The 102,458-nt window shown below is 40.5% G+C and overlaps 9 protein-coding genes across 13 annotated transcripts; 4 read left to right on the forward strand and 5 right to left on the reverse strand.

Annotated features, from left to right (window-relative positions):
* The first annotated feature begins 1,246 nt into the window (after nt 1-1,246).
* Nucleotides 1,247-8,698, forward strand: ccdc12 (coiled-coil domain containing 12). Its single transcript, XM_034128134.1, has 7 exons — nt 1,247-1,416; nt 3,787-3,860; nt 6,765-6,844; nt 7,004-7,065; nt 7,540-7,574; nt 7,689-7,765; nt 8,318-8,698. The coding sequence occupies exons 1-7, from the start codon at nt 1,333-1,335 to the stop codon at nt 8,395-8,397; spliced, it is 492 nt and encodes a 163-aa protein (XP_033984025.1). The 5' UTR covers nt 1,247-1,332; the 3' UTR covers nt 8,398-8,698.
* A 118-nt stretch (nt 8,699-8,816) lies between these two features.
* On the reverse strand, nt 8,817-20,027 carry si:ch211-257p13.3 (kinesin-like protein KIFC3). Of its 2 annotated transcripts, XM_034128133.1 has the most exons (20): nt 19,819-20,027; nt 19,487-19,609; nt 19,149-19,245; nt 18,830-18,987; nt 18,487-18,739; nt 16,441-16,613; nt 15,446-15,511; nt 14,607-14,744; nt 14,317-14,514; nt 14,057-14,230; nt 12,972-13,119; nt 12,473-12,603; nt 12,237-12,348; nt 11,982-12,163; nt 11,804-11,908; nt 11,558-11,688; nt 11,126-11,246; nt 10,901-11,030; nt 10,352-10,581; nt 8,817-10,238 (listed from the first exon to the last, which is right to left on the reverse strand). In XM_034128133.1, the coding sequence occupies exons 2-20, from the start codon at nt 19,586-19,588 to the stop codon at nt 10,113-10,115; spliced, it is 2,775 nt and encodes a 924-aa protein (XP_033984024.1). In that variant the 5' UTR covers nt 19,589-19,609; nt 19,819-20,027; the 3' UTR covers nt 8,817-10,112. The 2 variants fall into 2 exon arrangements, with proteins under 2 accessions (XP_033984024.1, XP_033984023.1); XM_034128132.1 differs by lacking the exon at nt 19,819-20,027 and having other exon boundaries at nt 19,487-19,687.
* Nucleotides 20,028-20,322: 295 nt separating this feature from the next.
* On the reverse strand, nt 20,323-23,593 carry LOC117480147. The gene is made up of 2 exons (XM_034127338.1): nt 23,326-23,593; nt 20,323-22,735 (listed from the first exon to the last, which is right to left on the reverse strand). Exons 1-2 carry the CDS (start codon nt 23,413-23,415, stop codon nt 22,196-22,198), a joined length of 630 nt encoding a protein of 209 aa, XP_033983229.1. The 5' UTR covers nt 23,416-23,593; the 3' UTR covers nt 20,323-22,195.
* Nucleotides 23,594-24,015: 422 nt separating this feature from the next.
* cep72 (centrosomal protein 72) lies at nt 24,016-28,692 on the forward strand. The gene is given in 16 exon segments (XM_034127342.1): nt 24,016-24,124; nt 24,386-24,513; nt 25,051-25,243; nt 25,326-25,434; nt 25,732-25,880; nt 25,972-26,027; nt 26,112-26,154; nt 26,674-26,868; nt 26,975-27,015; nt 27,017-27,157; nt 27,276-27,369; nt 27,451-27,629; nt 27,726-27,852; nt 27,941-28,022; nt 28,024-28,050; nt 28,169-28,692. Coding segments are annotated over 16 exon segments (1,716 nt in total). The 5' UTR covers nt 24,016-24,033; the 3' UTR covers nt 28,230-28,692.
* A 233-nt stretch (nt 28,693-28,925) lies between these two features.
* On the reverse strand, nt 28,926-42,357 carry LOC117480152 (tubulin polymerization-promoting protein). The gene is made up of 5 exons (XM_034127343.1): nt 42,218-42,357; nt 36,369-36,449; nt 35,456-35,791; nt 31,791-31,944; nt 28,926-31,008 (listed from the first exon to the last, which is right to left on the reverse strand). The coding sequence occupies exons 2-5, from the start codon at nt 36,431-36,433 to the stop codon at nt 30,814-30,816; spliced, it is 750 nt and encodes a 249-aa protein (XP_033983234.1). The 5' UTR covers nt 36,434-36,449; nt 42,218-42,357; the 3' UTR covers nt 28,926-30,813.
* A 1,497-nt stretch (nt 42,358-43,854) lies between these two features.
* Nucleotides 43,855-48,618, reverse strand: zdhhc11 (zinc finger DHHC-type containing 11). The gene is made up of 11 exons (XM_034127348.1): nt 48,331-48,618; nt 47,170-47,388; nt 46,556-46,734; nt 46,063-46,164; nt 45,832-45,956; nt 45,574-45,729; nt 45,374-45,486; nt 45,234-45,283; nt 45,085-45,148; nt 44,840-44,918; nt 43,855-44,595 (listed from the first exon to the last, which is right to left on the reverse strand). The coding sequence occupies exons 2-11, from the start codon at nt 47,386-47,388 to the stop codon at nt 44,462-44,464; spliced, it is 1,221 nt and encodes a 406-aa protein (XP_033983239.1). The 5' UTR covers nt 48,331-48,618; the 3' UTR covers nt 43,855-44,461.
* A 541-nt stretch (nt 48,619-49,159) lies between these two features.
* Nucleotides 49,160-55,720, reverse strand: brd9 (bromodomain containing 9). 2 transcript variants are annotated; one of them, XM_034127345.1, is made up of 17 exons: nt 55,580-55,720; nt 54,431-54,651; nt 54,207-54,344; nt 53,978-54,122; nt 53,786-53,843; nt 52,825-52,969; nt 52,587-52,697; nt 51,855-51,997; nt 51,562-51,694; nt 51,180-51,255; nt 50,981-51,076; nt 50,734-50,866; nt 50,525-50,636; nt 50,344-50,400; nt 50,154-50,259; nt 49,633-49,803; nt 49,160-49,450 (listed from the first exon to the last, which is right to left on the reverse strand). In XM_034127345.1, exons 1-17 carry the CDS (start codon nt 55,626-55,628, stop codon nt 49,350-49,352), a joined length of 1,995 nt encoding a protein of 664 aa, XP_033983236.1. In that variant the 5' UTR covers nt 55,629-55,720; the 3' UTR covers nt 49,160-49,349. The 2 variants fall into 2 exon arrangements, with proteins under 2 accessions (XP_033983236.1, XP_033983235.1); XM_034127344.1 differs by having other exon boundaries at nt 51,855-52,039.
* Nucleotides 55,721-55,770: 50 nt separating this feature from the next.
* Nucleotides 55,771-60,542, forward strand: trip13 (thyroid hormone receptor interactor 13). Of its 2 annotated transcripts, none has more exons than XM_034127346.1 (14): nt 55,771-55,887; nt 56,072-56,147; nt 56,356-56,515; nt 56,642-56,768; nt 57,209-57,264; nt 57,351-57,441; nt 57,537-57,609; nt 57,697-57,760; nt 57,851-57,937; nt 58,134-58,240; nt 58,431-58,584; nt 59,281-59,393; nt 59,520-59,589; nt 59,670-60,542. In XM_034127346.1, the coding sequence occupies exons 2-14, from the start codon at nt 56,074-56,076 to the stop codon at nt 59,763-59,765; spliced, it is 1,272 nt and encodes a 423-aa protein (XP_033983237.1). In that variant the 5' UTR covers nt 55,771-55,887; nt 56,072-56,073; the 3' UTR covers nt 59,766-60,542. The 2 variants fall into 2 exon arrangements, with proteins under 2 accessions (XP_033983237.1, XP_033983238.1); XM_034127347.1 differs by having other exon boundaries at nt 55,775-55,852.
* A 3,605-nt stretch (nt 60,543-64,147) lies between these two features.
* nkd2b (NKD inhibitor of WNT signaling pathway 2b) lies at nt 64,148-87,447 on the forward strand. 2 transcript variants are annotated; one of them, XM_034128176.1, is made up of 10 exons: nt 64,148-64,453; nt 64,565-64,591; nt 64,708-64,799; nt 82,362-82,422; nt 82,708-82,835; nt 83,963-84,058; nt 84,203-84,344; nt 84,710-84,767; nt 84,897-85,021; nt 85,506-87,447. In XM_034128176.1, the coding sequence occupies exons 1-10, from the start codon at nt 64,429-64,431 to the stop codon at nt 86,099-86,101; spliced, it is 1,350 nt and encodes a 449-aa protein (XP_033984067.1). In that variant the 5' UTR covers nt 64,148-64,428; the 3' UTR covers nt 86,102-87,447. The 2 variants fall into 2 exon arrangements, with proteins under 2 accessions (XP_033984067.1, XP_033984066.1); XM_034128175.1 differs by having other exon boundaries at nt 64,149-64,453; nt 84,894-85,021.
* Nucleotides 87,448-102,458: the final 15,011 nt, after the last annotated feature.

Consider the following 102,458-nt stretch of genomic DNA (forward strand, 5'->3'; position numbering starts at 1 on the left):
CTGCAGAATGAGGATCAAGCTGTGTCTTTGCAAATCAGGCAAGATTTAGTGCTGATGAAATACAGACATGAACACACAAATACACATACACACATACACATACACAATTGAACTTTAGATTCTATCAACTAGGCTACCAATGATGGTTCCTGCTGCATTAGTTGACAGTATGTCTCATATTCCTGATGACAACTGTTAATCAAAACACTGAGAGACCGGTACCATTGATTTATACTGAAAGTAAAATATATGAATATATTCAAACTATTACTTGAATTAATAAAAAAAAAAAGTAGAAGGCCTACAGGTGGTGCTTGGCTTAACTCCCTAAGTTGTGAAACACAGTTCTCTGGAAAAAAGCATATCTAATTATCAATTGAGTGTAACTTCACATGGCTGAAATATACTTAGTGTAAAGACTTCTATAAATTCTATACATTTTTAAAAGACTTTGCAAGAGTATTAAGGCCCAACCATTGAATGCTGTTGGGTGATTTTTCTCCAAGTCTAACAACGTATCATATTTTACTAGTTTATACTAAAGCCTATGTTAAATATGACAAGCATATGCCATTTGTTATGTACCCTGTAAAGTATCAGTTGCTTGATATTGTACAAAAGCATAAAATGCACTTTATCTCTAGACACGAGGTGTGTTTGTTGTTCAGAGTGTTTACAGTATAGACAACTTCTCCTATTATCTATGGTAGCCTATATTTAACATATAACAACAGTTTATTTGTCCATTATTGGGCCATTAACATGTATCACAAATTGATTATTTTGTTATTAGTGTAATGTTCTTTAACCTTGTTAGCACCTTTTGTCACACACTTGGTCATTAGGAGGATGGATACCATGAAGCTTGGGGCAGCTGTATTACCATGGCGATGGCCTACATTCCTATCCAGGACCTGACAGTGGGACCATCAACAGGCGGGACAGTGTGCCAGTGTAGTCCCCTCAATGTATAGCTCTGCTCAGAGTCCATAGATATGTTTGAATACTTTCCAAAATAGCATATAAGCTATTAAAAGTCAAGCAATTCAAATATTATCCCATGGTCTTCCACATTACTCATTAATAAGATGGTTTGTGTTAAAAATGTGTAAAATATCATTATTCTATGTTGGATTTTAGATTTTAAAATATTAATTCTTCAAATTTCAGCAATCTAATTCATGATTTTAAAGATTATTTTCAATGTAACAATATCACATGATAAGAAGGCAACAAGCCACCGCAATCGATGTGCTCGAAGCTCGTTCTCACATCCTGAGCCAGGACCCTTAATGGAGTTCAGAGAGCATTGAGCGGCGTGTAGAGATAAACATGGAGCGGAATGTTGGGTCACTACAGGAGCAGGCCCTGAAGAGAAAAGAGAGGTTAAAAGCAATAAGAGATAAACAAATTCATGTAAGTGACTCATTTCGTGATGCCTGGTGTCTGATAAATGCAACATAGCCTCTATAAAACCCTTCATTTGTGAGGAAACGTTAGCCGACTTAGCTTGAAGCTAACGTTAGCTTAATAATGTAGTTGGAAAATCAGTAGTAGCTTTAGTTCTTGTCTTTGTTGTGCTATTAGGAGTCTTTATGTACATTTTTGGAGTACTGAGCTAGTACATTTATCTACTTTTTAAATGAATTAGTCCGTTTCTTGGCTAACTTGTTTGGTATTTTATTCAGAGACAATAACAGAGCCTTTTAAGTTTGTTACTCACGTTTCAGTTCAAATTTAAGCTAAATATTAGTTAACATGAATGATTAAAAACTATAACAAATGTATTAACCCAAATGACAATAAACTCTTTTGCCAAAATATAATCAGCTTTAGATAAAGGTTTCACCCGCGATATGTATGTTTAATAATCGTATAGATCCTCTGTGAAATACTATAACTAAACAGAAGGCACATGTTCAAACTAGCCAGCCAACCAAACACCTGATGGTATTTTATATATACAAGCTAAGTGGTATGCTTCTCGACAGACTGGTACAACTAGAGCTGATCCAGCAGTTGGTTTACCTTGCATATAAGACAACTGGTTGATGTTAAGCTGAACAATTCCATGAAGGTGCCTTAAAGTGATAGGAATCTGATTTGATTTAAACATTCTGTCTCCTTAAAGTATTTTATGATAAAAGTTCATCAAAGACACACAATATAAAGTCCTGCTTCTGATGATAAATGTCTGGAATACAATGGAGCATAGAGAGAGATTTTTCAGATGGCTATAATGGGGTAAAGATAATGAGAGATAATCTGACACCATGGATATTCCAATACTGTAAATAACATCCGTTTTTCAACCTCTTTCACAAACATATTGCATTAAATATGTCTGTTTCTAACTGTTTTATTTAGAAGCTCAACCATGGTGATTTATAAGTCAACTTTAATCATCTGCAAGACTCCTGAAGCTGAAAACAATAAAAGCTAACCAGTATTGATCTATTAAAGGTAGGGTAGGGTAGGGTAGGTAAGTTTGAGAAACCGGCTCGAGATACACTTTTTGTTATATTCCATGGAATGCTCTTAACATCCCGATAGCAATGAATATCTTAAGTGCTTTGACAAAAAATCCATACAAAAATGTCATCTGTGGAAGCCGTAGTACTGTAAAAAGCACGACCAATCATTTTAGCGGGCCCGGCTAAAATAACTGGATGGCCTACCTGCCTGTCAGCCTTCCATCTGTGCACAAACTTATCTCGTCCCCTCATTGGTCATGTGCGCGTTCGTGTGTGTTGGAGGAGGGGCTCTGTAAGGAAGTGGCAGATTTTTCAAATTCTAGCGATCTCGAGCCGGTTTCTCAAACTTAACTACCCTACCTTTAACGTTCAGCTCACCGACTGAATTATTGATGGAGGAATAATAGATGTAGTCTAACAATACCTGATTAATTTGAACAACAATGAACACGAGAAAACACCTTCTGCCACACATGTAAACTGGACACGGGCAGGAAAAAACACACTTATGAAGTTAACGGAAAAGAAAACATTTACAGCTTTAACAGAGAATTTGCATGAAGAACGTAGATACCTCAATTGCAAGAAAGGTGCCTATGAAATAAAGAATCTATTTCAAGTAGCAAGAAAACACACCAAAACAACAGCACTTATCTGTGGCTGCACACTCTACAGTCAAATGTAAGGTGTATGAAGTGTCTAAGAATTCTATCTTATTAGTTGTTTTCAAGATGTGTGCTGAGCTAATTCCAGTGGTAATTGTAGTATTAAAATGTCATATCTTTATCAAAGCACACTTTTTGTCTTAAACCATGTAGTAAACGGGACTGAGAGCAGGCTGCCGCGTTTCAGTAGGGCTTTCTGAGTTTAACTACTTAAACAATACACAGTTAATCTGCTCAACTGTGATCATCTTTCAGCTCTGAGTATGAATTCTCATTCAACAGGAAACACCCTGTTCAAGGTGCAAGCCGCTGTTTTGGCAGTTATTCTACAATGTGTTTCACTAAGCTGTTTTTGAGTTGAGGCGTACTGGCTCGACTAGCCATGATCAACAGTTGTTGACATTCCTAAAGCTGGGACTTGTTTTCCTATTGTACTGAACTCCAAGTATGAGTCAGTCCCCTGAATTGTTCTCAAAAGTGGAGAGGAAGCCTCTTCTGGAAAATGCAAGATGGGAGGGGTTCTTATTCTTTTGTTAAAACTTATGACTGGGGCTCAAAACATTTTTCTGCAAGTCTTTTTCCTCATGCGTTTACCTAAATGTGGCTGGTTTAGTTCTATTACTCATGACATGATGATATTTTAACAGGGACAAGAACAGGAGGATGGGGAGCCAGAGAACAAAAAAGCTTCTCTAGAGGAACTTCCTGAAACAAGGCACAGGTCAGTCATCACACTACACACACATTTAATTAATCATACTTTTCATAAAGCATGTAAAGATCTCTTAAAATGTTGCTCACTGCACATTCAGCTGAGGTATGTTAAGCTGCATAAAACAGAAGAGAAACTGATTTGGAAGTATTCCAACATAGCCTTTATCTGAACACCATCTCCTTGTCACACAGTGCAGGTCATAAGACGCAGTGTTTACCCTGGGCCGGATCACAGCCTCGTGCTATTAGCTGCTCAAATATCCTGCAGGTTACTCTACTTTGTGTCAGTTGGTAGAAAGGAGCAGCCATCTTTCCTGTCCTACAGGACCTTGTTTCCATTGTTTATATTTAATGACGGCACTGAGGGAGTGCCGCTGTTTTTCCTCCAGTCCAACAGGACAGCTCTCTCATGACAATGAACATGACTCATTTAGACCAATGTCAGTGAAGCAAAAGGTCTAGTGTTAAAGGAAGGAACTTCAATCATTGTTTTGCTGAATCAAGACGCAGTTATGGTAAGGTGTGGTGTGATCTGTCTTAATTTGTCTTGTCTTGCTATTACATCTTTATGTGAGATCAAATGGCCTAGCCCACACATGAAAGAACACAACAATAAACATGTTTGTCTTAAAGTTATTGCTCATATTAAAATAATGATCCACAAGAAAAACATTAGAACTTGTGGTTTTTCAGTTTCCTGTGTCTTACCACACATTTCTCCAAACCTATTGCACAGAAGACACCGAGTGCACCAAGCAGCCTTTCCTATTACATCTTGTTAGGTGTTGATGGGCTGCTTTTTTTTAACCTAGGAAGACTTGCCTTAAATGGTTTGGAAATAAAAACTATGATTTCAAGGAAGTTAAAAAGCCTCTAAAATAGTGATATGACTAACATGTTAGCTTAAACAATCTCTGTGGCTCACTGAGGAGGCTAACTGTTGTCTTGTGTTTTGCTCTGGTGAATGGAGCAGCTTGATATCAGTGTAAACATTCGAACACTGCTGCAGCTTCTCCTCAGCCACGGTTCACTCTAAACATTTTGAAAGAGCCACACTTGGGACCCAGGCTCGAATTGATCACAGGCTCTCTTTGATGCCACAGTGTGCTTGAAGTAGAAATGTGTAAACGCACTTTAAAGGTTTGGACGCAATAAGAGACGGTTAAGAAAAGCAAACGCAACGTCAAACTTCGGAGGCAAAACATGTGCAGTACGTTTTCTTGTAATCTTTGGTCCTGCTTGAAGGAAAATTATTTATGTTCTCTCGCTTACCAAATGTACTTTAGTCTATAAAAAATACCTTGACATTTACCAGCCAGGATAGATGAACTTCAGTTTGGATATTAAAAAAAGATGACTCAATATTAACCTTTTCAGTCATATTCATTTTCCTATGATGTATCTTAGTGTTGTGTTGGCTTTCCCTTTCATGCCACAAAAAACACCATTTTGAAATCTAATGAACACATTGCCATAGAGCTTACACCCCAACTCGCTCCATAGAGGACTTTTGTCCGTCTTTCATCCAACATCATGTTTAGGAGAAATTATGAATCTTGTAAAAAAAAGGATGAATAATGGCAAGAATGCAATTTCATTTTCTCTTGCAAGTCATGTTCCTTTATACAACTGCCACCCTTACACCAACACTTAAACTCCCACACATCACATTGCATAATGCAGCCCAGCTTTAGAGGCCTTTTTCTCATTTGACTTGTCATTGTAAGAAAAGCACAGTCGTCACTAATAACGGAGAGAGCGAGCGAGCATGAACAAAACCAGCAACTGGAAATCAAAGCAGCATTCAGTCACCATCAGTGTCATCCTTTACGCCTGTAATGATGCTACCTAGATAAGGGTCAGTTTCAATTTGTTGATCTATGGCACATCGTTCCCTCCTTTTTTTATTATGTTTAGTCTCATCCCAATATGATCTATTGGAGGCTGATGGCCTGTTGCTCTTTCTCTACTCCAAACTGTCTGTCAGGGCATCTGGACTTTGTTACACTGTGACTGTGGAGCTCATTTGGGCAAAATTATTCAAACCGTTGAATTAATTTTAAGGACTTTACGACAACCATTGATGTAGTTTCCTTTTTTTCAATTATTTTAATTTTGTTGTATTTCATAGTTATAAGAATATTTTGTTTAATTTAAGATAAAAACAATATATTTATTGTGACTGCAATATGAGTGGCATTGATAATTCTATATAAGATTAGATATGTAGACGTACTCCTCCTCAGGAAAGACTCTGGAGGCACAGAGAGACGTGTGTGTGTGAACTAAGAGTAACCCTCAGTCCGCCAAAGGCAGAACATGACCAGCATTCCTGCCCATACCCATACAAGGCATCGGTCTGTCTGCTGGCAGCCGGGGTGTGATGAATGTATCAAGAGTGCACCCTCTCGAGTCTCATCGCAAATCCATGTTAAGCTCCGAGCAGCTGATAAACCCTCTTGGTCCGAGCTCGGTGGGACAATAGTTTACCTCTGCGTCTGGACGTCTTTTGTATAATCTGCAGAGATGTCAGCTAAACTCGCCAGGAATTCCTCTGTGCATATGTGATGAAAGACTGCGTGATTCAACATCAAGGACAGAATTCCTCAGCTGTTTGCTGCTCTCAAGTCCATGCCCAGGAGCAGGTGGACCATGTTAATCAGACGTGTTCATAGGAATAAAGAGGGACATTATACCCAGCCTCGTCTGGACACTGAACGTGCAGCTGTGTTGGGTTTGCAGATGGCCTTTTATGCTTCTTAATCTCTGGTGATATATGTTTGGCTGCACTGCCACCTCCTGGAAGGGAGAAAGAGTGAGATCCTTGGTGACTGATCATGTAAGTTTAGCATCTCTGTATTCAGTCCTACCTCTAAAGTAAACACGCATTACTCTGCTTTTCTTTCCTCAGAGAGCTGAAGCTGAGAAATTACACTCCAGAGGATGAAGAGCTGAAGGAGAGGCAGGTGCCCAAAGCCAAACCGGCATCAGGTGAGAAGCCTTCAGTCATAAAAGAGCTTTGAGAAAACATTCACTTAGTACTCACATCACACCTAAGCGATAGCACATGGTCAGCTTCTGAACAGCAAACATTTAGCATCCTGCTAACCATATATTTTCTGAATAATTATACATTTTCTTTGTTTGCAGTTGAGGACAAAGTAAAAGACCAGTTAGACGCAGCTAACCCAGAACCCATCATTGAAGAAGTGGTGAGTCGTCCTTTTCTTTTGTAACTGTGATTTATTTTGTTGAAGAGTCACATTTTTTGTAGTTGCTTTAAAGGTGGGGTAGGTAATTCACTTCAGAAACACTTTTTGTTATATTCCATGGAATGCTCTTAACATCCCGATAGCAATGAATACATGAAATGCTTTGACAATAAATACATTAAAAAATGTCATCTGTGGAAGCCGTGGCGCTGTAAAAAGCACGACCAATCAAACCGGCCCGGCTAAAATAACTGGATGGCCTACCTGCCTGTCAGCCTTCCATCTGTGCACAAACTTATCTCGTGCCCTCATTGGTCATGTGCGCGTTCATGTGTGTTGGAGGAGGGGCTCTGTAAGGAAGTCTGAAGGAAGGGGCAGATTGTTTTCGGTTGTGTACTTTCAAATTCTAGCGCACTCGAGCTGGTTTCTCCATTCTTACCTACCCTACCTTTAACAGATGTTTTATTTCCTCAGGATTTGGCCAACCTCGCCCCAAGAAAACCAGACTGGTAAGAGCGCCTAGAACTTTATCTTTCCCCCTGCAAATTGCAGAAAACCTTCGTATGGTTTAATGTTACCGACATTATCATCTTATTGTTTATATCTATTGTTTCTGATCGTAGGGATCTAAAGCGTGATGTGGCAAAGAAACTGGAGAAGTTGGAGAGGAGAACGCAGAGAGGCATCGCTGAGCTCATCCGTGAGTATTCCCTTTTTCATGTTTTTTTTGCACCACAGTGACGAGCAGGTCGGAGCGAGGCGTGAATTATGAGGCTAATTGCTCTGTGGTTTCCAGACTCAAGGGGCTTGACGCCATCTGATTACATCAATGATGCGATTGCTCCAGTGATGTGTGATCCACATTCTAATAATAGCCATGAGCTATCATGGAGAACACAATGTCTACACTAGGCTAGGTTTATAATGGCATGAATACGTAAACAACAGTAACTCCTTGTACTTTGGTTTCAACTCTTTTTTTTGTTTACAGCTTAAGGTAAATGAAAACATGATTGTGGGTTGTACTTACTTTTGTAAATAACATCGTTTTTTTGTTCTGGGAGTATCTCTGCTTCTCTGTCGTTGTGATAACAGGGTTGCTCAGTTACAATATGTGAATGTTAATCAACCTGAATAAAAGCGTAACCAGGTTCTGCTCAATCTGCATGATCTCTATAAATGTTAAACATCTATTGATTGAAGAATGCAGTGAATGAATGATCAGATTGACCGTGAGTGTTTGTGTGCCCAGGGGATCGTCTGCGAGGCAGTGAGGAGGAGTTGGCCGCGGCGGTGGGAGCAGTAGGAGTGGAGAACGGAGACTCGGACTGAATCCAAAATGTGACGGATAAAAAAATAAATAAGAAGACTACAGAGTGATCGCCTCTGCCTACAACACGGGACAGTATTGTCACATCTGTGTTGTTTTCAAAAAGACTGCCACTTTCAGGGTGTAAAGTAATATTTCAGGTTTTCATATGATATCCTTCTGACTCCTGCATTGTATCATTACATTATAACATTGATATGTAATGGAACATTCTGCTTATGTGGTTTATTAATGTGCATTGGTCATGTTACATCCATATTTTTCTGTGATTTTTTATCTTTTCAAGTAAAATGTGATTTTTTTTCAAATGCCTGATTATTATTTGTTATGCCTGTTGTCTTTATTTTGAGGCTGGGGGGGAGGGGCAATATGGATTAATTCCTTTATCACGGCATATGTAAACAAAAAAATATATATCATCAATATATGTTGAGATAGAATACAGTATGCAAAAACACTGACATCAAAATTAACAATGTAATTAGAGATAATTAGAAATGTACAAAGTTTTGCCCATAAACATTTACATCTTGAGATGTTCAAGCGGTAGCTGTTGTAGTTTGATGTTATTACTAAAACATATTTATTCTTTTGTTGCTGGACATCAAATAAGAGAAGACACTTTTTAAATAAGTCGTATTTATTCAGAAAACGATCTGAAAATCCACCGACTAGGCCTTCTTAAGTGAGCCCTATGCACTCATGATAGTTACTGCAACATTAATGTCTTGCTACTATTGAACCAAGTTGATCCAATGGGTGATAAATAGAGGAACAAAGATGAACAGATAACGATAAGCGATTTTTGGTATGACATTCACTAGTGATATCTATATCAAGCACGTATATACCTTTCCTGAACTAAATAGTTCCTATTTTCCCTCAATAAAGTGCTTCTTCCAACGTAGGCCTAAACTGTCTCCTCTACAGGGACATATTGCACCGTTCATCACCACTTCTCATTCAAGGCCACCTGTTCCTTCAACAACGTTCCTCTGTTCTCAAAAGACAAATAGGTTCTAAAGAGAAACAGAAACCATTCAGTGCTCTTCTGAAGCTCGTAAAAACTGCACTAATGTGACAAAAGTGTCATTGAAATGATTATTAGCCATACTCACTGACTACAAAACAGGTTCCCCTACACACTACAATCTTCAAAAATATACAACATTAGCGATGAAGCTCACAAACTACAGATATTAATAGCAAGATAATAAATACTGCTAAGAACGGAGGTGTTGATATTGTGGCTCTGGAAGCTGGTTGAACCTGTTCTCTATCATCACGCTGCTTTAAATACTGTGATGATCAGCAAGAAAAAGCTGATAAGATCAATCCTGGGATTTGGTATTTCACAAGAGGAAACTGAGATATTGTAGTTCAAGGAAGCATCGTATCTAGACCTTGGGGGGAGTCAGAGGTTGTTTTGGCACTCGGAGTGGGAGAGTAAATACTCCTGCATGCAGATTAGCGAAAGATAAAGGGTTATCGCTTGTCAGAAGCAGGAAATGGCAACGAGGAGGCCTGAACGCCCAACCTCAATCAAAGGCTGGCATTCAGCTGCCACACAGACCTCCTCAGATTTAGCCCTTGAGCAGGATTGCAGTTGATCTCCTTGATATTGAGGCGTTATGATTGGTTGATAAGGTGGGTGAGAATCTGACTTGTGGATTCATGGCTTCCTGGGGGTCACTGGGGAACAGGAAGTGAGTGACTGTCAGTCGCACTGTCCTCCACCAGATTCAATCTTCCTGGCTGCAGGACCCAGCTCCACCTTGCACACCCGCTGGGCGAACTTCAGTGAGCACAATGTCTCTCCCACATTACTCTCCAGAGCAGATACCTTTCGTGGAAACAAAACAAGGCTCATGACACGCATCAAAGAAGACTACAAATGTAGTTTTGTAATAAAATGTTACACTTTTAAGGCTGAGACACTTGTATCAGAAATCTCACCTGCACCACCATGGCAGTCTTGCTACCTTTTCCCAGGGAGTCTTGTAATAAGTACGTAAGGCGGGAGTTCCTGAAAGGGATATGAGTCTGCCGAGCTCTCAGTGCCTGAATGACGTCACCCAGTGACAGCAGGGAGCGGTTAATATTCTGCGCCTCTTTCAGCCTCTCTCCCTCTGCACCAGACTTCCAAACCCTCTCAGAGCCAGCCAGGTCCACCAGGTTCAATTTTCCTGAGAAAGGAAAAGTGAATTCAGAATGAACGATGCAGACTGTCATCTCTGGACTAGCTTCTGTCTGACTGGATCCTGATCAGAAGCTCGTCCTATGCTCTAATACTCTTTTTCTTAAATTCTCTTCTGACTAAGCGCTGCAGATATTCACAGTGATGTCCCTTGGGAAGTATTTTATTTTTTGATTTAGCATAATGTATTAGACTGCACTCAATAAAAGAGATGGATTCAAAGAGAAATGCCAAATCTTATTCAGATTTATAGCAAATATTAAGGACACACTTTCTCCTGTAGAGGAATAAGTGCCCATGTGACTGACCGGTGGTTTTGGAGCCGGTGGCGAGGTCGGTGCCCTGCACGGTGACGCAGAGCAGAGCGTGGGAGCGGGAGCTGTGCTGGTTCATCTGAGTGCCGAAGGTGATCCTGTTCCTTCGAGCTTTGGCTAAAATCTAAACAAAAACAAGAACAATTTGCATAAATGAAATACTTTTATATATTGAACAGTAATGAATTATCCTATCAGCACAAACTGTTAAAAACAAACCTTCTTGATGTGCTGAAAGCTCTTCACCTCGATGACCCTGAGGCCCGGCACATGCAGCTGTCCCGTCCCGTCCGGGTTGATCTTAATGTCCAGTTTCTCTCCGTCCTTACTCAGCAGGTCTCTGAGAAACAGCATTTTTTCAACCTTTATTTACACTTGTATAATACTTGAGGGGCAATCCATATTTACAATGACATCCAGTCTATTACTAAAAAAACAATAAAGGAAAAAAAACAACAAAAAGGAAATATAGGAGCAGAAAAGGGGCAATATCTTTATAAAAACTGTTAAACTATTTAAACCTTTTGATTAGGGAAAAAGATTTTAGATACAATTGGATATCTAACATAGAAAACAGAACAGTATGTGAAAATGTTGTAGATATCATATATATTACAGGCTAAAGGGACATAAAAGTGCAGAACATTGTACCTTAGCACCTCGTTGTAGATCTCCACAGAGCTGACGGTCACCGTGTAAGTCCACATGTCCTTCCTTTCCTCGATCTCACTAAAGAGATGTTTCAGGGCTCGCTGGTTGATGCCTGGGTTCTCCACACTGCCCTGAAGATAAAGTGATACTCAACCTGCAGCCCACATTATGGAACAAATGTGCTGAGTGTGTACTATTATATCTGTAATCAATATTCAGATCCAATAATGCAGTACAACTAGATACCTCCATTGTGTAGGTTTTTCCAGAGCCAGTTTGTCCATAGGCAAATATGCAGACATGGTAGCCGTCGATGCAGGACGTCACAAGAGGCTCTATCTCCTGAAAGACCTGAAAACAAACCAAATAAAGTGTTAGATCTTATTACTATTATATTTCCTGCATATCCTGTGCGTCCTCATACCTCTTCCTGTGTGGCCTGAGGGTGGAAGACCTTGTCCAGTTCGAAGATGCGATCCTTTCCTTTGTTCAGCACATTGAGTGAGGACTCGTTGTTGGGGTCCGTGGTCACCACCACAGACTGGCCCTCCTCGTGCTGGTCCTCCTTCAGCACCGGCTTCACACGGCACAGCACGCGGATGTTGCCTGACAAAAAGAAGGCCCAATTAATGATGTACGGTTCATATTCTGCAGTGTTTTCTTTTTCCTCTCTGCTTACCTTTAAGCTCCACCAGCTGCTCGTGGTACTTCCTGCGCAGTGCAACCTCCTTCCTGTATTTCTCCAGGAGATCTTTGTTGGCTTCAGACATCTCACTAATAGCTGCTGTAACCTGACAAACACACAAATATGTAACAAAAAAAAGTAAACTAGGCTTGTTGAGCTGGTCAGATTGATCAATCTCCTTAATATATGCAACAAGGTTGTAAGTCTTGATGTGGAGTCACAGTACGTACCTGTTTTTTTGCGTCATTGATAGCTGCTCCGTAAAAGTCGGAGAAGTTTCTAACCTGGCTCTTCAGACTGGTGTAGTCGGTTTTCATGGAGCGTAAAGTTGGAGGGAGTGCAGTCAGACGCTTCTGCAAGCCTGACAAAAAGACACAAAGATGTGGAATCAGGCATATATACAATTTTGAATCAAATAATAACTTCAGGGAATTTTTTTTTGCACTTTCTTGAGTCAGATGAGAAGATTGATACGACTCTAGGCAGCATTTGGTTAGCCTAGCTTAGCAAAAACACTGGAAATGGGGAACCAGCTAGCCTGGCTTTGTTCAAATTAAACAACATCACCCTACCAGGCCCTGTCTTACTTTTTTACCTAATTGATTTGTTTAATCTGTACAAAAAGAGTGGTATCAATATTGTCATCTAATTCTCAGCAACAAAGCAAAAAGGCACATTTCTCAAAGTGTCTCTTTAAAGATTTTTTTTGGGGGGTTTTCTATCGCTCACCGAAGAATTGGTCCTGCAGGTTCTGGAAGTGCTCGGCTGAGCAGGTGGAGGCAGCTTTCACAGCCTCCTCCTTCTTCTCCTCCAAGTGTCCAATCTCTTTCAACAGCTCCTCCCTCAGTTTAGTGATTTCTCGCTCATACGCTGCAATCTGTAAAACGCACAGCATTTTGTTTAAAATGTCAACTTGACTTGTCCAATCTGTGCCGGCTCGGCTCTGTAATGAGTTCATCTGTCAATCATATTGATCTGGTTGGGAATTTACAGCAGCAAAGAGGAAACCTCCTCATCCTGTCTTTGATTTTCACCACTTTGATCATTTATTCTCTCAAACAGCATGTGCTTTATTTACCCCTCTGGACTTTTCAATTCTGTCTCTTTAATATTTTGTAATTAAAGGTGGGGTAGGTAATTTTGGAGAAACCAGCTCGAGTGCGCTAGAATTTGAAAATACACAACCGGAAAAAATCTGCCACTTCCTTATAGAGCCCCTCCTCCAACACACACGAACGCGCACATGACCAATGAGGGCACGAGATAAGTTTGTGCACAGATGGAAGGCTGACAGGCAGGTCGGCCATCCAGTTATTTTAGCCGGGCCGGCTAAAATGATTGGTCGTGCTTTTTACAGTACTACGGCTTCCACAGATTAATTTTTCTTTATGGATTTTTTGTCAAAGCACTTCAGATATTCATTGCTATCGGGATGTTAAGAGCATTCCATGGAATATAACAAAAAGTGTATCTCGAGCCGGTTTCTCAAACGTACCTACCCCACCTTTAAGGTTGACGGCACCAAGAGGATCATCTGGGATTTCTTACCAGGTTCCTTGCCTTGGCCTGAAGCATCAGTATTTATTATGATAGAACATTATTTTCAGCAGCCCATCTTACTTTATATCCAGTTTTTGCTGTTTGAGAAATGTATAAAAACCTGATTTAGCACTCTTCTTTTATTTCACTTAAGTATAACTTGATTTATACTGTTCATTTATATAATTTTTTTATTTCTATATACTTTAACACAGGAATGACAGACACTAATTTACACCAAACTAGTTAAGCGTGAATTCTATGGCTCCTGTTACCTTGTGCTGGAGATTACAGCTGTATTCATCAGACTTCCTGATGTGTTCCTCCAGCTGTTTGCACCGCTCATTCTGATTGGCCAGCTTATCGGATAGCAGTTCATTCCTCTGTCTGGCTTTGGTCAGCTGCTTTAAAGTGGCTGGTGATTCCACCTCCACAGTCTGGGTGACATACTGAGAGAGAAACAAAACATCTGATCAGGGTCAACTACTCAACATTTTAGATTTTTGGCAATAGTATATATTATTCCTTCTTGTACCTTTATCTCTGGCTCCTTCCCTCTCTCTCTGTCCAACTCCAGCTGCAGCTCCCTCACTCGGTCCTCTCGTGTCCTCAGCTCCTCTCCTCTCCTCCACTCACTTTGTTCGCTCTGTCGCTCCAGATGTGATAGCTGTTCAGCACGCTGCTGCAGGGACATCTCCAGCTGCTGCACTCTACTGCGGAGGTTCTCATTCTCCTGAGAAACAAAGAACATTTCAAATGTTTGTGGTGACTAATGGCTTCCTCTGTAGCACGTTCACAAGCTCTCGTGGTGCTGGAGCATCTCACCTTGATGAGCATGGTGCTGGATTGCGAGGGGATGGCTGACAGCTGCTGCAGGAGGCCTTGGGTAACGCTCAGGTTCTGCTTCAGACTCTCATTCTCTGCTGACAGACACAGCACTCGCTTCTCTGAGTCTGTGGCCCCCTGAGGAAATGAAATAAAAGGTTCAGCATAACAACGAGAGATGCATCAAAACCAGTGACTAATACCTCACATCTACTCCCAGCGGCTCAGGAAGAAAGCCCTCAGGATTATAAAAGACCCCCACCACCCCAGCAACAAACTGTTCTGTCTGCTGCCATCTGGCAGGCGGTACCGCAGCATCAGGACTAAAACCACCAGACTCAGGGACAGTTTCATCCCACAGGCCATAAGACTGCTAAACACCTGAGCTCTGCTAAGTGCCCGATAAACATTCCTGTTGTCATCATGCAATATACTTATTTATATAAGTAGTTATCAACGCAATAAACCGTATTTAATTTTGTCTTAATTTACATTATTTTATTTAATATTCTGTTCTTGTCCATATCATATTTTATTTACATGTATATAGACTTTTGTACTACTTTTTATTTTGTATTTTTGTATTTTATTATGTATGTTGGATTGTTGGAGGAGCTCAGGTCATAAGCTTTGTGCATATGACAATAAAACCTTTGAATCTTGAATCTTTGAACCAATATCCTGGTAGATGGATTTATAATTAAGGTGTTACACAACGCCATCTGACTGATGTTTGGCATTTCATTAGAAGCGTGTGGGCAGACGTTGCAGCTTTGCTGATGACGAGGGAAGTGACGAAGACTTGACAAATGATTGAATCAATAGTGCACAGGGCTTACAGTGGCTGTTTTCAGTCTGCACAGCTCCTCCTCGCGCTCCTCTATGCAACTCTTGAGCTCGTCGATCTGTGTAAGGAATGAGAAGAGGTAAACAGAGATAGATTTAGAGTACAGACATGATTTACTATATATTATATAACACACCATGATTCCATTATCTATGGCACAATGTGAAGTGATTTTATTCTGCAATACTACTTTTTTTTGCAAACATTAATAATAGGTCATTACTTCATAATATTACTACTTGAAAAGATAGTTTAAAGGCCAAAGATTATTCTTGTAATTCTTATGTTTCTTTTATTATCTTTTTTTTTTAATGACTGTTTTTAAATGCCATTTTATAATGTGTTTCCACTGCACTATTTCTTAATGCTCTTAAAGGTAGGGTAGGTAAGTTTGAGAAACCGGCTCGAGATACACTTTTTGTTATATTCCATGGAATGCTCTTAACATCCCGATAGCAATGAATATCTTAAGTGCTTTGACAAAAAATCCATAAAGAAATCCATCTGTGGAAGCCATAGTACTGTAAAAAGTACGACGAATCATCTGAGACGGCCCGGCTAAAATAACTGGATGGCCTACCTGCCTGTCAGCCTTCCATCTGTGCACAAACTTATCTCGTGCCCTCATTGGTCATGTGCGCGTTCGTGTGTGTTGGAGGAGGGGCTCTGTAAGGAAGTGGCAGATCTTTTCCAGCTGTGTATTTTCAAATTCTAGCGCACTCGAGCTGGTTTCTCCAAAATGACCTACCCCACCTTTAATGTCTTTCATTTTTGTAAAGCACTTTGAATTGCCTTGTGTTGAAAGGTGCTATATAAATAAACTTGCCTTGCCTTACTTCATTATTACAAACTGCATTACTAATATTGTAATGAGACTAGATTCAAACACAATAAACTATTTGTGATAAAGGATGTATGGATTTCCTGAAGCAGATTGTTCCTAAATGGATCAAGCATTGAGGATGTCTCTAATATGCAGCTGCCTACCTGCTGCTGGAAGGTCTGTATACGAGAGTGTCGGTCCAGATCCTTCTCCTCCAGCTGGGAGTGCAGCAGACGGAGTTCCCCCCTAAGCTTACTCCTCTCCCCCTGCAGCCCGTACAGAGACTCAACCAGCCGGTGAACCCCAGCTTGTGTCCCTGCATCACCGATGGACTCACCTGGGGGATATAAACAAGGAACATTCAAATCAGCCTATGCAGCAGCACCATCATACAGCCTGGATATTGATGGCATAACAAAAAGCAAAAATAACCGTAGCTATATTATGCCATCTTCAGATCAATATTCATATTCAGACAACCAATAATAGTACAATAGTCGTTTGAACCTCCTCTGACCTGTTTTTTTGATCAGTTTTTCTTGTGACAAATTCCTGCAGTACGCCTAAATGCTTGTGTGTTTATTATTAATGAACATTACTTAAAGCTCTTTTAGAAAGCCTGTAGTCACCATGCCTTGCAGTGAGGTTAACATTATCGTTTCCACCCTCAAGTCTCCTGGGCGTCTTTAAAGATCTATACAGGATTGCTGCAGCTTCTCACGTGCAGCCTGGAACATTGAAGATCATTTAAACAAAGCAACAGCTTGCTAAAATAAAAACTCCATGGAGCATGCCCCGCAGCATTTTCAATGATCATCGCAAGGCCTTATGCTAATTTGATAAATGTCGCCATGTCAGGTTTGCTGTCACAATGGGGCAGGGAGAAGAGGTGATGTGAGGGAAAGACAACAACAACAATTAAGCAAAGCCTACAGCTGGTCATCAAGGATCTGTGCATCCTGTGCAGCTGTGCATCAAGGATCTTAAAAGAAACACTCTTTCAAGAAAGGTGAGACGCTAAGATAGCTTCACCTCTCCACTTAGGCCTGCACGTTGCACAACAGTAAACAAACAGACCACACACCCTTGTCACACTTGGGGCATTGACTCCGGCTATTTTTAGTCCAACACAAGTACACGTGGCTCCTTGCATGTGCCAAGACGTGTAAGTGCATTTGCAGGGAATAAAACATAACTCTGAGCCATGTTTTATTCAAGAAAGAGAGCCAAAGAATCGCTATCCCTGTACCCAAAGAACCTCGCCACGGAATCATGTATCTTTTTCCTGTGGCTAATGAGATTCAGTACGCATGAGATCCTCCCTTTAAACACACCTACACACTGAGATTCATATAACCCCCGGGTTATCATAGGTACATTTCTCCAAGACTAACAGTCAGCATCAGGACAGGATTCTGATCTGTCTACTACAGCTTCATGCACTTTTTAACACGCCATACTGTACATTACACATGAAAGTGATGTAATACAGTGCAGCTTATACGGCTATCCTACTGCTCCGAGGTCAAAGAACCATCTGGTCAGATCTGAAACATAGCAGAGACCCACATCTAAAGCTTTTAGGTCAATTGCAGCTGCACAGAGTTAGTCTGGCCTCTTGACTTACACGCACATCTAATCAGTCTGCTCCTCTGCTGAAGACTGTATTCTTCTATAAAAAGTGTACAGTATCCCAAGCTGAAAAAAAAAAAATCTAATCTAGGGTGGGCCAACAATGGAAAATCCCCATGGCTGAAGTGAACTACTGACACTATCTTGGGAACTGATGACTCACTCTCAAATCCTACTCACTTTGTTATATAATGATGGAAACGACTGAGCTGTCATAGGTTTAAAGGAAAACCCATCTTATCGTTATTCTTGAACCCAGGATAGACACCTGTTATGATGAGCATGTGAAATTGCTTCCCTTTTTTCCTTGTCCTTTTAGTCATCATCCTCCATCCATCACATGATCTCCCCCAATCTGAAGTCTCTTATCGATTTTAAGTCTGCAGGGCCATTTTCTGCTTCACACCAACCAATCTACTTCTGGTTATTAAAACAACCACTACCTCTCTGTTTTTCATCCTCCTCACACCTACCGGAAGGAAATTGAAAAACCCATTCCTCTTGCACCTTAATTGCCCCCTCCCCTTTCTTTCTTTCTTCTCTCCTTCCCCTAGGTGACCATTCCCTCTCCCCCTCACCCTCGCTCAGCGGGCTGGGGGTGTGCTGCTGGCTGATGGCTTCCTCCAGGCTGCTGATGATGCTGCTCTTGTCCCTGAGGCGCTGGCGGTATGACGCTCGTAGGGCCTTCATTTGTCGGCGGTGCTTTACGCGGTGCCTCTTCAGCTGGACCCGGTACTGGTCGGCCTGCTGCTGCAGCTGCTGGAAGTGGGAGTACTGCTCCAGAAAAGTCAGCAAGTGGGACATCACCGCCAGCAGGGGAGACTCTGTCGGCTGAGCAGCACATAGGGAGTTACTATTTGGGGAACTTCTCATTTATGCATCAGGTGAGGAGCTAAGATTAGGTGATGACAGTTTTGTCACCTTTCCTGTTGTTTCCACTTGGACCTGGGAGGCCCTCGTCTTCTCAGCCTCATGCTTGAAGGACAGGAAAGCAGCTAGAGGAGTGCATGCTGGGATGTCGGGGCCTTCTGCCTCACCTTCATCACTCAGAGACATTTCATCACTGTCACTGCTACTGCCTGGATGAAAAGAAATCACAAAAACAATGAAGAGTAAAGGAATGTATATACTAAATATTCAATAAGTAGAATCTACCCACATCATAAATGTTTTATTGATCTTCTATATCACATGTCAGCCTTTACATTGGACTAAAAATAAAAGCTATTTGAGCACTCACTGGATTCACCACGCTGAGCACAAGCCTTCTTCCCCATTTTGGAGGTGTGGCCATCTCTCCTCCTTCTCCCTGTTTCCATGGAAACAGGTCTTGGCTCCTGAACACAGCAACATGCATTAGGGTCAGATGGTAATGCACAGGCTAAATATTTACATATTGCATCCACAGAAATCCACCAAATGAGCAAAGAAAATGAAAACACAAATGTATACATGCTCTATGACAGAGCCCTTCTGTACTGTCGGGGGGTAAAGATGACGCAGGCATGTTCCCTGAAATAAAAATGACTTTTCCTCACGGAGGACCCCCGAGGTTAGACATGATGTGGCTAGACATACATTTGAGGACGATCCACATGCCCCCTCCAAAGCTTCATCCTCCTCTTCCTTCTTGAAGACGGTGTAGAAGATGTAGACTAACAGGGAGTAGAAGGCGTACATTGCTACGCCGTCCAAGAGTCCCTGTAAATGACACATAAGCTCAGTAAATAACCTCATTCATCTCTATCTTGCAGCAGAAAAGCACACACAATTTTACTTGAAGTCTTTCTGATAATCAAAGAAAGAATACATGTAAAAATAACAGTTAAAAAAAACAAACACAATACATCAGGACTTCTCAAGAGACACACTTCACTTCATTCCATCAAGCTGAGATGTTTCTCTTTTACCTTTTCACATGTCTGTTCCTCTTTGGTGATGACGATCTGACATCCCAGTCATTGGTATTCCCCTCTCACACTCCATCTGTGTTGACAAAGAAGAATCCTCCCATGCAGGTTTTGTTCTCAGAGCTGCAACAGCATCCCAGCGCTGTGTGCAGCTCCTGTGTGTCTCCCTCTCTGTTTTCTCTCCTCCTCTTTCTCCTCCTCTCCGCTTTGCTCCATCTACAGGCTGCATCTGCACGAGCATGCTCAGTGCAGTTTACTGATCCGCTGCAGTGTGAAGTGACAGTTTCTATATGGAGACAGATTGAACCAGGAGCGGTTGGTGGTGATAACAGAGAAAGGGGTGGATGAGATGTGCCTGGCTCCAGGTGTTCATACAAATCAGATACTTCAACGTATTGCACTTGCAATATTTGATGTTTCCAAGGACTGTATATGGTACAGAAGTTGGCCACAAGACAAGAAGCCTGTGTAACGCGGTGGGAAATGATACTCTGTAACTAAAAGTAATTTTTTCAGATGCATTTAAATAATTTATTCAAGTTATGTCAACTTAAAATTCCTTTAGTTTTCACATTTTTGTTAACAAATTAAAAATAAATAAAATACAACATGTGACATTTTAAAACAGATTAATGTTTCCAATAAAGACTTGACCTTAATGATGAATCACAGCACAATCAGCATCATCCTTTTGCAACCCAAATTCACAGGCGTGTACAGAATTAAATACATTTTTAAATATCCCTGGTCACCTGTGTGCTGAGGTCTGACAAAGGCATTGTTCCACAGACAGGAACACAGCCACAAATCCTTGTTGTTTACTGCAGTAAAAATGCTGAGGCAGCTGCTTACAATTCTGAAATCCTGAGAGAGAATCTGCAGTGTTCACATGGCTGCACAGAATATGGAAATGTTGATAGGACAACAATGTGGGCACAATGTTAAACAGATGAGGTAATTTCTGTTACCACTGCAGCAAACCATTATGTAAAATGTCTACTGATAAGTATCAAACGAGCATGGTGAGGTAAGAGCACGACCAAGAGCTCTGACCACTGCAGATATGGAAACAGTGATACTGCTGAGGCTGCAGAACAAATGGGACCCAGACTCTGAAGCAGCTAGATGTTGAAACTTTTGAAGAGATGTGTGCAGGCTTCTAACAGCCTGACAGTGAATACAGCCGGCAAGACATTCTCTAAAATGATCAAAGATTAAATTAAACCGCCCACGTGCTGGCGAATTGAACAGCATAATTAATGTCAGGAGGGTACTCCAATATGTCTAATAAAGGTCATTGCTGCATCACAGTCATGCAGACCGGCTATCAGTTGTAAATTGTGGTCAGATATTCTCATGCAAATGAGTTTGTTCAGTGGCATCTGTGTTTTGTTAATGCTTTGTATTTTATTCAAATAAAGTTCATACTAAGTTCAGCCAAGGTCTATGCTTAGCGGATACTGTAAACCCAATCTGGGACTTCATTGGAACTACAAAGAATTGACTAAATCAGATATCTGAATGATTTCTGAATTACTTGGAAATGTAAGCTACAATACTCCGTTACCATGTTGAATATTTGGCTTGATTTTTCATTTTCAAACACAAAGCGTGATACAAAATAAATAATAAAAAGCACTTGTTTCATATATCTCAGCCTTAATAATTGTGTTAAATAATAATTGTATTAAGTCCTTAAACATAAAATATGTGAAGCATGTTATACTTTAGTGCATGTGGCCTCAAAAATGAAGAAAGAAATGCAAATGTTTACATTGTCTTTCTTAAAATCTTAAATGAATCATATTATCTGTAAGATAATGTCAGAATATATTTTAAAATGTTTCCAAGTGCGCAAGGTGAACTCTTTGGATTGCTTTTTCTCTCAACAGTCTTTATCTCAATATTTGTTTTATGATGACTAAACAAAGAAAAAAGCAGCAATTCCTCCATCAGCTGTTGTGTGGCATTTTTCGAAATAATCAATAATTTCTTAATAAATCATTTAGAAAATGTATTGTATATATTGTATCGTTTCATTTTCAGTCAATTTACTAATCAATGAATCCACTTCTCACTCCAACTCTACTGCAATCTTTTTATACCTTAAAATACAAGATAAAATGTATTATTATTATTAATATTAATATAATAAAAATTAATCCAGTTAAAAACATCCTGAAAAAGTTTGTTGTAATTGCAAAAATTGTGCAGCACAACTCTTTTTCAGAATTGTTCTGAAATGCTAATAAGTTAGGCACATTCACTTTTGCATGGGTCCCTTTTGGTCAGTACCAGTTGACTTTTGTACTGTTGTGTATGTTGTCCAAGTCCATCACACGGATCCTGACTCATCATACAGATATCTACAGATTTTCTAAAGGTCCATGATACATTGCTCAGTCACATCCAACAGGAACTTGCCAAGGGCCTGTGTGGAGGCCCAACAGCCCACAGACATGATGCCCTTTAAAAGCCACTTGATGAGTCCCTCAGTTGCAGCTTGAGAAATGAGTGGAGCGAAAGTGTTTGTTCCGACCCTCTGAGCCACAAGCAATGGGAGGCTGAGGGCCACACCGCCAAAGGCCCCTAAAGCATTCCCTGCAAACAGACAGACCGTCAGACAGCAGGACAGGGAAGACAAACCGAGGCAGCGCGTCATCAGCGTGAGAGCATCGGCTGAGAGCCAGTCACACAGACCAAGCAGCAGACAGGAGCCACACAGGAGGGTATGTGCTGTGTTGTGGTCTTCACTGAGCCACAGGAAGTCGAAGGAGACCAGCGCTGGAGCCAGAACCTGGGCGGTCCACTCTGCTTCTCTCTGTAAAGATGTGAGGTATGAGCTGGAGGGCTGCACGATGCACAGTGCTGCAGAGAGTCCGAGCAGGAAGAGGCCTACTGAAGGAGCTCTGTGATCCTACAGAGAGACAAATGCACAGGCAGTGAGCCTTATGATTTTAAATGAATAAGGCATTGTGATAATACACTGAACAAGTAGGATACATTGGAATGATTCTTCAATTTTATTTAAATATGTCTCTTTTTTTATATGCCGTATTAACATATTGTTAATCGCTTCTGTATTTATGTACCTTAATTTTTCAAAATCAATGCAGAATTGTAATATTAAACTGGATAAGGAGGACACACCTCTCTTTTTTTTATAGGAAATGTGTGTATTTGAATTTTATAAGAATATTGTAATGAAGTTTCTTTTTCAATAATTTCCATGTTATGTGACCCAGTGACAATGCAGACATGTATTACTACAGTGGACATTACAAGTAGTAGGACACATATCTTTTGAATGGATTAAAGTCCACCTTCTATTTAAAATGAGTGTACAATGGACAAGTAGGACACGAAGCAGAACACAGGAGTGAATGTCTGTCGAATATCGTTTGGTCAGCTACATCGATTTATGGTTTCAGCACAACACATTGAAGTTAGTAAATAACTTTTTACCAATTATCATCGATATTTGGCACTGCACTGAATGCCACCTACCTTAAATAGTCTGTAGGAATAGTATAATGCTGTGGCAGACAAAACGATGTTGGAACATGATGTTATCAACTCTGTTGCACAGGACGCCATTGATCCTGACGACGACTGGCACTCCTGTAAACATCCACGATGTTGGCAACGCTACCGTTACTAACGGCAACAATACGTGTGTGTGAAGTGAACTGCTAGACTGTTGCATGAATCTGACGGTGTTTTATAGTTGGCTAAACACAGAGAACAGAGGACCAAACTTTAGACAGGAACACGTTTGTTATGACACGTGACAACTCCGGATGTGGACAGTACGCATGCTCCAAGAGACGCCTTTCATGCTCCTTGTAAACTCTGATTGTACCGTTCCAGCAATATAGGTGCTGGTGCAACATTAATTGTGAATTGTGTTTGGCTTTCTATTTTAAAGCCATATGTATTAGTTGCGTAGGCATACATATTTATGAATGTATTAATTGTATAGGCCTATGTATCGAATATAATGTAATTGATTAGATCTATCAGTATGGCAGAAAAAAATATTATTTTAACGGTAGAAAAATAATAGCTAATGTTAGTATGAGTAGCAAACGATTATGATATACAGTCTTTGCGTTTAATCAGTAAAACAGATGGTGCACCATTTGGGGTACATCAATATGTAAAGGTCAAACTGAATGATGCTTTCGGTTTCTTCCGACAGTACCTGAAGGCAGCATGAGTTCGAAAAGTATGGCGGCGGAGAGTTTGACAACCATAACAGAGCAATGGATACGGGAGAGATTACAATTAAAACATCCCTATCTTGGTAAGATGATCTAATTCTAATACAAGCGCTGTATGCGAATACATACAAGCGACTATTACAGGTCAAGCCATGGCGTTGAGCTTGTGTTGTTTTAAAACTATTTTAGCTAACCGTAGTTACTTTTCCAAACCTTAGCATTGACGGCTAAGCTAACGCCAGCTAACACAGCCACTAGCAATGACTGCAATCTGCTGCAAACCACAAGCACCACAAGCTAATAATTCACTGCAGTCTCATAGTACATGTTGTTCTTTTAAACAGGTGATGTCCGCTCACTGAGCCTCCCGGGGACGTATGAGGAGAAGATCAGACATCTGGGAAATGCTCTGAATAACTTTGTCCGTCTGAAGTCTCTGGACCTCTCCTGCAACGCTATCGTCTGCATTGAGGTGGGTTTAAACCATAGACTATATTTAAAAGTTTAAACTCTGGATCAAGTCTTTAAGCTGTTAATGTGTTTGTGGGGGTTCAATTAAATTCCCCTATAAGGAAAACTGACAAAGTGTACTGTCCAGTAGTTTTTATCCTTTGTTTCTTAATTTGTTAAACATGGTTATACATGCATTGTGTTTTTAACCAGTAAATTGCATTGAGATATCCGGCCCAGGCAGCCACATTAAAATCACAACACATATGCAATATGATTTACAAAAATGTACAATAAAACAAAAACTCTTTTGCCTCTCAAGAAAATCAACCTTATGCCTCTGTCACCACTCTTAATGATGCTCTTACATTTATTTGTTATGAATGTTTCTAATTTTAGATGTCTTTGTAGATTATTCCATGCTCAAAATGTATACTTGAAAATGCTGATCTGATATAAAATAAGATAAGATGTACTTTATTAATCCCAATTTGGGACATTTTTAAAATCTGCTCATAACTGTTAACCTCTTTTCAAAACGGTATTGTTTCCTCCCCAGGGGGTTCAACATTTGAAAGTGCTTGAGAGGCTGATCCTGTACTATAACCGCATTCCTTCCCTTGAAGAGGTGAACGGGGTGTACGAGCTGCCAGCTTTGAGAGAGCTGGACCTCAGACTCAACCCTCTGACTAAAAGTTACCCACAATACCGCCCTTTCCTGGTGCATGCCATGCCCAACCTACGCAAACTAGGTAAAATATAACCACCTTCCCCAGTTTGGGCTTATCTCCGGTCAGTTTTCAACGCAACTGAGTGTCCTTTCTTGCTTTCTAGACAGCTGTCCAATCAGAGACACAGAGCGCAAAGTTGCCATAATGCAGTTCTCCTCTGACCTTCTACCTCAGCAGAAGAGCTCCTCTTTAAATCAGGTTGCTGAGCAAAGGTAAACTGGCAGACAAATGCTTGGGTTTCACTTCACTTTTGACTGAATAGGTCTACCTATGATCTTGAGAAAATGGAAAACACTCAAAATGTATTTTGATTTACATGAATTTTGTTAGAAAGGGAGTGACTACAATGTTTGATTATGAAGAAAGGCAACACATACATATCACTGTAGAGCTTTTAAAGACAAAAGTGATTGTGCAAAAACACTCACTTACAGTTGCAGTTATCCAAACAAATATCTCACCTGTTATTCTCTCGAGTTGTATCATTCTGTCTTGCTTGTGTTTCACAGAAGCAGTGATCAGAGACTGGCTTTGGTTGACCGCTTAACCAGGAGGCTCTCTCTCCTGACGGACACCGATGATATTGTGTTGAATTTTGTTGCGAGGAATCATGAAGGGCAAAGTGACACTCAGTCCCTCTCGGTTCACGAGGCAGAAGGTAAGAGGTCAAAGTCAACAAACTCATTTTCAGTTTAAAACCAACCAAGTGACATTTTTGTAACTTCTTTACAAACTGTTTTCTGTCTCAGAATCAAACAACGAATCCAATGATTTTACAGAACTGAGGAGTTCTACTCCAAAACAGGTGATTTTGACTTCTGGTCAAACAATTATCAGTAGTATATTTACATTGTTATATATACTGCATGTGTTTTTGTTTTATTTTTAGGAATGGGCTAAATCCATCCTCAGGAATTCCCCTACAAATTATGGTAAGAGTCAGTTTGTGATATAGAGCTTTTCAAGCGCCTGTTTGTGGTTGATTAGTAGCATGGAGATTTTAACAGTTGATAACATTTGAAGTATATTTGGCACCACTTTTTCTGTTGTTGCGATTTAATAATAAAACCAGGAGTTGTTAACCCAAAATCTACTTTTTTTTATCGTAATTATAATCTGGTATTTTGATTAGAATTGGTCACCAGTTCTGGATGAACACGGGATAAAATACTTTTAAAGATAATTGTAAATTATTCTTAATATCTCTGTGTATATTCTCAGGTGTACTACCTGTGTTTATCTCGTATTCTGTTGCTGCTATAACACCTGCATTTCCCTTCAGGGATCAATAAAGATCCAGTTTATTTTATCTCATCATTGTCCTGTTTTTTCCACTAGGTGGAGACAAAAGCCAATTCCTGTTTTTATTATTATATTACTCTTGCTTTTAATCATGAACATGAGGGTAAATTAATTTTTGTGTATTATTGTGTCATTTATAATTTGACCAGATAACACAGAGTCCAAAGTGCCCCACGTGAAAGAACCATCTCATAAAAGAAGCTCTTCCACATTTAAAGTGACTGAAAGACCAAAGGTGTCCTTTGGCCCCTATGTAGAGAAACACAGACCTGTGTCTGGAAAGCAAAAGGACTTCGCCAAGCACACCAGGCAAGCAGCAAAGGGACATTATACCCCTAATCCTGGTAAGAATAATGTCTGTACTGAATACAATCCTTTGTCAGACATTAATACACATCCACAACCCACTTTCTTGACATGTAGTTAAATGTGTTTTCAAATGTTTTTCAGATCCAAGTCATCGTCATAGTTCCTCATTAGTTAATATCCGGCCCTCCCAGTCCACGTGGTCCTGGTTTGAATTTGTCTGACCCCTCCAACCCCATCTTACATCCTCCAAGACTGACCTACTCTAGCTTCAATAAGACAGAAGGGGAATCCAGCATGCAGCCGCAAGGGGAGAAGAAAAAAAGGGTGGGAAATTAATTAAGTCTACTCTTTTGCGTTTTTTTGTTGTTCTTCCTACTTGTACAAAATATATTTAAAGTTGTTTATTTTCTCTTATAAACAAATATCTTATCTCACATCCCAGGGTGGTTATAGGAAACCTCTGGAGATGCTCCTCAACCTCGTGGACAAACACTGGACTGGAGAGCGGTCGCTGCATCATAACAACAACTTCCTGTGTGAGTTTGGGGAATGTGTTATCTGATTACAGGAGCCTAAAGATAATGAATGTCTTCTCATTATTCTATTTGTGGCTCTAGCTCAGGCAGTCCAGATCCTCTCCATGATGGAAAACGATATTTCCAGTCGGGAGGCAGAGGTCAGGACCTTAAGAAGGGAAACTGATGCACTGAGCTTTCAAGCGGCTGCACGTGAGGAGGAGCACAAAACTGAAGTCCGTAACCTCTCCGATCAGCTGGAGGAATCTCGCAGTGCAGTTGTGAGTGGATTCATCACTAGAAGGCAATGTTGAGCTTTAGGAGGCCTTGATAGTTTTGATAAACTTACTGTCATTATTTCATTTTCTCAAACACAGGCCAAACTTAACGAGCAGCTGAGGATTGTCTTGGAGGAAAATGTCGGCCTACAGAAACAGCTCATCAAGTTAGAACGACAGTATCTGAAGTCCATGATGAAAAGTTCACCAATCTCTCAGATTAAAGGTGGGTGTGTACGCCAATTGGAGAAATGAAGTGCTAATTAGGCTGCTTTCTTTAGAAAAACTCACACTTTGTCGTTAAAAATCCTCAGAGGCCCAGACTGAAGTGGAGGAGCTGAGGAAAGAAATCGAGGGGTTGAAGGAGAAAGTGCATGAGTCTGAGAAAGTCAAGGATGTCAAATATGTTGCATGAAAGCCACCGGTAAGAAGATGTAGACATCTTGGTGTTAATACTTGTTTTTAGGTTTTCACAATGAATGATGTTCTCACATTTACACCAGCTCTACGTGGTTAGTTTATGATTTGTTTCTGTACTGCAGGTCTCTGGTGGCTACCAACGAGTGTTTGCTAGCTGAGCTGAAGGGAAGTGGAGAACTTTAAAGAGGAATGCACAGTGGGATAGACATTTCAAAGCAAGACTTTGCTGAGCGTCATATTAGCATTGCATTCACTGTACAAGCCCCTGCAGCTACAGACTATTTTTTAAAGCTTTTTTTTTTTTTACTTCATATCCTTTTTAATATGTGTGTATTAAGTTCCAAGCCCTTTTGAAAAAAAAAAAATGTGTTTATTATTTAAACAAAAATCTGTATAGGCTGTGTTTGCTTGATGTAAACAGTAATGGGCAAAGGCAATTCATCCAAGGAAGTTTGTGTATAAGTGTGTGACAGGGCTGTTATGTTAAATGGTTTTAAGGGGGAAAATGTTAGTGAGAAGGTCATAATGTATTTCCTGGATCAGTAGCAAGATTGTGTCTCTCTGCTTTTCCCCTTTTTCTTTTTTGTAGGTCGCTTGTCTTCTTCTGCTTTGTACGCTGCAGTGGAATGAATGCATCTAGATTCCAGCTGCACTGTGACTTTATTTATATCTCTGCCTTCGGGCTGGAGAGCTACACACACACAGATGCACTTTCCTCTCACAAGCACTAATGCGAGACCTGGCAAACCAGGTTAGCATGGGGATGCTACTACATAAACTGAATGTAGCTTGTTTTTACAAGTTAATATTACAGGTTAGTAACATTGAAACAGGGAGTTTCACGTACTCCTGAAAAAAAGCCATACAAATATAACAGTGTTTTGACTGACACCCTGAAACATGCTTAGCAGAGGTTCTGGGGTTGGTTTTTATTTTAAGTAATGCACTACAAATCATGAACACACATTAAGAGGTCTAAAGAACAAGAACACACTGCATGCACCAGGGCACAATAGTACATTAAAAGTTATTTGCAAAATACAAAAGACATTAAAGGTGCACAGTATTTGGCATAAAGCACAGAAAACAGGTCAAGCTACTGCAGCAGACACAACTAACACAGTAATAGCTGCTAGTTTTAATGCATGATTCTTCATTAGCTGAGGCTACAGGTAGTGTGTGACCAAAACACTGTCACTATGTTGGAAAAATATTCTACAAAAGTATGTCACCTGTTTGCTATTTCCCTTTCATCTCATATATCACATAAGGATACAACAGTAGAACCCTACTTTTGTTTTCAGTTGATTTTGTGCCTTGGATGACAGTACCGCACATAATGGGTACTCCTAATCTTTACCAACAGACAAATATATTAACGTTGGAGTGTAGCTGACTTTGTATGTACAAGTTGATACATATTGATTTCAAAGCAATACAATATTTTATCATAATCCCACAATTTCACATCACTTAGTATTTTTTAGCAGTAAAATATTGAAGTCTGTCCAGTAGTCTGTCCTCACAGCAATAAGATATGACAAACTCCTGCTCGTCTATATGCTTCTGAATCAAATGCAATATACATAAACATGCACAAAGTACAGCAATACAGAAAACAACAACATATGTAGTTGTGTCATAAATTAAGCCATGTGGCTAAAACTTTTAGAATACACAATCTTACCACAAATATATTAGAACTAATGTATAGAAATCTAATGAGGAAATATAAGTAAAATGTTAAAAATACAATCTTGTACAACTGAGCTCATCTAATGTGGTAAGAGCTTCTTAAACTGAATTCACTAATTTCAAATTCAAAATGCATGTTGGCGAAAGAGGAAATATATTATCTTAGATTACTTTAGATTTTTTTATTGAAGTGTTATAATCAGGCATATTTAAAAAGGTTTGCATGGAAGGAGTTTATATGTTTAACATAGTCACAAAAGTAAGAGGATATGGCAAAAGTCCAAAATGTTTCAGTCTAACAGTTAACTACTTTTTATCTAAGCAAAAAAACTAGTTTTCAAAATTCTTAAGATATTTTCTTGGTTTGAGCTGAAGGCAAATAATACAAATAACAGTGTGAGCTTCTAAAAAAAAAAAAATGAACAGCAGGTTATTTTTAAGACTTAATAACAGTTGACAAGTGGGGATGGCAGACTGACAATTAACACAGATGGAACAATTTAAGTTTTCAAAATAATTCAACATTGATAATATCTCTGTCAAAAGTGTGCCAATTCCCATTGAAACGATGCACAACAAATACAAAATGCATTTCTTTAGCTAAATAGGGGAATAGAAAAATCTCCATTAAAAAGTGCAATGTTAATTCGTTCAACTGTTGTCCCACTTTTCTTTTGTTTTTCTTGGCTTGTTGTTCACTGTGCTCAATAAATATTATAAGGCCCTATCATGAAACAAATCTTTAATATTCATAGCGTAAGTTTCTCTCGTTTGTTCTCTTCAGTGTTTGGCAGTAACTTGCGATCAGACAGGAATGTACCAGCTGGTGATGACATTGTAAAAATAGATGTAAACAGTTTTCCAGTTCTCACACTTCTCAAAGAGAGGAACTCAAAAACGACTCTTCTACACGCACACAGACACACGCACACACAAAATAGATGGCTGGGGAAATCCTATATAATATGAAATCCTATTCTTTTGTGCTTTCCTTGAGTACTCTTTTAATAGAAAATTATCCTAGTAGTTGTCCAAATGTTTATTTCCTTACCCGCCCTCACATGGGTTTGCCCTAAGCGAGTTTATTCAATTTCTTTTCGTACGTTCCTCGATGTTTATACCCCGAGACGTATCCAGAAGTGTCAACCACGTCCACTCGTCCAGCCTTACCCTTCCCGCGGCCAGTGTCGTCAAAACGCTCCTTGTGTGACCCTGTGAACTTGGTTGGGTCCGTCAGACGGCTCACCGTCGGGGAAGCCACGGCCCTCTGTGAGGAAGTCAAGAAAACATTTAAGGTTATCCCAAGACTCCTGGTTTAAAAAGTCTAATATTGACCCATTTAAAGGTCTCCTATTATAACATTTTTAGGCATATATTATAGGTCTCAGATATATAAAAAACATGTCTATGAAGTGTTTTGCTCAAAATACCAAACAGATCACGCATTCTAGCCATGCCTCATACCCCTCTATTTCCGCCCTGTTAGTAAATTGCTGATTCTGGGTCTGTAGCTTTAAATGTGGCTGAGCTGCTGCTGGCCACGCCCCTTTGGAGCATGCATGAGCTCTCCTCTGTGAAGTGAAAGGTTTCCACCCAGATTCTCAGCTAAATGCTGCCGTGATTAAAAGCCATATTATGTTCCAAACCACATCAAGGATTATTCCTGAAACAGTATGGAGCTCAAATGCTTTTTCTCTTGCAGGCTTACCACAAGGTGAGTACCTTCTTATATCTGGCTTTTTTACACATACTCTCTCCAGTACAGCATTAGCTCTGAGTGTTAGCAATGCTTGCTAATGTAAAAACAGACCATATTACTTCCAAAACACGTTGCGCATTGTTACTGATACAGCAACGTTTCTGATAGGGCCGTCTGCAAATCTGGTTCAGCTCTGTTGTACCCCCACTTTTAGAGATATTGGTAAAAACTAAAAGAGAAAGGGTCATATTGTCGGACACATTGTGAGTCTCCTGACACACCGGAGACACATATTTATGTATAAAAGACATAATTTCTTTTTTGCATAATATGGGACCTTTCAGTCTTACCGTGACTCCTGCAATGACGGGCGTCTTTCCCTCAATCAGCTTGAAGACCTCGGCCTCGGCCTCCTCTCCAGTCTTTTCTTTGTATTTCTTTCTTGCCAGCTCAGCAAGTGCAGCCCTGAACTCGTCGTATGTGATGGTGCGACAGGATTTCTTCCTGTAATAAGGGCGGAAAAGGAGCTTAAGTATAGGATAAAACTACAGTCTCTAGGGACAGAAAAGTCATATTTTTATCATCTTTTCTCCAGCCTCTCAGTAAAGTTTGAAAGCTTAAAAGTAGACAGTAGTGTACACAGAGCCATGTGTGATCACTTCAACATGGCAGATGTAAGACAGCATGGAGATGGTATCCTGCTGAGATAAACAGTGGGAAAACTTTCACTGGTTTGTTGTTGTCGCCCTGTACTCAACTGTTGTCTGAGCAACCGCACACATTTACACACACCTGTCAGCTGTGTGACTGTCTCTTCATATCATGGATCATATTGTCCAGTTTTACACTTCAGCTGCAGTCAGGATCCAGCACCCTGATGTTTCATTCCAGCTCTGGACATTTCAACCTGCTGAATCCCTGTATTCATTAATAAAATATAATGTCGTAACTACTGACAGTACTGTACCACAGATCATCATCATAAATCACTCTCCTTCAGAGAGTGCTCCAGTTGTTTAACTGGCCCTTTGCCCGTTTTACTTCCATGTAAAAAGTGCATAGTAACACAAACACAAACACAAACAGCCATTGCCGTGGTAATAAATCACCTAAACAACAGTCCATAAAACCCTCAGTCCTGCTGGGCAACCTGCTGTCATAGCAACAAGCTACAGTAAACAGGGATGTTTGGGTTTATTATTAATTTGACTCATCTAGTGAGCGGTTTTGTTTGGGCGATCCATCAGTGTTGAACATTTGAGAGCTCCATTCTGCGCCTGTTCCATGCTGTCTATTGTCAGAGGGGAACTGGACTTCCAGCTGCCGCTTCTGTCCGAGCAAGATAACTGTGTGTCCTCTGCACATCTCCCCACACTGAGCTATTACATTCCCCCAAGCACATATATTATTAAACTGTGTAAATAAACAGTAAATCACAATCTGAGGCGGCTGTGATAAGGTAAGGAACGACAAAGGTTATAGAGGCGAGTGGAGCTTTATTTTATTTCTGGTTACTGTGGGATCTGACCTGCTGTTTATTTACATAGTTCAACCATCTGCAGTACATGATCCATATGGATCTGACACAGTACTTGGCTGAATCTGTGTCATGCTAATACGCTCCTGCACCGCCTACGATCATGTTCAGTGATGAGGAAATACAACGAAAGCCTAGAAAAAGAAGCCACCATAACACCATGTGTGCAGTTAATTAGTCAACACCAGATTATTTTCTCATCCATAGTATGGTGTTCTGGCTCAAAGCAGAGTAACAACACAGCAGAGACTCAATGTGGAGCAGCAGACTTCCACACCCACAACAGATACAGATTCATTCGGCCGTACTGTGATCAGCCAGTGCTAATTAGGATGTTTAATTTTTCGTGTGCAAGCAAAGAGCTTTGACACTGATTAAAGGCAAAGTGGAGATCTGCATCTGTGGCATGGCAGCCCTCCCCGGCTCAGTCATGCTTGGAGTCAGAAAAGACACGAACACGAGCCCTTCCCCCAGTCTGTACCTCTGGCTCACCACACGCTTTGTCGGAAAGTATACTGTAATATCCTCCTCGACACGGCTGTGGTTCAGAAAGCAAGCTATCTGGGACCCTCAGTAGAACCAATGACTATATGTGTTAACATAGTGTGCTGTAATGTGTAAACAACATTACACAGGTTCACCACAGATAGCATGTATGACAGGAAACATGTTTTTTCCCCCTAAAGTGCTTGCACCATATTTTTAAGCATATTTCCAAATATTGCTCTCCAAAGGAGTGGGATGTAAACAAGATTAAATCATGCTGTCATCTTTAAATTCACTTGATATTCTTGCCAAGAAATGTTAACGACAGTAAACATTGACAACCATTGCCATGCCAACAGTAAAGGTGTTGACTGGTGTCTGACTCACCACGTGACAAACCAGTATACTTTTTATGCTTTATAAAACACATCTCAAGCTTACTGTAAAAAGGGATGGCTGAAATAATTGAGTTGTTTATTATCTTTCAACAGAGAATGTCCATTATTATTTGCAGAAATACTACAAATCATGAAAACATGCAGACTTCAAGAACCTGTTTTTATGGTTTAGTTTGCATTTTCTATTCTGCAGCCAAAACCTATTTAGAAAATCTTTGAACATAGGGTTGTGACAATCTGGCTTCCTCTTTGAGACTATTTTTACTATTTATGATACAAGCTTACAATATTTAGGCTGTTTATTTTTTTAACTAACTGGTGGTGTGCCAATTGATTTTAAAGTACAATACTTATTTTATAATTATTTCTCTATTTCTTTCGATGTGATACACAACAAATCTGAAATCCCTCAAATATAGCCATTTCACACATACTCTATATTCATAACTGTTGAAGTCAGTAAGTCCAGTTTGATGGAAATACATTTTTAGGACTACCATTTTTATGTTATAAAAACAGGGATAAACACTTTCTAAAAAATCACATTCAAACCATTTTGGATCACCTCATTATATAAGGTGACTAAGATTGGATAATTGTTACACACCAGCAGATTATGGAAAGTTCACTGATTCAATGTGAGATTCTCATTCCTGCAGAGTGTGTCTTCAAGCCATACTGTTTTATTCTGGTGCTGCCTAGCAGAATAATCTTTATTCATAACATTGAACCAGGAAAAAAATCAAAGCTGCTTTATGTATGAATGAACATTGCGGGAAACAAAATATAAACCTGCATTGTAACAGCCATGTTCTTTCTTACATCAGCTTTATTCTGTGTCCTATGGTATGTGGGCAATAATATGACATTCACAACACTACACTTATCTCTCATAGTGCTATGACCAATAGTCCAAATATACTCTATAGTACTCTGGTAATCTTAGACAGCAGAAGAAACATTTTTCCTTTTTGGTTAAATAATATTAAGGTTTTATTAGACTCTACTCCATTTAAATCTGACAGTAAAGGATGAATAAACCATGCCTGAGGAGATACAGGATGAGCCATCCTGGCCTCTTGCTCTGGCTGCTTCTAATGGACAGTCAAGCCGAGTTAATATAAGAAAAGAAGGCAAAACGGCCTAAAAAACGGAAATCAGTCACTACAAAATATGTGCGGTTGGAGTCCCTTGCATTTGCTAATTTGACAAACATTGTTGGCCTAATGTTTGTTGGTGCAGACACTAATAAAACAGTTGACACTTTAATTAGGTGTTATTAATAAGGTCGAAGCCTCCTTGCCAAAGACGATGCCACAGAAGAATGTTTCTCAAAACAAAGACAATAGAATAAAAGCATTCCTACAGTGCAGTCCAAAGACTTCTTATGTTCTTAACAACCACAATGCAACCATACTTGCATCACTTTAGTGACCTTTGGGCATGCTAATCGGAGTGTGTAAGCATGAAGTCATCTCTTATTAAGAATAAGAATCATGTCGTGGCTTGCCTGCAGGCTCAGATGTTGCCAGATAAATGAAAGGTTCTTTTATACAGTGAACTGTAGTTCAAATGTACAGTTTGCCTTTCTTACTTGACTTTGCTGAAGACGATGTCCACATCAGTGAGGGTGATGTTTTTACCGTCGATCACGCCACAGTCCTTGCAGAGCTTGGACCAGTTCTTGCCGTGCAAGTCCTTGCCTGTAGCGCGAGTATCACCGTGGATGGCGAAGCGGCGAAACGACTCCTCTAAAGCGGTCACCTCCACCGGTGTGGACGAGCCCACCCCTCCGTCACTGGTCCCATTAGAGTCAGTAGAAAGCCTTTTGGACATCCGGTCTTTAGACTGTTCACTGTGTGGCCGTAAAGGGGCCGAGCCCAAGTTAGGGTGCTTGGCTGTCTGAACTTTAAAGTCATCTATGTTGTCTCTGAGGGGGGAAAATACAACATCATTTGTAAGAGGTGAACATGGCAGTTTTCAGTTGAGGTGATGTAATGGAAAATGCAGCAACACTTTCCGATGACAGACTACAGATTACAAGAGGTCCTATTGGCTGAACATCAAGCAACAGCTTTTTATAATTCCCTATATAGTTACATAAAAAGCTAAGCATTTAATAAAAAGGAACAGATATATTTTACACTAGAAAAAGAAGAAGAGGAGGAGTTTTTGGCAGAGTTACATCTGATCCAAGCCTCTTCTGCAAGACTTGCAACGGGCAAACCCTTCCACAGAAAGTGTCATTCCTTAAGGTCAAGACACAACTTGCTGTCCCCTCTTTGTTAGGTACTTCTGTGTAACAAGGCAAGATTAGAATCTTAAGAGGTGCGGTTCTGTGAATGCACAGATGTCTTGCGTGTTCTGGCAAAGAGGAGAAGGATATAAATAGATCCTTGTGGAATTCAGAAGGCGGACGAATCAAGAACCAAGAGAGCAGATGGATATTTGTAACCAACACACAAAATGTGAAGTGAAGACTCATAACGTGACTTCTGCACACTTACTTCTGGTCTGCCATGCTTGTGTGGGAATTTGGTTCCTTCTGTGCAGTGCTTGGACTAGCTGACATTTGTTTTCTCTTTGTGCTGTGGAAAAGATGAAAATGGAGGTGAATACGGTGAGAGGAAGTGTCTGTACATACTGTATGTGAGTGGAAGGGATTTCAAGAAAAAAATACATTAAAGCACTTGACACGACACAACACAACACAAAGTACGATATCCCACTCTTGTCCTAGACACTCTTTAGTCCTGGTTCAATAGATACACGATTATGTTTGAAAGAATGTCCAATCCAGTCACAAACACAACTACATTGAGGGAAACCTTCTAATAATAACTACAGCCTCAAAAGGAACAAGATCAAATGTCCTCCTCCTCATCATTATTAACAAATGACTTCAAGATAACATCCGTGTGAGTAATTGTTTGCTGGGACACATCTTTAAAGGATTATATTCGCACGCTAACAACTTCGCTTCCCTCTCTTGATTAGGATGATTTCATTTGGTCTGACTTCAGGGATTTCTCTCTCAGCACATCATCATCCTGACAGAGCAGAAGCATCTGAAGGGCTTACAAAAGTCCTTATTCATTAAAGTCAAATTACTGTCATCCAAAACAGAAAAAAGTCCCTCTGCTATTTCCATTAAGAAAATGTAATCCTAAACTTGTAGCAAGTGAAGGTGCTCTTCTCACCTTCCAGCAGTTCCCATACTTAGCCCAGCATCCTTAATGCTTGTGTGTAGCAAAGTACACACAAACCAAATCTAAAAAAAAACTGTGGTTTTACTCGCTACAGCTCATACAAGATGCAAGCCGTAGATAGATACAGTGTCCCGTGGAGCAAACCGTCTGCTCCAGCTAGCAAAGTTTCAAGCAAGTCCCTCAAGTCTCCAATAAAGAGCTTTCACTCACCCCAAGTACTGTATGTACTGTACAGCGAAGGGGTGTGTGTCCACGACTCTGTGACCAACAATTACAAATGTGACCTTGCTAAGTACAGTCAACACTTAAATTGGTACAAAAGTTCCAAGCTTGACACTGCATAAAGCCATTATAATCAAGATGTCGATTCTTAGGAGAAAAAAGGAGAGATTATTAATGTCTATGAATAATGGCATTCAGAGCAATAGACACTGGGACCCCATTGTCTAAAGTGGCTCCTCTGTCTGACCCAGGCCCGTTTCTACACACACACACACACACACACACACACACATGGGGACATCGCAGAGCACCCCTATTGATGGCAGGGTTTTGTAGTCATATGTCATCGAGGACTCAGGCCAAGACAATCCAGATAGTGGTTGTTGAAGATTTTATGGTTTTTATAAGTTTACATACCACAAACTATTTGTACATACCACTACAAGTTGATCAGTTGTTAATAAAGAAAATAATAAAATCAGTAAGTTCCACTTAATCATATGATTATACTTTTAACTACACTTAGAAAATAAATAAATAAACATATTTAAAGTAATAAATAAAAAAGTGTCACCTTTTATAACTGTGCCATACAGGCTCAATGTGAGACACCATTGTTAGGAACTAATAAAATCATGTCAAAGGCTGAAATTACTGTATATACTAAGTAATCTGTTGATTTATTTTGTATTAATCATTTACTAATTTAGTCAATAAAATGTCAATGTCCAATACCAAAAGGTATTTCATTTAAGGTAATAAAAAACATACAAGCAGCAAATTATAAACTTTGAGAGGCTAGAACCAGAGAATATCTGCATGATAAACAACCTAAACTATTTTGATCCTTATAATCTGCAATCATTTTTTGTCTCAATGGACTTATAAAATAATTTATCCATTTTTAAAACAGTTTCACCATCAGCCGAACATCTTCTTGAACAGAATCCTGCATGTTAAGTTCTGTTTGTGGAAATGACTTCATGTCTGCTTCACTTGGGTCACAAAAATCCAATTGCCTTTGTGGATAAAACAAACAAATATTGAATTGAATGAATCTACTTGGCGCTAATTACATCACATTCACTTTAGATCATTGTATTTTCTGTTCTTAAAAAAGTAGTTCAAGTATGATTATATGTTTATGGAGGGTTTAATTGATATTCAACAGAATTATACTGTACTAAAACATTTTATTCCAATTATAACCTACTAACATGGAAACCTCAAGCAGAGTAAAATCTCCTTTGTGTTTAGATGTGATGCCCAAACTGAGGTTTCATCATATTACATTTACTTTTATGTGGGATGCACATCCTTCAAATAGAGTAGCCACTTGCTGTGTGTTTTCCTTTGTGCTTCAATGACAGCAGCAAAATCGATGTGAAACAAAGGAATCTTTTCACTCTCCTCCTCCAAATTATAGTCAGTAGTTCCAAGTGTCTAAGTCCTCAGTACAACGAGCCTCCTCAAACCACATCATGTTCAATACATGAGGGAGGTCATTAACACAGTTCAGTGGCCTCAAGTACTCCACATACGCAGATGAAAGGAAATTCAGTTTGCTTTTGTAATGCTATTATGATCAAGTATATAGACAGTTTGGAGAATAATTTGGTGCAGTGAAGGTCTACTTCACCAATTTGGTAATTTGGCAAAATTCTTAAACTGATACAAAAATGAATGAGACATTAAAAAACATCGTTGTAAATATTTTTTCTTCCTGTGCCCCACTTTGCCATATACAAATGAGAAGCCATTTGGTTAAGAGCAGATCTCCAGAGACAAATCTGTGACTGGATGACAGCATGCTTACATACACTCGCCTTCTGGCAATACACTGCACAGATGAGTGCTTTAACCATAAATTGACCCATTTCGAACAGCATCTATTCATAGCAACAATACGCAGCCATGGCTAGAACATTCTATTCATTCTCCAGGGGGGAGATCAGCTGGTAGACAACATGCAGACTTAAACACCAATAAATTACATTTTGAGTTTTAACTGCTAGCCCGACAGATGGTTTTTCACCAACGACATGATGACACTGTTCCCAGAATGATGTGAATATGTCCGAGTGTGTGAGGGCAGAGTGTGTAACTGAGGTGTATTCCCTCGTCACGCCATCGTAGTAAGTGGGCTTTCAGAGATCCCATCTGCTTTTTTATCTGGATCACTGTCCTTTCCAGGCAGCTGCTCAGGAATGTGACTGTGTCAGACAATCAAAACATAAAGCAGAGACCATCATTACTACACTGGACCCCCCCCCAGTGTGCTTAAAACTGAGCTCCATCTAGAGTACACCATGTCTTCCAGCTTTTTGCTACCTATTCTGGTGACTAGCAGTCGTAAACCATGATTATTGCCCTGAAACTCAACCATTGAGCCAATGAACTGCAACAATGAGTCAATGAATTGATAAGCCGATCAACAGAAAGTAATTGCTAACTATTTAAATCATCAATGTACTTGTAAATCATATGTTAAGCAGAGATGGCAATCATTTCATGGTTCAAGCTGGTGAAATTGGATTATTATTAAAATATATATATTCTGGTGATCTGAACTGATGGTTAGACAAACGAGATTTGATGACTTCATTCTATGCTTGTAGGCAGTGTTTGATGACCTCACATAGGTCTCAAGGAAACAGTGACCGATGCATGTGGGATTTCTTTTTTTAATATATTACTATGACCATTTAGGTTCCAATTCACCCAATGCCACAGTGTAGTTTATTAGGACTGCTGACTATTTTCTCAATCAATCACTTGGTCATGTTTGAATAATGTTTATTAAGAAGATGCTGTAGGATATAATCACTTTTTGTAAAATTACATCATATATTTAGAAGAAAATCACTTCAGTAATGTGTTTTTATGATTCAGACAGAATTAGTGAGAACTGAAAAGGGACAAACACATTGTTGGTTTTGGTCTTTTCTTTGAATTTGTTGATGAATCCCTGTGCTTCAACATGGTCTCAAGATTGCCCCATCAGACACCAATAAATACACTTAACACAAAAAGTAAGGAAGTCTATGTTTGGTAGATTATTTATTTATTGTAACAATCCTTCTTGGCAATAAATCTTATACCATTGGAAAGCCTGTTTATTTACCTTTCAAATGGTTTGTAATTTTTTATGGGCGTAACCCACATACTCAGTTCTGCTGCTCATCCCACAAATGCATGTTCCTCACAAATGTGACACCATTTGAAAGGTAAATAAACAGGTTCCAAGGGTATAAGATGTATTGCCAAGAAGCATTGTGACAACAAATAAATAATCTATACCAAACACACATTTCCTTACTTTTTGTGTTAATTTGTCTTAACCATTTCCCAGTTTGGCCAGTCCTCCAACCTCACTCCCCCCCTGCCCAAAGACACAAAGAGAGAAGGCATGACATCAGCTTGCTGCAGCTCGACTCTGAGGTCACCACCACGCTGTCTCTGTCAGTCCTCGCCTCCCTAAACCCCTTTAACTGCTCTGTGAGTCAAACATCTTGGCAAGCATTGAGCAGAAGAAAAACAAGATGTTAGCAACAAGCTACAGTGGTTATTGTTGGCAGCAACAGCAGGCCAAATAGAGTTATAAGGCAGTGTAAAGACAGCCGGGGGTCCTTATGCAACCCCACATTTGTGAGGAATACATGATGCCTGAGACAGGATAAGTGTCCAGGACATGGCTCACATGGAGAGAGAGAGGCAGCAAATTATCTCTGAGTCTAGTTTAAGGTTTTGAGAAGCCAGACTGGGTTGTATAATGTCTTAATTCAACTCATTTTTAAGTATTTGCAATGCAATGTTAGTGCCATCTGTGTTTCTGTTGCAATTTCTTTTATAGCAGCCACAAATGCTAAAAGATAACGCAGTGAAAAACACCATGGCAGCTACTCCCCAATGTAAGGTCAACATGAACAAAAGATTGCCCCACGGTTTTGTGTAGTAAAGAAAATGCTGTCGGACTACAACACCCAACCCCCTTTATTTTCTAACCTGACCTGAGATTGAGTCATCACAAACAAAATAGGGTAAATTACTCTCTGAGGTTAATTGTTTGTGACAGAACCCATAGGCTCTTAGACCGATGCAATGAAACCTAGAACAGAGAAATCTGGGACAAAGTCAGTGACTGTGTCTTCTTCTCATGCATACTTAATTCAACCTATGGGGAGCACGCAGATACATAACAAAATAACTGAGAAGGAATGAACATATTTCTTTCGTAGGGGTCTTTGCATGGCCTTTACGACCATATTCACTCCTCTATGACATTAATTTGCATGGAATCAGCAGGCTAATGAAGTAAGGCCTACATTCCATGCATAATTATGTAACCCAGCAGATTGGCATGCAAGCTGTAGCCACAGGCCAGACGCATTGTCAATCATTGCCTTTAACCAATAACGGTTCTTAATGCAGAAGCCTTCACTGTGGCTGTCATTGATCCCGCGTTTTAAAGATCAACAGAGAGCTCGTGTTTATGTTAGCGGACATTGCTGCAGCTCCTGCTGAAACGAGGGTGTATGAGCGAAACGTGTTACATAATGTCAGATCCCCACATGATCAATGTGTTATTGCCAGCCGAGTAATGCATATGTAGCCTATGTCAATACCAAACATGGCAATATAGCTAAATATTTGTTTAAAATCTTTAAATTCTCAATCTGAAACTCGAGGCGTAGAATTCTGCCTAAACGTCTTTACAGCTTTAAATGTCCCTTAAGTTGCAAACTCAGAAGCCTCTACAGGAAGCAAACGTGCAGAGACATGACAACAAAACAACAAACACCTTGTCAGATCTATTTGTGTGGGCTGGAATGCAGTCATCGAATTCTTTATAGTGTGAAAACATGCATGACCGCAATGAGCCAAAACAGGCAACTTTAAGAAGTGCCAAATCCGTGTTTAATCACCTGGTGTTGATGTAATCCTCCGTCAAATTCACAAAAGCATAATTGCGCGTCGCGGATTCCTGAAGTGTGTTTCCTCCCCGCCGCTGATCTCCCGTCTGCCCGACTGTGCGCTCCCCTCCGAGATGCTGAAGAGAAACCAGCCCGCTGATTGGCTGCCGCGCTCTGCGACGGGCTGTTTTCCTCTCGCCTCGGTGCTGGAGCTGTGATGGTGCCACAACGGTCAGTGGAGCCCTGATAAACAAGCCTTTTGGAGCATCTTTAGGTGATTCAAGAGGCGGTGATGGAACATGTAAACAAATGACCAGGTTTTGTTGTTGTTGTGGAGGGTCGTTGCAGCTTCATTAATAACCAACCAGGATTAACCCTTTCTGTGATCATGAACTATAGTATGAGGACATGAGAGTCCAATGGTCACATACAGTAGCAATACAACGTTTTGTTTTAAATATGAGGTCACCCTGTTCCTGGCTCTTGTCCAGGGAAATGATGTCTTAATGTCCTGGTTGAACACTTGGTGCACATATGGAAGTGACTCGAGGAACTACACTTTAAATCATGATGAGAAATGTTCTGCTGGAAAATGGATGCTTATCCTGCCAATACATCGAAACCTTACTCATCTGATGTCCAGTGAACTAATGTGTTACATAACAAGTAGATGGTTAGACGGACTTTATGTCATGGTTTGAATTATATTGTTGCCAAGATCTCCAATATACAATGTAACCACAGGGGCAAATGTGCATGTCCATAAGCAAAAGGAAGGGCTCAGATCATGATGAAAACAGCTTGGACTGAGTGAAATCATTGCATGACATAATACTGTATAGTCTATCTTAGGCTGCTTCAGTTGCGCCACAGTGTGGTTAAAAGATGCACTTTTTTTAAATATCCCCCTCAAATAATTCCTATTTACACAACTTGTTTTAGTTGTGGAATGAAAACATAGAATAATGGTCCTTTTTTGTTAACTCATACCAATATACTTCACTAAAACAATATAATTTCTTATTCCTCTTTTTACATTAATGCTGCTGATAGCCATCTAGTGGTAAAATATGTAACAGCCTACAGCTGTATTTCAACAAAGAGTTCAAGCAGAGATGTTAAATAGAATAACAACACATATCCTTCCTCATCATTGAATTTCAGCAGAAAAAGCTCAGTTCTGACTTCTTCCAGGTCAATTTCTGTGGCTACAACCAGTTAAAAATATGTGCTGTTCCCCTCTAGACACATCCATTTGATTATCAGTTGGTGATACACTTTATTTTACTCGCGAAAAAATTAATTTAAGGTGGAAATTCTTCCCTAAAAATTGTAGCCTTGAGCATCGATCTCTCTGGTGATGTTTTTTCCATCTCGCTGAATGGCTGAAAATGATTTTTTACATCAACGTGCAGGGCTCTATTTGGATCTCAATCAAAGGACCCTCTTCAATGCTTTGTTTTACCCACTTTTGCTGATGAATCAGTGGTTCATACTGTATGTTGCTGACAAATCCATTCAGATACGTACTGTACAGTATTTAGCTCAGAATACAGTGTTAGAAACTGTAAAAACGTGTAGAAGCTGGGACTTTGGCTGGAAAGTGCCACTGTGTGGTCAAATTAGCTAATGAAGAAAATCAAAATCAATTAATTTAAAATCTTTACTATCAAATCTAGCAAAAACAGTCTCTAAACACCAACAGCTTTGAGAAATCATTAAATAATAAATACAATTCACAGTGCGCTCCACTACTTCTAGTGAGACTATTCATTTTGCCATAAAAGGCTTTCTCTTTGGACATCAGATACAATGATAAGAGTCTGAAAGTTACTGCCAGTACATTTCTTGATCTCATTTGGCTTGGAATATGAACAGTAAACTGTTTGAGAAACATGCCAAAATCTGTCTGTTTATCTGACTCAGTGTAGTGGAATAGAGGCCGACCTGGAAGTGGGGCCGGACTTTGGCTCTCTTTTTTCAAAGTCGGTGAGATAAAACAACGCTTTAAATAATTCAAAAGGTTGTCATAAAAAAGTGCAGATAAAAAAAAGGAAAAGAAACACAATGACGGCTTCACAGTTCAGACTGCATACAAAATATCCACTGGAGGACAAAAACATTCCATGAAGTTCAAGACGTCCACTGTCCATATCACAATGCTCCATGTGATTGTGTCGCAAATGTTTCTTGATAAAATAATAAATCCTCAGAGCAGCTTATCCCGATGCACCGCCACACGGACATCAGGTACTGCTAAGTGTCATCTGGAGTCATAACGGCGCTGCCCAGAGGGTCCTGCACTCCTGGAACTCTGTGAGCAGACGTCACAACGCCGCTCTGAGCCTCTTCAATGTCGGGCATCCTGCTTTTACTGTTGCTCAATTCCACTATTAGACACAGGAATCAAGAGGAGACAAGTATTATTTACAAACTGTATGGACTAATATTCATTTGTAATCCATATGCTGACAAAAGTCCTTAAATATGTCTGCAATTGAAACGTATAAATACTTTAATTTACACTGTAATGCAGTCCAATCATTCTGTATTTTGTAATCTTTTTGCATCTCTGGCATCTTAAATTAGGCTGATGCAACAAAAAAAGTGTAGATATAATTGTCAAACTCTTACTTGCTGTGTTTTTTGTGGGATCTTCTGTGCCATAAAGGAAACGGTTCTCTTTATCTGCCGATTTCCTCAAGGTTTCCAACTGGAAAGCAAGCAGATTTCAATGTAGTATACTTTTATCTTTAGATTTTTCTATGTCTTTGTAAAGCACCTTTTTTTACTTTATGAAAAGTGATAAGTTGTTATTTTGATAACCCATTTGATGCATGTCAAATAATTCAACAGATATACAAAGTAGACACACTTACCTCAGTGCATATGGACTCTGAAAATCGGCTTGCGAGTGAGCCTTTATTTCCCAATTTGCAGGTACTGCAGGAAAACCAGAGTGATATTAACTCACCTCCAAATTAGCTTAAATAAGAGTACAACAAGATCTGTAAGGAATGTGTTTTACCCTGAACTCTGTGATAATGCTGGCTCACAGTCAATGGAGGTATCTTGACTCTTTAAAAAAAAAGAAAAGGGAAAACTAAATGTTTTTACACACAAGAGATTAACTAAATGTCACCCAGTGTGAGGCAGGACGCGTCTCACCTGTAGGGTCTTGTTATGGATTTTCACATCTTTTGGATTTCCTGATTCAGATTTTCTGCCTTCTTTTTGGCGCTGCGTCTTTATATAATCATACGTGCTTATGCCTTTAAAAACTGAAAAGCAAAGAAGAGTGAGAATTATTGGCTGAATGAAGGGAAATGAACCCAATTAAAATGTCTGTCTTGAAGATTGGGACTCACAGAGGTAAAAGTGAAAGCCCAGCAGATGAGCGAGCAGCAGCAGGCAGGCGATGCTCAGCATGGCTGTCATAAAGGCTAAGATAAGCAGACCAGCTGAACTAGTCTTTATGGGTGCCGAGGGTAAAAACACCAGCCAGGTACTGTTCCCCAGCAGATCTACAGAAAGAAGGAGCAAAGAACAATTACACAGAAACAGCTTTTAACAACAATATGATCAAAGTCGTTTCTAAACCAAAGTTCAATATTATGGTGACTCACTGTGAAACTGTGGGGCAGTCCGGAGGCTGTCTGGATTCAAGTAATGCTGAATACATATGAACAAGATGACAACAACAAGCATGAAGACGCCAAGCGTAGCAGAGCACAGTGCCACAAAGAAGCACCTGAAGGCAACACACAAAACCTGTTGTTAGTTTATACAGCATGTCACGTTTCATTTAGACATCGGCTAAGAAGTCAGAAACAGAAAGTCCCTCCATGTTGTCTTACCAGTAGTTTCTGCCCCCCACACACGTGTTCAGCCATTGGCAATGGTGATCAAAGTCTTCCACACACTTGTTGCAAACACCACAGTGTTTAACGTTGGGGCCACTACGGAAATATGGTAAATATCATTAAACACAACTTTTGAATGATTGCAAGAATATATAGCTGTCAATTTAAAGGCAAAATCACATAAACATTTATTTTTAAAGATACTAATTGTATTCATTAATCTGCTAATTATTTTTTAGATGGATGAATTGTTTGGTTCATAAAATTACAGAGAAAAGTAAAAAGTGTCGATTCCCGGTTTCTCAAGGTGATCTTTTTAAATGTCTTGTTTTATCAAAGGAAAACCCAAAGATATTCAGTGTAATATAAAAATAGAGAAAAGCAGATTTGATTTGAAGCATATTTGGTGGATGGATTGTCAAAACTGTTGGCCATTGTTTTTCGTTTCACTTGATTAATCGATCAATGGACTGATTAGAATACTTACACCTTGACATCACAAAGATAACAGTGTAGATCCTTGATGACATGCGGTTGCTTCATCCGGTCAAAAAACGGCATTGGATTTGAGTAGCTCTGTTTGGCCCTCACACTGGCATCTGCTGGGTCTATAGTGGCAGCTGCAATATGGGTGAAAAAATGCAAAACAAAAGCTATGCCAATCACCTGTACACAACAAGAGTCAAGGAAAATAGCAAACATTTTAGAACAATCCTGCAATATGTGTTAATGCAGTAGAGAATAGTAGATGGCAGGAAGAGAAACTGCAAACTGATGCACACAAGTGAACCTTTTGTGTGAGAAGTCAGTTCTGAAGAAATCGACTGTTCTTATGACTGAGTAAAATGAACCAGTGTTGACATCACGCTGCATCCAACATGTGACCAATGATGTCTCTTGGGCTTTATAGAGACTACAGAACTATAGACAGTGACATCTGGTGTGACTAAGGCCCATACACACACAACAACATCTTTGTCTTGTCCAGCGGCCCAAACAAAACTGTAGCAGAGACTACATATTAAAATCTGAAAGACCCATTGCTACACACTTAACAGTCAGCTACAACAAGACAGTATCGGCTGTGTGTGTTAAGGATACAGAATAGACCACATGGTTCCATGGCGGAGGCAGAAGAGGGATATAGATGCCGAAGCTGACGATCCCGAGGTAGCTGTACACCAGCCAGCCGACTACTTGGAAAGCCTGAGGGGGCCACGACCATCCGTTCATCCTGGGAGGTTTTGAGGGGACCAGTTCATTTTTACTGCTGCCATGTATGGGAGATGTGCGTCTCAGCTTTTTGTTGAAGCAGTTCATCTGGAGAATAAACAGTCAGATTAAAAAAAGCTTCCTCCAAGCACCTTCAAACCTCCGTCCACACATTACACACACTACAAGTCCAGCTCCAGCAGAGTGCGTCTGTATTTGCTGGGGAAATGAGTTAGGAAAATGAGTTGAGCATGATGATAGTGACTGTTCAGCCATTATGGTACAACACTCAGACTAGTGTAGCTAATACACTGGCAACTAATACAACAGCCTTAAAATATTTTAGTAAAATAAATAATTCAGAGACAAAATGATAATATACAACATCAACAAAACTACAGCTTTCTAAACTGAAATTAACAAAAACTCAGACTGTAAACTTTTTGAGGGTAGGAGTCATTGCAAAGCTGTTGTTTTACATTTCATTACTTTTACAATATAGTCTACCTCATAAACTGACATTGCTGTGTATTGTGTGACAGAGGCAGTACAATAATTGTGCTTTATCCATTCTAACAAATGGATAGCATCAGTGGGTATACATAACAAGGAGCATATTGTCACACATTGCCTACAGAAAAACAGCTGATCAATTGTAAAACAGTGACACAACGTAGCCTACTACATGCATTTCCTTAAAATGGCCTTGGAATCACATGCTTTGCTTCTGGCTTGTAGCCTGACACAACGCTATGATGAAACTCCATCAAATAGCCTAAAAAACCTCTACAGTAGCAACAATGTTTTTTTTTTAAGTCAACCCATCAACTTGTTAGTCTTGTCTTCAGGCCCATTGGTTTTGTTGTCTCCGTTTTTCTTAACAACTGCTGGCTTATGTTGGTTGTCTTCTTTAGCTCACCCAGCGTTTTGTGTTTAATTTACAATTCAAATAATTTCAACGGATAGAGACCACAAAGTAACGCCGAAAATACCCTAGCGTTAAGGACAATAGTAATGTGTGAAGCTTTAATCCATGAAAACAATACTTACTTTTGCCGTTGAAAGAAAGCGACAATGAGATAAAAACAAAAATATTCCTGTTCAGATGCTGACGGAGATTTCCACCGTTTGATATCCCATAATTAGAGTATCCGCCGAGCAGGTGCTTCAAAAGGTACAATTCACATAATGAAATAAAAGGCCAAGAAATAAACCGAAACAATTAAAAGCATAAAAAGGATAAAATAATCCGACGTCCTCGGGTTTGTGTCACCGAGGGACCTGAATCAGAAGTTGAAGAATCAACTCACTCAGCAGGTCGGAGCGGCGCGATGGAAACCGTTCTACTGCGCATGTGCAATACAGCTCTCCTCGAGACACACAGCTCCTTTTTATTGTGGCCCTTCACTGAGTGGATAACTGCGCAAGTGCGCATGTATACTGCTTGTCAAACTAACAGTATTTGCTGTCCTTTTACATACTTGTAACCCCTGGAGAATATAAACCCCTCAAGAATAGCCAGTGGTTACCATGATAGCATAAGGGAAATGCTATCACAGAGTTGCACAACACTTTTGCTTTTATAAGACCCATTTTTTAAATCTTTAACCTCTCATGTAACAATATGCTGAATGTCAATTTATACTGCTTGCTTGTCGCTTTTTTTTTTTACTTCCCTTTTGTGTATCAGTAGTGAAAAAAAGCTAATTTTGCTCAGTTAAAACACAGAAGTTTACTTGGTCGGATAATCTTACAACATCCTCTAACTGCAATTGCACTACATTCCGATGAGTTTTATACATGTTGACAGTTCCCACAGCATATTTGTTGCATAATGCAGCTGATAACAGTTTCTATTTGGCTTATTTAACCACACGCATTTATAAATACAGGTGCAAGCATTTATTTTCACAAATACAAAAACATACAATGACACTACAAACATCCTGTACAATCATATTCAGTCTTTAAGGTCAGAGGCTCGTGCAGTCTCCGCAGTGTTTAAATCAGTCCAAGACTGAGTACCCAGTGCTGTTAACACCAGGATAACAAAATGGCAGTGTGTGTGGTCAGCTGTTAGATGTGCTCTCTGGCTCCGGAGATTGCAGAAACTCGTAGGGGTCTGGAACCATTTCAGACTGGTCCCCAACGCCCAGGTGTGATGGGCTCCCTGTGGAGAGAGAAAATATGGCTCTAATGTTGTGGCACTGGTGTAACTCTAGTTGATATTTACCCAGAAACTGAGCAACACAGAATTACGGAACATTATCATACTAATGACACTAATGTGATTTTAAAATTGTAGCTAAAAAGGCAATAGCAGGGATCCTAGTTTTGTCCTATGGCAGATACCTAGATGATGCTGGTCCCTCTCTGAGGCATTAGAGAGGGAGGACAGGTTGGACGATGGTCTGGAGCCGACTCTGTCCACCTGAGCGTCCTGGAACTCCTGCAGGAGTTTGTCTGCTTCATCAAATTGCTGCTGGCCATCCTCGTTACACGGCTCCTTTTTAACTGTTTTACCTGATAGAAAAAAGGCAAGATCATTTGAATAAAAAATGCCACCAGCATATATAGCAGAAAAAGAGGAGTAGAGGATTATATCCAACAAGTCTGTAAGGCAAGTAGCAATCAAGTAGTTTGAGTCAGTGTGTGTTTCATAATGTAGTAAAAATCTCTTAAGACGATTATTGTGAATATACAGCTCCACACATTCTCTTGTTATGCCTACTGCGAAAAATAGCATTATCCCATTAACGCAAGTTATGCACTTTCATAATCTTCACCTTCTCATTTCCATTTCTTAATGAGGTAAATGGATTATTGGAGTACATGTTAATGTAGCCACTGAAAGTGTTGATGGGGAAAATCACCTAATGAGTTCAGCATGGATATATCCAGAGACATATCTGGGTAGTTCTTCATTGACATGAAGTCCAGGACTGAGCCGCTGTCTCCCAGGCCGCTGCCATCTGCCATCTGGACAGAAATACACAGCTTCAATCAGACAAATACAGGCAAAGATTTGAATTCACCATCACTGTTTTATAAACTACAGCATACCTGCATGTCACAGATGTTGGATTTGGTTTCATCGGGTTTAAGCATGATATTTCGTTTCTGAAATGTAAAATGAGCATCAAACACATGATAGGCCAGAGAGCAGAGTGTGCTATAATTGGTCAAGAATACCCTGGAGACTGGTAGCAATGTCATTCTGTACATCAAGTATAAAGTTAGATACCTGTCGGATTTGATTGACAGCTTTAGTGTGATCGTCTGCAGTCATCTTGTCCAGAAGCGTGTCGACCCAATGCTTCGTGACACCGCTGCAGCCCTTGACAAACTCCTGTATGCTGAGGGAGAAAGTGAACATGTTGAGAACTTGAAAGCAAAGAATGGGGACACATTATTTTCAATTTAAGTGTAACCTATGATAGAAAAATCCCTTACCTGAGAGCACATTGTACTCCTGTGTCATCGCCATAGGCTGAATAAAGCATGTCCACCTCATCAGGTTGCAGGTCTGGATAGATGGAGTTATTCTGAAGGGTCTGGACGTTGTAGGCACTGCTCAGAAAAGTCACTATACAGAACAAGAGAAAGGCAACATCTGTTATAGGTCATAGACTTTGTTGCAATTTCTAGCAAATGTTATTAATTTGGTTTGAATAATGGTAATTAGAGCCTGTTGCCATACCTTTGTGTCTCCTGTCATCTTTGAAACCCAAAGTTGTTAATCCCGGCAGAAGCTTATTTGACAAAGAGCTCAGGTCCACTTTATGAGTGTCCACTTCTGGAAGAAAAAAAGGATAATCATACTAATGTAGCTCCAATCATGTGTGAACATAGGGCTTTGAAATCTGTATAAAAGATAAATTATCACGATGATGACAAACCTTCTACCTCAGGTTCAAGCTGATTTACAACCGTATAAAGAAGAGAACTGTCTGCTTCTTTACGCAGATAGCCCATCTGAAAACACAGAAGATAATTTGTCAATAAAAACAGAAGAAGCCTGAAATATATATTCAATGTTCTGCGTATTTTGTTTGTCTTCTACTGCTGATATTTATATCTTTATTGTTTTTTTTGTTGTTTTAATTCTCATTCATGTGCAACGTCTTATCTATGCTGCTGTGACCGAAGCACATCCCAAAATTGGGATCAATAAAGTATATCTCATCCAAATCCTAACCACCAATTTGTCAGTTATTCTCATAAAATATAGCTAGAAATGGTATGTATACATAGAAACAATAGACACATTAAAAGGAAAACCTTGGAGTTGGGCATGTATCTGTTCAGCCGATCCCGAGCTTCATCAGCTGAATGCTCAACGAGTGCCAGGACGTGCTCCTCTGCTGTACTGTCAGTCAAGCTGCAAGCGTTCCCCTCTGGTTCAAACAGGTAACTGGAACGACACAAATAACAGCGTTACAGCAATATCATACTGACAGGGTGCTAAATCAGAGGCACATCAAATAAGCAGGACTTTCCTCAATGCTCTATTTGACTACATTTATTATATTATTTCATAAATGTGCACAAAAGTCACATTTAATCTAGATTACCTGATTTCCTTCATGTCCTTGACTGGTTGTTTCTTGGACTTCTTAGCTGATTCCACTGGGCTGGGGATTATCTCTGGAGGAGGTAAATCATCTTCAAGATCTTCATCTCCCAAAATGGCTGCCTGCTGGGTGTAGTCCATTTCCTGCATAAAGGACATGCTGCGTTTCAGAGCCAGAAGCCGCTCCTGTACAAAGGGCAGAGGATAATAGGGCACCACTTATTGTGACTGCTTTACTGTAAATGTATGGATAATGTATGGATGTAGGGATGGTTTTGATGATTAGAGTGAGTTTTTAAAGGGGAGATCCGCCCTCAAATAATATTGTTGACATTACAATAAGATCGTATCATCAAGACTTGAGTTTTATGTATGTGTAGGGCTGATTATGCTCTGCTGCTGGGCAGTGGAAAATGTCATAGTACTTTGAATACATTCCATCATACACTGTAAATGGAGCAGTGCCACGCTTACACTCCAGGTGACATCATTACTGCTGTCTGTCTGTCTGCCTGACGTATATTTCAAATGTATTCAAATTAAAATATTAAACTAAAATGTACAATTTATGGAAATATATTTTAAGGCAGATATGTAGTGATACATTTCTTGTAAAAAAATACTTGAAAAGGAAGTGAAGTACTAAAACAAGTAAATTACTTTTCAATTAAGCCAGTAAACAAGACAGCTAACATGGACTAATCTGTTTGCATCGTCCCTTTGACCACATTACCTTGCTCATCATCTTGAATCCTGTGTGGAGCAGCTTCTTGGCAGCCTTGTAATAGACGGTCTCTGGTCGATTGTACACCATGGCGTTGTCACACATCAGTTTGAAGTCCCCCTGAAGGCAAAACATTGTTCAAACAGGTATTAAGACAAACTTGTTTTGCTGGCACTTTCTTACACAGTATAATACAAATACATATTCAACATCCCAACTTTCTCCTTGTGTTGAAAACTCTCCTCACCTTAAATTCTGTAACTGTGTTGTAATCGTTGTTCATAATCTTGTCCTTCATGGTGCTGAAGTCCATAGGATGTTTGATGATCATTGAGTAACCGGGAGCGATTGCATCTGTTACTGGAAATGAGAAGAATCCATGGGGGTCTTTCCTGAAAGGACAAGTAGTGCATAACATTATTCAATACAGCACCAAGCTTAAGATTTGTTCAGACTTGAGCGCAAGTGTTGGGATCATGTTAGCGCACGTTATCTTTCAGGTCAATACGATCAATATAAATGGATCTTGCTGTGTTGTGATTTGAAGAACCAGACCACATTGTACTGTGGACTTAACGTTTGCTCTGACGTTGTCCTAGTGTTGATAACAACATCTGGCTTAAACATCAGAAGTCACACACAACGTTTCTATCAAAACATGACTGACACTACCCTCCAGATTATAAATACAGAAATAGAATATAGGCAAAATATACTACCTGTAAATGCAGCAATGTTTATTTCCCCCAACAATATTTTGTATGTAGGTGTTGCGAAAACCACAAAATGCAAACTTTGCTCTTCTTAGATTCTTACTGGGGTTAGAGGAAAGTCATTTTAATCTGCTTTCAGGACATTTAATGTACATTTGTAAATTTGACATTCTAAATATACAAAGTTGACATTTGGTTTCACGTTTCGGGCAGTATGATTGGGCTCATTCATTACCAGTGTAATATGCAAATAAATGTATGATATGTTTGTGCTAGATGGTTTAAGAACAAAAAAATACATATGAAGCTTAAGGAACATGTATCATTCTGCCTTGCCCTTAACCCTTAGTCTTTATGCTTCTGGATCTTTAAAATATTGAACAATGATCTCTAGTTATAGCTCTTGAGAAGCAGCATTGTGGCAATGAGGATGAAGGACAGAATGTTGACAATACATGTGGATGCTGCAATAAGAGTGAAATCAGTGTATCTCACCTCTGCAGCTGCCTCAGAAAGTGCTCCAGCAGTTGTTGACGAGGAGTGGATTCACTCTCTGCATTTGGAAAACATATGGAAATACAGGTATTTACGAACACATCTACAAGTAAATAATCGCCAAAAGGAGAAGTAATGTTTGCTTCTCAAATCGTTTAGTTATTGTTCTGATAGAGAGGTAGGCATTCTCACCTTGTTGTGTCCTGCATGCTCGGACCGGCCTGTCTCCCAGCGGATCTCCTTCCATCTTCCCATCGGGGTCAAACTCATCCATTTCGTCCTCTAGCTCAAACTCTCTATCTCTCTCTCGCTCTTTCTTCTTTTTCTTCTCCTCTGGCTAATGAAATACAGTCATGTTGTGAGGGAGGGAATCATTAAGAAGCTTTTGGGTATATTTAGCGGGCTACGTTATTTTACTCACCTCTAGTCCAATACTTATACTTATGCTACTTTTTGGCAATGTGAAAGGTTCAACAGCCACACCGACGTTGCTGGGAGCAGTAGAAGCTGCAGCCTCTGATTCGTTCTGCTCTCGCTCTCTCTTCTTCCTCTTTTCCTCCTTTGGTATAGGATCAAAACCAGTTTTTAACTTACAAAGGCACCAAACACAGATGCAAATGGTATAATGTTCTTTTGTAAACGAACCTTCCGCCGTCTTCTCTCATCATCATCGGCATATTTGTCTTTATCCTTTTCAGATTTTTTCTTCTTCTTCTTCTTTTTGTCTTTGTGCCGTTCCCGGTCATGGTCTGATCTGTCGTCGTAGTAGCTGGAGTCATGGCCCGAACCAGAGAGCTCTGTCACCTCACTTCCTCCAACTTTGAGCACAAGCTTCAGGGGCTTCTCAAGAGCCTTGTCTTCAGAGTCTAAAGCCAAAATAAACAACATTGAAGACAGGAGTAGAGATAACAATTCATGATGGAAGGTGAAAAGTTGTGGAAGGAGTATGTGAACATTAAGTATAATGTTTATTAATATGATAGGAATCTTGCAAGTTTTCTCTGCTATTACTTTAAACGCTAAATATGTTGTGTATTGTAAAACAAGTAGCTATAATAAACTTTTGTAGAAAACCTTCCACTGTATGTTGAATGATTGGGTTTGATTGAATTTTACTGTGTTGTTTTAGTGTAGTGTAGAAGATGACTCTTGTGCTTTTGCTCAACTGTTTGTGTTGCAATTATTAACTACAATTTTAAAATCACAATGCAAAAGAAAGGAGATAGATACAACTGTCTCAACAATGTTTTCATCAGCTATAACCGCATAATATGTTTATAAATACAACTACACAACCCTGACTTCACATGAAAATAATATGTTGCCTTTCTCTTTGCAATAATAATTTAACTGTGCAATACTCTGGTTAACTCTGGCTATGGGCTATTAATCCCATTTCTTCCCATTCTCCTTATTATTATTATAATTATTATTATTATGTATACGGTTGTATATTATAGAATACATATTTTTAAAGTATTGCATTATAATGTATCTTAAAAACAACTGTAATTACTATGTATATGTATGTATGAATGTTCTTCTGTTATAGAAAATATTTGATTCCCCCCGTGATACATAAACACGAACAATATTGATTACTATCCGATTTACTTGGACACCATAACAGAGATGTGTGGGATGTGCACCCTGTTGGTTGATAAGAACAGACATTCATAACAAAAACAATGCAAATCTGATGTCACTTGAGCTAGCCAGGTAAGCTAGGCTAGCGAACGAAAAGCTAGCTTAAAACAAAAGCAGTAACTATTATTTGAATATGCATTCGGGTACCATCAACTGTTCTCCACTCCGGCTTATGTTTCTTGTGTTTTTTCCCCATCTCTCCGTGTTTTATATCCGAAGATTTGACTTTATTCCAATTATATTGCAAGTAGTCGCTAGCTTTACTGTAGCTCTGCAGCAAGAAAGCTAGCGGCGGAAGTGATACACAAATCAAATGAAGCACTTCCGGTTTAGCTAATCAGCGCGGTATTTGAGCGAGTGTTGTCGGCTTTCTGACAGCGGACCGTCCGTAGTTTCTTGGGTACCACAACTTTGGTGGATGCAAGTATTACCAGTCTTGTCGTAAATGGTGTGAGGTATGTTTACAGTTGTGTTAATGTAGTAGACTGACTGATAAGCTTCAGCTACTACTTGAGATACGTCAACGTTAGCCACCTAAGTTAGCTAGCTAAAGCTCACTATCGCTTAAGTTACCTAGCTAACGTTTAGCAAATAGTAGACAATGCTGCATTAAAGTCATGATTGTTGCTCTGTTTGCAGAGATGGACGGCGACAGAATGGAGGTGGGAAACCAGAAACAAGACATCAATGTGGAGGTCCATGTTAAATCTCACAGGTGGGCAGGCTAAGTAGTTTAAACATGTCACTGAAAACGTAAAAGTGGAAAAACAAATATACACACAGTATGTTTTGTAAAAGTATAGAAACCAATATTCATATTAGTATTGAATGGTATCTCTGCCATACATATGTTTACTTACTGTGTTATACTAATGATAACCAATAATGTAATTGCGTTTTTCCAATTCTTGTTTACATTTCAGCACAGCTAAACGGTCCGAGGTGAGGATTCATGTTCTGGCTCTTCTGAATCGCCACAGCATGGTTTTTGGAAACTACAGATGGACAGAGTTTGATGAGGACTACCTGCAGAAACATGTGGAGTCTGTGGCTATAGTTGATGTTGAGGAACTGGTCACACAGGTCTGTTACTTGCGATTATATTCCATCATTTTGTTTCTCATTATAGTAATAATGATTAGCAGTTGTTAAGCTGTATTTCTCCCCCCCCCCATTTGTTCCCCCTCCCCATTTTTTCCCCCTGCTTAGCCTCTGGATTTGAAGAGCTGCTCTGTCTCCGTTCACATCTTCACTCTGAATGAGGATGGACCCAGCACGCTCAGTTTGGAGGCGGATGAGGAGCTTTCAGCAGCCAATCACTGGTTGCTGCCAGCAGGTGACACTTCCAAACATGGAGAAGGATAACGTGTTGAATAGAAAACATCTTGACAAAAAGGCTTGCCTTCTTAGTTTGAAAAGTTGGATAGCCAGCAATAACCTAAAACAGGAAGACATAATTTTGGCATGCAATGTGTTATTTCTATATGAGTTAATGTATACTTCAAAAAGGATGAATCACATCTCCTATAGGTGAGAAGGTGATTATGCGGATGTTACAGCAATATGCAGCTGAATTCATGGGCAAAGTGCTGACAACAAACAAAGACAGAACAAAAAGACTGAAGCAAACTGATTGACACTCCCTTTTGGCTTCAAAGTTGCTTTATTTTTTTTATTTGCTTGGATTCATCTTATGAATATGAATCTATGTTTAGCTCATTTCAATTCAATCTCTGCTGAATGTTCCCCTCAATTACTCTTATCTAATTTTGACAGCTGAATTCCATGGGATATGGGAGAGTCTGGAATATGAGAGCGGAGTAAAAACCCAGGTAAAACACATTAACTGGCAGTTGTGAGAACATGATTGCATAACTATTTCACTGCTCAACTTCTCATTGTTTACATTTTCCTTCAGCTCCTGGATTATGTCACAACAACAATTTACTTCTCGGATAAAAATGTCAACAGCAACCTGATTTCGTGGAACCGTGTAGTGCTCCTTCACGGTAAATAACAAAGAAGATATCACCTTTTTTTTATCCATTGAGGTTGAAGTGTCGGAAATGGGTGTGTGAAAAGTGATTTTTCATTGTTTGTCCAGGCCCCCCGGGCACAGGGAAAACATCACTCTGCAAAGCTCTCGCCCAGAAGCTGTCAATCAGACTGTCGAGTCGGTAATTAGACAATCCTAATTTTAGTAACAGCTTCAGCAGTAATTACACCTTCTCTTTTCATTTGAAAATACACTCCTCTCCCTGCAGGTATTCTTATGGGCAATTTGTGGAGATAAACAGCCACAGCTTGTTCTCAAAGTGGTTCTCAGAGGTACACCTGGCTCCTTTTATGTTACCTTGTTTGATTAACAAATGTTCCAGATTGAATTGATGTTATTTTTATCATGCTTTTTTGTTACAGAGCGGTAAGCTGGTCACAAAGATGTTTCAAAAGATCCAACAGCTGATTGACGACAAAGACGCTCTTGTGTTTGTTCTGATAGATGAGGTAAAGATGAAATACTTTTATTGGAATCTGTATTATCTAAGCCCCTAAGATCCAATTATTATGTACACTCCTTCATAGGTTTGTTTCAGATTCACTTAGATCAACAAGATGGCTGTCTTGTAAACTTTCTATACCTAATTATCTCCCGTTGATGTGACCATGGCTGCTCTTTTGTGAAAATGTTCATGGTGGGTAGGTGGAGAGTCTGACAGCAGCTAGGAGTGCCTGCCAGGCGGGGACAGAGCCCTCTGACGCCATTAGAGTGGTCAACGCCGTTCTCACTCAGCTGGACCAGATCAAACGGTGAGGAAGGAAAATGGTCCATGTACTCTTTTAGAACCTCTCCCTTATAGCTTGTGACCATAAGCCTTAGTTTTGCATTCTTATAATCACTCTTATTTATCGTTTGCACTGGGAAATCCTCCGTCATACTTTTGAATTAGTCCTATTTAAACAAGTTTGTTTTGTGTTGACTTTTGGGCTCATATTTTAGACATCCCAACGTGGTGATTCTGACGACCTCGAACGTGACGGACAAGATAGACTTGGCGTTTGTGGACAGAGCTGACATCAAGCAGTACATCGGACCTCCATCAGAGAAGGGCATCTACAACATCTACCTGTCCTGCCTGGAGGAGCTGATGAAGGTGACCCAACACTCAGTAACATTGTGTCGTTACTCGTTATTTGCAATTATTGTCCACTGATGAAAGGGTTGGTGGTTCAACCCCCATGTTTTTCTGTCCATGTGTCGAGTGTACTTAAACAAGACTCTCCCCAAATCCCCCCAATGGTTGTAGGTCTATCGGTATACAAATGAAATGTTATGGTAGTATCATGTTTAGCTCTTTTATCAACATGCTTAAAAAAACCTTAATAAACAGTTGTACTGCAAGTAACAATCATCCTAAATTAATTAGAATATTCATTTTCACTTTAACATTTGGTCTATATAATGTCAGAGAATAGTGAAAAATGGCCATTCTAGTTTCTTAAAGTGCGAAGTCATACCTTTTTTAAATGTTGAGTTTTGTCAGGCCAAAGCCTGAATAATTACCTTATTAGGATATAAAAGCATGAAATCTACATATTCCAATAAAATAAAAACTTTTATGGAAATAGTTGACGAATATGTTCTTGATTGACTATTTGTTTTAGCTCTAAGTAGCACAAAACAAAGACAACACTTAAAATATAATGGGTTGGATTGATGAATTGTGTCTGCTTCATGCTGTGTGATTTAGGTAACATTAAGCTGTCTTTGCCCTTTTCTGCTGTAACAATGTAAATGTCCCCTCTGTGGGATTAATAAAGGTATTCTGATCTGATTCTGATTTGTGCAGTGCCAGATCATCTACCCCCGGCAGCAGCTGTTTACCATGTTTGAGCTGGAGACGATGCGCTTCGCCAAGAGTGAGGTGTCCGAGCACAGCCTGAACCTGAGGAGCATTGCTCAGTGAGTATGACCTCCCATAATGCAATAGAACCCAAATTGCACCATCTCCGTGCTCTTGTATAGCACTGAGTGCCGGTGGGAACTGAAACAGCCCGAGGCTTATGTTGTTTTTCTTTTCCTTTCCAGAAAAAGCAAAGGTTTGAGTGGAAGAGCACTCAGGAAGTTACCATTTCTAGCCCACGCGCTGTTCGTAAAGGTAAGAATTAGATTTTGTTCTTCCGAGTGTAGCGAGAAAAGAGTTGTTTGGTTTTCTTAACGCAGTTTGTTTGCCTGCAGACACCAACAGCAACCCTTGAGAGTTTTATGGAGGCTATGCACCAAACAGTGGAGAAACAGAGGGAGGAAAAAGCTCATCTGGTGAACGGTATCTGAACTTTTACAAAGCCCAAAGGCTGACACACGGTGGTTCATGAGCTCTCCTGTGGCTTGTTTGTTTGTAGTTTTGGAAACTACGACCTTTACATATTTTTTATAAAGCTTATTAAATTCACTTGGCAGAAATGTGTTAAATATATTGGCAAGTTATATTGTTTTAACAAATACTATCTCTAACATAAATGTTTGTTCAGGTGATTCTGTTGGTGCTGCTGCCAAGTTGGTTTTCAGTATTTGCAGTTTGGGTTAAGATGGAGTGCCAAATGCGTTGTGTGTTTTCTGATATTTTTATGTAACATTTAGCTTTACAGTGCCACCGTTTTTTGTCGGTTCTTTTTTTTAAAGGGATAGTTCACATCTGTATTGGCATAAGTTACCTTTTGTGTAACACATTAGCTCCTTTCATGGATTGTTTTGAAGATATCTCATTGAGATGTGGGAACTTTTTTAATTCCCTTTTCTGGTGCTCATTTAAAAGTTGCTATCTCACTGATCCAACTCCATCCACAGGATCTGTAGAAAATGCTAATGTTCATGCAAGATACCGACTTATGTTGAGAAATGTGAACTTTCCCTTAAACATGACAGTTTTTTTACACTGTTCATGTGTTTTAAAAAGGGATGTTCCTCAGACCATCACTTACAAATGTTAAGTTATGTTTGTCAGTTCTATATTCATGTTAACAACAAATCCTCTTTAAACTCTCTGGATTAATGTGTTCATTACGACTTTATTTTGTATATAACTTTGTAATAAACAATATCTATTATTTTCATGTTGGTTTTTGATATGCAGATGCATAATGGAGGTTTTGCGGCCACCACTTGGTGGCGCACAGATGCCATTGAACAGTTTTAAATAGAGACTAATTATTGCGGGTTTTTCGAAAATATGTGATATCGGAAAATGAAAATGCCCATAGCATTGACCCCAGATTGCAGATGACCTTGAGCATGTCTCATGTGGGTTATCTAAATAATTGTAATGAATGAAAACAATTAACCCACACAAATGTAGATCTGGTAGTAAAAAAGCTGCTCCAGGTTTTACTAAGAGTGCAATGTGCAGCTACACAGTAGTCCTCCGTTATGAGACTCAAAGTGAAATATGCTTATACTGTCCGACTGACTGTTTGCGCGTGGCTGCCACCAATCTGCCCTTAAAACAAAACTGTTGAAAGAGGATTCATTTATAAAATGTATCGGCCAAATGCACAGTTTACATGAACAGATCAGTGGCTCCATTGTTCGTATGAACATGTTTTGCATTCTGTGAATGCTCTGCCGCTTTGCATGTCAGCTGCCGGGTTCAGACAATGTGCCCTTTGTTTGTTGTTGAGCAACAGCTTTTTCACTCCACTTCAAAGCTGCATTCTGCGGGCCGTTCCACGATGTAAAAGGAAAGCAAGCAGTTCATCTCTTTTCACACACTTCATTTATACTCAATCTTATTGCTATCACACTTTAAATGACCTTTCTTGGCTGTTCCATTGAGTATATTTCACGTGAGACTTTTATGGATTTGATTATATTGTCTGGCGTTAAGATCAAGCAAAAAGATTGATACTGTAATCAAGACCTTAAAAGGATACACAAGTATTAGGTTTTACAAGAATCCCCGAAAGCTGTCGGCGTATTGTTGCTTCTGTGAATTATCCCTTTTTAATTCCAGTGTATCTTTTTATATTTAATTGTTAAGTGCCCACTGATTTTATGTCAATTAAGTTTTTATGTGAGGTGAATCGCATGAAAAAGCTCCACGTTCTTCTCAGATCAATGATCACAAAGGGCAGAGGAAAAATAAAGAAAGAGAGCTGTTAGAACGGGCATTGTAAATAAAACCATAATCGCTCTGTCTGGAGGCCTTTTTCTCTTTTGACTGTAGTTGCTCCAAAACCAGGCAGCTGTTGAAAGGCAATCAAAACGCAGAAGGATGAAAAGTCAAAAGCCTTATTGTTACAGGGTTTTATCACTGTTTCAAGCAGTTTGAAAATGTCAGAAAACTCCAAACATAACAAACAGTCTGATGTTTATCCTCTCAACCGTTGTTCAGGTACATGGCTGAAAGCAATGGAATATCGCTGCATGTGCCAATGGTGATTCACATAGGGAGGGAATTAACTTATAGGGAGAAAGTGAACAGACTAAATTGTGGAAACTATCACTCATTTCTCTGAGTAAAAAATGATAGATTAAAGAGGTTACATTGATATGATCTTTTAGATGATTTTAAAGAGGTTGATTGACGTAAAACACTGCACTTTTGGCAGAATAATGATCCACATCTATTGTGCAAAGAGCACATAAAAGTTAAGCCATGTCAGGGCTTTTCAATTCTTCATCTGCATGACAGCCTTTGATGAAAAACCAGGACTTTTATCATTGCTCTTTAAAGACATCCTCTGTCTGTTCCCGGCAATCCTGTCAGAAACGGCACGAACAGTTGTTTCTGCTTCAGATTTTTTTGCATCCCATATGTATGTCATCTATTTAAGTTGGATGTTAGAGATGGAGAGCGCTAGACAGGATAAGGATAAAGGAGAGATACCTTGTAAAGAGACAGAATCCTGGGAGCCAGGCTGCATAAAGAAATGGTGATAATTAGGCACGGCAAGTAGGATCAAAGAAGCTGCCATCAATGAGCTATGCAAATGTCGGCTCATCCTGTCAGCCACTGAGAAGTCTGTGAAGAAGTCAAATGGCAGACAAATTGACAGGAAGAGCAATATATAGTTGCACTCTCCATTCATCATGGTATGCTGGTGTAACTGGGACACTATGATATAGTACCATTTAAACAGAAAATAAGATGTTCTACAGCAGCATAGAGAAAGCATGGGTCTGATGTTCCTCCAGCTGCTCTGTTTAGGTAAAGGATAAGATTTAAGGAATGGGCTGTCATTTTATGTTTGACAGCAGCCCTTTAGAGCAGTGAGCGGGTGAGACACCAGGCGTGCACTAACAGTTTATGCCTTGATCACATGCAAAGATCAGCATAGCATATCTTCTCATGTTGAGTTTAATCAGCAGCACAGGAGTGGAATATTTGCAAAACACTAACATGACAGTTGTGTTTTCATACTGAGCCAAAGTGTGCCTTAGTGAATGAAAATTCATAACTCTTGGCATGTGTCCTGCGGCCACTGGGCCAGGCCCAGTTGTAACGCCCTGCCAAAGGGAACAACTATTAAACTGCTAAAAAGCTTTTGATGTCTGGTACAACATGTTCTTCCTGTTTTTCTTTAATAAACAACATGTTATCTTAAGCATCTGTTGAACACACAACCAAAGCAAATAAGGGCAAGTTTAATGGGGATGTAAATGGTGTTTGCATAACACACAGACTTGTACAATAACAACTTACTAATAATGTTAATAATTGCACACTTTTTATCTCTACACCACACCAAAAAAGCCTCTGTTGTTTTACAAAACGAAATAGTTTGAAGTGATCCAACATAAATTATTTGGCTGCAATATTAGTGTACATCACAGCACTTTGTGGATAATTAGCTGTTATTTCACAACTTAAGTAGCAGTGTACAGCTTTACCCGTTTAATTGACGTGTGTTACTAACAGGCCTACTAACGAATGTGACATTGAATAACGGAAAACCAATTATTTAGTTAAAGGAAAGTGTCCTCCTAGTCATAAATATTGGTCTACTTTGAAAACCATGAATGGAGCTGTTCGGAAAATCACACCAACAGAGGACGCGGTTTGACATTCAACGCCACACGAGCTGCCAAACTAGGCGAAAGTGCGACAAGCTAAACAAAACCTACAACCGGAAATGAATCCATTCGCTTTTCAAAATAATGGATAACTTGTCAAATGTAAGGATTTGCTGGGTGTAAACTGTGTTGTCGTTGTTACTTTAATACTGTTTTAAAAGAAAAAAGGCAGCATTTCAAACTTTAATTAAGACACAATTCAATAAGTGTAGCCTAGCCTACTCATGTCTTTTTCCGTCTGGAATATCATATACAATTTTGAACCTTTTAACTTTGGCATATGCAAAAAAAGGGTTATGGTTTTTGTTATAATTGTTGATACTCTTATAAGTAGGTTATTCAATTACTAATAAACAATACATTTTGTTTTTGCTGCTACCGGTCATGAAATAAAAATAATTTGGTACAAAATCCGTCAATCGGTTTTAGTAGATTTGTGATTAAATGAAAATGTGTCTGATAATGTCAACAATTTGATTTGGATAACGAATTCCCTTTTTTATTCAGTAATTAGTTGATAATTTTCTCCTTTTCGCATGAATGTTTTTTATCACTTGTTAAAATGTTGTCATGTTGATATTTTATTTTGTAGAAACACTAACCGGAAGTGCCCTACCTGCTGTCTGCCTTGATGCTCCGGGATGTGAGCTGTGTTCAAAGCGCTTCTGCAGCATTCAGTCGGACTGAAGGGAAGTCTGGAGGCAGACAGCGAGTGTTGCCCTGTCTCCTGCACAGATATTTTTAAACATTTATATAATTTCAAGTGATACTTCAATGAACAAGCGACTAAATTACCTGCCTATGGATGAAGTTGGAGTTTCCTTCTCGCAGAATAAACACAATGTGACCATGCTGAAGCAGTGACTGTGTTCACCTTCTGCCATATCGGAGTACGTTTATTGATCTAGGGAAGAGGGACTTAAGAATGGGGAAACTTCAGTCAAAACATGGTAAGAAATGTTCAAGTTTTTCCGCACTTATTGACAGTATTTTAAAATATTCCTATCCTTACAAAGACTAACAAATGTCTTTTTCGCATCCCTGTCTCTGATGAACTGAAGCGTGTAAGCGCAGAGAAAACCCTGAAGGTGAGGATAAACAGTTTTTTTTGTATAATGATTGTTAATTAATTATGATAATCTTATAAAGTAGGTTAAGCTTGAGATGTTTACCTGCTAATCGGTGTGTTTTCTTCATGTCTCAGGAGACAGTTTTGTAGTGAACGCCTTCCTCCGAAAAGGGATGGAAGAATGTGAGAGATACAGCCCGACGGATCACAAGCTGAAGAGCATGCAGGTATGAGGCGTTTATGGCTTTATTTGCTCCCTATTCCTAATGGTAAAAAAATATTGAAAATACTATATAAGGCTATTAATTATTCCCTTTAATTGTTAAGATTGTGTGGATCAAGTGGTTTTTACAAAGAGTAAAACAAAACAAATGCATGTATATCTGTTGTTTAATTTTTTTTTTAAATGTATTCTGTCTAAATTGTTAAATGTTGACTGTTAGAAATTCCGTCTTCTTATGCTGCACATGCAACTCTCATGTCAGAAGTGTGCCCAGGTGTGTATGCGTGCGTGTTTGTGTGTTTGCTGATGGGGATGAGCCTGTCAAGCACTTCAAAGTTGTCTGTTAGAAGCTGTTACATTCCCTCTTCCGAAGAAAAAAAAGAAAAGCGAAGAACTTCTTGACCAGAGGGGAAGGGGAACTGTTTTCATAAAGCATGTGTGAGGACATGCTGATGTCTTTGCAAAGTTGTAGGTTGTTGTTCTTTCTGTCATGTCTGGCTCAGGCACAACACTGCAGCGGTTATTCCCCTGCCAGCATCACTGGATGGGTTATGACAGCCATGAGCCCTGTGTGTGAAGCGGCTTGGCAAGGCAGCACACACACAGACACACAGACACACACACACAGACTGGATGGAAAGGTAGTCGTTTCTCAGACTGAGGGATATAACGTTTGCTCTTGTGGCTGCTGGCGTCATGACTCAGGGCTGTGTCTTTTTCCTCAATGCCTCCCATTCTAGTGCGGCTCCCAGTGGGCAGCCCTTGTGGCATAACATTACATCACTTCAATTAGTGTGTCGTTTTTGAGGGGTACGAGAGTCCCGAGGTCTCAGACAGGAATTGCGAGAAGTTCACACAGAGGTACTGACAATCTGTGATGTGGGTGGTTGTAATAGTGGACGAGTTATGGATTATATCAGGGCTATAAACCGCCCACTCATGGCAAATTAAAGGAGAACTTTACTCTGCTTCAGAGGAGTTCACACTCCCCTCAAGGAAAACCAGTTTGGCACTATTTAGTAGGTGGGTCCCACCCTCACTTCTATCAAAGTCAGGCCCCTGATTTATTTTGTGTCATTAATTGGTTACATTAGAGGCTCATTCCCAGACCAGAACTGGATAACTCAGCGTTTAGCTAACCAGCCTACTACTTTTCTTGTTTCTTTGAGGCTAATTTAGGATTGGTTGAGAGGAGAGGCGCCACATATGGTATACAGCATTAGTCATGATGTATGGGAGCCAGGCTGAATATCATCCAGGCTACATATTCTACTACAGAAAAAATAGTATTTAGTATTGATTTTTGTCTCAAATAAGGGTAACATGAAGTTACATCGAAAAACATCAATGTTTAAAGCAGTGAAAATGGGCTTGGTGTAACTAAACCCAAAGCAGGATTAAAAGTAGACCCAATACAATAAATCCAATATAAAATAGAACACTGACAGAAAATCAATCAACAAAGACTTATCCAAATAATACATTGATAGATTGTTTTAAAAAAAAAAGCAAACTATTCTGAAATGTGCAGTTTCTCAGTCATGAGGAATTTATGCTTTTCTTTACCTAATGTCACACATCTGTTGATGTCTGACTGTTGATTGGACAAAACAAGCAATTTGAAGATAGCACTTTGGGCTTAAGGAAATTGTAAAGGGCAATTTTAAGTATTTCTAACTTTTTACTTAACAATACCAAACAATATATGATGAAATATGAAAATATTGTTCAGATTTACTGATAACGAATGTCGTGGTTGTTGCCCTGATGGAAAGTATCCCATTTAAAATAAACGAGTAGCATGAATGAAATTGATACTCGGATGATATCTTTCATATATGCTCACTATTGTATCGCAGAGGCAAGATGTGAAAGCCTGCTCGTATAGTGACAGCTCTGTTCATGCTGTTTGAAATGAGCCCATGTCTACATTAACGTAAAGATGGATGATGTCCCCGGGGAGTTTCTCATGCTGTATAGTTTCCCATCTAACAGGCTGTCTTTCAACACAGATAGAATTTATATCTGCAGTAAGACTGTAACCTTTCCTCTTTTGACCCCATACACCGTTAATTAATTCTTCACCAGGATGGGATTACATTGTGACATTTCCAGATATAATTATCGGATTATACGTTGTAAGATGTCTGGAGACCTTTGCACCATGATTAAAAAAAGTCAAATAGGAAACTGCATTTTAATGAGATTTGATGATAATACATGGATTTCTGCCATATTTTCTCTTCCTGAGTGTTTTAGCATATAGCTCTCACCAGACAGCAGTTTCGCCACTAAACCCTGGTTGATGAGCAGCAGGGACAGATACAATTGCTTATGATTTTGTACAGGATGAGATTGGGCAAACGCATTGTTTAGCTATGACCATCCCCCTCCTCATTGTCAAATGGGGGAGTAGGATTCCTGAGCTGTCTGGCTGCGACTTCAAAGCGCAGAGCTGGGAGTTATAAAAGGGCTCTGATATCAGTGGAGCCTCCGAACCCTCACCCCTCTATCCCCCTGCCCTGTCCTGGGGGATGGGCTGAAGGATGGAGTACAACCAGGAAAACAAGCCTGTGCCCAACATCAGTTTGTGTAAACCCATCCATCTTTTCAGTAAAGCAGTCATTTCTTTTCAACAAATTGTGAATGCTTTGACTCGCTTGGGCAAGAAATAACAAAAGATCAAAGGATGCAAAGGCCTGTTTAAATATTGATATCGCCGCAAACCATGATTCAAAATTACAGCTGGCGGGTTCCTCTCAGTGTGTAACCTTATATTCTCTTTAAAAAGAGGTATTAGTGGACAAAGAGAGCGTGATTCAGCAGGATGACTTGGCTCATCCTGACAACAGTCATTAAGATTTTGACACTTCTTTGCAGGTGCTCAAAACAACAATGTTACCTGTTAAAGCACCTGGTGGGAAATATTACAGGTGAGATCAAAGTGGTAGTCCAAGGTATAATTGCCTTCCCCCATCTGTCCAAAAATGAGCCTAATCTGTGGTTATTACATTTATAAAATGCAGGAAAAATCCTAACTCTGTACTCATCCAAATCGCGTTCATTAGTGGAATAGCTCTGTGAAGGTTCACTGTGTTTCACCTCTGGAAACATCAACACACCCACAGTCCAGACCCTCACACACACACAACCACAGTGCTTCATTTTGGAGCTTCAAACAGACATGCTTGGATGCCCAAATAATGACAGGCTAATTCAGCTTTTCAGCACCATGTTTTGTCTCAAAACATCCCACAGACTTTGCCTGTGAAGAGGGAGTGTGTCAACATTTTTAATTCCACAACAAAGAACTTTATTATTCCACTTTGAAATGTTAATAATATCACACGTGAGGTTAAAAAGGCTCAGTTAGGGATGCAGTTGAATTTAATGATGGGCTCAAAGCAGCAAGACGCTCATTTATTGTGACTTGCGGAGAGTTACACAGCACTCACTGCTCAATAGTAAATCTAGTTTAAGTGCAGAGTTCCCACTTAACTAATTGTAAACTAATGTTTTTTTTTAACATTCATTTTGAATCTGTGAATAAGACTTTCCCTTTATATAAAAATCCTCATTTGGCAATCCTCCTCAAAATGGATATTATGTTTGGACAATTTTTCAGCTGGGCATTTGAAAATATCTTCGAGTCACCGTGTTCCTTTTTGAGTTAGCAGTATTTGATTTGGATCTGAAGCTGGGATATCTGTGTAATCTTAAGGTTGTGGCCCCAAATTATACTTTATTTTTCAGTACACAGCCAAAAGTGTAAAACTAAGGTCTGTTATTTTGTAGTCTTGAGTTGTGTGCACAGGATACAATCGTGACGCTCCTAAAGTTTTTGAGAACTCTTAAGAAATATTCTCATCAGAAACATCTCATGACATTTCTCTTCCACCTCACTAACGCCAACAATCCTGACCTTAATGCAGCCCAACCAGGGAGCAATACATGGCGGAGACGAAACAAAAAGGTGTGCTCATATATGTACTGCTTTTGAAGGGACTTGAAGGCATTTGGAGAGTTTGTTTTTTCCAGCCCTTTTTTTTTTTGGGAAATTGGCTTCACAAGAAGGCGAGCTGTGAGCCTTCATCTCTGAATGAAAAGCATGTGGCTGGCATCCAGAACAGCGGGGTCTTTCAGCACGGCCCCGGCAGACATCTGTTCCTGGTTTGTACAGCAAAAATCCTGGAGCAGGGAGAGGGGCTGTGGTGGGAAGGGGGAGAGGGTGGCGGGGAAGAGGAAAAGAGGAGGAGGAGGAGAGGTTGGGGGTTTTAAGGGTGTTTTTTTTTTCATGGGGGAGATATTTGAGGGGTTTTAAAGGTAGTGGGGGGAAGGGGAGTAATGGAGAGCCACATCCGCCTGGTCCACTGCATTGTTGGGCAGGAGTTGACCATTGATCTCACTTTGCCAAATCACTTGGGACTTTTTTTTTCTATGTTGGTTGCCATTTGTCCTGAACAAACATTCACGTCTCTGTCAGTGTAAACATCGTCACCTGGTGGGCTCCAACACCCGTCCCAAGTGCGAGATGCTTGTTTTAGCCATTCTTTCATGCTGGAGTGTGTGAGTGCGAATCACCACACGGCTCCTTCGCCTGTAAGCCAGAGGTCCTGTCCCTCTCTCACTCCCTGACCGTGTGTTTGTGAGTGAATGACTGAGTGAGAGGCAAAGAGTGGTTTGTGTGGCCTGTGCCTTATGGAGAAAGACATTAGAAACACTGCAGGCGGATTAACTGTTTATTTTTCGGAGGATATTTATACGGTCTCAAGTACTTTGAAGTAGTTTACTCACTTTCTCCCTAATTCCCCTGTGACCTACACTCATGGCCTCTCTCTGGCCATCAGGGGGAATCAAAGAGTCATCACACATGGTTCACGATCCTTCAGCACAAACCAGGCCCTAATTTGTCTTTCAGAGGTGTCTGGAAAATAATTAACTATTGGCCCTTTTGATACTCCCACCCCTTTGATTGCTGGCTCTAAACTCAATTTGAGATCAGGTTAATCCTTTTTTTCCACTTTATATGTGGGATGATGTGATTGTTGCGGTAGTGTTGCATTTTACTAAATGAATGTGCAGCTACAATGTTCAGCGACTACCACTGAAACTGCCTTAAAGTTCAGACTGACGTTTAAATGGGTCCAGTCTGGTGGGGCAGCAACGATGCCAACACAGTGAGCACTAGCAAAAAAGAATTGAACATGGCATAATTTTTGATGCAACAAAACATCACGTGTCAAGCACTTAAATGGCCGATCACATACATGCAAGATTACTTTGTAATATGGACACTATGTATTTAAACTATTTATCTGTGTATGAGAAGCCTTCAAGTTCTCAGATCTGTTACTTAAACTAGACTTCCTGGATTGACTTCAATGTCTCACTAGTACCTGAAACAACACAACCCCCCTCCAGTTCATTTATAGGTCATTTATTGACACATTATATCTTGTTTGTTAAGGAAGTCACTGTGTCTTGCCAAAAACTGTGCCTGAAAAACAAGTTATGACATGATGTTTGGTTTGGTGAGCTTTAGAGATGATGGTACACTGATTTTTGTTACCGTTAGACAGAGCTGGGCTAGCTTGTTTCAAGTCATTAAGCTGAGCACAGCTTATCATATACTGGCTGTAGCTCAGAGTGGAATAAGACAATAATGTGAGCGTGAAATGCACGATTAATGCCTGTTTACGCCAGGGTTATCATCAAATTAGGTATAAAATACCCAGATTGCCTACACATTTTCATGGCATAAAATAAATATATATCTCTTACAGCTCACAAGAGTATGCTATATTTAGACAAGAGAAATGACAGTCGCTTCCTTCATTATTGGAGCTCTTATCAGCAGACGTATGGAATGAAGCTCTGTCACCTTTGGAGCTATCTAGTCCCATCAGCGCTGCTTTGAAGTCATTTCTTGTCATTGCTTTTCATGATATTTATGAGTTATCTCATACTTCAGAGAGATCAGTGTAACTCAACAGGACTGGATTGTAGCAAGTCATCAGGCGTGCAATTGCATGTGAATATCTCAACTTCCTGAGACCATCGCAGGATTTCAGTGACACTACATGACCTAGACATGCATGGTCAGCGATGACAGCAGGGAGACCTCACTTCCCCTTCTTGGTTAGTGTGCTGGTGGCTGTTTGGGGCTGCCCCGCCTAGGGTTAACACTGCTCTGTGTCGTTGCTCTCGCTCCCTGCCAGGGGAAAGAAAATACCTGAAGCTGGAGCCCAGTGCTTAGCGCTGACATTTTTGGCAAAGGCTGCTGGATCCAAGTCTGTGTTTGATCTTGTGCTTCTCCCAGCCAAGTAAAACACCGGGAGACTCAAAGGTTATTACATTTTAGTGTGTAAGGTATGTTTCCACATAAACCCCTGTTCCCCCTTAGAAAGCTTTAGCTCTTTTCCAAGTGGACTTCATTTCGCAAGCCTTAGAGCAGCCAGGGGAATATCATATTTTTTCAGTTATGGTTGTTGGTGGTGTTATTATATGCTGTCGGTATAGCCATTGTTAATTGATTACATTGTTTAAGTCTTCAGTGAGCGTAGTGCATGTGAAGAGCTCAGGGAGGACACGGAAAGCTTCAGACTTGAACATTATCAGAAGAGGCTTTGCAGATCTATGTTTGTTCAATATTTAGTTGCTTTAAATATTTGCAGATTGAAAGGGAGACGGAGGGTTTGCTTGCTTGTTTTAACAGGACAGGGGATTGCTCTTTTGGACACAAGTTTGTTATCCTATGAATTCTGCCAGTGGAAATGTGAGATTGTCTCCACAGAGGTCAGATGCTGACCTGACTTATATTCCACAATACACAGCGCAGGGGAAACTAAATAGCAATATGGTGAAAGATGTGAATGAGTTAGAATATAAATCTTTGACCTGAATACCTTTTACCTTTTGTGTTAGCGTGAGGAAAAATGGCAGAACATGAAAAGGACCTCCTCATGTTGTGATGCATCTCCTTTTGGCCCTTTGGTGGATTACATTCACTTTTAGCGCTTTTCTTGTACAAAAAGCTTTCAGAGTCACCCCTGGATTCTTTAAAACCTAATTCTTGCTCCACATTCCTGAACCTGACGCCCTGCCAGGTTTGAGACTGGAGATTGAAACACCGCACACCACAAACCCCGGCTTCCTGTATGCTAAAGAAAGGCCTTGTGGAGGGCACCCAAAGCGACTGGCATTGTTGCTCACTGTTGTGATGCTGGGCTGCTTTATTCTTTAGATTTAGACGAAGCATTCTGCCAATGTGTTTGCTTATAGCATACATTCCAGGTGAGATTTTGGAGTATTGCCAGGATTTGTGTGTTTATTCCATACAAGGAGTCAATACCTTTAATCCTTCTGAAGTTCAAGAACCTTGGAAAAAAATTGAATTTATAGCCGAACTGTGTTCATAGTTGAACAGACTCTACGCAACATCCATCTTCCTGTCGTCCGATTTCATATACAGAATGCCATAGCACAACATTTATCAAACACAGCCAAACCCAGACCCCCGAGGAGTTAGGCATCATTCTCCCTGCTCTGAGCTGAGCCTCCCCCTCTTTGGGACCCCGAGCCTGCACATGTGTAGGTATCGCTATTACTCAGCTCATAAAACGCCACAGTCCCATCTGAAAGTGGTTAGCTGTTGAAACACACGAGCAGCTTCAAAGCTTGGATCCAGGCTCTGCAGACAGCCCAGGCCTGGCCTTCCTTCTGCACATCACATTCCTCTCTGATGGGGAATGGCTGAAAACTTGCTTTTGTTACACAAACCTGTTCCCGTCATCATAACCCTCAATGGGTCTCCTTTAAAAGGAAGTGGTTTATTTTTTGTCACGGGTGGTAATTCTTCTTGGGAATTTATTTAGGAAGTAATGACTGCAGAATGATTCTCTTACTGTTCAGGAGAAATAAGAAATCAGCGGTTTTCACATTCTGTGCTGGTGTATTTATATACCAAAAACACCTTTTGTGCTTTTTCTATATGTGACAAAAAGGGAGGGAGAGGATGAAACAGCGCTGAAAGAGGCCACTGTTCTCATTTCCTCTGAAGGCAGCCTTCTTTTCTTCCCCCACCCATTTCTTTCCTGAGCCTCGTCCACTTCAAAAGCTGACCTGGCCCTGTGTGTGCCATGTAACTTGTTTACCTAAAGGCTCATTTCAAATAAACAGCAGTTCTCCTTGAAATGCCTGCCCCCCCCCCCCCCCCCTCACTGAGAGCCTTTCAGAGACGCCATCTGCTTGAAGGAGGTGCTTCACTAAGAAAACGCACTCTTCTAAATCAGGATTTTATTTCATGATATTGCTGCGGAGTGCTTTTTCAAATCTAGCCTTACAAAAAAGTACTCAAAAGTGTACCAAAATATGTTAAAACGTTGTACAAAAAACGTTGTCAAGAAAAATCTGCTTTTGAAATTCTGTGACACAAACAGTGACAGTAAACACTTAGTATTTGCCTATAAAACAATACAGAAAAGTTCTCAGATATAGCAGCACCGAAAGGTATTTCTCTAAAACCAGCACCTACTTCTCCGTGTTGATAGGGGCTGACTGATCCTATCACGTCGAGAATGCCAGTGTATCAGAATATCTGAACTTTTACCCCCAGTGTCATGTGCTCAGCTTTGAGAACTGCTCTATCCTGGCAGCACCTGATTATCTCATAGCTTTTAAGGTGTTATTGCACATCAGCACCTTCGGCTTTTTGAGGCATAAGTTGTCTTTCAAGAACTTCTAGTAACACTTAGTACTTTCAAGTGGACTGCCTCAAGACGTGCTGTGTGAAAGAGAAGGAGACTCCAACAGACTTAGCTTTATCCCTAAGATAAGATAAGAATATACAAGCAGCTAAGCTAAGCTAACTCAGCTCATGTTTAAGTGCTCTTTCATATTGCCTCACGACCCAGGTTTCCAGTAATTATGGCTGTGAAAGCAGCAGCTCTCTGTGCGCTCTGCTGAGCTGCCCTCTGCACCATAGCCTTTTGATCTCTGCTTGTGCCATGGATGAATTACGTTCCAGAATTTCACACTGGGGAACAGTGTTTCAGACACACACAGCTTGTCTGTCAGGTCACTAAAGTGCACACATGGCAGCTTCAGTCCGAAAGGAACAAGCACAGATGTTGAAGTCTGGCTGACTGCGGCCTCAAAATCTCTACTTGGCATATTTCTGTGATGTTTCACAAATAAAAATTATAATTCAGGGTTTGCACCACGGGATTTAGCATTCTTGTCTTGTAGCTACATTTTCAAAAGTAATTCATCATACGCATATCCTCATATCCTTTTTATTTTTTCGACCAGTAATTTTCTTTGAGAATAATTCAACAGAAATGTGAAAAAGCTTGCATGATTTTGGTGCATCAGTAATTGGCCCATGTGCTACTTTCTTTTTTCTCATCCGTTCATCTTTAGATTTCAACTTTGTCCTCTTCTTCATGGGAAGTTGCATCTAATATTCCAAAGCATTACAGCCAGTGGTCCTTTGGCAGTGGTCCATTTTACATGTCCAGGCTTCCTTCACATCGTCTGAATATCGTGGAGTCTCCTCTGCTTCCTGCACCCAGCAGGAGTGTATTTTTAGGAATCCTCAGGAAAACACTGGCTGTTGACCCTGGGATGACCCCCTGTCCAGTTCCAGGACTGTGAGGAACTTCACAGCTTGGAAATAAGCCTGTTCTTGCAGTGTCAAGAATTTTCGTGGTCTTTGAGACTGGCAATCCCTACCAACTGGCGCAGAGAGCCAGAGAGAGTTACACAACAACACAGAGAGAGACATGAGATAAAAGAGGTGTACCCACTTTGAATATGCAGCAGCTCGTTTTTTATATCAGATTCCAGATATTTAGTGTCAAAAACTTTGCAGCGTTGCAACATCCAACACATTTTTCACCCAAAGCCTTAAATATTTCAGTGAGGAGTAACAGTGCCAATTATGCAAACATGTAGTTTCTCCTGGGACTTAAGGTTTGGCAAGTGTCACTGAGAATAGTTGGATGAGTTATTAGGGGCTCAGCCTGTCTACCTTGGTTATTTGTTGCATCCTGCTGCACTGAACTCTGTGTTTTGGCAGCCTGTGACCAGTGAGCCTAATTCTCCCTGAGGGCTGAATGCATTAATAGTACTGTACAACAGCCGCCCGTCTCTGTTTGCCCAGTATATGCCTCACAGATGGATGTGTTGAGAGTTCATGCTACATTACCGGCTGATTGGTCACGGCTGCAAAAGCTCCTCTTATCGTGGTCAGTCATATGGATCTGTACTTCTCTGTGTAAGTTCCCCGTAGGGAGCAGTAACTAGTGGACGGTAAAGCTGTGGTTTTGACCCTGAACCTGTTCTTATCCTGCTGGAAGACATGTTCAGGAAACCAGCGGGCAGCTCATCCACAAGCCCATTAACAGCAGGAGGGCCTCAGATTTAAGTGAGCAGCCAACAGTCATTGTGGATTAGATAGACCGCATTATTTAAGTGTGTGTGCACCAGGGATATCCAACCAGGGGGCACTTATCTGGGGATACACTTATTCTGAGGTGGACATGGAACGCTCAAATAATCTTAACAAATTTAAATGAAAAAATAATGTAATTTGATTAAGAAAAATATCCAAATATTTATGTTGTTTGTAAATGTAATGTTTAAGATGCCTAAGAATCTTAGCCATGTTTTGTAGATAAACGGGAATGAAAACTAAACAGCAAGTGAGCAGAACATTTGAAATGGTTAGCTTACATGTTGAGTAATGGAGAAATTAAACAATTAAAATGAAGAAAGAAGTAAACGTTTGATATTTTAGAATTTTTAGCTTAAACAAATGGATAAACAGTTGAAATATTAAAAGGTAATTGATCGAGCCCCTGCCACTTGAAGTACAAATACAAACCAAAACAACATACACACTGACAATTCAATTTGATAAAAAAATAGGATAATATAACAACATTTGTTTAACATCCAGTTTGTAATACATTTGAAAAAAATGCGATTAAATAAAAATAATATTTATTTGGAACTGACAGGTTGTTGATGAAGAGGTTGTCTAATCTCCCCCTGATGCTGAGGGGGACACATCACACAGAGATAAAGGTTGAGAACCACTTTACATGTTTAGTTTTGACAATGTTGCTGATCCTCCACACTGGCGCGCAGCTGTCCTTCCCAAACATGGTTTGTTTACATTTCTCAGTCACCCACAGGAGCACTGTAGCGCCTGTAGCTCACCAGCCTCCAACCACAGCCTCGCCCCTATGAACTGCCAGGACTGCCTTTCAAAGCTGTGACTCAAATCCCTTGCAGCTTAACAAAAACGAGCAGTGAAAACAGTGGTGTTGGCGGTTATGTCACAGGTGAGAGCAATTATAACATCTCAATACTAGACAGACAGCTGGAAACCTGACACTAACTACAGTACACAAAAAGCGCCCTTACAGGTGAGAGTGAGTGTGTTGAAATGGTTTTCACCCAGCAGACACAGACAAGGTGGAGATGCACTTACAAAGACTTGTTGACTGACATTTGGAAAAGTTAAGTTATAAGAAACCACCTGGCTACATCAGGTCATTGCATGTAAATAATGCTCAGGCGGACAATTGTGAAAAGTCTCTACATGTGAGAGGTGGCGTTTGGCACAGCCTCACACACAACCTGGCTCTCTCAGATCCACTGTGTTGTTTAAAGGGCCTGTGGAATGTGGAACAAATCCCATCAGCTTTATCGGCCTGGGCGCGCTCCCCATTGGCCGGGCTTAAGAGCCAGAGGCCTGCGCGGGAGCTTACAGAATTTCACATGAAGGCCAGAAACAGAGGAACATCCTGTTTGAGTCTAACCGCCTGTCCCACACTGGCTTTGATATGCCTTCTTGCGTGTTTGTCAGGGTGTGTGTGTGCATGTTTCAAAATCCTGTGTAGTTTCTAGTGTACTGTTTTCTGATGTCTGCAGCTGCTGTTTACAGTTTAAAGCTGGAATGATTAATAGGGTGGTTGGAGTAATAATTTAAATGGTATTTTTAATTGCCAAACATTTGGATTGTGGACTGTAAGTTGTACAAAAAAGGACATGTTAAGACTCCACCTTTGGCCCTGGAAAATTGGGCCAGATATTTATTTCCATTCCCTGAATTTGAAGATGTTTTAATGAATTGATTGAAAAAATTATATTAATTTGAAAACTCCTTAGTTGCAGTTTATTTGCAAAAGTTGAGAAGAAAAAGTTTTAAGAAAGTTCTAATGAGTTAACCTCATCACAGAGGTCTTGAAACCCAAGCAGAAACATTGAAGTCTTGAGTTTTTAGCTGTTAAAAACCAAAAAACCAAATAAAGTATAAACTTTTGACTGTTAAAAGAACCCATTTTACAAAACTTTTTTAAGAGTTCATTGTAAAATGTTTGAGTGCATATTACACATGGCAGTGGTCATATATAAGTCCACCCAGAGACTATTGCATTACACCACCAAGCCCTGTTACCTCTGAATTAAAGCAACATGCTCTCTGTGGTGCACTCATAATGTGTGTGGCACCACATTTTAACTATACTTCAGCTTTTTATGTTTGGAATATAGTGAAGCATGAAAGCCACTTTGTATTTCTCTTTTTCCAGTAACTGATCAAATAGTGTTATGATGTACTACCTCTATAATTTAATACATTTGCCTAACCCAGATTCATGACTGTGATTCCAGTCCCTGGTATGAAGCACATGGTTTCCAAGTCCCTACAGTAGCTGCCTGTGTGACAGCTGAGAGGAGGGCCACCATTACATCAGACTCCCATCAAAGCCCACTTTAATGAAGGCAAGCTGATTACAGCACCGGTGACAGATGCAGGGTGGTCAGCCAGTGATGCTAATCTTTGTTTATGCCATCCTGCAGGTCATAATCAAAGAGAGGAGAAAGATCAGTGAGAGGGTAAGGGGGGTTAGGAGGTGCGTGCGGAGTTTAAGAGATAGTCTCTCCTGATTGAAGGCGAGCGGTTGACTTTCAGTGGTTTACGTGCTGCTCTGACATAGACAGGCAAGCATGCTCATCTCTCCGCACAGCTGTTGTTATACTAGGAGCGAAGAGGCTTCACCCCAGTGATTCATGTCCTGCCAAGGGAGAGGTTTTGCCTCCTGTTTGACCTCAGTCCCTCTACCCTGAAAGGGCCATATCTGGGCCATCTTGTCCACATGGGTCCAGTCCAGCTGACAGGATGGCATTCTGCTCTGATCTCATTTCCATTCATAGAAAGACATATTAGAGCACTCGCATAGCTGAAATATCGTAATTAGTGGACAAAGGCACATTTGAGCTTACTGTCAAGGAAGGGCGAAGATTCAGAAGGTGAGGTGTGGCTGAAATAAGAAAATGCTCCAAACCCTTATTGAGAATCCTTGGATTAGTTTGAAAATAAAAGATATCCTCATACAATGGTCTGTATGATATCATGGTTTGGGTTACGGAAGCAGTGGTATTTAAGTATGGAAGTTAGACAACAATGACTTCTACTTCCTGGCGTCCTATGTTGTTGGACCCATCCATCCCCTCCTCGCTACTATGTCGCTCTTTATAATACGACACCTGTCCTGGCTCACAATTATGTGTGTTATTTGTTTTTTTGGGGTTATATTTGAATAAGTGCATTACTTTTAGAATCACAAACCGTGTATTAGATAACACAGGCCAACATTGCAGTGTTAGAAACTGAATCATACAACAATGGTTTTAATATTGTGATGAACATTATAAGGCTGGCTAACTCAGACCTAGCAGAATATGCAGTGCTGTTGGTTTTAATATTGATTCTCAGAAGTAGCTGAGGCCAATCTGCTCTGTTGACTCTGAACACTATAATTACCATGACTTGGACTGAAAGCTGACGTCTGATGAGCCAGAGGAAAAGAAAGCTCTCCGTTTAGTCGTCAAGAGACCAACATATTGTTCTTTCAATGTCTTGCAAGAGAAGAGACAGAAGTTGTGCAACTGGCCTTCTCTCTTCAGCTCTCCATATTTTCAGCCCCTTCCCCCCCTCACCCCCCTCTCTTTTGCTCTGCCTCTCTTTAGTGTAACCGCTCACATCTGGTTTTGAGTCAAGGCCAGGTTGGTTTCTTCTGGAATGGAGGGCTTTTATTTCTCAATGGCCCCACTCCCTCTCCAGTTTCATATTGCGGTGAAGAGTATGCAGTTTGTTTACGAACTGGTGTTCCTTTCTTTATATTGACTCTACTCAATGCCCATTTTCATCATTGGGGAACCCCACAATCCTCCCAATGATTGCCAGTGAGAGCGGGAATGCCGGTCGGCTGGTGGTCCTCAAAGATTTCCTGTGGAGCCTTTTAAGTGTCAGCTCCAGGTGACTTTGTATTTCTAGAAATGTTGTAGAGTCTGGAGAAAACCTGCTGTTAGCCGCTCAGTATTTGTCTCTCTTCATCACATAAAGAAAATAACTGAGACACAATAACTGCACAGATACAAACACAGAATTTAATGTACAGTTTTAGAATTAACCCTGCTGTAAAAGTTGTATTTAAACTAGTTACAGGCTATTTTTAAGTATTTCCAAAAACAACATATCTTAAAATGATATGAGGAAGCATCCGGAGAGTATCCTGTGTTTGTAGCATATGTTTATACTTGGATATGCTTCCAGACGTCAGATCAAGTTGCCATATTTCATACCCCGAGGCCAGAGGAGCCGTGTAAACAATCTTCACGTTGGCCTCATCTTGTTTCTGAAGATGTGATTTTCAAAATCAGTTGTGCATCGTATGGTTTGAAGAATGGTCTAAAAGAAGAGTGTGCTTATATTTAGGGGGTGAGTTGGAAGAGGGGGATGTGAGAACAAAGATGTGCAGTGTTTTCCAGGGGGGGGGTGGCAGGCAGAGAGAGAGAGAGAGAGACTGCTGGGAGATGTCTGATGTCACCTGGTAGGGAGCTATGAAAGCTTCCCCTGGTTACCCTATCCCACATAAAAGTCTGGCAGTAGGCTGAGGCTTTAGGGAAGCTTGGCAGAACTGCTGCATTAAACAGGAACAAACATCACACACCTCTCTGTCTGTCTCTTATGTCAAGCCGTCTGGGATCCTGTTTACATGGAACAGTGTCAGTGCATATTTTCACTGCATTTTTTTTAAGACAACACAGATCTAAAACCTTATCATCTCCTTGTCATTCTTGTCGAAGCGTCCGCCCCACACATGCAGTCTCCCCCATACTTAATATCACACACTGTGTGTAGATGTGAATATGATTGGCTTCAGGTGGAAAACAAAGAACACTTTACTCTAAAATGCTAACACATTTGCCTCCAGAGCCGTTTGTGATCTGATAGTGAAGGAATGAGAGCAGCTCAGATGCCAGAAAGCAGTTAATTACACATGTGGTGGGCAGATTTAAGCCCGACACCGTGGGCGATGTGGATGGAGATGCCATGTGTTTAGACGTTAAACGGCAGAGTGCGGTCAGACCCAGCCTGCTCTCTCATTAGCTCCCCCGATGGATGTAATGAGCACGAAGGTGGTGGTGGTGGTGAGGGGGAGCCATGTGTTCAACACAAGCCCTGCTGGTCCCCTCCTTGTGCACGCAGCAAGACGTCTCTGGGTATCAGAATTGTAATTAGAGACCAGATTCACTTTTGGCAGTTGGTTGATTGATTTGTTTCATTATATGTAACGTGGAAACCTGTCTTTTAATTTAGAGGTGCGCATACCTTGCTCTGCACCCTCATGGGAACGAGGATAAGAAGAATCAATGGCTGTCTTTGATGTTCCTCTGAGCTGCAGAACAGTGTGTCTGTGTGAACTCCCTCTTCCCTACATACTGCCCTTCATTAGGGCCTGCGCTACAAAGAGGGGAGATAAAAGCAGCCAGCGTAGAAAGGAAACAACAACTTGGCTTCGGTAACCACAAAAGATGTTGTGTGTTTTCTCGTAGTGATGCACATACACTCGACTAGTTTATAATGTGTGTGCTTTGTTATTAAAGACTGCAGCTTGTTTGGGGCCCAGGGAGCGGTACTAGTTGTCTCCACCTTTCCCAGAAGGCTTCCAGAGTCTTTCAAACCCAGCCTCCACCTCTCCCACTGAGCTCCCAGGGACTAGAGTAAGCAATAGATAGGCCCTATCTCCCGTTTAACAAAACACATCCTCCTCTGCTTCAGCTCTTATCTGCTTCTCTCCTCTTCCATCTTTGTTCCTCTTATCTTGCCTTCCCTCCTTTTCCCCTTTGTGCCCTCTTCCCTCCACTCCTTTCTTTCTTCTTTCTCCCTTATTTCCTGCTCCTCTCCTGCTTCCTCGCCTCCTCTCCCCAAGGCTCGACTCCCATTCTTTTTTCAGTTTTTCTCTAAATGTCTCCGGTGGCCAATTTGCAGGGGGTGTCCTGGCCTTGACCCTGAGACTCCACCGACTCCCCCCTTCAGCAGTGAAGGTCAGGGCCAGATTGCAGGCTGGAGGTATCATCTTCTGAAGTGAGGAATAATCAAGGGCTCTGCGATTGTTAAACAGAACCACAGGCCCTGGCGCTGTCATTACTCTGAGAAAGAGGGGAAGGGGAAAGGGGGGGCTCGTTCACCTAAACGCATGCAGATGTTCAGACTCTCGCTTGAGCCTCGGCTCTGTTGAAGGTACATGGAGTTCTTTTGTTTTCTAGCATCTATCTGTTTTTTATTTGTCTCGTTCCACTGGGCTTCATTGATTCAATATGGTAGGGATTTTATTTCAAAGTGTGTGGGGAGCAGCTTAGAGGACTGAGATGACGTAAATAAGATGAATCATTTGTTGTTTAGGGGGTTTAGGGGCTGTCCTGCACTTCATTTTCATTGTTTCCACAATCCAGTTGTAATTAAAGAATGGCTGTGTGTGTGCGCGCATAGAGACATGGCTGCATTTGCCTCACTGTGCCTCTGCATTAGCACATGTGTGGGATGGTTATGAATACATTGGGGTTCTGTGTTTTCCCCGAAAAAAGATTATTCACATATGACAGCAGAGCTTTTTTCCCCCTTCCAGCCTTTTGTCCTGCTTTTGTTTTATGGCTGTGGAATTGTGTATTAAATCAGTCCCATCCTATCCCATTTCCATCTGGCAATTGTTCTCCGTTCAAAAATAAATACACACATGTTGTTGAGAGGGTTTGTTTTACATAAACCAACTTCTCAGTCTTGAGTCCAGTTTTCAATGAGAAATGCAACAAAACTTTGAGCATGTTCCATCAAACTCTCCTCGCCTGGTTCCATGTCAGGCAGGATGAGAATAAACAGATTGGCTCAGAGAGAGAGCTCTGACGATAAAGTGCCATTATGGGTTTTTTTGATGGATGCGAGGGGTCAGAATGAAGGGCTTGGAGGACTCTTGAAAGCTTGGCTTTGGCTGCACTCGCCGTGTCCCAGACAGTGAAACACAATAAGCGTGCAGATGTTCAAAGTGTTTGGCCGCGCTGGAGCCTCCAGCCCTCTCCTCTCATCTGAGTAGGAAATGCTTTAGCTGGAACTGTTTGTTTTCTCTGTGTCTGTGGTCTGAACTGTAGATTCACTTACATATCTAACCCCCCCCCTCTCTCTTTCTCTCTCCCTTCATGTCTTTCCTTGTCCCAGGAGTTTCCAAATGGAAGTCTGAAGCAAAGACAATTCACAGATCAACACTGTCCCCTAGAGGGTAGGTTGAACATATTTTATTCTCTCTCTTACTGATAAGCTTTATGCTATGACAATATTTAATGCTACGTTTTATGATAAATGAGCATATATGTGAAATAACTATTTTATAACCCCTTTATAAAACAACACTAGAACTGGTGTACATAGATTTGTATGATATCACTGTATGTTTTTAATTGGAAAATGTCCATTATTGAGATCATGAGATGAGTGTACTAAGTGTTACCAAACTTCTGCATGTTTTTTGTGAGTGTAAAGTCAACGGGTCCTCCTGTGTCAACAGTGGTTCTTCCTCCAGAGAAGGCTGAGGGCTGTGAAAGCTACCTGCAGTACCTGCACTCAGAGGACGGCGTGCGGGAGATACTGAGAGATTCAAACAAAGCTCCGGGGAAGAAACGCATCAGTCTGGATGTAAGCAGCTTTTTGACCTGGCCACAATGCTATGCTGTCATTTGGATTAGTTTCCAAATGACACAACAAGTCACACGTCACATGAAAATGCAACAAAGGCGTGTAACAGGGAGTGAGGAATCTAAATAACTAAATAACTAATTAATATTGTCCAATAGATTTGTTGTGGGCTGAGAAACATGTAAAAAGAAAAAAGGTCAAGAGAACCGAGTGCAAAATGATTAATCCATAGGTTATTAAATAAATACATGGTGGATATCCTCCTGAAGCTGTATGCCTTCACCCTGTGCACAGAACATCTGTCTGCATGTTGACACTGCTCCAGACCATATCCTGATTGAATTTAGGGATCAATAAATTGAATAAATAGATTGTAATGTTTAGACTTGCCTGTTTTAAATAACTGCTTAGATCTGGCCTTTGGTGATCACTCCTGGTTATGTGAGCCGAGGAGATATTATAGCACCATAAAGTTCTGCTTCTCTCCCTGGGGAGACGCACACTGCCTTCACACAGTGTCAGCTCCCCAACATGCCTGCAGGCTAGTCCTATATTCCAGATTTTTATTTTTCCAATTATGGCCATGTTACTAGATACATCTGAATCAAAGTAACTGCCAACAAATTGTAACTGAGAATAGTGGATTTGCTCATTCTTTCCTAGAAATACAAGTAGAAATACAAGGTCATAGTGGTAGGGCCGACCGTACTGACTTTCTCTGTGCTCCCCCACAGAAGGTAAAAGCAGCAGAAAAGTGATATGTTTGAAAACCATGTTTTTAAGTGCCCTACGCTCTTTTTGCCATAGGAAGGTAGTCTTTCAATGTACTTGATGAGGTACATGCTCATTGAAGCTAGGTGTGATTTGATCGTGAACAGATAGCTTGTAGGTTGGATAACATTGTTTCATAAATCCCTGTTTTTAACAGTAAATTCAGAAAGAAGGGAGACGAGAAGATGCGTGGCCTTGATGATTAAATTGAGAGTAGTTTGCAGCCCCCTGGTGTCATAAATGCTTATTGACATACTGAAGAAGACACATTTATAAGCTTATTATTAACAGAAATATGTAGATGTAACCTTCTAACTGTTTATTTGTGTTAAGTATGATCACGTTGGTATCCACAGGACTTGGAGTGTGACGTTTCCGTGGAGGATGACAACCGCCAGGAGTGGATCTTCACACTTTATGACTTTGACAACAGTGGGAAAGTCACAAAGGATGTACGTGTTTGTAAGCTTTCATGACTTTACTTGCTGTGTTTTGTGTGCTCCTTGGTGTGCCATGTTTTATTTTGGTAGTCTGTCCCTTTCACATGTTATTTTGTCAGAGATAATGCTAACAAATGTGTTTATCTATCACTATAGGACATGTCCAGTCTGATGCACACCATCTATGATGTGGTGGATGCCTCAGTGAATCACTCCTGCCATAATAAGAGCAAGACTCTGCGTGTCAAACTGACCGTCACTCCAGAACCTAGGTCCCACAGAAGAGAAACAGGAACAGGTGAATGAAAGCAAAAGCAGCATCATACCTCGGACATTATTTACTATCCCTATGTGCTTTGAGAAAACTCTATTCTTGTATACTTTTAAATCAATCAGTTTGGCAAGGTCTGCAACTTTAAGATCGTTCCACTGTAGACACTTCCTGGTTCTTAGTCTACCAATATTTCTGGACATGCCAAATATGTTATTAATTAAAATACAAACAAATAATATGAATACCAAATGTCAATGCTTCTTACACTCAAAATGACATTTCTCTAAAGGCATGGGTCGTGAAAATTGTAATGGAGCAGGTTGAATGTAAAAAAACACGTTATGTTGTCCTAAACATTTCTACCTGTTTCATGTATTTTCCCTCGTCAGATCGCTGTCACCAGGAAGAGGGGCGATCAGCTGACAAGCGGCTATCCTCCTACGTCAGGTCAGTACACGTCATGTATACTTTGCTTAGAGGCTGGCGGGTGTCTGTTGAAGTAATTGTAGTAGTTTCATTGTTAAAAAAAAATATTTACAGTCCTCTAATCCTGAATAATTTGCTCATATTTAGCAGCAAAGGGCAAAGCAATGAGGCGCCGGCCACCGAGGGTCAGCATTACTGTGTGGATGAGAACACAGAGAGGAGGAATCACTACCTGGACCTGGCCGGCATAGAGAACTACACATCCAGATTTGAAGGTAGTTGTCTTTTTTAATATGATTAAATGCTGTTTGGTTAAATTATTTAAAAATATTTGTCTGAATAGTAACCACAAGGCCTTTTATTAAAGATGGTTTATAGAGATATTTGTATTAAGTCTTTAATACACTTATTCTTTGTATATAAATTACATTTATTTAAAAAATGTTTTAAATGTTATGTTGTTTTACTACTATTACTGTTATAATATCTTTTGATGCTATTTTATTATTTTTAACATAATTTATCACTTTGTTTTGTCCCTGTTTATTTTTTTACGGTGCATAAAATGTCTTATTTTTGGATGTCAGTCATCTGTATAACACTTTAAACATAGAAGTTTTATTAATTAATTCATATAATATCACAATGACAAGGTTAAAAGTTTACTATAATTAATCAGTGGGTGAACAGCAGCAGTGTTATAACTTTAACGACTAGTGCATAAAACCACTGACCCTGTGGCTCTTGCCTGGCTTTCAGGAACCACCCCTCCCCAGGAGACCCACACTCGGACCTCCCAGAGCCAGAGTCGCTCACGCTCCCAGGAACCAGAACCCCAAGTTGTCCACCATCGCCGCTCACAGGTCATCGGGGATAGCTACAACCCTGCGGAGTCTCGAAGCAAAGGCACACAGTTTGTGAAATCTCCCAAAGGAACCTACAAGGGGGGGAATAACGGGGGCAGCGGAGGCAAATCCACTAAATGTCACGGCCACCACCCGCCTGTGGAAAGGATGTTACACAGCGGCAACGCAGCAGCACACGGGGGGCAGGACGTGTACCACCTGCCACACCAAGGCCAATCCTCCGGCCACCACCAGCACCCTTTGCAATACAGTCACAGCAAACGTCTTAGGGCAAAAGCCCGAGAAGCCATGTCCGCATCCAAAGCCCCGCTGTCCCCTCAATCCCACCCCCAGCAGCAGCCCCCCACACTGCCAGGCCTGGAGAGAGAGCAGGTGTCGGGTCCACCTGGGAGCCCGGGGTTTGTGGTTCCCGTGGTCCAGCGTCACGAGCACCACCATCACCATGAACACCACCACCACCACCACTACCACCATTACCATCAGACATGACCGCGTTCAGCGTGCAGTGACTGAAACTGTTCAGGACCAACCACAAACCAACCACACCAGTCTGAAGGACTTAACGTCATCCCACAGGAGTGTCTCACGCTCTGTCCAGGATCTTTTTACTATCCTTTTGCAAGCTAAACAGATATATGCTGAGATTAGATGTACTGGGGAATCTTGTAGTGCGATAGCTGATGATATTGGACCAGAAGGATCTTTTTTCTGAAGTTATTGTGTTATAACAAAAGATGTGTGGCACAATATTGAAGTTTTCGTAGATTTTGTGCTGGGACTGCTGTGACTGTACCGATGTTCGGTAAGGGCGCAGGTGACAGAAAGGAACAGATCACAGGACTTTTGACGAGACATCCTTTCCCTCCTGATGCTGCGGGTAGAAGTCCCTGGAAGCTATATGTCAGAGTAGGTGTGTCGTTCTGTGTGAGACCTTTCCAAAACATGGATCTCAGGTGTAAAGGTGCTGCTGCTCTCAAGCTATTCACAGAGGCTGCTTCCTCTCGGAGGCCTGACGTGGACTGAGGGGTTTCCTGTTAGGGGAGAGGGAAGTAAAAAATCACCACTGCTAGTTTTAATGCAAAGTATCTTGCTATATGTATAAAAAATCTATATATGTAAACACATTTTACTGTATAATTATTATACTGTATATGCATATTTCATCATGGATATAATTATGCATATATGTATTTTGTCTTTTATATATTTTAATAAACGTTATATAGTTCATTTATATTATTTCAGCAACAGTTTGTTTATTTCTGATCATAACACACTTATTATAATGGCGTGTCTGCTGCTGTTGTGCTGTGTGGATAGAAACAACACCACAAAACCAATCAGTTTTATGTTTTTGGTAAAGAATTTCACATGAATAAAAAATGTATATGGTAATTAAAACCAAACTTTGCTACAAATACAAAAAAATATTGTTTTGGTTTTCTGGCTATTTTAACAGAATGGGAATATTTGGAATCAAGGCTGGAGTTTTTCAGATTATTAAGTAAATTAAGACAGCCTTGGAGTGAGTTGTAGTGTCCGGTTAATCATGTTAATTGACATACATTCATGCAATTGCTTTGTTTTCACTCTAACAAGGACATGAGGAACCAGCATGCACCAGGTCAGCAAAAGGTCAGCAGCAGGAACTGAAATGTAAAAAATTACTATCAGCTATATAAATATATGTGGGAACAGCAACTGTCTACTAACACAAATGGTGTAATTGTCTGGCCACACATGTATCTATAAGAGAGTGTCTTGTTTTGCTTTCTGTTTGCACTTTCTTCTCCTTCCCTACAGAGCACTGGCTATTTTAGAACATTGCACCTTAGTGTGAACAGTCAGTCAGTTTAAAGTAATAACACAAAGGTGGTGACTCTTTAATTTTTGTTTGTTTGTAGCCTTTATTTAACCAGGTGAAAATCCCATTGAGATCAACGATCTCTTTTTCAAGGGAGACCTGCAGAATAATAATTGGCTGTGCTGAATTTCCCTAAAGACTTCATACCTTAGACAAATAACAATGCCCCTGGTGGTTCTACAAAGTGCATACTAAGAAGAAAGAAGCCTAGGGAATAGTTTTATACCACATGGTAGTTCCTGCGATCTGCAGCATCTAGCCCCTTGGGTGACCATTAGTTTTTGGTAATTCGACTAAGCAGAAATGAATATGCAGGGACAATATAAACTGATACAAGTTTAAGAAATTAAACTTTAAGAAAGTGCCTCTAGAAGTTATCATTTAGGATCAGACTCTTAATATTGGCAATTGCTTCAATTGGGCATATTATCAACAGCAAATATATTGAATTGTCAAAGTAGGAAAAGCAGAAATGCATTGTTAACATGACAGTGAGCATCAATAAAGAACCTTGAACCTTGAACCTTCATACACATTACCAGGATCCTGAAACTGTTCAATTAGAGTCAGCCACTAGGTGGCAACAAATGGCCACCAATGTGACATACAACCTACTGTAGGAAGACAGCAGTGAAGTGTTCCTTGAGAAATTGTAAAATTCAATAGGGTGACAGGCAATTCTTAGATCTGTTAAAAGTATAAAGTAAGTATAAAAATGGAATACTTATTAAGGAGCCGAGCCAACATACACCTGAGATGTATGGAATAGATAACATTTCTTATCCACATGTAAACGAGTTGCTCCACCAGCAAAGCACAGAAGCCTGCTGTCTCCCTCAAATTGATCAGACATCTATTCCATTGATTTTTGCATAAAGATTTATTTTATCTTGACCTTGGTAACAGCTGTTGAGAAAAAACTATCACTTTAAGGTCTAGTTGGTTAGTTGTTCATGTGTCACATGATCTTCATCTGTGGACAAAAAGCAGAAGGATATTGTCAACTGCTGCCCAAGGGTCAATAGTTCACCCTGAACCTTAATATTAAACATATTTGAAGCTGTCGGAGTTGGGTGAGGTAAACACATTATTAAAACAGAGCTATGATCAGCTGTGAAAGCACAACATTGATTGAAATATATTTTTTAACTCAATTGCTCAAGTGAGTATGTTGTCATTAAATTAGGCTTTAAATTACATGTCTGCTTCCTTCCTCTAGGTCTAGGGAAAGTAAAACCAAATGCCATTGAGTGCCTCTATGTTAATTTCAGGTGTCTCCATCAGGGGGTCAAGTTGAGCTGTCGCCTTTCTGAGCATGCCCTGTTCACGTGACCATAGATGCTACAGTCAGTAGGCTACCTACCTGTCAAGTAAAACAGTAAAAACCCTTCTACAGCCACATGTATGCTAATTCTCAGCTATATTAGGCATGTGTTTTCCCGACGACCAGATTATTTAATGTATTAATTTAAAGCTGTTGGCATAATAGTTTCTTTGTGTCGTTTCATATCAACGCGCTTTTGTTAATTGCCAGCCCAGCTCAGAGAAAGCAGCATTCCCTGCTCCGGTCGTCAGGGATTTAGGGAAGGTCTGAATCCGAGCCCCGACTGAGACAAACAATGGCAGCTATGAAAGGCGAGGGGAGGGTCGGCCTAATGCAAATATCCACTTTGTGCGCCTTGGAGAACCTGCACTAAACACTGACAACTAGCTACCAACTTCCACTCAAAGTGAGTTCGTGTTACGCCAACTGTTAAAGAGTTACGTTTTTCGGTATTTGTCTGTGTATTATTTTGCGTACATGTACATCTGCGGACATAGTTCTCACATGGAGGGGGTTTTGCTTCAGCAACAAGTGGCAAAGCGAAGTGGAGACTGTTTGAGGAGACAGGACGCTGCAGCATCTCTGAAATGTGCCAAGTGCACCTGCTGAGGGACGAAACCGAGAGGTAGGAAAATATGGCGTTCAAATACAAGTGCAACATCACGATGTAGCATGTACTGGAACTTTAGCCTGCTTCATAAACTCCTCCACTTTCCTTCCGTCGTTTCAACTTTTTTTAAACCCTTTCTTTCGCATTCCTCACCGCTTCTTTTCATTTCTGTTGACGTGTCTAGTGGAAAACTTTACTTCTAATATCTAGGCTACAACAGTTTTGTTCGACCCACCTTTTTTTCTGTGCAGCTTATTTAGTGCAGCTAAGCCTGTCTCAGGAAAACGTGATTATCCTCAGACCATCGATACGCTGGCTTTCATTCAAGACATGCATGAGAAAGGCTTTGCAACATAATAGATCAGTGGGAGCCTGTCTGCCTGACGTGGGGCTAACGGAGGGGAATCTCACTTGAATGTTGATATTTGTGGGTATAAAACAGACAGCATAGTACATAGTACATGCAACATTTGAGATGGTCCCCCAAATGTTTAATTGTGTGCTAGAAAATGCTATACAATTCAGTTTTTTTTTTAACACTAAGCCCTATTTTGCATCATCTCTGCAGCATGCACTCTTTTGCCAGTGATGAGCATAATGTGATGGAGTGAAATGCTACTGTAAAATCCCACAATATCCCCCTGAGAAACATCAAAGCAGACCCAACATGAGGCCTTTATCTGAACAATTGCTCCATTCTACCCTGCACCCAAACCCTGACCACCCCCACAACCCCCTATTCCCAATTTCCACTTGATTAAGCCCTAAACTGAGCAGAGTTGAATCTGGAGGGAAAATGGTTCACTAATTCTGACTCTCAAGTTCTGACACAAAAGAAGGAAGGCTGTTTTCTCAGTTTTTAATTTGATCTGATTCAAAAAGTTGACACAAGTTTTCCCTGGTGGCTTCAAACCCATATTGTGGGACAAAGTGTGAGATTATTCTATCCTTAGGATGCACAAATGTGTTGCTGTACACTGTGTAAAATACAACAAGAATATCAGTTCTGCATTAAAAGTAGTTAACTACTGATTAACAACAACATCGACATGTAAGCATAATGCTATTTTAGCTGTCTTTCACACCTTGTTAGCAACCAGACCAGATGTTAATTATCAAGCAAACATAACAATGCATGGACAACAGTAACATGGTTGTTTATTTTGATGTGGACACTAGTTTTCAAGGATTGGTGTGAATGCCACCAATGCAGTTTATGACAACTCTTTACGATTCAGGCAAAGATCTGACAGCTTCTCTTTGAGTGGCTCTTTATTGCTGTTTGGATACCTCCTCCCTGTGCCACTAAACTGCAAGCTCAGGTTTCTTACAGAACTTAACAGCAGGTTCAAATCCATTCCTCCCTACTGATTTTCTGTATTTGTAAGCAATTATCTCTAATGTCGAGAGCACGCAGATCACTGTACACATTCTCTGTCTGGTGGTGAGGTTGCCAGGCGATGAGCTGCTGGACGCAGGCTGCTCTGGAGGGTCTTTTCTCCCCCAGGCTGCTCTCTCCATCTCTTTCTGTCTTGCAACCCCCCCCACCTCTCCTCTTAGCTTGCGTCTCCTCTTCTGCATACTAATAGATAGACAAAAAGCTGATTACAAACCAGGACTGTCAACTGATTATTAATATTCCTCGCTTTGTGGTCTTTTTTCAGGGGGCCGAAGTTTATGGTTCCTTCCTCTTTTGTTATTTGTTATATTTATGGTTCTCACTAACTCACTGTGAAATACAGTAGACAGTAAGTCTACCAGCCTGCAGTTACTGTTAGCTGCATGTAGTCTACTTGTATTCAGCAAGAACATCTGTATGTTGTCCACCAGAGGAGGGCAGTGTCCAAGTAATGTTGGGAAGCAGTAAACTCAGTTGTAGAGTAGACCTTCTTCTAACTGTTTTTGCTGTGATGTGCTCTGATACAAATATTTGTAAAACCTCTTTTGGAGCTACAAACCCTTTGCCCCAGTCCCAGCTATCAGTCAAAAGAGACTATCTCCACCTCATCTTTAAACAGGAAGTATTCATTACTCTGACAACAACTCACAAACAGATAGAGTGTTTAGTTTATATAAGAAGAGACGCTCTCAATTGCAAAAGACGACCAACAAACCAACAGTCAGTTTGATGCCACATCAGTGCAATAAGCAAAGGGGCATTTGTTTTGGGGTTATTTTGTCTTTTGGGAATAAGGATTATAACAGTTTGACAGAACAGGAAGAGCTCAGTGAATTTCTTCTCCGCACAAATCTGAATGTTACGCTTTATGAATATGTAAAGCTCAGTTTGGATTTAGCTTTTGGTCCAATCTGTAGGCTGTTACTAACTTTATCTAATGCACATATATAAACATAGCTAAAGCAAAGTATAGAAACTCAACATTCTGTCATTGAGGAGTTACTCAATGACAGAATCCCTCTTCCTGATAGGCCGTTTCCTCCAGAGACAGGTATAATTAGAGCTATGGAAACAGGAAACACCTCGCCCTCCCTATCGTCCCTCCTCTCTCCACCCCCCCTACACTCTCTCCCTCTCCCTCTTCCTCCTCCTCTCTCTCTTCTCAGATGTGCATTTATTTATACAAATTATCAGGTGCAGAGACTATAATGAGTCCTGTGATGGTTATCAGTTTGTCTTACATTCTTGGGTTTACTGGAAATGAGGACATGGCTTGTGCCTGATTTTTTTTCTCTCCATAAAGCAATATGTTGCACATTCAGTTAGGACAATTTAGCAACATTGGACATTCTCGCTCTCATGTTCATGCCTGATAGAATAAAAACCCACTTATTCTCATCATAGCTTGTCCTTTTGTCTACCTTCTGACAAAAAATCTAATATAAGTGGTACCTTGAGATAAATTGCGAAAAAGCGCTACGGCATTGAAATAAAAATGCTATGAAACAATAAAAACAACCACATCTCACATTTGAGAAACTTTTATACCCAATGAAGTAGAAGAAAGCAGACATGTGTATCTGTATTTTTTTCCCATGTCACTAATATGACATTTACTGCAATAGCCGCGTTCACACCAAGTACTTTCCTGTACTTAGTTCCGGCACTAAGAGCCCTGGCGCTTTTAACCCCAGGGCACTTAGTACAGATCGCGTTCACACCGGAGTACTTTTCCCTGAGGGAAGATTACAAGTACAGTAGGTGGCGGTAAGCACCTTAAAGTTGTTTGCAATCCGCTACAAAACAAGAGAAGAAGAAAAACTTCCCGCGTATACTGTCTGTTGTTTACCTTCCGACCTCAGACATGATGGAGATGGAGTCGACTGGAGTTGTGCTGTTTGTGCTCATGTTATACAGCTTTGTAACTTCGTTAATGCGACCAGAGCCTGAGCCTATTAGGCGTCCGACAAAAATCCGGAGCCGCCACACGTCGAATGCTATAATCGCAAAGTTTCTTCAGCATCAAAGGCAGTTCAAAAGCTTTAGGAAAAGGATTGGCCGACGGAAAGCACACACGACTGCCATGTTTCACCGTAGGATGGCTGATACAGGATCTGTTTAATCGCCATGTCGGTTTTCTTTATTGCACTCTCAAGACATAACATTAAATAGAAATATTTTAAATGTAACTAAAGTGTCAGTTGTACATGTCAGTAAACATTGTCAATATAAAATAAAGTGTCAGTTGTACTATATAATAACAGTAATAATAATATAAAATAAACTGTCCCAGCTGTAGGGAGTCTCAGCAGCAAACCCACCTTTATTATATATCTTCCTGAGACCCACTGCATCCGTCTGCCATAAACACTATGCAAACATACATGTTAGTTTTGGCCCATAGTGGACTCCATGTTGTGTTGTGTGAAATGGGGGGGAATTAAAAGTTTAGGTCAAATAATATTTAAAATGATATAAATTATCATATTTGTGTATGTGCCCCTGCCATTCCCCCACAAGGTTGCAACATTGATGATAAATAAATGACAAATAAAGCTTTGCCAGTTTATAACCGATGAAACATGATGGTATCAGAATAATCACTTACATGTGATGTATAGGATGCTACACAGGTCACTAAAGATAAAGTGTCAGGAGAAATAAGCTTAATCGCCATGTCGGTTTTCTTTATTGCACTCTCAAGACATAACATTAAATAGAACAATTTTAAATGTAAATAAAGTGTCAGTTGTACATGTCAGTAAACATTATATATAAAATAAAGTCATAACAGTAATAACAATATAAAATAAACTGTCCCAGGTGTAGGGATATTCTCAGCAGCATACACACCTTAGTGCAACGTTGTGTGTCGTGTGTCAGTATTTACATTTACAAAAACTATACCAAATAAACTGTTATTAAATGCAGTTTGTCGCTCATCCTGCCGCTGCGCCGACGCTTCCTCATGGCGCAGCGCCCACACTTCATCCTGGTGCTGCTGGCGCTCCATCTGCTGCTTGAACACTTCTGCCTGGCGCTCCATCGAGGTGAGCATCTTGTCCTCCGTTTCCTGGGCCTTGGTGAACTGCACCATCTGATCTCCACGCAGCGACTTCACCACGGCACGCCGGTCCTCCAACGCCTGGGCGGTGTCAAAGAAATTCGCATCCCGTGTCCGCTTTCCTAAGAGGGGAAAATAAGCAAGATACAAGATCTGTTTAGTCGCCATGTAGTTTTACAACATACTAGGAATGTTTTTTTGTATTTTCACAAATAGAATTAAGGTTTCACAAATCTGAAACTGTGTTCTAAAGAATCTTTTGACTCTCTGGGATAATCCAGTCCAGATTTGATGAGTCTAGGTATAGTAGTTTTAGATCAGGACCTGGTCTAATGTGGTCTACATGTAAAAAAAGCACTGAAATCTCCCTTTTTTGTATTTTCACAAATAGAATTAAGGTTTCACAAATCTGAAACTGTGTTATAAAGAATGTTTGGCCTCTCTGGGATAATCCAGTCCAAATAAATCGGCTATGCAGCGATTCAAGAGGTTCAAACACGGAGGATTGTTCCTTTTTGAAGAGTGCTTCATGTATGCTTGAACTTTGTTTAATGTTGTTGAGGCAAGTTAAACATAAAATATGATGAATATTATGAAATAAACATGATTGTGAACATCAGTTCGATGCGTAACGTTCTTTCAAGACAAAGTTACAGTGTGTGTACCTTTGCGTTTGGTTGCTGGTAAGGAGGACGAGCTAGCGCTGTGATCTAGAATGCAAAGCTCGCTTGTTTCCAATCCCGAGAGTTGTCCATCCTCGCCTGAAACACACGATTAGTGCCATGAGTTAGTGAAGCAAATTACAGAAACACTGCACAGTTATTCACAAGTCAAAACGTTTTCAGAGCGGCCGAGAATATCTAGCTAGCTAGATGTAGCTAGCTCGGAGCCTAGCATGGCTAGCTTGATCTACTGAGCAAATAAAAGTACATCTGAGACCATTATTGTGCAGATTAAAACCCCAGTGCATGTAGTTGATTTTACCTTCGTCGTGGTAGTCATCGTTGGCCACTGAATCCGCCGTTTGTAGTCCTGCCTGAGTTTCTTTATTTTTAGCCGGTGGGGCTGTGCACAATTCCCAGGTCGAGTGAAAGCTACCGAACTGGCTTCAGTAGCATTCCCTGGGTCGCCTCCTCGGCGTAGATCTCCAGAAGCGCCGACACCTCCTCATCATTTCTTGATGCTTGCCATAACTGCTTTCAAAAACAAACACAACGCACGGAGCGTTGTGTTTTTGTAGCGAGGAAAAACAATGGCGTCTCCACACAACATTTTCAGAGTTGTACGGGCGTGCTTTGCAATTCGCCCAGCCAATCAGCACTGGGGCACTTTTGGAGCGCTTTTCACCCACAGAAAAGTACGCTCTCTGAGCTGGCTCTAAAAATGGGGGTAAAAGTACCCGAGATTAAGTACGATTGTTGGTGTGAACGCGACATAAGGGGTACTCACGGAACTAAAACGCGAAAAATACGGTGAAAGTACTCCGGTGTGAACGCGGTGAATGTCCCACTGTCTAAGGCCCCGGCCCCACAGGAACGCATACGGCAAAACGCATAGGATTAACACAAACGCAATCGCCAAAAGGCTTCCGCCCACACGCAATATACACCGGATAGTGTCTTCCCACACGAGACAGCTCCGTTTAGATCCAACCGCTGGAAAAGCTGCAGTACATATGCCAAGCCTGTACGTGGCGCTGTAACTTCCTCCACAAAAGCAGCGAAGAAGAATGGTTCTCATGGCTGCACTTCTGTTTATTCTCCGCGGTGGGGGCCGAGGGAACCGGGCAGAGTTTTTCGCCGGTCAACGTGTGTTAAAGTTTAAATCTTCCGGACAAAATTATAAAAGTGCCGGTCAAAGGTCTTCTTTGTTATTTATTGAGCTTTAAAACAAATGAATAACGACTCTATATAATGATATATAATAATAAAATACACGGAGCCTGTCTCTTTTTCCTCTCTTCTGACAGTCAGTGTCTGTCTCATGCAGCAGCTGATCCAGTAATGATGACTCGACAGTAAAAATAAACATATTTATAACTAGTTTAGGTAGTTTGAGAGGTAATTAAAATAGCTAAGGGTGATGATCTGACTTGAAGTGTGTGTTTTGCTCCCGCTGCATCACAGCGGGAGGAGCTGCGTGTCTCCGTCCTGTCAGATTAGACTTCACTCGCGTTTATGTCCATATCGAGATAAAGATAAATAATCTGAATTCAGTGTGCAGTGTATTTTGCGGGGGTGAGCAGCAGAGGTGGGGAGAGGCGGGGCTATTGCGTCGTCATTATCAGAAAATGATGACCGTATAGGCTACCACACGGAGCCGTTGGACCCCCCAGAGCGCTCCGTTCCCAGATCTATCCACCTTTGGACCCGTTGTCGTTTGCAGGGTCCGTTTCTATCGTTCCGTTACGGCGTCGTGTGGCAAAAAGGGCTATACGCAAGAGAAATATATGCGGATACAACCCGTTTTCGTTCCCGTGGGGCCTGGGCCTTAACCTTAATCGTCCCACACTCTTCAGCTTGACTTGCATCACAATGCCTCTGACTGCCAGTGATTCATTGGTGGTGGATATTTACACGCCCTTGTTTAACCCAATGTGAGGGATGCAGGAGAGGGGCCTCTAATTTCTGCTCCTTCCTCAAAAGATTAAAGACCCTGTGGAGACCAGGTGTACACTTCAGACCAATGATTAGACACCCATCGCGCTTCCCTTCATCTTAGACCAAATACACGTCTTGCTCGTGCACACAGATTTACATTTAGAGCAGGAAAGCTTCTCCTGACGTCCAGTAAAAGGGGTGCATCAGCAGGTAACCCAATTCCAACCGGCTCTCTTTCTGCTCGGGCACGCAGAGTTCAGGAGAGAGAGAAAAGTCAGCCCTTTTTATTGATTCGGAGGAGCGGCTCCCACCTTTCCCCTTCCTGGTGAGGAATGCACACCTGGAGGTGTTTGCTGAGTGGCTCTAGTAATCCATATAACAATGCAGGTTGACATCTGGTGCCATCAGGTGCACTGGAGGCCGTTTGCTCTGACAGGCGCTGCATTGTCTCTGCAGATCAGTGTGACTGTGATGTTGTTGATCTCTGTAATCCTTTATGTTTACTACTGACAGCACAGTAGGGAGTCCACAGGGTTTAAGTGCTTTTTAAATTAGCAGAAAATGTGATGAAATTATGGAATTGTGTTTAAAAGAATAATAAACCTCTCAAGCATAACTTTTGTATGAATTAAAGAGCATTAATTGGACAGAAAGCACAGGTTAAGTGCAGTTGGCTAGACTTTGTTGACATGGCAGGCCAGTGGAGTTGCTCTCGGTTCCCCTCGCAGTGTACACACACGAGGGAGATGGGTGCAGATAAAACGACTAGGTCACGCCCCGCCGAGGAATTGGGATGCCTGGGGGGCTGGGAAACTTTCTGCCTGGCTAGCCTTAATATTGTGATTCTCCTCAGTCAACAAAGCCGTGCGTTTGATGGAACATGTCAGGGTCCTCCAGGACTCGGGGGCTGGTCCTCTCTGGTTAGACAGCTGTCAGCCCGCCAGAGCTCAGAGAAGCAGAGACTCCTCCATGTGTTGTTCAAGGCTTCAAAGCAGGACAGCAGAGTGAGGTGAGTGCTGGATTTTTAAAACAATCCCATGCTTTAGCTGGGATTCATTTGTGTCCTGTGTTGGGTTGTTGAGTCAAGTTGCGCCCAGTGATCTTTGGGGCATTGTTCTGTTTTGGGATGCATTTTTTGTTTTTAAGCCTGCTTTCTTAAAGGGAGAAGTTGAGTAGCAGCCATTGTTAATTGCACTTAATCTAAGAGGAGAGCACTGTTAAGCTTTATTATTGCTGCACAGTATTTCATGTAAGGGATGTTGGTCTGTGTTGACGGTTTAAGGTGTTGAAATTGTTTATATTCAAAAGGAAATGTAGAATCTATGAGAGTTACGCTAATTTACTAAAAAGGGGTATTTCTGGTTAGTTTGTAAAACCTGTCACATGGCTTCATTAAATAACACAAATGTAATGGTACTAATGTCTTATGACCTGCTTATGGAAGAGTTTCTATTGTCTATCCTCAAAGAAATCAAATAAATGCAATACGATACAACACAAACACAATGGTTTATCTGACATAATAAGTGAGTCTACAGTATTTAGTGGATGTTTTAAATGCTTGTTGAGACAGATTTACAGGTCCGTGGTAACCCAGACAAGTCTGTGCAAGGACAGTCAAATCTAACATCAGTGTGTTTAATAAAGGAGAAGATTTGTTTCATGACTTACCTTTTCTTCTGCCCTACAGCACGGATTAGATTTGATTCTGTGCGATTAGACTTTAAAGGGGAGGAAAGCTTGATTACTGTAGTTTTAGACCCAGGATTACTTATAAAAACATAAAAACCAAATGTTTTACAATATGAAGTTCAGTTTCGGTTTGTTCTGTCTACAAATACAGTTTATGTGTCAGACTGAGCTTGTCCTCTCCTTGACTCCTTGATTATTTCCACTGTGGGAGCCGCTGCTGTAACTCGACCTTGCGTCTTCCAGCCACCTGTGCTCGCGCGCTCAGAGAAAACACTGGCTTTTGTGTTGGAGTGAGACGTCCACACGGCAGGGGGGCTGAGGTACATTAGGCGGCTATGACAGGTGGCATGCTCTTCCTCTGCTGCCCCGCAGTAAGAGCATGAAAGCTGTCAGGCTGTTGGTGGAACAGCTGCACCACACAGTCACGGTGGTGGGGGAAAATCTCTTTCCTGACAAAGACATCAGAAAAAGACATTTCTTTTTAAATACCTCAGTGCAACATGTCTCCATACAGATTTGGGACTCAGAGTTTGCATGGCAATGGGGACAGGGGGTTAGGGTGCAATGTGGGTGTTTGTGTTTGTGTAGCTGTGTGCATTTGCATAGCGAGGTAATCAATCTGAGTCCTGGAGCCCAACGTGTGCAACTCTGTCCGTCTGTGAGAGGAGGAACGGTTTTTAGTCAAAGCCCCCTTTAACTGCTTTTACTCGCCTGTTGGGACTGAGAGGGGACAGGGGGGGGTAGCAGCTCAGCCTGTGTGAGGCTGGATGGTGATGTGATGTGAGTTCCCATGGCTGTGTGAGGCGGTCAGAAGGAGAGCGATGACTCGTTCACTCTGTCCCCTATCATCTGGTCTCAGCTTCTTTACAGTCTGAACTGTAAGTATAACATTTCTAAAAAAGTGCTGTACTTTTCAATTTGTATCCTACCGTTCCTCTGTTATTTATATGTTGAACAGTGACTTCTGCTATAAGAGACAGATATGGTAATTTTGTATTTCTCATGTACTCGGTTGACACTTACTTTGGTAAGCATGAAAATACATATATACTTTGGGTATATATATACGACATTGATATTTATTTCCAAATTATTTGATTTTTAGATGTATTTATTTATATTTGAGTTTAATTGTTTAAGTAATTTATAAGCAAAACTGCCAAAATGTGATGTTTCAGGTTATGAAATGTAAGAATATGCAGCTTTTTCTGTTCCTGCATTGTTTTAAATGAAATACTGTTGGTTATTGAGTCAGACAAAGCAAGAGGTTTGGAAATGTGGAGGGTTTTTTGTTTTGATAATCAGATTTGTCCACAATGAAAATAAGTGTTAGTTGAAACCCTAGTTGTTATGGATTGCCTTGATGCTCAATTTAGATTGATCTAACAGACATTGTGCTGCTGTTGGACATGTTTATTTAAATAACAGTAATGCTGTGGTGCCAGACATCATATTTCGCCTTATCTATCACAGTTTCAAATATATTGCCACAGTTTAAAAGAAAAGAAAGGGGTGAAGTTTAAAGTTTTCATACCAACAGTTGTTGGGTGGCCTGTGTTGCACTGTGAGGTTGGTACGAAGTGAGGTAGGACCAAGGTGTCACATTCCACAGTTTGGTGTGTGTGTGTGTGTGTGTGTGTGTGTGTGTGTGTGTGTGTGTGTGTGTGTGTGTGTGTGTGTGTGTGTGTGGTTGTGTGTGTGTGTGTGTGTGTGTGTGTGTGTGTGTGTGTGTGTGTGTGTGTGTGTGTGTGTGTGTGTGTGTGTGTGTGTGTGTGTGTGGTGTGTGTGTGTGTGTGTGTGTGTGTGTGTGTGTGTGTGTGTGTGTGTGTGTGTGTGTGTGTGTGTGTGTGTGTGTGTGTGTGTGTGTGTGTGTGTGTGTGTGTGTGTGTGTGTGTGTGTGTGTGTGTGTGTGTGTGTGTGTGTGTGTGTGTGTGTGTGTGTGTGTGTGTGTTCATTCATCCCAAATGACCACCCATCCATTAACAACAGTGCATGTTCTTGATCGAATCATTCCTACTTTTAGAAATAAAATACAAATGAATCCATTAAAGAGTAAAGTTTGGTTGTTTTTGTACAGGTCCAAAATGGACTTGAAATCTTTGAATCTTAATACAAACAACAACTACCCCCTGACATCTGTCTCTGATTTTTATCTCTCGAACTACCGTAAGATATAGCGATGAAAAATGATGAAACTGGAGCTCTCATGTCATCTGACTAATTTGTTCCCCTGATTGCTTTATCAGATGGCATGCCCCCCCCCTGGGACCGCCATATCTGGCCTTTCAGATCACATAAATATTGTTTACCAGAAGTCTGCGTAAACGAGGCTATTTTAAACCTCATGCTTGCTTGTGGAAGTTCAGCAGGAAAAGTTTCATTTGTGTAGTTAGTTTACATGGAGTTGATGTTTTACTGTCCACAACTTTACTGCTGTATTGAATCAGACCACACTGTTGATAAGAACGTATGAAGCTCACAAATGGATTTATTTTTGTCGTCAGCACTGTGGACTAAGTAGCACACATTTAAACCTACATTTATGCTCCAGGATACATGTTGTTGACTGTTTGTGCAGCAGGGCTTACTCTGGACATAAATCACCGGGAATACAAACACAGCTGATGCCTCCTCTAGTGGCCACAGAGGAACCACATGTCCAAATCCTCAAACAGGACATATGAAGAGGGGACAATATACAGTAAATATAGTAACAAAAGTTGTTACTTATCACGTGACTATACATCTGTTCTGAGTAAGAAGCTTTGAATCTATACCCTTTGTTACCGAATATCCAAAATGTCAACGTGGTTAGAAACCTGAAATATTTTATTTATTTGAATCATCATGTTATAATTTAATCATATATCATGTTATATCAACTAAGTGCCATTTGATGTTGCTATTATCAACAAATGCAAACGTTTTTGTAAATAGATTTTCTCTAAGTATATTAGATTTTTTTCTCGAAAAGGAATTAAATCCATTGTGTCTAAAACAGCCTTTAAAAAACAAACACATTGTGTACACCTAACATGGCAGTTTTATGGCTAATTTAATATATGTTTATTTAAATGAGCCATATATATGATTTATAATCTGAACATTGTTCAATAAGCTTGAGAAAACACACACTTGTATACAATGTGAGATGTGAAGACTTTGGAGCTCAGTTTAGTTACTCATGGTTCCTTAGTGGCCATGAGAAACAAGGTTCCCAGTACGGGCGCCTCGAGGGACCTCTGCTGCATGTCATTCCCCCTCACTTCCTGTCATCTCTCTACTGTCAGACTCAATTCATTGACTTTAGAATCTTACAAATATAATTCCTCCCTATGTGGCCATGACGGACACGACTACTGCCTCACCCCTGCTGGCTCAGTTGGCTGACGCGCCTGCATCTTGGACATGTGCCGACCCGAGACCTTTGTTGACTTCAATATGAACCGTTTTGTCGCTCATGTGCTATAATTTCAAACCAATGAGATAAGTAAGAATTAAAAAGAAGGAAAGAAGAAAACAAGTTGGAATGAAGGAGACATAAAAGAAGAGAGTCTGCCCTCATTGATGGTAAAACCAGCCTAGTGGAAAGGCCAGGGTAGCAGAAATTATAGGGTCAGACATGGCAGACTGGTAGAGTGTATATTTGCATAGTGCATATGTGAGGTATGTGTGTGTCTGTTTATATAGGAGATTATACAGGAGATGTATATATAGACTAAAAGTAGATACTACCGTATAACAATATGTGCTGTTGCTATTTATGACCTTACCTCTTAGTTTACAGTAACGTCGCTGCTCTTTTGTCTACGTTTATCAATGTGAGAGTAACTAAAGTGTGTTTGTGTGACACCCACGTGTGCTGTGTGACTGCAGCCAGTGACAGCGTGTCTTTTTGTCTCCGTCAAGCCATTGTGAATCAAGAATTTAGCCCCTCTCTAAATTTAAACCAACCCAATTGCCTACCCCTCACTACCGTCTCAGTTTACACAGGCTGCCCTAATGTGATCTTCACATTTTCACACAAGGTATGCATAGTTTCCCCTGAACAAGGATTTCCTGTGTTTGGGGAGAGCTGGTCAGGAGCTAACAAATTGTCACTTCACTGCATTCAAGCGGTCAAAAACATGCTCCTGTTTTCTTGTGTCTCGTGAGGTTTTCTTGTGATGCCTGTCAGATATCATCATCGAGGAATGTCAACTTATGACATAATTGAGTTTATTGTTCCATGTCTTAAACTCAACGGCACTCTGAAAAGCTCTATAAAGAAGGACAGTGTATCTGTTTTGAAGA

The sequence above is a fragment of the Trematomus bernacchii genome, unplaced genomic scaffold (assembly GCF_902827165.1).
Source record: "Trematomus bernacchii unplaced genomic scaffold, fTreBer1.1, whole genome shotgun sequence".
NCBI lineage: Eukaryota > Metazoa > Chordata > Actinopteri > Perciformes > Nototheniidae > Trematomus > Trematomus bernacchii.

Bases quoted from the DNA above. Each gene is read 5' to 3' on its own strand.
- LOC117480147 (XM_034127338.1), bottom strand. From the start codon at position 23,415: ATGGCGTCCTGTGCAACAGAGTTGATAACATCATGTTCCAACATCGTT. The intron at 22,736-23,325 runs GTAGGTGGCATT...GTCTCTCTGTAG, and splicing joins ATTCCTACAGACTATTTAAG to GATCACAGAGCTCCTTCAGT.
- LOC117480152 (XM_034127343.1), bottom strand. From the start codon at position 36,433: ATGTCAGCTAGTCCAAGCACTGCACAGAAGGAACCAAATTCCCACACA. The intron at 35,792-36,368 runs GTAAGTGTGCAG...TTCCCCCCTCAG, and splicing joins ACAAGCATGGCAGACCAGAA to AGACAACATAGATGACTTTA. The intron at 31,009-31,790 runs GTAAGACTGAAA...ACTTCCTCACAG, and splicing joins CCGTCATTGCAGGAGTCACG to AGGGCCGTGGCTTCCCCGAC.
- nkd2b (XM_034128175.1), top strand. From the start codon at position 64,429: ATGGGGAAACTTCAGTCAAAACATG. The intron at 82,423-82,707 runs GTAGGTTGAACA...CTGTGTCAACAG, and splicing joins TCAACACTGTCCCCTAGAGG to TGGTTCTTCCTCCAGAGAAG. The intron at 84,059-84,202 runs GTACGTGTTTGT...CTATCACTATAG, and splicing joins GTGGGAAAGTCACAAAGGAT to GACATGTCCAGTCTGATGCA.
- si:ch211-257p13.3 (XM_034128132.1), bottom strand. From the start codon at position 19,645: ATGAGGTTATTTACTGAGCTTATGTGTCATTTACAGGGACTCTTGGAC. The intron at 11,909-11,981 runs GTATGAGGACGC...GTTTGTTTTCAG, and splicing joins CTCAGGCCACACAGGAAGAG to GTCTTTCAGGAGATAGAGCC. The intron at 11,247-11,557 runs GTACAATGTTCT...GCTGTTTCTCAG, and splicing joins ATCTACAACGAGGTGCTAAG to AGACCTGCTGAGTAAGGACG.
- ccdc12 (XM_034128134.1), top strand. From the start codon at position 1,333: ATGGAGCGGAATGTTGGGTCACTACAGGAGCAGGCCCTGAAGAGAAAA. The intron at 7,066-7,539 runs GTGAGTCGTCCT...TTATTTCCTCAG, and splicing joins AACCCATCATTGAAGAAGTG to GATTTGGCCAACCTCGCCCC. The intron at 7,575-7,688 runs GTAAGAGCGCCT...TTCTGATCGTAG, and splicing joins GCCCCAAGAAAACCAGACTG to GGATCTAAAGCGTGATGTGG.
- zdhhc11 (XM_034127348.1), bottom strand. From the start codon at position 47,388: ATGAACTGCTTCAACAAAAAGCTGAGACGCACATCTCCCATACATGGC. The intron at 46,165-46,555 runs GTAAGTATTCTA...ATATTTCCGTAG, and splicing joins TATCTTTGTGATGTCAAGGT to TGGCCCCAACGTTAAACACT. The intron at 45,284-45,373 runs GTGAGACGCGTC...TTTTTTTTAAAG, and splicing joins TCCATAACAAGACCCTACAG to AGTCAAGATACCTCCATTGA.
- brd9 (XM_034127344.1), bottom strand. From the start codon at position 55,628: ATGGGGAAAAAACACAAGAAACATAAGCCGGAGTGGAGAACAGTTGAT. The intron at 50,867-50,980 runs GTATGGCAACAG...TGTTCTGTATAG, and splicing joins AGATGACAGGAGACACAAAG to TGACTTTTCTGAGCAGTGCC. The intron at 50,637-50,733 runs GTAAGGGATTTT...TTTCTCCCTCAG, and splicing joins GGAGTACAATGTGCTCTCAG to CATACAGGAGTTTGTCAAGG.
- trip13 (XM_034127346.1), top strand. From the start codon at position 56,074: ATGGACGGCGACAGAATGGAGGTGGGAAACCAGAAACAAGACATCAAT. The intron at 56,769-57,208 runs GTGACACTTCCA...TAATTTTGACAG, and splicing joins TCACTGGTTGCTGCCAGCAG to CTGAATTCCATGGGATATGG. The intron at 57,442-57,536 runs GTAAATAACAAA...TTGTTTGTCCAG, and splicing joins CCGTGTAGTGCTCCTTCACG to GCCCCCCGGGCACAGGGAAA.